Below are 141,600 nucleotides of genomic sequence, written 5' to 3'. Positions count from 1 at the left end.
ACTAAAGGATTGATACCATGGGGCAATGAGTGAGAAGACTGCCTGGGGCTGCTGAAGGAAAGACTTCAATGTACCTCAGAAGTGGGGGAGATGCTGAGTGACTTGGCCAGAGGGCTGGGTCGTGAAGAGGATGCTGCTGTCCTGGAGTGAGAGGGAGCACAAACCAGAGAGAGGACACAATGGCGCGTGACCATGGGAAGGGGAGTTGACCACATGAGCTAATCTCCAGAGTGGCCAGGAGGAAGCATCAGACTAGCAGTGAGTGGTGTGCGGAGTCACGGTGGCCCTGGGGTGGGCAGGGGGCTTCTCCTGGGGGCTGAGGGAGGATAAATAACCCCATGGAGGGGGAGGATGGTGATTTGGAGGAGCTGCCCTGTGGACTGCGGGGCCCCATCAGGCTTTCCCCATTGTATAGACCCTCGGAGGCGTTCAGTGGCAATTCCATCCTAGGGAGTTTCCTGATGCGTTGCTGCCCCAGATGGAAGGCCCCTTGCTCTCCCGTACAGAACCTCAGTCCATCCCCCCCCTGTCCCCGCCACACCACTGCAGGCTGGCAGCCCATTTCCCATGCCGTTAAAAACCAGACCAGAGAAGGCACTAGTGGCTGTCGAGAACAGCCCTAGGTGTCTGCCATGGCTCATTACTATGATCCAGTTGGGGCGGGGCGGGGCGGGGGGGGGCAGATGCAGTAACACCGGTGCCCTCCCAGCTTGGTGTCTCCGTGCTGCATCATGACTCGGCCTTACTGCCATTTGTTTGTGTCAAAGTCCCATCCAGTGCCTGGCACAGAGATCTGCAGAGGGAACAAACCCTTTGCTTAATCCTAGCAACCCCAGGAATAGGCTGTATTGCCTAGTAGGCCTGCATGTGACTATGCCGTGGCGGGTGACCTCATGAGAGGAGGACGCCGGGGACAGTGCAGAAGGTGCTAGCGATGGAGCCGTGCTCTTGAGATATAGACCCAGGCACTGCTGGCTCCATGGTTTGGTGAGGGGTTGGCAGGTCGAGAGTTACCTAGAGCCCTCCTCTCTGGTTAGGGGCTGGAGCCACCCTCCCAGAAACTCAGCCAGCGGCTGTCACGTTCTACCTAATGTCACTTCCTAGGCATTCTCTCTCTCATGACCAGTGCTGCCTCTGAAGGTGACTGTTACTTTGGGAGAAGCAGGTCATGGGGTCTTTTCCCCTGTGCTATGTGGGATCTAACTGGCAGCCACTGCCTGTGTACATACAGGTTGTGGGTTTGGCCCCTGGCTGACTTAAACAGCTCTTGGTAGTGTCTCGATCTGTTTCCGCACCTCCCAGCGCCGGAGTGATTGGTCCCCTGGCAGCATTGGTGACAAACCTGGGGACGGGGGGAGAGTGGATGAGACTGGGAAGGGCCAAGCTGTGCTCTGAGCTGGCTGGGCTCCACAGCTTGTTCTCCTATGGCACTTGGTTTCTAGGACACATGAGCCTGGGGGGAGGAAAGGAGGAAGATGGAAAGAGAGTAAGAGGCAACTGCTAGAACTACTGCTAGGGGATGTCAAGGAGGTGGTCTCTGCCCCTCAAGGAGGTGGTCTCTGCCCCTCAGCAGCTAGGGCCCAGGTGGTGAATCAGACAGGCCCCAAGCCGGAGCACCAGGGCCTGAGTGCTCTTCTGGGGCTGTGGTGTGTGTGAAACAGCTCCATGCACGGGAGCCGAAGGAAGACTGCAACCTGCAGCCCCCCTGAGAAATGGCCTAGCCCATGACAATGAGCTAGGAAAGGCTGTCTAGGTGTTCTCTGGACCAGTGGATTTGCTGCTAGAATGGGGAGCCCTGCATCTATTCCTGGCTCAGTCGCAGGCCTGCTGTGATCTCGTGCGACTCACTTTACCCCTTTGTGCCTTGGTTTCTCCCCCTCCCCCACACACTTTGTCTACTTAGATTGAAAGGTCTTGGAGGCAGAGGCTGTTTCTCACTGTGGGTGTGTACAACACACAGCTCTTGTTGCCACTGACAAACACGTAATAATTGTCCATGCAGGATTGGCCGTTATATTAGATGAATATTTATTATGCTCTCTTACAACAGCATTTACCCAAGGGTTTCAAAGCACTTTGAAAACTACTTCCTTCAGCTTTGCAGTCCCATGAGGGGATGTCATTAGCCTCAGCTTACAGATAAGGAAACTGAGGCCTAAAAAGATACAGCTTGCCCTTGATTGCACAGTGGGCCAGTGGCAGATCCTGGACTGGAACCCTTCTCTAACTGCTAGAACATGCTACCTTCCCAGCACTTTGGGCTAGGCATGCTTTGGAATCATTAAATGGGATTGCGACCAATCCAACAAGATGCTTAGTGCCCTTGGTGCCTGGTGAACTCCGTGGGAATGGGGGCACCTCAGCAGCGCTCAGAAGGTGCTCAGTGCTTGCCAGGATTGAAGCTGCTGTATTTGCTGAGTGATAGCCAGAACTTGGAGTGAGTTCGACCTTTCGGGTGGGCTGTGCTTATAGGGAGGCTGGAGCTCGGGGCCGGCATGTGTCCTGTACACTGTGGCAGATGAGAACAGAATTGCTGCTATGGCAGAGAGCCTGGAATAGATAGATCCAGGAATCAGGGGCCCCGTTCTCCTTGGGAGAGGGGCAGGCAGCAGATGGCAAGGAAGCTGTTCTTGGTTTAGCAGCTTGCATGGCTGAGTAGGCAGGATCTGGCCTAACCTGTGGAAGTTGCTCTGTGCAGATCTCTTATGGGGGTTATGCTCTCTAGACTAGGGGCAGGGCCCTCAATGATGCACTGTGAACTGTCCATGGTCCTGCTGCTCCCAGGGCCAGGAGGGGAGTGGGTGGCTTGGGCTGGCCAGGATCAGATAGTGAAAAAGCTATAAATAATATTCTGGCATGGCTGCACAAGGAGGAGGGTTGGATCAACTACTTCTTTTTCCTAAATCTCTCCTCCACCTGCCCTGTAAAGGGTCCCTCCCCCAGGCTCTCCTGAGCAGGGTCTGAAGAGGATTAGAGGCATGCAGAGAGGGCTGATTGCTCACTGGGTTAGTGCCTCAACAGGCTCAGGTTTGAGAGAGAGGTTTTCCCCATGGGGCAGGGACTGAGGGCTTTATGCATCTTCTGGAACACTGAATGGGGATTGGCCAGATGGGGATATCCCAAAGGATCACTACCAATCCATCCCCTTTTCTACATGTTTGATCCACAGAATTCCACCCCGGCAAGGAGAAACTGGAGCTATTGCAATGTTCTTCCTCCTTCCCCCATGCCAAAATATACCAGGAAGAGAGGGTGGTTGTACGTTTCCTTTCGTGGGCTGGAGGAGAACTACAGAACTGATTAGGGTGTCTTACCCTGGGTTCTGGCCTTCTCCTGCTGCAGCCCCTGCCCTGAGCTGGAGATGCAACCGAAGCCTGGCGTGCCTCAGCTCTGAGTCAAGGAGTGCTCTGGAACCACAGCCCACTCAGTCTTTGGCCTCGCCTATCCTAGTGAATGTCTGTGCTCTTGCCACCTGGGCTGAGACCCACCCAACTCATCTCACCCCACAGAGTCAGGTCCTTTTCTTGGTGAACATCACCCAAACGGTCTGTTGCTTGGAGGCATTTGCAGGGTGAATTTGCCAACCTTTGTCTTTATATTAAGAACATCCGGTACCAGCCCAAGAGGGGTAGTGGGGGATCATCATGAAAAGCAAGAGACTGGAATGTGAAGGAAAAAAAATCTTTGGGCAGTGAGAGAGCTGGCCCTACCTTCACTAGGTCCTTCACTTCCTGCCCTCCCCCATGCACCTATCTTGCAGCATCTGGCACGTGATGGATAAGCAAAGGCTCAGGTTCAGCTGTGTATACCTAGACCAGAGGAGCAGTGCTCTGGGACTGGCTGTTCCCCTCTTGAAGGGAGCAAGCCCCCCTCAGCCTTTCTCTGTTTTTCATTTGACTTTCTTCCTGAATCACTGAGCCATTCTGCTCTGAAGTCAAGGCCACAGCCCATACGGGAGGGGTTCTTCCTCTAATTCCCAGCAGGCCAGACAAAACCACCTCCATGCTTGACATGGACTAGCTGTGCCAGTAGAAATGCCAAGACTGGACAGCTCCCCATAGCCCTTGGGGCTTCTGGTGCATCCCCTGGAATATAGAACAGTGACTCTCAACCTTTGCAGCAGACTGTGCCCCTTTCAGGAGTCTGATTTGTCTTGTGTACCCCCAAGTTTCACCTCCCTTAAAACTACTTGCTTATAAAAGCAGACACAAATACAAGTGTCACAGCCACACTGTTACTAACACATTGACTTTTACCCTATAATTACAAAATAAATCAATTGGAATATAAATATTGTACTTACATTTCAGTGTATAGTAGAGAGCAGTATAAACAAGTCATTCTGTATTAAATTTTAGTTTATATTGACTTTGCTAGAGCTTTTTATGTAGCCTGTTGTAAAACTAGGCATATATCTACCCCCTGGAAGATGTCTGTGTACCCAGTGGCGCTAGAGCAGTTTTCAGAGTGGGGGTGCTGAGCTGTGCCCCCCTTTACCTCTGTGCCCCTCAGTGCCCCCTAGAGCTGGGGTCAGGAACAGGGCCATGGCTTCGGAAGGGAGGGATGCTGACTGGGTAAGGTGGCTGAGCCTGGGGCCACAGCTGGGGGAGGGAGTGGAGTCCCGGGGCATGGGGCTGGCAGCTGGGACCTTGTACCAAACCGGGAGGTGCTGCAGCACCTCCCACACCCCTAGTTCCTGCACCTATGCACGTACCCCTAGCTGAGAACCACTGATACAGAAGAGTGAATGTCTGTGCCAGTGGCCAGGTCCTGCCTGGTTTCCCATCCAGAGGGAAAGGCAAGATGCACACTTCCAGGCAGATGCAGTTGACGCTGTGCTTTTTTTCCAGTATTTTCTCTACGGAAAAGGATAAATGGACACAAATCAGACATTAGGAATGGCAATATACAAAAACTGTAGGAGAGCACTTCAGCCTCCCTGGCCACACTATAGCAGACCTAAGGTGGCCATCCTGCAGCAAAAAAGGGTGTTCATCTGCAAATTTGACACCATCAGCTCAGGATTGAACAAAGACTGTGAATGGCTTGCCAACTACAGAACCAGTTTCTCCTCTCTTGGTTTTCACACTTCAATTGCTGGAACAGGGCCTCATCCTCCCTGATTGAACTGACCTCGTTATCTCTAGCTTGCTTGCTAGCATATATATACCTGCCCCTGGAAATTTCCACTACATGCATCTGAGGAAGTGGGTATTCACCCACAAAAGCTCATGCTCCAAAATGTCTGTTAGTCTATAAGTTGCCACAGGATTCTTTGCTGCTTTTGCAGATCCAGACTAACACGGCTACCCCTCTGATACTTTTCCAGTATTGCCATCCTTGCCCTCACTGGGATGCCTCTGTGCAGGCACTAAGCTGAGGGAGATCTGCAGGGGTTATGTCTCTCTCTGCCCTGCAGCACAATCTCTGTCCTTGGACTCCAGGGCTTTTCATCTCCCCACGTGGACACGTGCTTGTCCTGCTGCTGAGACCTGCAGAGGGAACGAAGCCCTTGCTTAGTCCTTCCAGCCCAAGGAACAGGTTGTGTGGCCTAGAGTAGGCTAGCCCCATCCCTTCCTGGTCACTCCATCTGCAGCAGGCAACGTGGCTGAATCTACCCAGAACCACTTGCTTCAGTCCCCTTCCTCACCAGCTGCATTGCGCCTGGCATGAGGGATTTCTGCTTGGGTTCACTCCCTCCTGGATCCTCTGCCAAGGGTCCCAGCCTGCCCGTGGTCCTTGTGTCCCAGAAATGCATCCTGGCTGAGTGATGGTGGGTGCGTGGCCCGGCTGCTTGAGAAGTGCGACCACAGGACAATCCCAAAGTAGGAGGGGTGGATAAAGGCCAGCACCACAAAATCCTTGTGCATGATTTATGGATTTGTGTTTATCATTATTGCAGCTATTAGCTAGATATGATTCCCCCTGGCGCCACCTGCTGGCCACTGACCTGTGGTGCTGGCCAAGTGCTACACGAGTCTCGGGTGAAAAGGGGGAAGTTCATAGATTGCACAGCCAGGATGATTTTGGGTCAAGGTGCTGGGTAAAAGTTTGGCATTAAGAAAACCAAGATCTTGAAGGAACATTTGGGTACCTGTCGAGTCCCTTAGCAGTATAGCAATCCTGGAAGATTGGGCTGTGTCTGACCTTTCATCTAGACCCCCACGTGCACGCAGTCTACGCTCTGTCTGAACATTTTGATGTCGACTATAATACAGGTTTTTTAAAAATTCATTGTCTAAAGAAAAATCTGCCGCTAATTAGAGAAATGAAGCATCTTCCAGAGATGCCGTATGGCAGGTAGATTTGGAAGACAAACGTGGCCAATAACACTTTAAAACATGGATTGTAGAGAGAAGAAAATGTGATTCAGTGGCTGGTGCATATAACTGGTGCTGGGAGTTCTATTTCCCACTCTGCCACAGATTCACTGGAGAATACCTCACTCTGTGCCTCAGTTTTCCTGTATGTGAAATAGGGATAAGCATGGGGTTAGGATTCAGTGTTTGTTTGTAAAGAACTTAAATAATCAGGGCTGAGCATTATTTCATTTGTAGGGGGTGAAAAGTGAATATCATCTACACACTCCCCATTTAGAGGAGATTAGAAAAACTGTTTTTCTGTCATCTATAGCAGAGTTTTTTTCTCTTGGGAGCTCTGTAGTTGATTCAATTTGGTTCTAGTTCTTGTATTGCCCCACCTGTTATAGCGTCTGAGCATCATCTACAATCAAGAATAGCCTCTGTCACTTGAGGTTTCCTCTCTGTTCACCATCACCCCCAGAGAGGGAGATGTTTGTGTTTTTTCTTTTCCTCTTTTTGGTGCAAGTCTATCTTGTGTCTCTATCGTGACTAATAGGCTGAGGCTCTGGTAGCGCAGACAGCTTGGGCATGCTGTGTGCTCAGAGTAATCCTGTTACAGGTGGATTTCCTGATTGTCTGACAATCATTTTAAAAGGGGGAAGATATTGTAATGGAACGCTGCAGTGGGGAGCTGGTTGGAATGTCTCGGTATTGCATCACAGAGGACGTGGGTGGGGTTGAGCAGAGAAGGGACGGTGGGCAAGTTGAGTCTTTCAAGAGCCCTTTTCTTTAAAAGAAAGAAATGGCGAGGGAGAGTGCAGGATGCTGGTGAAAGGCCCTTAGAGACTGATGTCCTGTTCACCTACAGCCTAGGTTCATTGCGGGGAAGGGGCGCACAGTGAGCTGTCCTGCCGATGGGCCTCAGCCCTGTCCCAGGTGATCAGTTCCAGCAGTAACAAGGGAGATCAATCTCTCTGGCCTAGGCATGGCTTGGCAACTCTATCACAGCAGCCACGGAGCTAGTGCCCATTGCACTGGGGATTTGTGAAACTTTGTCCCATGATACTGAGACCCAACAAACTCAGCCCACCTAGCCTCATAGGAGCCATGCAGGAGCTCCAGCAAACTTAGCCCACCCAGCAGCCACCTCGGACTGTTTCCATGTGCTGAGCTGAGGGCAATCTGCAGGCACGGCCCAGATGAGGGGAGGGCTATTATAGCACCCAGGGTGGATGGGGAGGGGCATGAATATGTGCCCCTGGGCCCTCATCAGTGGCTGTCCCTGAACACCTTAACAAAGGCTGCTTTGAGCTTCCTGAAGCCTCTTGGCCAGTCTCCAGAGAGCCCTGTGCGCTAGCAGGACTTCTTTCCCAGCTCGAGCAGAGCTAAGAACTGGTTTGTTGGTTTGGTAGCTGACCCCAACATCCCCCAGTAAAATCTGGGTCCCCTTGAACCAAAACACAGCTTTTGGGGAGTTTCAAAGTGACACACATCCAGCAATGGTGTTTGGGTTGAAAAGAATGTCGATCTGCATCGATCCTAGCCCCTGCCTGGGGAATGCGTCTTGAACCATCCCTGTCCCCTGAGTAACCTTGGGTGCTGGCCAGGAAAGGGGTTGGGGGGGCTGGCTGTTCCCAGCCAGACCCATCCCCTGCTCTGCTGGCTTCCTCCCCTAGTTCCGCTGCCACAGGCCGGCCTTGCTGCACCTCAATGGCTTGCTCTCTGAAGCTCCCAGCTGGCATACTAGAAATCACTTTGTTGTGGGCAGTGCCCGGCCCAGGCCTTGTGTGGGCAGTGTCTGGCCCAGGCCAAACGGGGTACCTCATTGAGGGGTATTAGTACCAGCAGCCCTGAACAGCCTGTTCCTGCTTGCCCTGTCTTGCCCTCTCGTGGGGGGAGGAAACCCTTCTTTCAGCTCTCCCATGAGCAGAGTGCACCTCAGGTTCCCAAACAAGTCCTGGAATCTGCAGGGCCCCTCGGTGCAAAGGCTTCGGGGTGAGATGGTGGCACCTGCTGCATAGCAGGGTGGGTGCAGGCTGGGCTACCCAGTTGGCTACTGTCAGGAGGGAGCCAAAGGCGAACACAAACCATCTTCCAGGGGGTATATCATTAGCCCCATTTAACAAAGGGGAAGAGTGACCTGCAGGTTGGGAAGGTACTTGCCCAAGGTCACAGAGCCAGGAATGGAGCCCAGAAGTCCTGGCTCCTAGCCCCCTCCCCTGCACTAACTACTAGGATTCACTTCCTTTGTATGTGCTTTATAGTCCCTGGAAAGGCCTAACGGCAGCCAAAGGAAGGAAAGATGAAGGAAGAGTGAGGCAAAAATGTGGCTGCATTGATTCAGAGCCTGCTGTTTGTCCCATTCCTCCTCCGTCCCTCAAGCAAGGGTGATTCTGTCTGGTATTCATCTCCCTGGACTTGTCGTCTGCCCCCAGGGAGATGCCCTGAGAGGCTGGGGAGCCCCTTGAATAATGATCAGCTTGGCTGCCTCCTTGTCATTCAGTGATGCCCTTGTGCTTCTTGTCTGCAGGATGGAACTGGAGATACCAAGTGGAGGGTGAACTGGAGGCCAAGCACAGGCCATAAATAACCCCTTCTACAGCCAGCCGATCTCCAGTCATGGAGCCCTGGCCTTGTTCATAGGCTCCTCCCAGTTCATTGCATTTGGAGAGGTCTGAATGGAGGTACATGCACGCTCTCCTCTCTTGCTTGCCATGTTCTCTCCGTTCCCTCACCTCACTTCCCCTCCCTTTGCCTTGTCTCTCTCCCGCCATCTCTTCCTCTGTTTTCCCCATATCTTCTGCTGCTTCATACTTCCCCTGGGTTTCTCCTTCTTGCTCTCCATCCTGCTGTCTCTTTCACCCCAGTCTCTTCATCTTTCCCTCCCCACCCCTTTCTCTTCACTCCATTCACCTGCTCCAACCCATGTGTCTTGTTCCTTTAAACCCTTTGGCTTCCTCCCTGATGTCATTGGGAATACAAGAGACAGGGTAGGCTGGGTTAGATACACCAGCTCTCGCTTCCCCGTGGGGTAGGCCTGGGACACCATTGCTCAAAGAGCCTGTCTAATGGGGCTGTTCTGCTTCTCTTCTCTCTGCAGCTGGGGCATTAGGGCATCAGCTGGAGAGCACATGACATCCTTATGCTGTTTTCATGCAGTCTGTGTATTGGCCTCAGAGTGACACAGCAGTGAGAGCTGTGCCTTTCCTCCGAGCTGAACTCTCTTTGATGAAGCCGCCTGGCCCCTCGGAAGTGGCGTTGGATCTGGGAGAGACAGCTGTTGAAAGGATCTGCGTTGGGTGCCATCCGTTCCTCCAGCCCATGAGGCATGAAGGCCAGGGAGGGAAGCAACCTTGTTTAAAGTTCAGCTGGGCTTCTTTGGTCAGCAGAGGAGAGAGATGATGATTGCAGAGTGAATCTCAGCCTGTTTTCCCTGAGTTTGATGTGGCGGGAGGTGGAGAATCAGCCCAGGAGAGATCAAGGAGCCAGCCTCCAGGAAAACGGGCATGAATGAAAGGAAGAGAAGTTGGCTTGTGGCCTTTCGCTCCCCAGGATTTATCAGCTCAAGATGCAGGTGAAAGTTCTACTGCATTTGAGTGCCCAGGAGTGGGATTGTGGCAGAGTCTATTTGTCTCCAGTTCGTGGGGCTCGGGCTGCCGGGTTAAAAATAGCCATGCAGACATTCGGGTTTGGGCTGCGAGACTCCACAGAAGTCAAGTTGCAGTGGGGGAGGTTTAGGTTGGATATTAGGAAAAACTTTTTCACTAGGAGGGTGAAGTACTGGAATGGGTTAACTAGAGAGCTGGTGGAATCTCCTTCCTTAGAAGTTTTTAAGGTCAGGCTTGACAAAGCCCTGGATGATTTAGATGGGAACTGGTCCTGCTTTGAGCAGGGAGTTGGACTAGATGACCTCCTGAGGTCCCTTCCAACCCTAATCTTCTATGATTCTATGATCAAAGATGGTGGTAACTGTCTGGGGGACAGTGACATGGTGACTTGAAATGGGCTGGAGCTATTACTGCCACTGTTCAAGTCTGATCCCGTTTCCTAGCAGGTAAAGCCAGATAAATGCAGGCAAAAGTGGGAGAGAAACAAACAGCAAAGACAGAAAATCTCAGCCTCTGAGGTTGCCTTTGACTTGTAACCTCACTGTTGGAAAAACACAGGCCCAGCACATGATCTTGTCAGACGCGCTGAGACCTGGCACACTTGTACTAGCAGAGGTATGTTTGGGGCACTGCATTTAGCGGCTTACAGCAGTGTTGATAAATGTATGTTCTTGGCCAGCTAAGCTAGACTCCTTAGACAGAAGGCAAAAGGGGAGAGGTAGGAAAGAAGACAGAAGGAAAAAGACACATGGGGCAGGTGTGTGTGGGGAAGTGACAGTCTCACATTCCCAGTGGTGGCTGGGATTAGCTGGAGCCAGTAGAGGTGGTGATGTCATCAGGCTCCCTCCGTCTGGTCTGGTCAGGACCTCTCTCTGGATTAGAGTGAAGGTTTAGGGTCCCAGGAGGAGTTGGGGTGGCAGCTGTGATGCTGAATCTAGTTCCTTCCACTTCCTCTAGTCAGCCAGCGTAGCAGTAGCTGCTGGCTGTTAATCCATATTTTCCTCCTAAAATCTTATTTTTAAGAAACCCAAAAGGGAGTGATGGGAAGAAGAGGCCCCTTCTCTTGCTTTGTCTACCCATTTGGCCTAATTTCTGAGGCACCGGTTTTGGTTAATTGATTTTCAGTCTCATGCTGTTCTTGTTTACCAGGCATTATCTTAGGACAGTCCTTGAATCAGCTGGCCTTTTTGTTTGGACCAATTCAGTTTTTCTGTCTCTTCTGCATGTTTTCTCACCAACACTTGTAGATTATAGTGACGTCTTAGGAATGTACACTCATGCTCACAATCAAGGTACAGTTGTAGGTCCATTTATAAGACTCCTCAGGTGGACCCTGCTGCTCCCAGCCTTGTCTGCAGTGCCTGTATAGTCAACACCCTGAGATCAGCTCTGCTCAGCCCCTGGCTTTCATTTCCTGCCAGAGGGGGATGCACTTGCAACCTCAGCGGGTGGTCACTTCTTCAGTTGGCTTTTTCCTTATTCAGATGACGGTGAAGAGCTAGCTAGGTGATCTAACCTCAAATTATCAGTCAGGACTCCTCTGTATTGGAGAGGGTCTCACTCACTTTCCTGTGCTCTGCTACCTACTGGGGAGGGAACCCTTGGTCACTGTCGGGAGGTTCTGCCAGTTGGGGACTGAACCCCTGGCCCTAGTTACTGTCTAAAGGTTCTGCCAGCTGGAGATTTAACCTTCAGGAGCTGTTGGCTGTGATGCAGGAATGTTTAGTTTTCCAGGTGTTTCTTGGTCTCTCCCGCTCTAGCAGCTGGAATTACAGAGCCCACATGAGTTGGGGAGCAAGACTCACCATTTGTGTATCCTGCACATCACTGTAGCTCAGGCCAGGAGCCCTGGTGATTGGTAGGCAACAGCTCCAAAAGACAGTAGGAGTTTCTCCCTCTGGGCTCATCTATTAGAAGTGTGTCTCTCTCCTGGAAGCCTGACAGTCACAGTGGGGCTGGTCTCCTCACCTGTGGGCGTTGTGCATCCCTCTGAGGACGGGCAGTGCAGGGAGCAGTGAAAGGGGGCAGGACTCTTGGTGCTAGAGATCCAGGTCCTGTGATTCAGGAACAGCAGTACTTTGTGTTAAAGGATCAGGAAAGGAAGCGGGGTCTAGAGATTAGAAGGGGGAACTGGGCATCTGGCTTTGAGGCCCCCTCCCCGTTCAGCCGCTGACTCCCTGGATGACTTGGACAAGTCACTTGCTCTCGCTGGACAAGATTTTCTAAAATGCTCTAGGGCCAAGTTTTCAAGTGTTCAGCACCCAAAATTGGGGCCAGATTCTCCAAACAGCTCAGCTCCCACTATGCTAAGCACTATGGGAAATCTGGCCATTTTATTTTGGAGCCTAAATGGGATCTGAGCACTTTTGAAAATGAGGACCTCAGTGCCTCAGATTCCCCAGGTGGGAAAAAAAAATGGAGATAATGCTACTTACCTGACAGCCAGGGCTGTTGTGAGGCCCAATTCATACGTCTTTGAAATCCTCCGACGAGAAGCGCTGGAAATGTACAAACGTATCGTTGTCATCGTCATAATGAATGAAGTCAGCCCGGTCTCAGTGCGGTCTGTAAGCCGTCTAAGAGCACTGTACTCACCCTGTGGCTCCCCTGTTTGATTACATATCGTCCCAGTGCATCATTATGTAGGTGGCAAATGTAGCAGTGCTGGGATTGCTGCATGAGCCCATGATCTAGATAATATTACACCACAGTTACATCCGAGATGGAAAGCAGTTACAGTGCAATTAATGTCACTGAACAGAACATGCTTCAGCTCCACCCCTCTGCCTTCAATGGAGCTCCTGGGTTTACTCATCCAATCAGAGATGCTGTATGTGTGGGTTAGAAATGTCTCAGCATGACTGTGCTGTGCTGTTGCAATCTGTAGAGGAAGGGGAGTAGCTTTGGGGCCAGATCGTCAGCTGCTGTAGGTGTAGCCACGTTGTGCCTGATTCTCCACAGGCCTCATCCTTGTCGTCATTTCACACCAGTGCAAATGGGCATGCTAGAGCATTAAACTCACTTTGCACTGGGGCAGATGGCTACCCAAGATGGAGGGTAACGGAGACAGTGGCCCACCACCTTCAACAGCGTGACCCCAATTTACACCCATTGCTGTGCAGAGAATGTAGGACCCATGTGAACGCCAGAATTTCTCACCTCCATTTCCTTTTACAAAAACCCATCTGCTCCGAGGTTGAGCTCTGTGTTGATTACCTGAAAGGGACATCGGGCAGATACAAATCAGGGCATCTGATTCTCCACCCTGTGAGCCCAGGGCCAGTGAGGAGTCACTGCCGTGAAGAAAGGTGAGCTGGAGCAGTGCAAACTGCTCTAAGTGACAGGAGAGTCGGGCTCTGTATGGGATATCTTGTTCAGCATCTTTCCCCGTGTTTCTGCTGATGCCCTACGGGGCAAATTCTAGCTGCCCTGAATGTATATGCTGAATGGGCCGGGGGAGAGCCACACGCAGGGCCTAACATCCTAGTGCACTTGTGCACAATGCAGCTGATGGCATGGACTGAAAGCAAGTGAGGCAGCTGCTGCATCTATCAGGGCTGCACCCTCAGAGTGCACTGAGGGCATCAGGTAGTGGTGGGAGTGCAGCGCTGTGGGGAAATGCACACTTCCCACTTTGCTGCTGGTGCAGCAAGTGCCAATGCTCTATATGCTGTCCCCAGTGCCCTATGCAGACATGGTCCCCCTCACCACTGCTGCAGGGCTCCCCGGCTCAGCCTTTCCCTGCCCTGATGGCTGAGAGCTATGACTCAGCCCTAAGTTATTAACATGGCAAGGATATTAAAGCTGAATTCCCCTTTCCCCGTGGAGGCTGGCTGTTTTTCTTTGCAGCCCTTCCCTTAGTTTAGTTAGGGAGCAATTCATTCCTGGCCTGCATGGGGTGAATCTCAGCCCAGTGATGCTAAACCCGTCGGCTTCACTTCCTGGCAAGGCTGTTGGATTTGAGCTTCCTTCACAGTGGAAGGAAGGTTAATGACTCTCTTCTGATTTTTGTGTTTTACAGATGCAGGGGGGGAAACAACAGCCAAAAGGAACTGAGATTATAGGAATTTTTTTTTAAGACTTTGTGTAAAGGACCTGAGGCTGTTTTCTAACTGTGGCTGAAATGGAACAAAGCGCTTCAGCATGCTTACCCACATCAAGGAGCATTAAGCATATGCGTAAAGTCAACACTCGCTCAAGTGCTTTGCTCGATCAGGGCCAGCCTCCTAGGCCCCGATCCTGCATTGGGCCCTTGTCCCAGCATAGACCCCACAGATGCCAATGTGTCTCTGGGGAGGCCCTGCAGTCCACTTGCATGGGGCAGTGAAGATGAGTCCGGGGTTAGACCCAGGGAAGGATCCGACGGGCAGTGATTTATCTCTTTCAGAGATTTATTTTTCTGTAATGTTCAAACCTCATCGTCAGAGAAAATATCTGGATAACCTCACTAAAGAAATAAAACGGTTAAGGTCTGACCGTCCCAGTCATCTCCATGGATAATGCAGCCTGTGACCCAGGTGCCAGCTGAGTTGGAAAATATGGGGCCTGATCTTGCACCTTCAGTTTCTTTTGAAGTCAGTGGGACTGAGCATGCTCAGCATCCAGCAGGAACAAACCCATTTTTTTATGACTTCAATGGACTTTGGGTCAGGCCTGTGGTATTTTATGCACAATGGGCCGGATCCTGCCCCCACTGCAGTTAATGGGAGTTTTGCTATTGACTTCAGCACAGCAAGATCAAGTTACACTCTTTACTCACCTGAGGAGGAGTCTCACAGAAGTGAATGTGACTGCTCATGTGAGGAAGGCAGTAAGGATTTATCCTAATGGGACTTTTTGCGTAAGTAAATATCACGCACATGAACAAAGCTTGCAAGATTGGGCCCAATGACTGCTTGAATCCTGCTTTTCCTCCTCCCTGAAGCATTAGGAATTTGCCTCCACTCCACCAGAAGGCATTTTCTCCACTTCTCTGGGCCAGGTGGAAATGCAGAGGAGAGGGGAGACTATGAGATGGTTTTGTTAGAAAATTGACAAGATAAGACTGGGTTTTGTTACCAAAGCTGAATCCTTAGATGAGGTTAAGACATGACACACGATTCCTACAGCCTGATATGGTGACTGTTCTACAAGTCAGTCTACTGGTGGGATTGATGACTAGCTCCATATGTTAGAAACTGGCTGATGAGAGGGAGAGTTGCAAATCTGATTCAATTGACCCTCCCTGCATGAATTACCATGTCTCTCTTTAAATATCACAGGTGGATTGTTCGGAGACTTGGTGCCAGAGGAGGAGAGGAACGTCAGAAGAGTCGCCTGTGCGAGCCAGCTGCTACTGTGAGCCAGGAATGAACAGCTGATCACCCGGGGAAAGTGAAAAGAGAAATGCGCCTAATAGAAAAGACCCAGTGCAAGCCACATGCAGACTTGAGCCCGTTTGACCATTTGTCCTTCAAAAGCTCAGTCAAGGGGCTGTTTTGTTTTTCAGATCACAGCTTTGCTGTATTCACAGTGACACTTAGGGCTGGCTCAGCATTTCCATTTTAAGCTCTCATTTTCAGGGGGCTTGTGTGTGCTGGGAAAAAAAAAAGCACCCAGCCCTGATCCCATCACTCTCAGGGATGCAGCATGCATGGGGAGCCCCCCTGCTCTGAGAACTGAGCTGGGGGGAGGACATCTATGAGATAATCAGATCTGATGCATGGGGTACAGAAACCTCTGAAATGTGGGATGCTATGGGACACTGTGCCCTTCCCCCCCCAAACATGGGACGCAGATTCCTGACAAGTAGGATACAGATCTCCCTGTGGATCAAGCACTAAGACATTATGTCCTGATGTTGCAAACACTTACACGTGTGAGTAATTTTATGCAAATACAATGAAATTTCCCCATTGGTACGGGGCCAGCACATTAAGCCCCCATTGAAGGCTTAAGTGTCATACTGACCTCACCCAAGCCCCCAGTGCAGGGGTGGATTTCACCCATTGAGTGGTCCCACCAGTTCTGTGCCTAAATGTTTGCAGGATCAGGGCCTCAGCTTGTTCTTTTGTGATGGAGGCCTGGGGTCCTGCCAGTCCACCATTACTAGGAGATTGGCCCTCTGGCACATGCAAGGCCTAGCCAGCATGCCTCTTTTTCAGAGTCCCATGAAAGCAGGTGATTTGGGGGATTCCAGATTTAACACATGAATGAATGGGATCACATGACTGCCTCTGTGGATTGCATGAAGCAGAGCTCTGAGATCCCTCTGGAAGAAGTCAGGAGTGGTAGGGGGTTTTAGAAAGACAGCCCTCAGGAGCAGGCTTGTGTTGCATGGAACTTAGTCTGTTAATAAACCAAACGCCAGAAAAGAAAATAATTTGGAAGCCCTAGCTAGGTACTGTTTGACTTACAGAAAGGGAGCTGAGGCCTGGCCAGAACAGTGATGGGTAAGGGAGTAAGCTGACCCTGTTGCATCTCTCTCAGCATGTGAGAGGCCAGAATCTGAGCCCAGGTGTTTTCTAAGGATCCTGGCCAGTCCTCTGCTCTGTGTAATGCACAGAGGCAGCTTATCAGCTATTTTAAATCAGTGCAGCTCTATTGATGCATATGCAGCTACATGCGTTTGCACCGCTGAGTCTGCTGCTGAATCTATTCTAAGTGTTTTGGTTGTAATCTTGGGGGAAAAAAAAACAACTTTTTTATATACTCCTTGTTATTTAAAGATGGTTTAAATTTAACAGTGGCCAGTTGTCAACTGACTCATCCATAATTAGCATGACATGGTTGTGGTGTATTTTTGGTTGTGGGATAGAAGCAGCAGGGAAAGGCCACGTTATTGAAGTTTCAGTCCTGATGTTTGGTAAGTTTGTTTGGTTTTTTTTGTCGTTTTTTTCTCTCTCTCCCAATGACTTTGAATATATGGATTTTATGGCTCCTCGGAGGCAGCCAGTGCAACAGATTAGCGGGTAGTGGTTCCAAAAGGGACAGGCTCCACAGGTCAGCGAGGGGAAAAGGGGAGAGAAAGATGAGAGCTGGGTATGTCCTCGTTTTGCTGCTGAAAGTTCAGTTATTTAAAAAGTGCCTCGATGGAGGTTTACACCCTGAAGTTGCCCCAGCTCGCTGGGCAGGGACATTTCTAGCTTCAGGAACGAGTGCGTGCCCCCATCAAAGCCATGGTACCTTTTGTCTGTCCCAACTGGTCATCTGTCTCCAGAGGGGATGGGGTCTAAGGTTCTATGTTGTGGGACCAGCTGATGGGGGGGTGGGGGAGCTGCCTTGCGGGGGGTGAAGTTAAAGGATGTGGCATGGGTGTGTTTTGGCAGTCTTGGCATGGTGTCTGCCATGGCATGAGGTTTGTGGGGGTGGTAGGATATGGGGTCGCAGGGCTAGTGTCCTAGACTACTTGTTCCTGTGATGGGATGGGGTGTCTCTCTGCCATATGTGAAGTTTGATCAAAGTTATGGGCTAAGCCAGGGGCTTGGCTAAGTGCCAACCCCCCCCCCCCCAGCTGGCTCTAGTTACACTATCACAAGCTTCAATAATAACTGGGATCAGGTCTGGGACTCAACCTGCCATGTGCCTGAAACTTCATTTGCAATGGGTGGGGCTCAACCCTATGCTGAGGATGGGCTCAAGGCACTACTGTATGGTCTTTGGCTAAAGAGCATTTTGGGGTGTGTTTGTACAATGCCTAGCATGATGGGAGTTCTGGTCCATGGGCTATGGTAATATAAATTATGCACCACTGAAGCCCTAGGAAATAGAAATAAGGTCTCGTGATTCCTCGTCTGAGCCCTATGGGATGTAATTAGTGCAAAAGCCTCATGCTGGCCTTCTGGACAGGCAAGAACACCCCCACCTCCACCCCCAGTGAAGTAGATTTGTGCCATCCTCAGGTGCTGAACACTGGTGTCTCCCATTGACTCCAGTGACAGCTGCAAGTGCTGCTCAGCTGGTCTCTGGAACTTGTGTGTTAATTACTTCTGGTCCAGTTAACTATTGGCCTGGCTCTTTGACCTAAACCTGTGGCCCATGGCCCTCATGCCTTTCTCGTATGGCTAAATGGGAGAGGTCTTCTGGCTTGATCCCAGCAGGTTGTGTGGGAGCTCTGAGGGGTCCTGATTGAGACCCACTTACCTAAAGGATGCCATGTGCCCTATTGTCCTTGTTTGATCCTAGCTTGATCCCAAAACCAGACACAGAGTGAAGGGACTTTCCCATCTCTATTTAAATAAATGCAGCTACAAATAGAGATGAAATGTGAAAACAGCAGGGAAAGAATCTCCTATAATTAAGAAATTAGACTGGAAAAACAAGGGTGTGAACCGACCCCCATTCTCCAAACTGACAAACATATTTTCAGTCTCTCGATGAATGATGATGGCTCCTTCTTTCTGCTGTTTGGCTCTGAAAGCCACATACCAGGAGCAAGGTTGGTCTGGCTCCATCTATCACAGGCTAACTAATGATGCTTCTGATGCCTCCCAGCTCTGGCGGTGTTTAGTATATGCGTAATTGGTGTGTTTATTTTTCTTAGAATGGGAGCAAAACCCTAGCTAACAACACCAGGAGCAGCCGTGTCTGGACAGGAAGAATTTTTTTATTGCTTAAAGCTGGAACCTACAATGTTGACTCTAACAACTTGTATAAGTATAAATAAAGCACCAAAACTCCTCTTCTCTCTGCTCTTCAAAATTTCTTCCTTCCTGTTGGTTTTCCCTTTAGAAGTGTATCTTTTTTAACTCTGTAGCAGGACTGGCTACAGTTGGTATGAAAGATGCTTGATAAAATGTCCTGTTTGCTATTGTAATGGGTGGTCCTGTCCAGTGTTCTGTGTACATAACTGAAAACCCATGTACCTTCTGGGCTCTGCTCTGGTGTCCAAAGGATAATGGGGGCTGTAGGTATTATGCCTTAGGAAAATGAGGCTCTTGGCTTACGAAGTGCAGAGTATTCATATTGCTGAGTGACTATCACTTGCACTTCTTGAAAATCAGGACCATGCTTCCATGGTTGCTGGGTGCACTGTGCCCACCAGCCCCTGAGTTGACATTAACAGAGGTGGGAGTTAAGAGAAGACAAGACATCTGGTTGAGGGAGAGTCATGGGAGGCCTGATCCAAAGCCCGTTGAAGAGTTCCATTTATATCACTAGTCAGAATTTTAAGAAGTCTCGGTTTGCTAGCAAAGCAAACTCCTTCTAACTTGGGCTATGGGTGTTGGGAACCTCTGCAAGTCTCTTCTGGCCTCGGGGTCCCTCTCCCCATAACTGCCTTCATCAGGCCATCTAAAAGCTTGATGCTTAATGAGCATAATTAAGAAAGCTAGTGAAACGGTGTGTGTTTTTTACTCCCCAGTCTTGCCCTATTCCCCCATGGCTCTCAAAACTGCAGTAACAATCTGCTTTAAGAAACTTTTCTGTCTATTTCCAGGGATCACAAGAGGGAAGAAAATTAAGCTGAAAGGAAGAACATCCCTAATGCAAAACCACATCCCCAAGTAACACACAACTAACATGGTCATTGCAAACATAGCTTGGGTGGGAAGCCAGGTCTCAGGTTCAGTTTGTAGGTGTATTCACAAAGTCACATGCTTTTCCCAATCCATGCCTCTCCACTCCCAGCCATGGCCCAGATCCTCTCTCTCCTCACAGCTCTCTGCTCCAAAGACTCCCAAACTGCCTCCTAGTTGGGGTTGTCATCTTCCCAGGAAGCTGAGTGCCCTGCTTAGCCCTGTGATGTGTTTCAGGAGAGGCGAGTCTCTTCAGGATGGTGCAGGGGGCAAGTGTATCTCCCTCGTGGGGCATCTTCAGGAACAAAGAGGTGGGGGTCTCTACTCACTGTCTCAGTCCTTCTTATCTACCCACTAAGATCCCCTCCTCCACCCCCAACCTCCTTTGCTGCTCCCTTTATGTCCAGTTAGTGATTTACTGGTGGTATGGTACTGCTTGGAAGGCCCCACAGTGCTAGGTGCTGTACATCTCAATAGTGAGAGACTCTTCCCACCTGGCAGATCCTACAATCTAAACCAGTGGTCCCCAACCTTTCATCTGGCAGACACCAGACAAAGGACTGTGGCTGTGGTGGAGCATCCGCTGAAATACTGAATTTCTGCAGCGTTTCGGTGGCGACGCCTCTTGATGATGCCACTTGCTGCCTACAAGCGACGTCATCGAGAGGCTCGCCACCAACAGGCCGCAGAAATTCGGTGGCAGTTCGGTAGATGCTCCACTGCTGGCCAAGACACGGGCGCATTTAGGTGGCTCCCATGGGCACTGCATTAGGGACCCCTGATCTAAATGGACAGGGCAGATGAAGGTTAGGAGAAAGAGAGGATGTCTGTCTCCCTTTTCTTGATAGGCATGCAAGGGGGAGAGAAGGGTCAGATTTTCCAAAAGTCTCAGCTCCCTTGTGCATGTCCAAGTGAGTGGTCAGCTGTTCAAGAGCTCAGTGTATTGGATGCTATGGAGCCCCCATGGGAGCAGCTCCGTGCTAAGCACTCCTTTAAACCTGGCTGTGATGCACCCAAGGTCAAGCAAGGAGTCTGTGGCAGAAGTAGAAACTGAAGCTGTGGGTTTCAGTCCAGTACCTTAGTTACAAGACCTTTCCTCTCTCTTGAATCTGAGTGCCCTCTCCTCACCCAGCCTGGTCTTAGTCTCTTCTCCAGAGGTATTTCTGCCTCCTTTCTAGCTATCCCTGAGGTGGCAGAAATACCCCCACCATGCCCCTACTGCACGGCAGCTCCTCAGTTACTACAGCCTATGTGTTAGAAGCAGGGAGGCCTTTAATAGCAGGGAGCTCTCCCCAGATGTAGCTGTTCTAGAAAGCCACTGGAACTGGATCCTGCCGGCCAGGGAGGAGGTCTCAATATTTCCTTCTGGGTCTGAGAGGGATGGGGGTGGGATGGGTCTCTGCCGGCTCCCAAGAGAGCAGATGGGATGCAAGCTCCTTGGTTACGCCATAGAGGCTGTGTGTGAGAGAATGTTAGTCCACTATGCCCCCTCTTCTATCTATAAGAGCACAGGAGAAGGGACCATCTCCAGATGACATGGAGGAAGCTAGGGGCTGATGAGGGAGGAGGAGTGTGGGTCCAATAGAAGAGAGAGGATGGTGGGGTATGTGGCTTTGTGGTCAGGTGGTCTCCTCTGTTCTCCAGGCCTTGGCTTAATGTGTGGTGGGCACCTAAGCTAAGATCCACCTGTTCCACTGGCTCCTAGGGCAGGGTGGTTTTGTTATGGGGAGAAGCTTCCCTTGTGGAGTGATTGGGTCTATGGGAAAAGGTTTTTAGTCAGAGTGCAGATTCCTGGAGGGAGGGATGACCCCGGGGGAGGGGGGGAAGTGGGCTGGGGGACAGAAGGGCCTTTGGTGGGAAGAGCAAGGAGAGGGGCTAGCTGGTTGCTGGGAGAGGGTAGCCATATACCCCTCTTTGAAGAAAGATAAGGAGAGGGAGTAGCAAAGAAGGGGACACCGAGTGGTGATACACAAAGCAGAGGGAACAGAGAGGACAGGGCACCACCTCTTTGTGCAGAGTGGGGAAGGCAAATGGTGAAGGGCATAGAGATAGGAGTGCAGGGCTGGGGGTGATGGGGGAAGTGGGCACTGGGTGGGGGTGGCACAGTGGGGTGGGGGTGGAGGGAAGTAGGTGGCACAGACAAGGAGGTGGCATGGGGAGAAGGGGAATGCAGGGGAAAGGGCAGAAGAGTGGGAAGAGGGTACTGGGGGCACAGTGTGGCCAAAGGGGAGAGGGTGGCATAGTGGGATGGGGTTCTGGGGATTGGGTAATGGGGTAGGGGTGGCATAGGGGATGGAATGGTCACATTGGGATGGGGTTCTAGGGATGGAGGAGGAACAGGGGGATTGGGGTGACTGGGTGCAGGGGAGAGGATGGCATAGGGGCATGGAGGGGGCACAGGTGCATGGGAGTGACAGTGGGGGTGCAGGAAAGAAGGTGGAAAAGGGGGATGGAATAGTAGGGATGGAGAACAGGGGAATGGGGTACTGCGGTGGGAGAGGGGAACGGAGGGGGGAATAAGGGGATAGTGGGTGCAGGGGAGAGGGGAACAAGGAGCCGGGGTGCTGGGGGTGACAGTGGGGGTGCAGGGGAGAGGGTGGGAACAAGGGGCTGGGGGTGACAGTGGGGGTGCAGGGGAATGGGTGGCATGGGGCTGGGGTTCCAGGGATGGAGGAGGAAACAGGCTGCAGGGGTACTGCTGTGGGGGTGGCACAAGGGGCTGGGGGTAACAGTGGGGGTGCACGGGAGAGGGTGGGATGAGGATGGGGTACCGAGGACGGGGGTGACAGTGGGGGTGCAGGGGAGGGGGGGAACAATGGGCTGGGGGTGACAGTGGGGGTGCAGGGGGTGGGGATGGGGTACCGGGAACACAAGGGGGTGGGGGTGGGGGTGGCCCAAGGAGGAGCGGTGCAAGCTGGGGGTGGCCCTTCCCGGCCCAGAACTATCAGCAAGCGAGGGAGAAGCACACGAAGTTGCCGGGCCAGTGAGGGGCCCTGCCCGCCCCTCTGCAGCCCGGGGGCCCCCTCCTGTCCTGCCGGGCCCTTGCCATGCAGTGTGAGCAGGCGGGGGGGAAAGGCGATCCCGCCGCCTTCTCCCTGGCAATGCGCATGATTCTGCGGCTCTGTGCTCTGCGCGCTCCAACCCACCTTGAAACGGGGCCTGCCTCCCTCCCTCTGCCCACCGCCCCGGCACTGGCAGCGCCCCAAGCCAATCAACGCCCACTCTCTTTCCCTCCGACCAATAGACGCCAGGCGGGGGCGGACCAGAGGAGCTAAAGAGCCCAGGCTAGGCTACGCCCTGAGACTTTGGCTGAGCTGTGCCTTAGCTACTAGTGCAGGTGCATGTCAGAGAGAGAGAGAGAGAGAGAGAGGGGGGGGGGGCTGCAATAGGAAAGGAGGGATGGGGAGAGTGGAGGGGAGGCAGAAAGATACAGGGATGAGGGCATGAAAAGGGCACCAGGAGGATCCTTTGCACCAGCCAGGGGCTCTGCAATGAATGGTCTCCAGCAAGAAGGGCACTTTTGAGATAGGATGATGCTCCTTATTGATGGTCGGTAGTACTATGATTTGGTATGTGGCCACTTTGATAGCAAGTGTAATCACCACCAGAGGACTTGCAGCTCAAGGTGAGTTGAAGTGCAGCATCTCGCTGCTGTTTTCCCCCTCGTCTCCCAGTTCTCCTTCCTCTAGCAAATAGCCTCTCAGTCTGCCTGCCCCTCTGCCTCTTGATTTTATTTTTATTATTTTGCCCGCAACCCCTGAGTTGCAAGCATCTGACCCTGTTTGTTGTTGTTGCAAGTTTCACTCCGGGAAGGAGGCACTGTCAGGGGAATGGTATAAACTTGCAAATCTAAAGCAGCTGATTTGGGTGCCGGGAAGCTAGTTGTGTGAGTATTTCAAGAGGCTGCCTGCAGGGAAACCTTTTGGTCTGACCAGTAGAAGATGCTTAGAAGAAAGAACAGGCTAGAGAGAGAGTTTTTTTTCTCATACTTTTCTGAGGCATCAGAAGCAGCATGAGTTGGTATTTTATTTGTAGCCTATCTCTTGTATTCTTTGCTACAAGAGCATCTTGAGCTTTTAAGAGCGGTGGTTTCTTTCTTTCTTTCGTTCTCTCTCCCCCCCCCCCCGCTCCCTAGTCGTTTTTAAAGATGTGGGGAAAGCTTTCAGAGACTGTAGAGAAAGTCCAGGTAGACAAATGTAGACTTGGCCAATACATTTTGTTTGTTTATTAAAACGTTATTTTATTAGCCAACAATTTTTTTTAAAAGTGAGCACTCAGTGTTGCTCTTTTAATAATGCTACTAGGGAGCTGGTGGCGGGCTATTCACTCTTTTTTTTATCCTGAAGAAAAATAGCAAAAGGGGGGGGGGGAATCCAGTTTAGCAGAGAAGGAATTTGTTTCTGCTGGTCACCAGGTAACGGCTCACCTTTTGTGTTAGAAAGACATGACTTTAGAGACCTCTTTTGAAGCCCTAGAATTAATAAGTGGGGGGAAACTGAGTCCTTTCCATGTATTTTTTTTTTAATTTAAAGCTGAGCAAACTTAATTATGTAGCAAATGCCAGGTAGGAAACATTTTTTTCCAATCTGTTGTGGACTTGTAGGTGCTTGTGATCAAATGACAGGTGCAAACTTCTAATAGGAGGTGTTGAAATCGATGCAGTGGGCTTGTTTGGGAGGTGGTGGAGAGGTAGGGGAATGCGAAATCTTATTCAGAGATGTGACTTCAGAGCAAAGGTCCTTGTCTTTAGTGATGCGCTGGTAAAATGGGCTGGCGATTCTGCTATACGGCTACCAGTTATAGAATGAGATGAGACTCATTTCATGTGCATTGCTTATGTATGATAGTTAAGTACTTGAAATGATTCCTAATAGTGCCTGGCAAGACAGGGTTTTTTACTCCTTTTAAGGAATCTGCAGAAAAAAAGCTAGAAGCTCCTCAAGCATCTTACGAAAATGCTAATCATGTTAAAATGACCTCCCTGAGGGCAGTCAACCAAAACTCATGAAGTTTATGAAACATTAGCGTGCACACAGCACTGTGCATTGTGTTCTCGGGATTGGAGTCACTTGAATGCTGCAGAAATACTCTCGGGGGCTTTGGAATTTTCTCTCTCAAGAAGTGAACCAGATGAGCCGTGGCTTGGAAGGCAAGGAGGCTGAGTGACTGATCCTGTGTGAGGGAAGGAGAGGAAGCCAGGATATCTCTCGCCCACGCCAACAGGAGGCACGCTTCCTATAGGTTTCTTTCTTCAGCTGCTTTTCACTGGGCCAAAGAGGCCTCACCAGACCTGCCACTCAAGGGGGGTAAAGTTTCTCCTGATTAAAAGCCCTTCCCTGCTTTAGTGAAGGTGCAGTAGGATGTGATCAATGCAAGGTGTCCAATATATATATATATTTTTAAGAGTATATCTCAGCCCCCTCTTTCTCTAGGCATAGGGGCTTTGGAGCAATGTCAGGCCTGCCCTGGTCGTTAATGGCATTTCTCCAGTGGCTTTCATGCTTGGATCCCCAGGAGCATTACACTTAATAAATAAGCCTCAAATGCTCCCTTTGTGAGGTGGGTGGTATCCTCTCCATTTTACAGATCAGTAAACTGAGATGGAGATGTGCTTGAGGTTACTAAGGCAGAGCTGGGAATAGAACCCAGGCGTCCGGATTTTCCGATCTCCTGCTTCAGCCACTTGATAGCACTGCTTGTCATCAGTTGTATTGCCTCATGCATTTGGCTGTCACCAGCAAACCCCTTCAACTTCAGTGAGGGTTATGGTCTCTTAGCTCCAACAGCTGTGGATCCAGAGGGGTGTCTTCAGCCAGCTGACCCTATTACGCCTTCCAGCCAGTGGTGACCAATAGGTCAGATTGCTGAAGAGGTCAGATGACTACTTCGGTTTCAGCAAATGCCTTTAATCAAGGGAGCTCGATGGAAAACAAAATTCTTGACTTCTTGGCGAGCTTAATGCTTGGAAGTGAGATGGGCATCTCCACGAACGAATCATAGCAGTCCAGTGGGCTACTGCAAGAATATCTATAGTAGCCCTTTTCCACCAGTCCTCCATATAATTTTCCGATTGCCTGTATGCTTATTGGATACAAAGGACAAGAGTGGTAATTGACCAGGTTTCCCCTCTCCACTTCCTGAACCCAAGGCTGTAGCCCTGCAGGTAAGCAGTGGTCGCCTTTAAAAGTGACCCTTTCCTGACAGCCGCCAGTATTATTTCTTCTAAGTATAGGGGAAAGCTGGCATCTCAGTCCCGTATTACTGTTTATTCTGGGTATTACAGTAGCACCTAGAAGCCCAAGCCAAGGACTACGGTGCCAGGCGCTGCACAAACACGGAACAAAAAGACCAGACAGTACCTGCCCCAAGGAGCTTACAATCGAAGACGCAAAAGATGGAGACAGGCAGACAGATGGGTGCGCAGGGAAGAATGGTTGCCTCTGTTAGGCTGATGTACTCTGAGGCCAAATACTGTAATGGCCCTCAGATATGGGCCTGCTGATAGGCAACTCTACTCTCCAAGTTCTCCATTGTTGCAGGGTCTGTTGCGCCCTACCCTGATGGCAGGTATATGCTGAGTTAAGGATATGATGTGATGTCCTCCGCCGTGGTTATTCCATGTACGTTGGTGCTTCTCCCTTGCTGATGATGGGCTGCACTTGGTATCTGTAGCTGGTTGAAAGAATTGGCCAAGCCCTTTCCACTAACTGAAATGCTGGGGTCTGCTGAGCAGGAGGATAATTTGCAGGGGCAGGTCCAGAATGACCCTCTGTCTCATGGAGAGGTAAAGAGGGGAAGTTCTTGTTGCTTAAAAATACCATGAATAGAATCTCTTCTTTGCTGGAGGGTCGAGGTGCGGGTGGGGAGAAGCACTCTGCTCTCTTCTTGAGCGGAAAGGGACACTTAACTCTGCGAGTGCCATAGGGAGACCGAGGAACTCCCGCCTGGGGCAGCGCCTGCATGTTAAACATGGGGAAACAGGAATTCTAGGGCAGAGCGTATGCACTGATGGGGGTCAAGGGACTTGGTGTCATGCGTGTGTGCGGGTATACGTGCACATGTGCATTGGGGGGGTGTGTGATGAGTGAGTAGAGTAGATGTGCTGAGTGAGTGTACTATGAATAATGCGTGGGAGCAGACTGTGAGTAGACTGTGCGTGGGGCGGGCGAGCTGTGTGTAGTGAGTCTGCATGTTGATGAGGCTGGAGTGCCATTGTGTGTATCATGAGTGAGTCTATTGTGGATGGTAGGAGAGTGCATGCATGTGCTGTGTATAGTGAGCCGGTGTGATATGAGTGAGTGTGATGTGTGAGTGCACTGTGCATAGTGTGTTCTTTCCGTGTGCTGTCCCAGCTTTGCGCAGGCAGCTGACCAAGTAGACCTTGAGATTACGACAAAGGGTTAAGGCAAAGTGCCCCAGCATTATAAACAAAAACAAACTGGAATAAACAATTTACATCTTACTCTACATGCTTTATAACATGTATCATTTTTGTTTCTGTTTTTGAACAAAACATCCCTATTTATTTCCTTAAACCATCTTCTCTTGGACTAAATTAAAATGCATTTGTACCAGCTGAAATATGTTTACGTAAATATTCAGTGCCTAGTATGCTAGCAAGAGCTTTGCCAGATTTGTGTACTGAACAGTGAACTTGTCGGCATTTCCTTTATACCCTGGCCTAACTTTGGTGGTTCTCTTCTGCGTTAGGCCTCAAATCTTGCGTCAGGCCCAGTGCTCCAAGCTCTCTCTCATGCACACTGAGGGCTGTGGGGGTGTCCCCTGTGCATAATTGTCCTGCGTGCAAGGGGCCCGTGAGCGTGTGTGTGTGTTGTGTGTCATGAGTGAGCATGGTAGAGGTTGGTGAGGTCAGCAAGGGCCCTGAGTATATGTGTCCTATGCAGTGTGTGGAGGGGTTGTGTGCACAGGAGGTCCGGAAGGAATTTCTCCCTGAACTCTCAGGCAGGGCAGGCTGATGGGGAGAGCTGTCTGTGGAGGGCTGCTCTGTGTGATTCCTTAGAGCAGTGGTTTTCAACCTATTGCCCACGAACCTCTGGGGCTCCACAGACTGTCTAAGATTTCCAAATGGGTCTGCAGCTTTGTAGGGGTCTGAAAATGAAAAAAGGTTAAAAAGCACCGTCTTGGAGGGATGCCTAGCTGGGCCTCAGAGTCCTGGCTCTGGAGAGCTGTTCTGTATCCCCTTGGGATTCCTCCATGTGCATCATCTCTGCTGGTGCAGTCCGGCAAGGTCTTACCCTTAACCTGTGGCTCTGAAGCAGGACAGAGCTGGGCAGCTGTCTGCATGAGCTTGACATAATATTTTGCATTTCTGCTGCTCTTCAGCAAATAAATGCTGCTGGAATTGTGGGCAGGTGTGCATGCCCCTTGTTGCTAAAGCTGCTGATGCTTCATCACAGCGTGCAGTAGATACTGTTTGGAGTCTCCTTCACATCCCCTTTGATAAGTGTCAGTCCTCCTAAGTCACTGATTGAAGTTCTTAAGGGCAACACTGTGTCGCCTTGGCTGCTGTCTTTTTGCTTCTCTTCCCCCTTTCTGCCTGCTTCTAGCCTCTGCAGCCCTCCCCAGGTTCTTGAGGGGTGGCCAATTGGCAGTGAACTGATGCAGTGCAGTCTCCGCCTTCTGCTCATCCCTCCGTGCCCCAGATGAGGAAATACGTGCTGAGGAGTCACTTGGTAACGGCAGGATGCTGTGCTGTGACTACTTTGGCTCTGTGGTCCTGCCCTTGGCCTGATCTCTCTGAGTGTTAGCCGGGAGTCTGCACTTTGGCTACTTGGGGGTCTGCCCTTCTCTGTCCATCAGTTTTGCTGCAGGGCGGAGGTGGGTGTGTAGCTGTCTCCCTTGTGTTCTCTGTCGTCTCCTGTCCAACAGGAAGAAGGAGAGAATCAGGCTACAGGAGACAGGGCCGGTGGGCTGGGCTGGGGGCTCTGCCTGTTACCGTGCCTTCTGTCTGAGGCCCTCAAAGACCTGAGAAGCATGAATGATGGGAGAAAGCATTGTTATCTCCTTGTTTCAGCTGGGGAAATTGAGGCACGGAGCGGGGCCGTGCCTTCCATGAAGTCGTCTTGTGAGCCAGTCGCAGAGCTGGGATCAGCACTGACTGACCCTGACCCCTGATCCTGTGCCTTAGTTAATTACAAGACTTGGTGATTGTCCCTGCCCTGTAAGGGGACCCTCCCCTGCCTTTCCAGGGAATTCCCTCCCTTATCTCCAGCTCAACAAGGAGTTCGACCCTCTTCATGTAAATGAGAATCACTGTAGCTGAGGTCATGGCATGGCCCTGAGACAGACCATCACTCCATCTCCGTGGGATGCACTCAGGTGCTCCCGCCAGCTGCAGAACTGGCCCTTTGCAGTGCAATCTCTCAAGACGGGGCTGGTAACATTGGGTGATAAGTCTCCATGCTGCTCCCTTTCCAGTGTGGAGCCCCATGACTTGGCATAGCAGATCTCCCCCGACAGCTCTCCATCCCTTGTCCTGGATCAGAAGCTTCGATTGCAGGGCTTAACGAGCAGGGACCGGAAGGATCATTTTAAGGCCTCTGCTAAAAGCTGTGGGTTCTTCCCTCACTGAAAGTAGCTCCCAGTGCCATGCTCCTTCCTTCCTACAACTTGGGGACTCCAGGGGAAGAGAGGGCAGCAAGGACCTCTCTGGCCTGGTGACCTTGCCACCCCAGCCCAGCTTTCAGAGACGGCTAGGAGGCCCACACCATGGCTTTAGTAACAGCGTGGATCCCACAGAGTGGGAGAAGGAATAATACAAGGAGCGGTCAGCTCAGTGGGCCTCTGATATTACACCAGTTTCACAGAGGTGAGACTCTCCTGGGTTCAGTGGCGTTGCTGTAGCTGTCATTGGAATAAGGCCGTATCTGTCAGGGAGCGGCAAGGGGAGAGCATCTGTAAGGATAAAGTTGTGGGTGGTTTCTTCATCCTTGAGGGTTTGGATTGAAACTCTGACATTTCTCTCAACAGTCTGCAGGAGCTACTCTGGCTTTGTCCCCAGGCTGCTCCTCTGGTGCTATAGGGATCATCGCTGGTGGGGCTGCTTAACTCAGCTGAAAGGGGCTGCAGAAGGTGATGCTGAACTCTGAGCCTCGGGGTCTCTGAAGGTCCTGGCTGCCCCTGCTGGAGCAGTGTCTCTTACCTTGTCTTGCGTGAGTTAGAGCACAGGGGGTTGGGAAATGGCATGCCAAGGACTCGGTGTGGTGTTCCATGCCTTGGATCTCAACACCCTGCTTGGGAGTTCATGGGAGCGTTTGTACTGGGCCCCGTCTGCCAGGATTGTGCATCTGGCCCCATGCACCTTGCCCGGTGTTGGGTGGGAGGGCTTGGCAGTGGGATTTGCACTGAGTATAAATGGGGGAGCTCTGGAGTTAGCACATCCTAGGTCGCAAGCTTTGTGGACATAGCTTTCTCCCTTCCCCTAGTGTGTCCCCAGGGCCTGGGGGCTCAGAAAAAGAGGGAGGCGCATGAATGGCTGTCAGACTGGGAATAAGGGCAGATTGTGGTGGTGGTGGTGGTGGTGGTGGTTTGGTTTAGTTGCATGTTGTAGAAAAACCCACCCAGTGAGGTCTGGGTCCTGGGACATCCCTGTTCCTCTTCTGTGCTGCAGCCACAAAGAGGAAACCTCTGGATAGAACGTGGGGTTTGGGAGAGTTGGGGCAGGTTGGGCTATTTCCACATCTATCTTTTAATCTTTGCTCAGTGGCTGAACACTTGGGTGATCTTTTCTCCCCCTCCCTGATGTCTAGTAGAGGGACAGAGGGGACCAGTAATTCCCCAACCTCCGTGGGGAGCAAAGACTAATCTGATTTATCTTGACTACTTTCCAGCCTCTAATCAAAGAGCAATGTAATCGCCCAACCCCAGTGGCAGTGAATGTCTCTGCTGGAGTCTCAGCCTGGTAGCATCTCACTGATTGGGGAGGGGCGGTTTGTGCCTTTTGCTGGCTTTCTGCCCCTTGAGATCCTCAGTGAAAGAGGCATCATGGATAGGAAGGCCCCATCTCCCTCCATGGCCCCAGCTCTCTGTCTAGCGAGAGGCCTTGTTACTCCTCTCTTCCGTGCATGGGGGCATCCCCTCCGGGGAGAGACCAGAGGAGGCAGGGCTCTGAGAACTGCCCCCTCTGGAGCTGTAGCAGTGGCTCTGTGCCCTGAGTAGGGGATTGAGGAGGTGGGTGCGTGGCTGGGTCCGCTGCTCGGCCTGGAGTGCCCGTGCTGGCAGAGATTGGAAACTGAAGAGGGGGCAGCTGGCAGGTGTCTAAGCTGGCAGAGTACAAAGTGTTTGCCTTGGAGTTGTTATTAGTTTTTGGGTTATAAAATCGCTGTGTCCGGAGTTGCTGTAAACATGAGCTAGTTTCCTATGTACTGGCAATAGAAACCACCAGCATCTGGTTACCAGCGTTTGCAGGAGGCAGACGGGCTCTGGCTGGGCTATAGGTTTTGTCACACCCCACTTGCACCCACCGGGCCATGCCTGCTCATACCTGCTCCTCTCCTGTTTCCTCAAGGGTGTTGATTCATTTCCATAGGGTCCTGGTGCACCAGCCGCTAGAGCGACCCCACTCTCCCTGTGGGATGAGGTCTGCTCTGAGTGGGGAGAAGGGTTTGTGTGAGGTCACCAAGCTGACAGCTGGATTCGCTGGGGATGGCTGAGTCTGAAGCAGGTCTCTGACCCTGGGGGTTGTTTCCGCTTGACTTTCCTGCCGCAGCTGATCAGTGCTGAGTTTAGGGGTGGGGGGAGCTGGTGGATGAGCATGTGCGAGCGGCTCTAGGGGCAGCCATGTAGGCAAGCATGTGTGCGCTTCCTTTGTGTCCCACTGCCCTGGAGGTGGATTCCAGGGGATGCTTGTTATGTACGGGCTTCCCTTTCGTGGGTGTCTCCTGCTTTGTGTGCAGATTTGGCTACCAGACTCCAGCACTCCTGATTGTAGGGCTGACCTGCATGCACCCAACTAACTGCTTGGCAGCTGTCACTGTCTCGCCAGCAGAGCAGAGCGCTGCCTCCCTTAAAAGCACTGTGCTCACATTCAGAGGGAAGAAGGATCATCTTGTGCATGGGGGTTGGAATGTTACTGCTGCAAGGGGACTAGGACTGATGCTTCAGAACAGGCAGCTTTGTGCTGTTGTGTTGTGCCTGGGTCAGTGTTGTGCTAGTCTTAGCAGGTGGGAGTGTGCTGTGGCTTGGGTCGGACAGGGGAGGGCTAGGGTGTGGGTAGCCTGTGGCAGAATACTAAGGCCCTCCTTTGCTGCCCTCGAGAGGCACCGGTATGTGGGGATGGACCTTTGCCATGTGCATCTGGAACTAGGAGAGTGCTGCCATGGATTGTGGCTGGTGGCAAGTTATCTCCTAAGGGGAGAGTTGGGTCTGGGACTAATGTACGAGATGGGGGCTGGAGTTCTGGCTTCTACTCCGGCTCTGTCACTGATCTGCTTGGTGGCCTAGTGCAAGTCACCTTCCATCTCCGTGCCTCAGTTTCCCCATCAGCGATGTGTGGATAACGCCAACCTCACCAGGATGCTGCGGCTTAATTCCCAGCTGCAAAGCACTTGAGGATCTTAGCACAAACCAAACCTCAAAGCTAATCCATCGATATCAGCACAGCATCTTTGTGAGTGTGCTCCCTTTCTGTGTGTTTGAAGGGGGAAGGGAGCCCCCCTCCCACCCCTCCCCAGAGTAGGCAGAGCTGTCCCATGGTAAGCAGTGGGTCTCTGACCACGTTCGCTGGGCCAGAAGGCATGGGGCATGACTCCTGCAGTGGGACTTGCTGAGGATGTGGAGTCTGTGTTTCGGAGGTGTGATGGAGTATCCACCCCACACAGGGCTAACAGGCCTTAGGATGGCCAAATAGGCCAATTAACTGCAGGCTGCACCTGCTGGAGGAGGAGCCAGGGAGAGAATTGAAAGCTGGCTCAGCTATGCAGGAGCAAGTGGGGACCATGAAGCCAAGTAACAGATAGGGCAGTCACTCCCTGGGAGGAGGGTTTGGAGCTGGTACACCCGGAGAGAGAAGGGGTACCAGAGTAGAGGGAAGCAGTCTATGGAAGGAGCCATGAGGGCTGGGAGAGGAAAGCCAGGAAATACTGGGTTGAGGGTCCCTGGACTAGAACCCAGAGCAGAGGTTGGACCTAGGTTCCCCTACCACCCACGGCAGGTGTGGCATAGACTTGAGGCAGTGAATGGGAAGACTGCCTAGGACTGCTGACGGAAATACTTCGATATACCCCAGACGGGCGGGAGGGGGGAATTGCAAGTGACCTGGTTGTGGGGCTGAGTCACAAAGATGACGCTGTGGTTCCTGGAGTGAGAGGGGCTGTTAACCAGGGAGACAGAGTTGGAGCAATGACATGCAAATTATGGAAGGGGGCGTTGGCCTTGGGAGCTAATCCCCAGAGTGACCAGGAGACACCAGCCCAGTGGTGAGGGGAGCGGTTAGAGGCTTTGTCCCTCAGGTGCTAGGTAACCATGGTCTGTTCTTTGGAGGTTGCTCCAGGAAGAAGCAAGGTACCATGGCTGCTGCTTGAAACAAGTAAAGAAGAAGAATGCCAGTGTCCCGATGGGTGTTCAGTGTCCAGTAGTTTCTGATCTCAAGGCTGTGTGTGTTTTGAGCTATAGGTGAACACCTAAAAACTGCAGCATTTGGCCACGTGCTTTCTGGGGGAACTTTATTTTTAACAACTTCTGCATTTAACTCAGCAGAGGCAGCATAGTCTAGTGCAGTGGCTCTCAAACTTGTGTACTGGTGACCCCTTTCACACAGCAAGCCTCTGAGTGTGCCCCCCCCTTATAAATGAAAAACACTTTTAAAAATATATTTAACACCATTATAAATGCTGGAGGCAAAGAAGGGTTTGGGGTGGAGGCTGACAGCTCGCGACCCCCCCCCCCCATGTAATAACCTTGTGACTCCCTGAATGATCCCTGCCCACTAGACCAGGGGTTTCTCAAACTAGGGGTCAGGAACTGTACTGGGAGTCAGGAAACCTGGGGTCTGGCCTGGCTCTGCCACTGACCAGCTGTGCAGCCTCGGCCTAGTCTCTCATTCCACCCTTTGTCTTGCCTACCTAGATTGCAAGTTCTTGGGGCAGGGGTGCGCTGTGTGTGTGTGTGCTGTGCTCAGTGCAAGGGGTCCCTGATTTCAGCTGGCACCTCTGTCCTACTGCAATGACTCCCCCTTACATACTTAACTACAGTTTACTGGACTTATTTCTCTAGGAATTGTCTTAATTGTATAATCCCTGTCTCTCATTCATGTGGCCTGGAGGTAGTGGTGGGGACCCGCAAAACAGCTTTTGGAAAGAGATGGTGGGTAGAAGATACGAATGCTGTCTAGCATACTGGCTGGGAAGGCCTAAGGACACTGCCGTGATCTTGTACTCTTGGATGGTGCCAGGGGAACTTAAATGCAACCATAGAGGAGACATGATCTTACTTAGAGGGTCACCGGTGAAAGCCCTGTCCCCTCTGCTGCATGGTTCTCTGCTTCTGAAAGAGGGGTTTGAACTTGAAGCTTCAGGGAGCCTGGTTACTCTCAACCTGATGCATAGGTCATTAAACTGTCCCCTCTGGTTATTCCAGGTCTTCCCCTCCCTCCTTCTCCCATTTCTGATGTGTGACCTTGAGGCAAGTCACTTGACCTATGTGTGTCTCAGCCAATCCATTTGGAAAATCAGGTTAAAAAAGCAGGAATCTTGCTTCAAACCCAGATGCTGCTTCTGAGCTGAGGCAGAGAAGTGAGGGAGGGAGGGGGAAGGTCCTTGATTGTGAGACGAGTGGGAGCTGTTATCCTGGGTGATGGATTCAGGCAGGGGGGGGAAGGGGAGGAACGGGTCAGGGAGGCAGGTGCCCTCAGAACGACACAGATACCCCAGCAGCAGTACAGCGAGCCAGTGTTCTGGTTGGGAAGGGCAGGCAGCCTGCAGAGTCAGCCAGGCTTCCTCAATAGTTCTTTAGATGACTGAGCAGCTAATTGCAGCTTTTTGTCATGTGCAGTTTCTAACTGGTTGAGCAAATCCCCACCGCTCAAGCCGAGCCACTCGCTCCTGTCATGTTCTGCTGGTGATGTGATCTGGGAGGGAGGCAGATGGACTCCAGCTCTCTGCTACCCTCCTAGTTAGCAGGGTTTTTGCCATTTTACAGTCTCTTCCTAGAGCAGATCCGCCTGCATTCTAGTGCCTCCCCCTGATGAAATGCCAGTGGCTTGTCATCCCCGATCCCTGCAATATTCTGCCTTCGATGCTGTGAATGGGATGTGTCAAAGCAGATTTCATCTCTGCACCGTGGATTCTTGCACTGCTCTGCAGGGTGAGAACAGGCCTCTTTGTTACTGCTCTCTGAGAGCTTTGGGTTGGGCTGATCGTGCCACCCTGGGGTATGTCTGGTGGATAAATCATCACGGCCCTGGGGTTGTGGGTAGCATGGCGCAGCTGGGCTCTGTGGCTTGTGCATCTTTCCTCTCGACTCTCCAGAAACTGGGCTACGATTGGTTGGGGGTGGAGGGGAGGGTCGGGTCCAAATGGGTCAGCAGTACCTCTATGCTGATTGGTCAAGGCGCCTGCAGGGTCAAGACTTCCAGGCCTCTGATTGGTGGTGGAGTGGGGAGGGGGGGACACACATCTGTCACTGGTCTCTTGGCCCCGGATTGGTAGGGAGGCACATCTTTCAGGCTTGTTGTCAGAATCCCATCTGGCCCTGTGGAGTGGCAGTGAGCCCGTTAATTACTTGTGCGCAGGGCCCCCTGCCATCAACATCACGCTCTGGTGGGATGGTGCTTTCGCGTCCTCTGAGCTTTCCCGTGACCTCAAGTGAACCTTGCGATTGTGCTGGCTGAGTGCGGAGACATTGCTCCAGTGTGCTGGACGCTCCGGGAGGCTCCTGCTGCACGGCGTCCCGGGGCACCAGCGAGGCATTAAGGGCTCAGGCAGCTCTGCAGGCACTGGGGGATGGAGGGAAGGCTTATGTCACCATTCAGGCAGAACTGATTAGGGGAGCATGTTTGTCTGCTGCTCCTCTCTGGCTTCCCTGGACTGGTGTCTCATCCATTATCTGCCATATGGGGCTTTCAGGGAGAATGCTTGGCTGCCCCAGGGCAGCGCCAGAGTTCATTTTACCCGGTTGTGTGCCTGTGCTGTGCTGGTCCACAGGCAGCGTGTGTAATGAGTCTACTAGTTGCCTGGTATGGATATGAAGAGTCTCCTAGCCAAGCCCCTCTGGCTGCGTGAGAATTCCTCAGCCTCGCCTTCTTCCTGGGTGGTTGGGGTTATCCCCATTTTCAGGAGGGTTGTTGAGCACAGAGAGGGGCAGGCCAGAGATCTGAGCACCCCGAACCAGGAATGAGACTTGGGGATCTAGACTCTGAACCTGCCCTGCCCTGCTCTGCCTTGCCGGATCAGGCGTAGAACCCAGGTGCCCTGACTCCCAGTTCACCTGCTCTAAACACAGGACCCCACTCCCCTGCCAACTTTGCATTGTTTCAGAGGCCTAGAATGCACTCTCGTATGGGATTAGTAGCAAGAGGATGGCAAGGTTGAACCTTTGGGGTTAGCAGCAGCCCACCCAATGAAATGTCCTTCCTTTTCTTCCCCGCTTGTAGTGGAACTTTGAGGGATTCTCTGTTATTAGGTGGGTCCCGTGTGCCCAGCTGGCTGAGAGGGTCTTTCGGCTGGGCTTGATGCACCTTTCTCGACCCCTTTCTGCCTCTTTTCTCCCCCCGTATAGCAACTTGGCACCAAAGTGAGAACAGCTGCGAGGCAGAGCCAGTGACAGAGCATTAATGCGGCTGTTATTGGACACTGTCTGTCGGAAGTGGGGCCTGGATTCACCCCGCAAGCGGAGTCCCATGTGCTTCCGTCAGTCTGGCACCCTAGAAAGATCTGGGGGTTGGAGAATCGGTAGAACTGCTGCAGTTGCCCCCTGGTGAAGAGGGAGGGAGCCAGCGTGGCTCTGACCCATTGGGATAAACCTGGGAATGAGATGGCCAAGTGGAGCAGTGGAACTCAGTTTTGAATATTTGAAGCCTGTAGGCATCCAGATGAGCTGAAAGGGCTGTCTGTGTCATGGGCTGGGTGGCTCTCCTGGGATAGGCAGAGCAGCTCTGAGTGCATGTCCCTTCCCCTCTCCCTCTGTCAACTGAAGGGAGTTTATGGGGAGGAGCAGGCTGGCTAGGTGGAGGGATTGCAGGAGCTCTGAATGCCCAACATGTCTCTGCTGGACCAGGGTGATGGGAGATGTGCCCATGTGCTAGGGAACCTATGGAAGTACAGCAGTAGGGTGTCTCCTCCCTGATCTCGCTAGTGAAGCCTTGCTCATGAACTCCTATTTGTGAGGCAGGTGGTGTCTCCACTTCAGAGATGGGGGAAACTGAGGCACAGAAGTTGGGTGTGTTGGCCAAAGGAGCATAATGAGTCTGTGGCAGAGGTAGAAATGGAACCCAGGAGTCCTGACTCCCAGTCCCCCCTCACCAGTTACTGCAAAACAGTGCTTCCCTTGGAGCTTCAAGTAGCCCCCAAGAATCCTGATGTCCAGGCTCTCCAGGAAGGAGCTTGCAGCGGAATCCAAGGGACCTGACTACTTGGGCTGCTGCATGTTCTCTCTCGGGACTCCTAAAAGGTCCTGCCACAATAGCATGTGTGTGGTTGTATTGTGTTCTAAAGCTTATTAGAAGGACCTAGATAGAGCATGGGACAGGCATGCCTCACATATGGACTGAAATAACCCCATGAAATGTTCAGAGACCTTAGTTCTGCCTTTCCTGTCATTGCTGATTTGATGCACCCAGCCACAAATACAGTACCTGTCACCGCACATTTGCTCTGCTCCACTATTCCATCTGTCATGTCCCAGCTCAGGGTCTGACGCTGCAGTCCACAGCTATGGCTCTGTGTTGATCCAGAGTGTTTTACATCCCTCATGGCCACTCTATGTCCTGGAGGTGATGGGGATGTTCAGAGTACTCACGATGGGGCAGTAGAGCCATGAAGATGCGTCCACCAGGATGGTGGGGTCCAAGCTGTCAGAGCTATAACAAACAAGAGGCTCTTTCTCTCCCTGCCATGCCCCAGAGAAGTGAGAGAATCCACAATGCAGGTGTGAAATCAGCTACCAGCTCTATCAGAACACCTCTGAGACCTGAATGGATCCTACAACAGACTGACAGTGTCTGCTTAGAAAGATACTGCCTCATATGTGATGTGCCCGCCTCCTGCTGCTGCCTTGTATTTCCACCAAATGGGCTGTGGAGTGCAGAGGACCTACTCATCCTTTGACTGCGGGGGGAGGGAAGAGAGGGGAGGGAAGAGAGAGAGGAGTGGAGTTACTTCTATTGGGTATGCACTGAACTGTCCAGGAGCAGCAGGGCCTGTTTGTGTGTGGAAGTTCCATCAGGGCCATGTTTGAAATGTGAGCACCCATGCCACTCCTGCAGCATTGGCATACATGCCTGCCCTGTATTTGTCTGCTCACCATGCAAAGTGGCGCTTGCAGAGTGGTACTTTGTGTCCACGATTCATGGAGTTGCATGGGGCCTTTTGGTACCCACATCTCTTCTGTATCTCTCCGTAGGGCCAATTGCAACCATTCAAAAGTCACGTGTCAGACCACAGAAATCATGAAATGTTTAAATACCTTTGAGATTCTTTTCATTTGCCCTCTGGCTTTTTAATCTTTAGGTCCCATATGGGTCATGTTCTCAAGCTTTTCTTCACAAACACAAGGGCCAGAAACTTACTTTGTAAATGGAAGCTGAAATTCTCACCTGATCACATGCCATCAGGAGCTGGGGCTCTGAAGAACAGCCAATACTGTGAGACTCGTAAAACTCTGGGAGCTGGTGACACTGATCTCTCTAGCACCTGTCACTTTAGTATCTATAGTGCTGTAAGTGGCAAGTTTTTTGGAGTGCACCATGGGTATGCGTGCATATTTTGTGGACTCAACAGATACCTAAAAAATGTGACCCCGCCCTGATCTGGTAGAGTTACTGAAGAACCCTCTGCTGTTGTGGATGTTGCCCCATTTCCATGATCTCTTTTGCCAGATCACAGATGTGGTTAAGTGCCTGAAGGTATCCTAAATGTGTGTAACTGCGTGGGACTGTCCCCAAATGTACGGCTTGGGTTGGAGGTGCAGTTAGCTTTCCCCCCTTGTCCCTCTTCCCTGCCGCAAAGGTGTGGGATGCTGGCATCTCTTGCAAGATTTTGAGCCCTGTGCTCCTCACTCTCCCTCGGAGAGGGGAAGTTAATAGACTGGAAGGGTAATTCTGGGCTGAGGCCACTAATGTGCAGACAGAGTGAAACTTGCTAGTGAGACAGGGGCATCTAGCCAGGTATGTGAACCAAGCAAGAGAGGGAATCCAGAGCAAAGAGCAGGGCTGGGGGTGATCCCCACAAGAGCTGAGTGCTTGTAATTGTAATGGATGGCAGACAGACAGCTTTCCTCACATGGAGGTGAAGCCTAGCCCTGCATGTGGTTGCCCTACTGGCTTTTCGATTAGATACCGGCTCTGTAAGCTGCCAGAAACTGACCTGTTTTCCTTCACTTACTGTGATGCAGTAGGGACTGTCTGTGTGGGGTCGGTCTGCTCAGTCTGTCCTTGAGCTTGGGGCACTGGGACCGCATGTGGCTCCTCTGGCCACAGTGATAGCAGCTCATGTCCTGTTGGTCCCCTCGAATCGATCGGTTGTCCCTGATGCTGGGCATTCCCCTTGGGAGGGTGTTCTCCCTCTTCCCCCTTTGGGAGGTCCCAGGGTGAGACTCACCCTGCATTGTGGCAAGCCTGTTCCTTTGGGACTCCTCCCTGCCGCCCCCCGACAGGCTCTTCACAAACTCGTCGGCCAGCCACCCTGCATGTCGCAGGTTCTCTGGCTTTTGGTCCCTCAACCACAGCCTCAGGCATCGCTCATACAGTTGCTCCAGTACCAGCAGTTTAACCAGGTCTCCCTTCGTCTGGGCCCCATCTGCCCACTTGCTGGCATATCCCTCCATGCGGGCCGCTAGTTGCAGATATGAGATCTCAGGGGTTTTATCCTGACTCCAGAACCTTTCCCGGTACATCTCAGGAGTCAGCCCAAACTCACGCAGCAGGGCCTGTTTGAACTGTTCGTAGTCCTCTTTCTCTTCCGCTTCCAGTTGACGGTACAATGCCACAGCTTTGGAGTCCAGTAAGGGGGTGAGAACCCAGAGCCTGTCCGCAGGATCAACCTGGTGCAGCTCGCAGGCCGTCTCAAAGTCATCCAGGAAGTCATCCATGTCCTCTCCCTCCTTACACTGGGCCAGGATACATTTATCCAAGTTCCGTGCAGTCCTGGGCCTCCTCTCACTCATCGCCAATTCCAGCTCATGATGACGCTGTCTCTCTTTCTCCTCCCGATCATGCTGTCTCTCAAGATCCTCCAGCTCTCTCTCCCATTCCAGCTGCTTCCTCTCCATGGATGCTGAGCTTCGCTGGGACGATCCCCTGCTGGCGGGTGAGCTTTGCTAGGAGGATCCCCTGCTGGCCGGGGGGGGGGTTACAGTGCCCTCCCCCCTCCCTGGCTCAGGTTACAGGCTTAGGTCCTGTCCCTCACCTAAAGTCGTCCCCGGCTCTGCCATCCCCCACACAGACAGTCCCTACTGCATCACCAGGTGTGTCAGCACCTTTGCCTGGGAAGCCAGACAAAGGAAGGGGCTGGCTGGGGGGAGTTAGTTTGGTTTTGGTTTTGGGCTGGGTGGTTGGAATTCAGGGAATCCCAAGCTGGGGCTAAGCTTCCTGAACCCCAGAAGGACTTGACTGAGGGGTCCTGGCTGTGCCTACAAGCTCTGCTGTAACCTGCGTTCCTGTTGTCCAATAAACCGGTTTTACTGGCTGGCTGAGAGTCACTGAGTCCAAGAAAGAGGGGTACAGGGCCCTGACGCCCCCACACTCCATGACACTTACATCTCAGCACTTCCATTCCAGAGGCTACTGCAGGGCATGTGCATGCTGCCCACTCCCTCTGTGCTAAGCCTGTTTGGGGCCTGGGCAGCAGTGGGCACGAAGCACTTGGCAACTGTGAGGGCAAAGTTGCAGGTGTGTGTAGTGGATCCTGCTGATCCATGGGCCCTGCAAGTGGGAGAGCACCAGGGCCATCAGGTGGCTCTGACCTGCCTGGACTCTTCCTTTTCCCTCTCGGAAAGAGGGAGTGGGATTTCAAACCCGGCTCGTGTTCATTCGGCTTCAAATGGTGTTAGCCCAGGAAAAGGCATAGAGCTGGGCCCCTAGTCACTTGGTGCCGGCTCCGTTTGAAATGGGGATGTTTTTGAAACACCCATGGATGCCTTTCGCTTGCTCAGGCTCCCTTGTGCGTTCCTTTTTCTTGTTTGTTTGTTTGTTTGTTTGTTTGTTCTCTCTTTCCCACTCATTCCTTCCTTCTCTCTTATGCTCATCCATTCTCTTTCTCCATTCATGCTTTTTCTCCATTTGCCTTGTTGGTTCTCCCTTTCCTGTGTGTTCACTCATCCGTTCTCAGCTGTGCTTTTCCTATGTGGCTGTTTCTCCACACACACACACACACACACACACACACACACACACACACACACACACACACACACACACACACACACACACACACACACACACACACACACACACACACACACACACACACACACACACACACACACACACACACACACACACACACTCCTATTCCCCTCTTGTTAGTTAATGAGCTGCTTCTAGGAGCTGAAGTTAACAGCCTCTGCTGCTTGTGGGTGGGCTGTGAATCTTCATGCCCAGCTGACACTGGCTTCCCCCTGGCTCTCTCCTGATTGGCGGGGGGTGGAAATTCCTTGCTTTGGCCATGCTGCCTGGAAAGGGCTTATTGCCAGGTCAATTAGAAGGGAGGGAGGAAAAGGGAGCATTTACCTCTGCATGAGACGGTTCTCGTCTGTTCTGCTCATCTTTCCAACAGAAAAGGGGATGGTGCAGTCTATCCCCTCCAACTTAGCTGCTGCCGCCTTATGGAAGGATTTCAGGTCCCAGAGTCTTCTGCAGGGATTTGTTCCATCACTTCTTAGCTGTCCGCCTGTCTATGTGGATGACTCTGGTTTACCCCTTGGTCTTAGCCCCCTCATGGCCTGATTTCCAGAGAGGCGGAGCACCTGCAGCTCCTGGTGAAGCAGTGTTTCTTCAGCAACTTGGAAAATCAAGTTGTCTTTGCCTGGAGCTGAAGGATGGGACGGTGATCTTCAGAGATGGATTGTCGTGTAGAGGTGGATGGCAGGGACGTCTGTTGAAGAGAACTCATCACCTTAGCTTCTGGGCACAAGATAATAGCTAATGCTCATGAATCCCCTTTCATCTGGTGATCCCAAAACACTTTCCAAATGCCATCACCAATCAATAGAGTGCCCTGGCTCTGCCTAGCCAGTCAGAGATACGCATTCTGCCTCGGAATTTGCAGGCTCAGGCAGTGCGAGGTGATGACAAGCCAAGAAAGGGAGTTCAAGCAGTGCAGCATAATGGACGGCATCTTACGGAGAGAGTGAAGCCTATTCAATGCTGGTGGTTTTGAGAAGGGGCTGAGGCAGGAGGGGAAATCCAAGGGGTGGGACGGGCTGCAGGGAGAGGGCTTTGGAGGAGGTGTATGAGGAAGACAGACCATTCCAGGCACAGGGAGGTGAGAATGGGAGGAGGGAGTGAGGTGAGGAGCATTGGGGGTTGGGCTCAACCCCCTCCTCCTAACTTCATTCTCAGTGACGGGGAGCCAGTGGAAAGAAGTGAGGAGCAGGGGGTGGGAGAGACATTGTCAGAGCAATGGAGGAGGAAGCTGCATTACTTGCTGGATGATGGGAGAGGGGAGGCTCCAGAGACAGAGGTTGGAGATGGCTGTTGGTTCTGAAAGTGGGGGGTGGGTGTGCGAGGAAGGAGTGGGAGGATCCTGGTGGTGAGGAAAGGGAGGAGTCCCAGACAGCCCTGAGCTCAGGTGGGAGGGGAAGGGGTGAAGTGGGCAGAGGGGATCTGCGTTTGTGGTGCATGGTTTGCGGAAGCAGCAGGGCACCCCCAAGGAGACACTGGGGAGATGACCACAGGCTGGAGAGGGAGATACAGAGCTGCGAGTGTTATCAGGATAACACCAACAGCCAGAGCATGGGAGGTCACTGGCACAAGTGTAGAGAAAAGGGGGGCAATGAGGGAAGAGTGCGAACAGCTGACTCACCAGCACCCCTTCCTGCAGCACCCTGGGACTTCCCCAGACGGCCAGAGAGTCCCTTCCTGAGCTGGGCACTGTGTTCCCATACTTCCCTCTCCTTTCCTCCCCTCCCTTCCCCTCATCTGCTCAGAGGCCTGTGTGCTGTGATGTGTTAGGGAGGATGGTGTTAAACTGGTGCGGGCTATAATTAAATGGCTCGTTATTCTGCTTGCCATCGTCTGTGCTTTCAGAGCTGGGGGCAATGGCTTCCTTCCAGACGTCACTGGACCCTTTGTATCAGGCCTCAAGTTACACGGCCTGTGCTATTTTTTGTCTCTCGTCTGTAAAAGCCTCTTTGAAGCTGCCTTGGAGAATGGGCTGTCTTGTCCCAGCCATTCAGCAGTCCCTGAACAGAAAGATTTGACACATCAGGGCTGGTGTCATCCTGAACGTGATACTGTTCCTTGCATGCCAGCGGAGAGCGCTTCCAGCTCCTGCAGTCCCAACCTCACTCAGCAGGAGCCACTGTAAGGCATAATGTTAGGAATCACAGAGCTGCTCCGGCATGTGGCCCCCATCCTCTCTTGACCGATACCCTGGGCAGTGGGGAAAAGGTGGTACCACGGTGTTGGGTATCCATCCTGTGAATAGCTGTTGCTCGTTCTTTCCTCTCTGCCAGGCCCTGCAGAAGCTGCTGCTGCTATTTCTTCCCCTTTTGTGATGAGAAGGTTGAATTATAAACTTCCTGCGAGGAAGGGCCATGAAATACAATCGAGTCGAGAGCAAATTAAAGTTGCTAATCGTGCCGAGAAACCCAGAGGCTGGCTGTGAATGGCCATGGTGGGGATCAATCGGCTGTCTTGCTTGACATGGCACTGGGGCATCTGCTTCCAGTCGAAACTCACCTATTCCCAGCTGGAGCCAGGTGGTGGGCTGGGAGCTCCTCCCTCCTCTGCTCTTGGTCCCTTGCCATCAGAGCAGCATGGGCTGTGCTCTCATCAGATCTAAGCTAAACAGCATCAGGCCTGGACAGCAGTCAGATGGGAGCCCACTGGCTGTGGCAGGAGGTAGCCCTGGTCATGCTTTATGCAGTGTTCTTCCCTCGAGTCAGCATTGAAACCAGTATCCCCGTGTTATGAGGGTGGCGGTGGCAGGGAGTTGCCTGCTGTGCTCTCACAGGAGCATAAGTAGCTGACACAAGGCGCTGAGGTCTGCGCTGACCACAAAGTGGGCTTTGTTGGCTAGCTCAGTTCTTCACAGCCACATTCAAACACGACTGAGTCCTTCGAGAGAGCCCCTTCCGGGGCTGGATTGGTAGAGCAGTGTGCCTCAATGCTGTAGCCCTGTTTGCGCAGGGTGGGGACAGCATCTGCTGGCATGGGGTAAGGTACAGTTTGCAGCTGGCTGGTGTTGGTCCCTTCCCCTGCAGCTGGCCAAACTGCACTGAAGCCATAGGGGTGTGAGCTGGTTGGAATCTGATTCTGAAACAGGTTCAGCAGCTGTGGGGAGAGACTTGTTTTGAATGGGGCCTGCGCACATCCATGCGCCCTGATGCCGAAAAGCGGGAGCAGAATTCTCAGACCTGGAGTGCAGCAGGTGACGTTGGGACATCAGAGCTAGCAAGGGGTTGCCCTACAGCCAAGCTGGGAGTATTGGCTCAGCAGAACTCTCCTGGCCAACACCCAGCGCCAGGCAGTCCCCTTGCCTGGTGATGCCAATGACCAAGTTCCCTAGGATGGGCACCATTGTTGGGTCTGCCTGGCCTTAGCTGAGGAAAGACTGGGCCCTGTGCTATGGCATTGTTCCTCCCCTCCGCCCGCCTTTCCTGGTATCCCTTCCAGTCTGGGCCAGCCCAGCTCCTGCTTGTAGCCGGTGGGGTTCAAGGCACTTCCTAGTCTCTCAGCCTTACCAACAGAATCCTCTTTCCTCTTGCTGTGGGGGCAGCACTCCAACGTCCCCACGCTTGGTTGGGAGCAGAGGTCTGCTCTCGGTGAAGCCCCCTGAGCTGGGTTTAGCTTCCCCAGCTGTGAGCTTCTGGAGGCAGGTGCTGAGAACCATCGGTGCTCCCAGCACACGGCGTCCCTGGCTGAGGTTACTGTTTGCTTGATGACGTGTGTGAGGGCAGGAAATGAGCGTTATTGGACCAGACAGAGATGAAAATTCAGGGCGATAAGCTGGAGCTGGCGGAGGGAGCTGCTGGAATTGGAGGAGAAGGGAGCTGGTGCTGTGTCAGTACCAAGAGCCGCTAGTGCTGGGTATCTGGGGCTGGGTGAGAGCAGGAGGCTGCCACTTATGGTGCTTTCTCCCTCTGGCGAGCAGCCTCTGGGTCTCCTGGCCCGATCCTGTGAGGTGCTGAGCACCATCCACTCCCGCTGACTGCAGGGGGCTCTTGCACTGAGGCTGTGTCTGGGGCGTGTAAGCAAATATCAAAGCCTTCTTTGGCTGCTCTTTCACGCATGCTGCCCAGACCCTTTGGGTTGACACGGCTGAGGCCTGGCAGACTCATCCCATCAGTGCTCCTGGGTTAGATGGCATAGGAGGCAGTACGAGACCACTGGCCCTACCAGTGCATATGGTGGTGTCATTCTCTCCCCTCCGGCCAGCCCCTCCCCTTGCCCTTCTGCTGCTCTTGCTGGCCGTGTGGAAATCTGAATGCTCCTCAGGTGAATGGAGGGCCTGGTGCTGACTGGAGATAAGAGAGCTGGGGACTGTGCCAAGGTGCATCAAGTCCTACGTGTGCTGGCAGGGCTCCAGTTGTGTGTTAGGGAGACACTGCAGCTGCTGCGTACCGGCGAAGGCTTGGATGGGCTCCGAGCTTCTGCACTGCACAAGCTGCTAGCCGGGGAACACTGGTCTGGCAAGGACGTGGGAACCTGCTCACTCCCTGTTGGGCGGGGGGCAGGATGGATGCAAGTCCTCATACCCTGAGACTTTGGGGCCTGGTAAAGAGGTCTTGCAGATTCTCTTGTGGGGCAGAAGGGTTAACAACCTCTGCCCCCCAGACTAGGGTGGCTGTCAAATTTTGGGAGACCAAAATCCTGCAGCTCTTGCTCAGCCACTCATCCCCTCCCCACCCAGCAGTTGAAGGAGATTAGCATGAGTGCAGGATTGGACCCTCATCCAGGAGGGCTGCTCTGACGAGCCGAGCAGCCTGCCCCTCCTTCCTCTGTCCTAGCTCGGGCTCACACAAGGTGCTCTCACCAGCATCAGTTTGAATGTGGTAGCTGCTGTCCCATTTAGATGCGGGGAGATGGTCATGCTGTGGAGCCAGGCAGGTGGCTGGGGGAATCTCCGGGCAAACCCCATGATTTCTCGTGCTAGAAGGAAGGCTGGCTTGGACCAGGCTCCTGGGCAGTTTGATCTCAGATGCCGGCTGAGGCCTAAGGAGAATGGTTTGGCCTTCAAATGCCCTGTGCGGACCCCAGCCCCTCCCTCTTGCTGCTGCAGCTGCTGTGCCGTATCTCTGCCAGGCTGTGCGGAGCCTGCTGTGGCATCTGAAAGCAGGAGCCGCTCCAGAGCTGTGGCTAGTAAGCAATGACTTGGGTTCCTCATAGCGTGGGGTGGCTGCATTGTAGAGGAGAGGGTAGTAGCACAGAAGGAAACGTCCCCGGGACACTGGAATGAGAGAGGATGGATTCCAGTCCCAGGACCCCCTCAAAGTATTGCAGATTTCAGGGGTGGAGTGACAGCTGAAGTCACCCCATCAGCTGATGAGGTGCAGAAGCCTTGGCCTCATTAGAAATGCAGTGATAATGAGGCCCAGGGAGGTGGAAAGGAATCCTGCACAGGTGGTGTGAAGCCCAGGGATGGGATGGTGATGAGTGGTGAAGGCTGCAGCTACTTGGTGCGTGGCTCCCCTCTGCTTTTAGACATGTTCTCACTCCCTAGTGGTGGTCTGCAGCCATGCACCTGTGGTGTGTGCATGACCCAAGTGAGCAATTACCCTCCCAGGCGAGAGACGTGGCCCCTCCATGCCCACATGCTAGGCACCCTATCTACCGCTCAGCACGCACGCAGCACAAACCTTTCTATTGTTCCCAGGTCCCTCCTAATACACCTGCACCCCAACCACCCCTCTGCCACACTTCTGCCTGTTACACGTCACCCCAGGTACGTTCCTCCTCCGGCTACAGACCCCATAGCCTTCGCCTGTCCCCGTGCCTGGGCTGACGAGCTGTAGAGGTGCTATGCTCATGGCTGGTGGCCTTGTGTGATAAGACTCGTACATGTTTTTTCCTGCACTGGCGCAGCTTGCAGAGGAGCGAGTCTTCGGCTGTTGCCTACACTATCCCAGCAAACGGCGGCTTACCACTGTGCCAAATCCACCTGACTGCTGTGTCCCCAAAGGGACTTTGATTATCAGCCTGCACAGGGGCCCCGAGGGGCCTGTGTGGGCCGTTTGCTGGTTTACGTTTGTGTCTGAGCCAGAAATAACCAGTGATGTTACTCTCCTGTTGTGGAAAAACAGTGATGTCACTATTGGCCAATCAAAGCTGGCCCTGAAGAGCAGAGCGAAGGATCTGGGAACATGCCTCCCTGAAGAATGAAGATTCTTCACTGGCAGAGGCATCAACAGCCTGAGCGGCTTCCTGGCTGCATGCGGAAAGGAGCCTTTTCACGCTATAAAAGCTCCAATACCCGAAGCTGCAGTACCACGGAGCCGCTTCCCTGATTCCCCAGGCTCTGCCTTCTGCAGGATCCAGGCAGGAGCTAACTGAAAGGAACTTTCAAAAACCGCTGCTCTCCTGTCCCTGGGAGAATGGCACAGGCTGTAGGGGAGCTCACAGCAGCCCCAGCCTCTTCCAGCAGGCGTCTCTGCAGGGAATGGGGCAGGGCACCAGTTGTGATGTGGTGGACGGCTTCTTAAGCCCCAGCCTTGCTTTGCAGACCTCTTTTGTAGAGGTGTTAGTTTTGGGGGAGCTCACAGTTACTGTAGTTCCAGCATTTCACTGTAACAGATGCGCTGGGGAGCAGCGCTGGCTGCAGCAAGGGGCTCAGAGGAACAGCAAAGCTAGCCTCTGGCAGCTAAGGGTGCTGTGGGGCATGGTGTAGGAGCAGCAGGGGCTGCTAACAGCTGCTTCGGCCCTGACTTGGGTTGGGAAGATTGTGTGGAGGCTGGTGGGGTGAAGGTTGTGGAATTTCTAGGTTGCAAAGGGTTTTAAAGCTCTCTCTCCTCGCCTCTGTCATGCTGAGGCTGGCTGGCAGAGGAGACTGGCCTTGTGTGCCATGAATATGGTACCCCCAGGCCTTACCACACAGCTCCTGCTGTGGAGAGACCCCTTGAATGGGCTGTGCAGGGTAGGACTGTATGGGCTCCCACCCGCCTCCCAGCACTTGTAGGAGAGCAGCTGGTTCTCTGTCTTCTCAGAAGCTGGCTCAGAGGATGGAGAAGGGGGGGAGCGGGTGTGCCACAGCGAGCAGGTGTGAGCCCTGCACCTTTCCTGCAAATTGTGTACCTGCTGTATCACTGCACTACCCCAGTGATTGTGCAAGCCTGGAGGGGCCATGTAGGGGAGGCAGTGTGGTCTAGTGGATAAAGCATTGGACTTGGACTCTGGAGATGTGGGTTCTGTTTCTGTCTCTGCCACTGGCCTGCTGGGTGACTGTGAGGAAGTTCCTGTGTTGCTTTGTGCCTCAGTTATCCCACCTGGAATTGGAGTGAAAGATGCAGATCTTTGTAACACACTTCGAACTCTATAGATGAAGAGTGCCAGGGCTTGCTTTTACTTGGCCTTGAAATACAGCCTGCCTTTGGGAGAGCATAGTTGTTCCACATTGAAATTGCAGAGGGGTGAGTTATCCCCAGTAGAAGTTGGCCAGAACTTCAGTGGCACAGTGGGCCTTCGGTCTTAGGATTTATCTGAAAGATTGTGCTGTCAGCAAACTAGCACCCCCTAGCCTCAGCCCTGGGGCTTTTGGGTCAGAGCTGACTCAAATGAAAGAGCCACCTGCTGCAGCTGCAGCACCATTCTCTGCAGCACGTGGGTCTTTTTCTCTCCTGCCGTGACCTGACCTGATCCAATCCTGCTAAGCCTGGGAGGAGTCCTGTGTTTGCAAGGGGAAATGGGTTAGCTACAGGCTCCTGATAGCGGTTGGGAAGGGGCTGGCAGCAGGCTTGGGAAGAGGTAGAAAATACCTGTGTTTGGACTGTGGAGGCTAGCTTTGGTCTTTGGGAGGGGTGATGTGGCTGGTGCAGGTTAGTGGGGTATGGACATTGCAGGGGGATGTGGAGCTATGGGATAAGTCTCCTGGCTCTTGGCAGATGCATGTGGCAGGTGGGGTGGTTGCGAGGGCAGGGCAGGACTGGCTCAGGATCTGGGGATGGATGTGTCAGGTGGGTTCTTGGGGTGTCCAGTTCATCGAGCATCTGTTTTAATGATGCTGTCACCGCCCGTTGGGCTAAGCCTGGGTGGTGTCAGCACTTTTCCTTTTTGAAAGGCCCATTCCAGGGGTTTGTAGCTCCTTGCGTAATTGGCTGGCGAGGCGAGTGGGTTTATGAATGGATGTCTCTCCTGCTGAAGGGAGGAGAGGCGTCCCTGAAGATGATATTAAGCAATGCAGAGCTGATAGAAGAGCTGTGCATTTCCTGCCTGCACCTCCCCATCCTCCTCCTCCTCCTCCTCCTTCTCCTTCTCCAGAATGGGAGGCAGGGGCACCTGCATGTGGGGGTGGGGAGCATGGGAAGAAGGTGACCTTGGAGGGAATCTCCATGTGCTGAGGGGGCAGGAGGAGCTGGGCAGCTGGCTGGGCAGTTGGTGACAGACCTATGTGCTCAGGGGGAGCAGGCCTCAGGGGGCAGCCTTGGGGGGCCACTCCCTCCTCTGCCATGCTTTGCTGTGCTAGGCCAGAGCACAGTCTGCTCTCTGCACCCACAGCCTGGTCTTTCGCATTCTCAAAGTTCTGCCTGCGATGGGGCCATCAGTAGGCAGCATCTATTCATTGCATTTGCCCTCGCTCTTTTTACTCTCCCAGCCACTTTCCTTCGGTCTCTTGCCCCTGGTGTCCCTGCTCTGCTCCCCTTCCTTTCTGAGTCAAGAGGCCAGCCCTGGGCATAGCATCTTGGAGATGATCTGCAGCAGCCTTTGAGCATGTTCAGTGGCTGCTTGTGGCTCCCCAAAAAGGGGGCAACACATATGACAAATCTGCCCAGCTAGCAACCCCGGTGATCCAATGAACCAAACAAACGAACCAGTGACTGCAGGGTGAGCTGTCTCCTTGGCCCGACTCTGACAAAGACGAGGTGGCTTAGGTGCCTTTGGAGCAGGTGAGGGACCCAGCCCGCTTGACCAGAGTTCTGGGACTGGTGGGAAGTAGACTGTTCTCGGGCCGGTCGCTGGGAGGAGAGCGAGTAGCTGGAGTGAGGGGTGCCTCTGGCAGGTCTGGAAGTCACGCGAGTCACTCAGTTGCACTGGCATCGTGTGCAGTGTTGGCAGACCGTGTGTGTCTCAGTTGTGGAAGCCGCTGTTTCCCGGCGGGGTGGAGGGGCTTACTGGAAACATGTTGCCCTTTGGATGCCGTGACTCTCTAGGCTTGGACAGTTTTTCTCGTTCTCAAACTGCTGATGGGGAGGCTAGCACGACCCATCCTCGGCACCATGGCGAGCGGCAGCAGAGGCCTGTGGAGTGGGATATTCTTTAGTCTGCTGGCTTTCCTCTATGTGACCCTGCTGCCCTGATCTGCTCCTAGCCTTCGGCTAGCACCAGGGGCACTGTGCTACCGGCTTGCTACCGTTAGAGCCTGGCCGTGCGCCCTTCGTTAGCATGGTGCTGTGGCAGACTTGCTGCTGCAGAGTTGGGGCATGCTCCTTTTCTCAACGCCCCAGCGTGGTGGTAGGGAGCTCAGCTGCTAGAGGGAGTGTCTCCGTTTCCTCACCAGGCCCAACTGCTGGTTCCCAAGCCATAGTGTGCCCTGTGAAAGTCTCGCCATGTGGACCTGCAGGAATGTGGAGATAGGCTGCTTGCAATAAAAGCCACTGACTCTGCCTGGCTGTGTTTTTTGTGTTTTTTTTTTTTTTTTTGTTCCTTTCCTCCCAGGTGCCCACGGCTCAAGGGAGGAACCCGAGTTTGTGACAGCTCGTGCTGGCGAGAGCGTGATCCTGGGATGCGACGTGATCCATCCGCTGACCGGGCAGCCCCCTCCCTATGTGGTGGAGTGGTTCAAATTCGGAGTCCCCATTCCCATCTTCATCAAGTTTGGGTTTTACCCTCCCCATGTGGACCCAGAGTATGCAGGTGAGTCTTCGAGCCATGGGCTCCTGTGCCGAGAGGGGATGGGGCGGCCGTGGCACTTCCACTGGGCTTGGTGCTTCAGCATCTTCACCTGGAGCGACCAACCTGCCATGGGCTGAGGCGGATGTACACTGTGTCCTCCAGCCCTTAAGCACCCCCCACCCTGCCCTCACTGCCATCCGAGGGCAGGGGCATTCCTATGCACTGTTCCCCAGCATGCTAACAGCGTGTGAGGAGCTGCCCCGGGAGTGCACTGAGAGCTGGCTGCTCAGCACAGGACTGTATCCAGTCTGCCCCCTTCCAGGAAAGTCTCTCTCCCTCTCTCCCTTTCATTCCATTCTTTCCACCCGGCTGGTTTTAATTAAGCGGCAGCATCGGGAAGCCAGCTGGGCTGTGTGGGACGAAAGGAGCCAAGGAAGCAAAAGCAAGGGCAGGCCTTGCTGCTCCCCAGGAACAGCGGAGAGCCTGGGCTGCTGCTTTTGGGGGAAGGAGCCTTACTTGGTGTCCTCTCTGCAGCAAGGGGAACTAGTCCTCCCACTGCGTCTTGCCCTGGCCCCTGGGGTGTTCAGTTCCAAGGGATGCCCCTGTAAGGGGGAGATGAGACTGAATTGTGTGAGTAGGGCAGGACTGAGCTAGGTGATGCTGGATCCAGAGATCCCCAGGGTACAGGGCCAGCGTCCAAGCTGATGAGAGAGCCCGAGGTTCTCAGACACCAGGTCTCTGCGGCTCCCATTGTGGTCATCGGGGCGTTTGCTGGGGTATCTGGGGGCTGCAGGAGCTCACTCCTCTAGAAAGCTGGTGGGCAGGGGAGAAACTGAGTCAGCGAGGAAACTGGCCTGACTTGGTGGAGCGACTTGTCTGAGGGGAAGAGGAAAGGGAGAGCGGGCAGCAAGCTGTCCATGTGGGTGGCTCCATAGGCCTGCTTCCCATGGGGATCTTTGGCCTATGCAGCCCCGTTTGCCCATTGTTGGGTTTCTAGGGGCTTAGGCTGCATCCCTTCACCACCCTATAATCCCCTGCAGCTGCCTGTGGTTGCTGGGACCCGTGGAGGGTTAGGATCACGCAAGGCAGATCAGAACAGGGAGGCAGCTCGCAGATGTAGCAGCAGCTGGCCATCCTCGTGGGGCGGGGGCGACAAGGTGCAGAAGGGGTCATCCCTGGCTTTGACCTGGTCTCTGGTGACACTAGCAAGTGTGCAAAGCTCTGGGGTGAGATGCTACTGCATCTCCTTAGATGCCCTACCAATCCTTTCCAGCTGCTGCCAGTCGGCCCCTTGCAGCAGTAGGGAGCTGGAGGTCCGGTGTCTGTTTCTTGCAGGTGGTGCATGGAGCTGCATGGTGGTGGTAGGGGAGGAGGGAATCATTGTGGATGGAGAATCGATGCAGCACAATCCATGCTCTGAAGCATGGGAGGGAGAGGAGGCAAGGATCCTGTTACCAGCTGGGCTTTGATCCCAGCCCTGTGTGGACCCAGTGTATACACGGGGGAGGGGAGAGGGGACCCTAAACTGAAACCGTGCAGATGCACAGCTGTCTCTGAATGATCTCCCAGTGAGATGGGGAGAATAACAGGACCTGGGAGAGCAGTCACTTGGCCAGGAGGCAGGGAGGCACCCCACAGCTATAGAGTTGGCTTGAGCATGGGACTTGGCAGACGATAAAGGGGCTACTGCCGAGGAGGTATTGTCTGGGGGTGGGGGTAGGGAATGTTTTCCTCCTGCAGGTAGGTATATCAGTTCCCTGCTGTGCCCTCCAAGAAGGGGAGGGATAAGGTGTGAGTGTGCACCCTAGGAACAGGGGAGAGTCTCAAATACCCCATCTATGCCTCCGCTTCCAGCCAGCGCCGTCACTCCAAGGTGGGAGTTGGCCAGGAGCCCAGATTCCCAGCAAGCAGCGTGGCTGGGGAGCTGGCAGTCTCTGGAGGGTGTCAAGCAGGGAAACTAGCTGGCGGCTTGCTGTGTGGTTCTCTTTTCTGGCCAGGAAGAAAATGATTCTATCATGAGTGGCTGGGGTTTTCATCCTCTCGCTCTGGCCTGCGAGTGTGTCCTTGCCTGTCCTATTCCACCTCCCCGTCAACCCTGCGCACCAGCCGCAGGTCATACCTTCTTTGCATTTTGCTCTTCTGCGAGTCAGTTTTCAATGTCAGATCTCGGCGCATGCCTCAAGGCTGCCGTGGAGCCATCACCTTGAGGGGGGATTGGCTCTCTGTGCTCTATCCAGTCCTTGGTCAGCTAGGGGGCAGGTTAGTGCCAGTGGGGCTGGTGGTTTCTGCGGTGGGAGCACTTACCCACTGAAAGCTGAGTCATGAGGCTCCCCTAGAATGCGGTCTGCCCCACAACTGCAGGGGGTAGCTTTGAGTCATTGCACACATGGAATAGACTCTAAACTAGAGGTGAAGGGCTTCTGTCTCGTGGCCCATCCCTTGGGTGTAGTGATGTACTCTAGCCCGGAACGAAGGCATGTTGGAGCTTCCTCCTGGGGGAGGGTTGGGCTGGAAAATTGGACCTGTGGTGCGTTGTGTTGGGCGTCCAAAAATAGAGAAACCAGTCTTTCCTTTTTGAAGAAGCCTGGCCTCAGTGTCCAGTGGTGGAGAGAGATCCTGGGTTCTGGGCAGAGTAGACTCTCTGCAGCCTCTGTAAGGGCTATTCGAGAGGCTGGGTGTTGAGTGGTGGGTTGAGGTGTGAGGCTGATGCTGCACTGCGGCTTCGGGGTCCCCTTTCCCAGCCGAGAGCGAGTCCCTCTGACTCTGTCCGTGTTTCTTCCAGGCCGTGCCAGCCTTCATGACAAGGCATCCCTGCGCATTGAGCAGATTCGCTCCGAGGACCAGGGCTGGTACGAGTGCAAAGTGCTTATGCTGGATCAGCAGTACGACACCTTCCACAACGGCAGCTGGGTGCACCTGACAGTCAATGGTGAGTAGGAGGTGGGGGGGCTTCCCCTCTGCATGCGTCTCTCTGGGTAAATCTGCTCCTGGCATGTGACTGACCAGAACCCCAGGAGACCAAGTCCCAGAGCTCTGCTGCTTTCTTGTCTGGTCTGCACTGTCCACTAATGAAGACCTTTCCCTTCACCCAAGCATCTCCTTCTCCTTTGTATCTCTGTTGAAACTGCCAGCTAGGGCCTTCCATCATCTCCGGTTTCCCCTGTCCTGTGTTATGGAGAGAGCAGCCATCTGTCAGGAATGGGCCTCGGGGCCTCATCTGCTGTCATTTCCCAGGCCGTGCTTGCAGCAGCCAATACTGCAGCACCAGGAATCCAGGGTTATCCTAAACAGTGACTTTGGGATGGAGAGAGAGGAGTGGATCAGAGGGAGGAGGGGAGATGGTGGGAGAGAAGGGATGGAGAAGTATTACCAGGAGGGTCTCCAAGCCCTTCACTGGTTGTTTGAAGCCTCAAAAGACACCTGTGGAACAGGTGAAGGATATAAAGTGAAAGGATCCCTATATGCTGCAATGAAATGCAGCCACCTCTGGAGTGGAACATGGCAGCTGCTTAACAGAAGTACTTACACAACTATTTGGGAAAAGAGGCAGTTTTTATACCCCGCATCAAAACTGCACTGGGAGTTGGGGTAATGGGATGTAACATGCCTACAGCTCCCCAAATTTACCACAGGTCTTTAATGACCACAGCTGGTCAGGACCTGACTTCTACGTGGCCAGCAGTGCTAGCATTAATACAAGGGAAGAGCCCCACTGAGTCAGCAGTACCACTTTCCATGTGTCCTTGTGTCCTTCCATGTAGCGATTCCTTGGAGGGCTCCCATCCAATTTCTGACCCAGCCCCTCTCTGATCAGCTCAATACAGGTTGTTACCAGCCTGTTTTGCTGCCCCTCCTCTAGTTCCTGTTTCAGGGCTGTTTCTCCAGGTTTTCTTAGCAGCACTTTTCCGAGTGTCCTGGGCTCATTGTGTGGTGTCTATGGATCTCTCTGGGAGGAGAAGGGCTCAGAGCTGCCCTCCTCCTCGTCATGCGATGAGGAGCGGGGGTCGGGGGAGGGAAGAGAGAGGCATTTAGTGCTGTCCATTTCTTGGGTTTATCTAGCCCCTACCATTGTGGTATTGGAGAACCAGCCTTCAATATCTTCACAACCCCCCGTGAGGTAAGGAAGCACAATGCTGTCCACTTGACAGCTGAGGAATGGAGGCCCAGAGAGATGAAGCGACTTGACTAGGGTTACCTAGGATGTGTGCGTTGCTGTGGGAGTTGAACCCAGGCCTCCAGCAACCCGGGCTTGTTCTCTGTTCACTCGACCACCTGTCCTGGGTCATTGTGAGGTAGAAGGCAGGTGAGCTGTGTTGTGACAGAGGTAGGCAGCTGCTCAGACTAGGGTAAATCCAGGGACATTTTAGCTAGTGAGCAGTTGGGGACCAATCAGCCAAGTCCGGGAATAACCCAGGTGGGGGCAGGTCTAGCCTTCCAAGCAGGACCCCAGGACAGACCGATGCATATTAGCATAAGGAATGTGTGTCGGGGCTTACTGTGCATTTGGTACACCTGAAAGGTGCAGGGCAGACTGGGATTGCAGGAGGGTCTGTGGGTGGGATGGGAGAGTGGGAGTGTAGCGTATATATTGTCTGTGTTAGCAAGAGGAAAACCAATGAAGGTAAGAAACACTTGTACATGGCAGCTCCCCTCTCTGCCTTTGTCACCTTTCTTTATAGCTTGCCCTTGGCTGAAAGGTCTCTCGGATGGATTTGCTTTGAACCCACAGAGCAGCTGGGGGAACTGTGGGCTGGTAGTCTGCATTCTACTAGCGAGGTTTTTTTGTCACTGCTTTTGAACGAGCTGATCAGATGAGCAGGTGGCAATGTCTTGCTGAGACAAGACTGAATCCCACCCTGGATGGGGGGGAATCTGGATGCCTGGCTCCTGACCCTGCAAGCACTCCACTGGCAGTACTCCTGTTGTATTCTGTGAGAATACTGCTCATGGAATGTTGCAAGATTGAGCCACTGGAGTCAGTCCAGGTGAAGGGAAGAGGAACTGCCTGCTGGGAGATTACACTTGGACCTTGCCAACATGCAAATGGCCCCACTTGTACTAAAATCAGTTTTTAAATCAGTTGAGTTTCACCTGTGCCAATGTGTGTGGGTGCATGTAAAGCTGTTCACACTGGTTGATATTGATGTAGTTTACTTTGATCCGTTCCAAAGAGTTGTGTGTGTTCACACAGGAGTTGCACCCATGTAACTGAATTAAACTTAAAAATGGAATTTTTGTTTTGTTTTGTTTTAACTGGACTCATTTTTGTAGAGCAGCTCTGAACCTGAGAATTGACTACACTTTAATTATGAGGTTGAAAAGCATTCTCTTTGGGCTGCATATGGGTGCTTGGTTTGTTTGCAGAGATCAGCATTGGCAGCCTGCAAGTTTGAGCGCATGATACATATTGCATAGGTCCTCCCTTGGGCTCCAAGCTTTCAACTGGAATAATAAGCCCGCCATTGAGACTGAGAATCTGACTGAAAAGAAAAGAATTGGATAAGGAATGCACTTCCATTCATTATTGTGTTTAATCTGAGCCAGAAGGGTGCCAGGGGAAAGAGGTAAAGAGAAATGGGAGGATGGGGGTTACACATTTTGATCTTCCTACTTATGCCGGATAGCACTTACTCTGTGAGTAGTCTCATTGGCTTTCATGGAACTTTTGAAGGAGTAAAATCCAGCATGTGTCAGAGGTTCAGAATCTAGCCCCCCCCCTTTTTTTTTTTTTGCCTTGGTTTGTTATGTATTCATTTTTCTAGTTCCTATTTAAAAATCTGTCTCTGCGTCTCTCTCTCTCTTTCTGTTTGTGGTCTCTGAACTCATGGGTAATGCTGTGAGCAGGATTTTTGAGAACAAAATGTGCCTTGTGACGATCCGAGTGGAGATGGCTCCACCAGACTGTATTCGAGCTCGATGCACCAGCACAGGCTGCTGCTGTACACCTTTGCATGTGGATTTCAGGTTGGGTTAAGTAATACACATAAATGAAACCCATCTCAAGTTGGCAGTTTTTACCCACAGGCGGCTGCAGGTCAGGACTACCCGAGCAGTGTGGGGGGTAGCCCCATCCTAGAATAGCGGGGACAGGTTCAAAGTATATTCCAAGTCCTGTGTGGGAGGCCTTGGACTGGAATAGCAGGGAATTCTATGGGTCAGGATTTACAGGAACGAGCTGATCTGGCGATGAGAGAGATAATAGCTAGGGATGCTGCTGACCAGGATAGCTGTGTACCAGCAGGAGCAAATGACAAGTTTTACACATCACCTGCCTATTCAGTGACACTCCGCCCTTCTGTAGCACTTCCTGTCCCAGAATTGCAAATGCTTTATACGCGTTAACTAGTTAAGCTTTGCAATCCTGTTATGAGGTGGCCAGCGGCTGTGTGCGGATTACTTTTCCTACCTCTGGAGTGGAGCAGGGCAGCTGTTTAACAGTGCACGGTGGTACTGCGCAACAATACGAAGGGCGGGAAATAGACGCCTGAGATCAGTTGAAACTGCAGGTTGCCAAGATGCTATTAGCTAGCAAGAGGCTGGTGTTAACCCCTCCCCTTACACGCAAGGTTCCCAAGGATCTTGAAGGGACACACATGGTGGGGATTTCAGTTTTACATCTCGTCTAGAAGCTGGCACCTTCAGCAGCAATGGGTAGGGGGAAAAATGCCTGCCTGCCTCTTGCGAAGTTCTTGGCTTTGGTTAAAAGTCCCAGGTGTGAATGCCTATGACAAGTATCCTAGTAACCTCTTCCCATTCAATATCTGGGTGTGCGCTTCCTCAAATCAGAAGAAACGGGCCCTTTTCCAGCCGAAGGGCCCCTGAGCAAGGCCCAGTGGAAACTCTCTCTTTACACAGTGTTATTCAGGAAGAATAAATAGCTTCTAGCCAGGGACTGCTGCAGCTCAGACTTGAGGTGCATTGGCCGAGCTTCGTTGGGGGAGCCCAGGGCTGGAATAGCCAGCCTGTCGTTCGTTTTTTTTCCAGTGGAGGTAAACTTTTCTGGACAAAGAACCAAGAGAAGGAGAGCAGATCTATCCAGCAATTTGCTGCACTGATAAGTGCTCTATAACGTCTTCGTTAGATTTTTCTCTAATGTCCCACAACGCAGTCAACCTGTGGCAGGGCATATTGTGAAGGCCAAAACTATGACGGGGTTCAAAATATTCAATAAGTTCATGGAAAATAGGTCCATCAATGGCTAATAGCCAAGGTATCAGGGGTGCAACCTCATGCCCTGGGTGTCCCTAGCTCAGAGGTCGGCAGCCTTTCAGAAGTGGTGTGCTGAGTCTTCATTTATTCACTCTGAGCTAAAGTTTCGCATGCCAGTAATACATTTTAACATTTTTAGAAGGTCTCTTTCTATACGTCTATAATATATAACTAAACTGTTGTATGTAAAGTAAATAAGGTTTTTAAAATGTTTAAGAAGCTTAATTTAAAATTAAATGAAAATGCAGAGCATCCCCTCCCGCCGGATTGGTGGCCAAGACCCAGGCAGCGTGAGTGGCTGTGAAAATCCGCTTGCGTGCTGCCTTCGGCACACGTGCCATAGGTTGCCTACCCCTGCCCTAGCTGCTGACTGCCAGACACTCGTGGTGGACGAGAAGGAGTGGCTCACTTGATTGCCTATTTTGATTCCCTCTGAAGCACCTGCCCCTGGGCTAGCTGGACCATTGGTCTGACCCAGTGTGGCTGTTCTGATGTAATTTCTGATGGACCCTGTGCCTCAATTATGTGTTCTTCACTTGAAGAAAAAAATCCCGACTTATTTTGGGTGAGATCATTACTTAAAAAAGGGACCAACTTGTATTAGTAATTATGTGGTTTAATTATGTGGAGCTTTTAAAATAAATTACATTTTGAAATATTCTTGGGAAAAGAATCATCTTTTTTTTAATAAATTAGTTGGAAACTTAAATCTTGCTTTGAAACTCAGATTTTGTGAAATTACCTTTCTTTTTTATTAGTGCTAAATTATATAGTAACTAGTAATTTGTCACATTAGGATATGCTATTTTTAGCTTAGAATAAGTAACTCTGGGATTTTTTCTGTCTGTGTAAAAGCAGGACATCATGACATAATGATGAGAGCAAAGGTCTGGGAGTCAGGGCTGTTGGATTCTATTCTTGTCTCTGCAACTGACTTGCTTCATAACATTGAGCAAATGACTTAACCTTGCAGACCCTCAGTCTTCCTGGCTGTAAAATGGGGCTAATAATATTTCCTTACCTCCCAAGGCAAGGCTGAATTTCTTGATAGGTTGTAAAGAACTTTCAGATCTTTGAGTGGATGGTTCTGGGGAAAGGCAAAGCAGTAGTTTCAATAAACTAAAAGACACACTGGAAAGTCAGTGGCCTCTCTAAATAGCTTTTGCCACCCAAATTAGGCATAGGGAGAAGGCATTGGAGAGTGCAACTTGCCCTGGTTTGTTAATAAGCCCTTTGCACTTATATAACATCTTTCATCCAAATGCCTTAAAATAATTTGCTCAGACAGAGTCAGAATATGCTCCCAGAGGCACCCGTGCAACCCTTTGGACATGAAGTCCATCGGGCTGCATGGGTATAGCGAAAGGTTGCATTTGGCTGTAATAAATTAAGCTTAAGTTCCCTAGGAAAAAGGTACCATTCTTCTCATTTTACAGATGAGGAAACCGAGGCAGGAGAAGTTCAAGTTAGCATTTCCCCAGCATTTCTCTGATTTTATGATGACTCAAGGTTTGGGTGCACAACTTGAGATGACTAGGGCTTGCACTTAATTTTCAGAAGCAGTGTGAGACTGCTCCAGCTGAAGTCAATGAGAACTGCTGGTGCTCAGGTGTCTCAAACTGAGCACCTAAAATCGGAGGCTGCCAAAGTCAGACATCACTCTTAGGCCATGTCTACATCTAAAATTTTGCAGCGCTGGTTGTTACAGCTGTATTAGTACAGCTGTATAGGGCCAGCGCTGCAGAGTGGCCACACTTGCAGCAACCAGCGCTGCAAGCGGTGTTAGATGTGGCCACACTGCAGCGCTGTTGGGCGGCTTCAAGGGGGGTTCCGGGAACGCGAGAGCAAACCGGGAAAGGAGACCAGCTTCGCCGCGGTTTGCTCTCGCGTTCCCGGAGCCACCCAGCAAACCGCAGGGAAGGAGACCTGCTTGCTCGGGGTTCCGGGAACGAGAGAGCAAACCGGGAAAGGAGACCAGCTTCGCCGCGGTTTGCTCTCGCGTTCCCCGAACCACCCTGCAAACCGCAGGGAAGGAGACCTGCTTGCTCGGGGTTCCGGGAACGAGAGAGCAAACCGGGAAAGGAGACCAGCTTGATTACCAGAGGCTTCCTCCTTCCACGGAGGTCAAGAAAAGCGCTGGTAAGTGTCTACATTGGATTACCAGCGCTGGATCACCAGCGCTGGATCCCCTACACCCGAGACAAAACGGGAGTACGGCCAGCGCTGCAAACAGGGAGTTGCAGCGCTGGTGGTGCCCTGCAGATGTGTACACCTTCAAAGTTGCAGCGCTGTAACTCCCTCACCAGCGCTGCAACTTTCTGATGTAGACAAGCCCTTAGAAAATTCTGGGTAGTGTGATTTGTCCAGGATCACACAAGTGAGTCAATGGCAGAATCAGGAATAGATTCCCCTGGGCTTGGACTCCCTTTGCTGCACCTTACCTGCTACATCATTTGTCTCCATTCATTTGAGAGCAAATATTTTGACCGAATTGCCTTTGTTCTCTTCCATTCCCAATGTATTAGAACTTGGGAGTTGCTGGTAGGAAGTGGCAACCTGCTTACAGAGACATTGGCAGCTTTGTGGAGACCCAGTCTAAATTTTGTGTGGTTTTTAAAAAGTAATGAAACACAAGTTTTCATGACTTTCAGTGAGAAGAGAATTAGTTTCATTGAACACTCCCCTGCATTGTTCACAGCTTAAATGCTGCAGCATTGTGGCTGGTGCAGTGCAGCACTGTGGCTGGAGAACTAGGAAGTGAAACCAATCAGTCTAGTTTAATTGTCTGTCTGAAATTAATGAAATGCAAAAAGTAAACTAACTTGTGGGCTGGCTCACTTGCCCTAGAGGGTTAGGATTCCGTCTTGTCATGTTCAGGAACTAAAGAAATGAGACATTAGTTTGAGTGCAGATCCAAGAGCATGGATGTAAGGTCCTTTTGCTCAACCCAGGATGTTCGGACTATGGCTGGAATTTTCCTATCCCCCTTAGGCCCCCAGTCTAATTTGCCTGTACCTTGGCAAAGAGTAATGCCTTCCTCCAGATCGGGATTAAGTGTCGTGTGTAAGTACCCACGACTGAGCCTAGAGAATGGTCTCTTCCCCACCCCCACTTCATCGGGAGGGCTGGGAGGTCCCTCCCTGTGGATCTCGGCTAGTCACTGGCACACTTTGTAGATGAGATCATGCTGTCCTGGGCTGATGCAAGGTCGCTCCCTCCAATCCATTCTCTAGTGCTTTGTCCAATCTGCTTCCCTCGAGGAGTCTGTTCCACAGCCTGATAGATCAGGACGATCAGATGATACTTATCCCTATGTTTTCCTTTTCTTCAAGTTATTCTCCCTCCCCCCCCCCCCCGCCAACCCCAGTGTCTTGTGGAGCAGCTCTCCTCCCTCTGCACATCTGCAGTCTGATTGCTTGGGTTGGGTCAGGAAGCAGAGCAAGTTTTGAAGATAGGCAGGGATGTGTCCTGAGCCTCATTAGGGAGCAGCCCAGGATCCTAGTGGGTTTGAGATTGACTCGGTTATTAACTCGAGCAAGTCAGACTGAGTCACCGGGAAGCAGATGATCCAAACAGGATGGAACTTTAATCAAAACAGTGTCTCCTCCCTCCCCTGCCCCCAATACTTAATAATCAGAGTCTTTGGAAGGGCCCATAAGGAGTGGAGGTTGAAAAGCACATGTCAGTGCTAGGGAAGTGGAGCCTGGTGCTCTTTCCCCTGTGTGTAGGAGGGCTGGCTGTGGCTGTAGCCTTTGGGGAGGGGAGGGGGTTTACCTCCTGCACCCTACAGCTTTGGAGACTCTTCCCTCCCCCCACCCCCCTGTGCCCCACTGGAGGGCAAGGTGGAGGAGTGGAACACAGGCGGTGTGTGTGTTGGGGTGTGAGTGTCTTTGGATGCTGATGTGCCTGTCTGTGGAGACCTATGTGGGGCAGGGCAGGTGATATGTGCTTCCCTGATGGCTTGATATGTGCTAGGACAGGCGGGGGATGCGCCTGAGTGGGGCCCGCACTTGGCCTCAGCTGCGAATAGTTCTTGGAAGCTGCATAGGTGGGAGAAGGTGCTGCGGTCCACAGCATCTGCCACAGGACCAGCTCAGCTGCTGCTTCCTCTCCCTTGTGACAGGTGCCGATGGTGGCCCAGCATGGAGTGGAGGCTAGTTGGGAGGAATACATGCCCCCTTCTCATGGCACGGGCTAATTCCTTCTGTCCCCTTGTATGGCTAGTTCCTATGGCATCCTCCCCATTCAGGAGTGAAGTGTGGTGAGCCCTGGAAAGCTGCAGGTGAAGGTGACCCCTTCCTCTCCCTTGCTGTCTGTTTCCAAGAGAACCTGTGGCCATTATTCCCGCAAGCTTTCCTCAAAGACAGCCTGTCTGCGTGCCCCATAGCCTTGTGTTGGCTGCATGCTCCCTGTCCCACAGAACTTGTTTCTCTGTATTTCATACAGTGCTGAGCACGCAGGGGTTTAATAACAGAAATAATTATCTCAATCCTCTAGGCCCAGCCATACAGTATAAACAGAATTGCTTTTAGAGGGAGGGCTTTAGTGCTTCTGGAGCACATTAGCTCACTTAGTTTTCTTAGGAAAAAATAGTCATGGGAGGGGGGAAACCACATATACTTGTTTTCAGCTTAGATTAAATTGCCAACATATCTTCCTAGAAAGTGGGATTTAACTGTGCCTGATAATTAGGGGCGTGCTGTAATACTGCCAGCCTCTTGAATCGGAAGGAGTCTCTCTCTCTCTGCAGTGCAGTGTTTTCATGTGTTGTGACAATAACAACTTAATGCAAATAGGGGGGAAGTAACTTGGAACTGTAAATGGGGGAGCACCCAGAGTGGGAGGAGAGAGCTGGGGCTCTGGCACTCAACCATAGCTGTGTGACCTGGAGCCGGTCACTTTACCTCTCTGTACCTCAGTTGTGTACTTCACAGGAGAGTTGTGAGACTTAATTGGTTAGGCCAGTGCTTTCAAGGGTAGCCTCAGTTTCTGGGTATTCAGTGTCCCTCCCCTGGGGTGATGCCCAGAAGGGCTGAACTCCCTCCCCGCCCCCAATCCAGCAGAAGTCAGCGGGAGGGAGCTGCAGGTACTCAGCACCTTCGAACACCAGCCTTAACTATAAACAGAGGCATCTCAAATTGGTGGGCATTTTTTTAAAGTGGTTGGCCTCGCTGTTTGCTGTGTGCTGCTATCCTCTGGTGGAGGGAGCTAGGGACCTGCTAAAAGTGGCTGTTTAATGAGGACAGGTGACTCATGGTCAGCTTCTGATTTCTATTCTGAACGTCTTTCCAGCTGGGGTAAATGACTAAAGACCATGTATGCAACTGTATTGCTTACTGCTGTCTTTGGCTTCAGTCGAATGATTTGTTCCAAGTGTTCGGTACATGGCTGTTGGCTGCTGTCGGTCTGCACTCCAGGAAGGGCATGTGCAGGTGGACCATCCCATGTGGCCCGGCGTGTAGCAAGCGGTCAGGATGGATTGATGGTGTTTTTCTGCTGAATGCAGCATTGCCTCTCTGTGTCTCCCCTGCAGCTCCCCCCACCTTCACGGAAACACCCCCTCAGTACGTAGAAGCGAAGGAGGGCAGCAGCGTCACCCTGACCTGCATGGCTTTCGGGAACCCCAAACCTATTGTCACCTGGCTGAGAGAAGGGAACCTCTTAGGTGCCAGTGAGAAATACCAGGTAAGTGCTTGGCCTGGTCAGCTGCTGTAAATGCTTAACCTTGACCCCTGTGGTGGGAGAGCCTGGCGTGTCACCACTGCACGGAGTTGCAGAGTCTCAGCCTCAATGGAGAGGAAGCTCCTTCATATATCAGATTTCTGGCTAGTATCAAACAATAGCCCATGGCGCTGAGGGAGCAGCTGCCCCTGGTCTCACGAGAGGTGCTCTCAGGGTCGGATTGGGCTCCAGGTGTATAGAGGACCACAGGAGGTGGCACAATCAGGGTTTCTTAAAGAGCAGTATGGATGTTGCTGAAGCAGCTGGTGTTTCTGGAGCTTTACTTGCTGCCTCAGCACTCCCCCTCCCTCCACAGTCTGTTTCTTGGTTGCCTTTTGAGATTCAGTTTCTCCTGTCTGTGAACTGCAGGTAGCATCAAAAAGCCTTGACTTTCCTTCCTCTGGCCTGTCACTGCCATGAAGGCTGGGGAGCAGCAGTTGTGCCCAGAGCCTGCTAGGCCTGGTTGCCATACAGGCAACTGCTTTTCCAATCTTGTTTCCACCCCCTCCCCCATCTGTTTTATTACATCTTCCTTCTGGCTACACTTAACCCATGCGAAGGTGCCAGGCCCCCAGAGAGCTCCCGTGCCTCTCAGAGAAGGTTTTCTCTGTTGATGAGACGCCTTCCTGAATGCAGCCTGTGGGAGCTGCTCAGGTTTCCTTCTCCCAGGATGGGATTACAGGAGGTTCTGAAAAGCGGCTTTGGAAGCCCTCAGTTGCTATAAACTCCCAGACTGATTCTTCACCTGCTTTCCCCTGATGTGACTCAGGAGTAACTCCCTGGAATTGCAGCCTGGTATGGGAGGGAGGAGAGCCAAGCCCTTCACTCTTACTTTATCTGGAATGGAGGAGCTGGCTGGGACCAGGCAAATGCTTGATCCAGCTATCTATTTGTGCATCTCCACATGTCCATCTGTTCAGTTTGCTCAGTCTCCCCTTCCCCCTCCCCTTTTTGTCTTCCAGTTCTCTATAAAATGTGGGTTTGAAATCCAGAGTGTGTTGAAATGTTAGAGTACCAGTCAGTGAATCCTCCGCTCGCCTCTCCCTGCTCATCCGCCCCATGCTGGGGGCAGTATTCCTGCCCCGCAGTCTTGACTATGTAGTTGCTTCATCTTGTCCCCTCTCTGTACCTATCAGTGCTGCTCGGTGGCTTTTCCTTCCTGGGCTGGCAGTGGTTCTTACCTACATGTAGGGATGCAAGAACCTTGCTGGCAGGAGCTCCGGGTCCCATCAGAACCTGCACCGAGGGAAGGGATGGGCCATCCTGAACGGTAGCTGTGGATGCCACAGCTTCGGTCTGAAACCCAGGCACTTCTAGGCCTATCCCAGCCCTGGACGCTGTGGCTGTGTATGAGAGGCACAGGCCAAACCTGTTGGGTTCAGAGGGAGCAGATCTGGCTCATATAGTCTGTGGATTCGACATGAGTTTTCTTCCTCTCATTACCAGTGCTGGAAATCTTTCTGTTGAGGGAGGGATGTGTGTGTGGGGTGTTGTGGGGAGGGGAGTGCTGGCAGGCACACGTGGAAGGCATTCCCTTGGGATTGCTGCACTGGGGATCCCGTGACTTAACAGGGTCAACTAGGAAGATTTGTCCCCTCCTGTGTCAGTCCCAGCCCTTAAGAGAGTCTCTGGATGTCCTCGGAAGCCTCTGATCCTCAGCCCAGCCAGGGATTCCATACAGCTGTAATTGGCAAATCGAGCATTGGAATCAGCGCAGGCACTAATGAGAGTCATTAGCAATAATTTGTTACTAATTGAAATAGAAGGATGAGGCAGAGTGAGTGTCGGGGAGGGGGGGCAGATGGCAGTGGGATGAGGCTCTCGCTGTGGTGGAGGGGTTCGTTACCTCTGGGTTGCTTCCCTCCCATCCTTCTGCATAGCGGAAGCTGTATCCTTTCTCTGCCGCTTGCCCAGTGCCTGGAGTGAGGAGCTGTGCCCTTCCCCCACCTCTCCAGCCCTTGATGCCATCAGAGGCAGGAGCCCAGCCATGCTAAGCAGAGGATGGGGAAATTGAGCAGGTTTGATAATGGCTCTGTACAACACTGTCGATTGCACCACAGCCCCTGTGGGACTGGTTTCTGCTAATGTGCCTGCCTGGAGGAAGAAAGGAGGGGGAAATTGAAATGGGGATGGTAGGGGATGACCATTACACATCTCCTCCCCAGCTGAGCGCTGGCAGTTCCTCGCTAGGCAATCTCTCACCTGCCAGCGGTAATGGACATGAATCGCTGGAGGGCTTGAGCAGCCCCCACTCCTGACATGGAGGGGAGGAGGAGGAAGAGGAAAGGAAGCTGCTGCACAAACTGAGGAGCATGCAGTTGGTGGTAGTGGGCGCCAAGCAGCAGCCGCAGATGATGATGTCTTGGTTTCGTGTCTCAGCCCTGCCAGGGAAGGAGTCTGTGACTGGCTTACAGCAACTTGAGTCCCTGTATAAAAGTAAGGCATGGAGTTGTTGGGCCAGATTCTCTGCAATGGAGTTGGTGGAGTTACACCTGCAGAGAACTTGGCCCCTTAAGGTTTAGTGAAAAGTATCACGCCGGCAGCCCTGGAGGCAGAAGTGCCGTTATCCACTGGACCAGCACAGCACAGGCAGGGCTATCTAGGCTCCTCCTCAGCACTACCTTGCCAATGCACCCAAACCTGGCCTTAAGGAGATCACCTCTGGGAAGGAGAGACCAGCCTTCCTGGGAGACAGCGTGGCCCTCTGGTTAGGGAAGGGGGCTGGGAGTCAGGCTGGGTTCCCAATTGGGTCTGCATCACTATGTGACCTTGAGCAAGTCACTGGACCCCAGTTGCCCTAGCAGTGACAAGGGGGTAATGAGTAGTCCCCCTTTGTGAAGTGTTTTCCGGGTATCTGGATGGAAAGGCCGACAGATGTGTTCTAGTCGGCGTAGTCCCTTGGCCAGGGCAGCGGCAGGCTTATAATTCGTCACTGCGACAGCATGACATTGGCTTGGCGGATGGAAAGGACTCAGTACCATGGGGTCAGAAAACCTGCTCTGAACATGTGCAAGGCAATGGAGAGATCAGCTGTTCAAATGGCCTGGGGAGAGGGGAGCCTGCCACGCAGATACCTTTGGTCCCTACCTATGCTCTATCAATGGACCTTAGCCCAGTCCTTATTCAGTCCTGGCCTCCCACAATCTCTCATCACCCGTGCATGGCTGAAGGCAGGGAAATTCAAAAGAGAAAATCCTGAACAGCCAACAGTGAGTGTGTGCACGCCAGCCTGGGAATGGGTGACTGTGTGGATTAGTGCACCATTGTGAGGCTCTAGGATAGGGGTGTGAGGTGGGTGAGCGTTAGCATGAGTGCTCTTGTGCGCTGAAATCTCCCTTGTTCTTGGTCCAGGTGAGCGATGGGAGTTTGACTGTCATGTCGGTCAGTCGGGAAGACAGAGGCGCATACACTTGCCGGGCTTACAGCATCCAAGGGGAGGCTATGCACACTACTCGCCTGCTTGTACAAGGTAATTCCTCTCATGGGAAGCTCCTTGGGGGATTCCAAGCCCTGCGCTTCAGCCATGCTTAGCCTTGCAATGAGAGCATCTCCGGAAAGCTGGGCAGAGAACGGAGAGCCCTTAGAATTGGCATTGAGAGCCTTGTCAGTTACTGACTGGCTACAGGAATGATGGGAGTTTAAACCAGCTGGTCACATGCTGCCAGGGAAAGCCCATCCATCAGCATTGCTCACATATGCTGTGGGGAAAAATGATTGCGTTCAGCTGCCTGTGGCTGATACAGATAGAGATTCTGGTGACAGCATACAACATTTTTTTTCCCCTTGAAGCTGAAGACAAATATAGCAGCCAGTAGGAAAGCAGGGTTGTGTTCTTGGCTTTGCATCAGTCTTTTAGGGGTATTCCATGTGATCCAATGTACAGCGGCATGAGCTAGTGGTTAGAGCAGGGGATTGGGAGTCAGGAATTCTGGGTTTTATTCCAGGTTCTGTTGCTAACAAGTGCGAGTCACTCTTTCTCAACTTCGCTGTCTATGAAACTGGGAGTTTTTACCTCACTTTGGGGTTATGAAGCTTTGAGTTAATGTTTGTAAAGCGCTTAGAGATCCTAAGCTTAAAGCTCCATGGAAATGCCAAAAGTTTTGAGCTCTGCTGGGGAAAAGTGCTATGTAAGAGCTTAGGCAGTATTATTTATTTTTTATTTATTTATCATCCTATGCAGTCCACTATATTAAACATTTGTATTTCTCAGACAGCTTGGGCCTCATTACGCTAGGTGCGGTACATACACATGATAAATGATAGCCTCTTCTCTGCTGTCTAGGCCTGTATAAAATAAGGCATATGTTGTACAGACTGGTGTATTGAGTGAGAAGCTTATGCAGCATCTCCTGCTAAAGGGCTGTGAGGGGAGTATGCAGCTCTGGTATAGGAACTGACCTGGCCCGTTTTCCGGCCTGTGCAGCCTCTTGCGAGAGAGACGTGGCCTCCTCCCAGCCATCCATTAAAAATACCATCAATAAATAAGCAAGGAAAATAAGCCTAAACCCCAGATGTTTAAATAACATTACAGGCTGCCAGCTCAACTGACCAAAGCAAGGAATGTGAAGTGAGGGCTGATGCAGCATCCTACAATATACGCAAGAGTCTAGTGATAGCAGGACCTGTCCTGAGCATTGAGGGACATATCTCATGCTGATTTGTCTGAGATTGCATATACCTGTGTCTTCCCTCCCTTTGCTCAGCAGACGTCCTCTGAACTATATACTGTGCTTAGAGAGGGCTGTTCCGTGGCACAGTGTGACATTTGTCTGCCCCAAACTCGTTTTGGGAGGTGATGTGTTGAAGTCAATAAGGTTCCAGACTGAACACCCAAGAGACTGTGGTTCTGGTTCTATCACTGACACCCTATGTGATCTTGGGGAAAGTCACAGCACCTCCTCGTGCCTCAGTTTCCCTGCTTATGTAATGGGGATAATGATACTTGCCTGCTTTTCTAAACTGCTTTCAGGCCTATGGCTGAGAAATGCTATGTGGTGGAGGAGGTGATGATAGGAATGTCCTAAGAACCATACTCAACATGATACAAAGCTGACTCTACCAGGTTTGATGGTGTCCACGTCAGGACTGTCCCACAAGTGCTTGTTTTGGTGGCAACCCACAACTTGTCCAGAAACTGCATGACACACCTGCAGCTCTTGATCATCTGTCATTTGGTTTTATTTATGGGGGGAGTTATTTTTTTTGAGGGGAAGTGTGAAATGGCTCTAATTGTACCCTAAAGCATCTAAAACCCCATTGTTTATGGGGAAGCAGGCAGTGCCCTCCACTTTGCCTTTAAAGCTTTGTGTAACATGGTCAGTCAGGCTTCCAAGTGTTGACAGTGGCTTCATGCTGCCATCTGGATTAGTTCTGCTGATACTGTGGTCTATGGAGCACTTGCTGGAGGTCTGTGCTGAGCTAGCTGGTCATGTGCTGGCTTCTCATTCGCAGCTGTTAAAATTGCATTAGAAGAAGCTAAACATACATAAATACTTTGTTTCCAGAAGCAATTGCCACAGGGATGCCACGTGATTGCCGGGGAGGGAGATGAACCACTCCCACGTAAAGTCACTGCTCAGACATCCACTAGACAATCTCCTTTAAGCTGTGAGCCACAGGATGAAAATGTTTGTGAGCCCCTGTTTCAGTCTGTGAATCCCTGGTCTGTGGGGGATGTGGCATTGTGGGACTCTACATTAATCACTTCTGCGATGGGTCTACACCCCTTTTTATTAAGAACTGGATCGGGCTGTCACCCCGGAGGAGCCCAGAGCCCCTTTCAGACTTTGTGTGTGTGAATGCATGCGCATGCGGGGCATACATCTGCTGTGTTAACACCTAATGGTTCTGCATCCCATTTATACTATAGCAAAATCCGCTTAATTGGAGCACCACGGCGGAGGGCCTGTCTCTTTGATTAAGCAGCTGTCCCGATTAACAGAGAGGTTCTGATTATTTTTTTTTAAAGAAGTGTGGGAAGACTTGCAAAACACCAGAAAATGCTGTGCAGAATAAAAATGACACCTGCTGGGTCTCATCCTCATTGCAGGCCTGCTTCCTCTCTCTGTATAAATCTCTTATTTGGTCAATTTCTGCTGCAAGATAAGGGAGCTTAGCATTTCACACCTATTGAAGCACTTAATAATGCTCTGTACTTGTATGCTATTTCCCATCTTCAAAGCACTTTGCAGACATTAACTGACTAATCCACACAGTGTTCCAGGCAGGTTGCTGCTGCACTCCTGTGTGCTTTTTTTAAGGAAGGAATCTGAGATGAAGTGACTTGCTGAAGGTCAACTAGGAAGCCAGTGGCAAAGCTGGAAATGAAATTATGAAACTTGGTTCCCAGTCCTCCTTGCTTTAACCACTAGAAAAGCATGTGCTACCATACCCCTGATTGCTGGACCTTGCTACTGAGTAACCATCTCTCATCACAGGTGGTGTTAAAAACCACTGTGCTGGTTCCTGGAAAGAGGTTGGAGGAGAGGAGACAGCTTGGGGGTGAACACAGTGGATGGAGAGGTTAACAGAGGGTGCAGTGCATGTTGTGTTAGTGTGGTTGGTCTGGCAACAGCAGCAGGATGGGTGCCAGCCTGGATGACATTGACAGAGCGTGCTTTGTTAAGCTGTCTGTATTCCCTGCTGCCGCCCCCTCCCATCCCCTCCCCACTTCCGTTCCTTCTCCTCTTCCCTGCCGAGGGGGATCTCAGAGACTGAATATTGAGCGTCTGTTTCATGGGCTGAGCTCTTCCCATGGCACTGATTAAAACTGCCCTTTGGCGAGGAGTCTGGGGGGAGACACCGGAGACTAGCTAGCTGGAAGCTCTGTCCTCTCATCTAGACCAAGGTCAGAGCTTCTGCTGCTCTGGAGTCTAACCCTGTTCCGGTCCCCACTACCCCCCTTTCTGTTGCGTCTGTATGATCCTCTGACAGCACTCCCTGCGTGCCTTTAAAGGGACAGAGCCCTTTCCTAGGGTAGTGCTGGGCACCCATTAATCCCTCTCTTCCAGGAGGCCTTGGCTCATCAGAATTGCCCCAGTGCAAAGAGCTTTATCCCTAATCTAGTTGTGTTTTGGCAGAGGCTCTGGGCTGAAGGCCCGTCTTGTGGGAGCCAGGCCAGTTGAATACACAGAAGTGCTTGCAGGTGTCTGGACCTTATGTGCTAAGGGGAGAGATGCTGCCTCTTCCCTGAGAGGCTGTTCATAGCCTGAGCTTTTTGGCGGCTGAGGTAACTGGTTTTCTCGTGCTCTCCTTCAGGACCCCCCTTCATCGTTTCCCCTCCAGAGAACATCACCGTCAACATCTCCCAGGATGCCCTGTTCACCTGCCAGGCCGAGGCTTATCCGGGGAACATGACCTACACCTGGTACTGGGAGGAGGAGAACGTCTACTTCAAGAAGTAAGCTTGGCTCTTGGCCCGTGCTAGGAGGAGTGCCTCTTGTTGCAGAGCCGTTCTCTCTATCTCTCAGTAAAGGAAGGGGTCTGCTGTTCCAGAGATCCTTGCGTCCCCCAGGGAATCGGGATACTCTTCCAGCAATGCGCTTCTGCCCCCACCCTGGGCCAATGCACCTATCCGGGCATTTCACTGCTGCCCTTGAGGTTTCCCTGACTGCTCCCTGCGGCCGGCTCCGAGAGCTGCTCCCCTCTCTCTGTGAGGGGAACCCAGTACTGTCTCCTCATTCCTCCTTTTCCCTTCTGTTCTCTCACCCCGTGCAGTGACCTGAAACTGAGGGTCCGGATCCTGATTGATGGGACGCTGATCATCTTCCGTGTCAAATCAGACGATACTGGGAAATACACTTGCATTCCTAGCAACAGCCTTGGCCGCTCACCGTCAGCCTCTGCCTACCTGACAGTGCAGTGTGAGTGGAGATGGAGGGGCAGGGAGGTCTGAGGGATCTATGGGCCATTTCTGCTATGGGAAGAAGATGGTTTAGATAATGTCATTGTCGTAATCCTGCCTAGAGGCATTCATTGTGCTATCCCAGTGTAACTTTTCGGGTTACTGTGATGTGAAGGCAACATATGGAGTGAGGTGGAGGGGAGTAAAATCACAATAGATTATTGGGTCTGATGAGACTAGGCCGGCTGGCAGAGTGTGTGGGTTCATTACTTTGTTTAATGCAATGGTACCTGGCATTTGCCGTAATGAATCAGACAGTTGATGCATCAAGTACAGCATGCTGTCAATAGCTGATATTTCAGAGGAAGATGAATACCCTACTCCCAGCTAACAGCTTAATGCCAGGCAGCATGGGTAGGATTCCTTCCTTGCCTAGGTACCCATCCCCTGTATTGGCACCCACAATGTACAAGACACTTTCCAAACACCTTGCTCTGAAGCATAACATTCGACCCATCTTTATTCCAGAGTTTTTCCACCAGAACCAAAGTCAAGGAAATGCTAGCATACGTTCACATATGAAATACCCCAAACCTTCCATGCAGCGTCCTCGTGTCCTGATTCACCACTGTCCTGCATCTTGTCCAGGCACATACCCCGCTGCAAAGTGGGGATAAAGTAGTGCTAGATTAGAAAGTTAGAGATTGCACCCACTCTGTGCTGGCATAAATGACTGCACCTTGTGCAATCTAGCTGTGATCTGGGACATTGCTATATGGGGGAGAGGAGTGTATAGAACCACTGTGACTGTCTGTCTTGGGCTGTGGTATGTAGATCTAATTTGCTGGTGTCAGATATGACGGTGAAGAGCATTACTGAAATGCCTAAAATTGATGGATGGGATTGCGCTCCTTTTTAATGTGTCTAGGTGCAAAGATTACTATTTGTTCCAAACTCTCCAGCCTTTCAAACGCCAGCCAGAGTATCAGACTTGACTGCTGATGGCTGTGAATGCTAATAATAGTGTCTTGATTATCAGTTGTATTCTGTCTTGTTCTGTGTGGGAAGTAGGGCCATGACACATCATATCAAGTGTGTGTGATTATATTTTTATGCATAATTATAAAAACCTGTTAATGCTGCCTTGTCTTCCGGGTGTGTTGGCATCCTGGAAACATGAAATACAAAGCAGTAACTGATCTAAATAAATTGGAGAGACAGACTCTGAAAGGAATGTGTCTTCACTTTTAACATGCCTCCCCTCCTACAGCGTTCTGTGATAAGGGTCCAAATGGCTGTTGCTTACAAGAGTGATGTTGGAGGCAGTGTAGCCTAGTAGATGGAGCACTGGCCTGGCACTCAGGTGACGTGGTTGCTATTCCCTAGCATGCTGGTTGTCCTTGGGCAAGTCAATTCACCTCTCTGTGCCTCATTTTCCCCATCAGTAAACCTCCCGTATGAACTGTTTTCAGATGCACCGATGAAAAGTGCTATAGAAGAGCTAAGTTCTGTTGTGTTGATTTGGCCTGTTACTACAGAAGACTGTAGCATTTGATTTTATAAGGGGAGGCAAAGGTCTGAACAAACCCATTGGCCTGAAGCTTCCTCTTGAAGGCCAATAGACTCAGGCTATGGATGGATCATTAATAAACGTACATTAAGGAGCTGGGAGACATAAGAAGCCAGTTCCTTCTCTTATATGAACTCACAGAGAAGCAAAGTTCAGAGCCAGGGAACTGTCCCCACAAAGTGTCCTGTTCAAAAGGATGCAAGTTTAGGAACTGCTTACAGAGGCATTTAGACAGACCTCTGCTTTTGGGAGGGTATATTCCTTCACAACATCAAATCTATCCTGCCACTGATCCAAAGCTCACTTCAGGTCTCATAACCATCAGAAACCGCCATGGAGAGCAGGCATACAAAGATGGGGTTTGCACATGTTTTTCTTTCACCTGAGTCCTGGAGATGTGGAGAGGGACTCTTATACTTTGTCACTTAAAGCTACAAGGCGTGCTCGGCGCCCCTTTGCAATAATCCAGTTCCTTGGTTGGAATAAACACCTGCTTTTATCCTTGTTCTGGGATCTTTGCTAATGCTCTGTGAGCAAGAGTGCCTCATTTTCACATGGGTCAACTTTCTTCCTTTAAAAGAGAACTACTTTTTGGAATAAATTTAGCACTGGTGACAGGTGCCTGATTGGCAGCCTTGGAGAATGCAGTCCTCTTCCTCCTTACCTAGCAGTGCTGGGGCAGTGTTAGCACAAACTTCCCATATGCTGTTGAGTCAGGGCGCTTCATCTCTCTCGTCTGGAAGGATCAACTTTAAGACTGGTGGTGAGAGTAGTTGGGGAATTTGGTCTCCAGGGCCCATTAAGTCCTTGGTCTCTCTGCTAAGATTCCTCCACAAGAGGAGTGGGTGGGCAATTATTGTGATGATCACTTTTCTGTTAGACTTTAGACTGAAACCATAACTTGTTTCACACAAGCCACCATCAGATGGTACAGCTTTTGGTGGTTACTGAACTAGGCTGGATTTCAGCCAGTCACCTAGAAGTGAAAGGCTCTGTAGGCCATTACTGATCCCTTGAGCTGTCCAGTCTTGTTGATTACGTTTCCTAAGACTTGATGTTAAACTAAGGGGGGATAAAGCAAGTTGCATATGATAAACTACTTTCAATCTGGGTTACAATGCCACTGCCACAATCACATGACCTTGGTAGCTCCTGGCTGGATATTAGCAGTTTGGAGAGAGTGATTAGAGTTAAAAATGTCAGCCAGTGAGCCTGTGGAATAAAAACACCTTCAGCAGTCCCATATTCCCCTGCTCCAAATATGTGCACCTGGATTCCTACAAATATCAGTGCTGAATGGCCCCAGGACACGGCCAAAAAGCAATAATGTGGATTTTAATAATTTAGTTTCCAGCCTTTAATATCTGCAGTTTTCTTGTTTTTGTTTTTTCCCTTACTAGCCAGCCATCAAATCTGGAGGTGGGGATGGAAGGAAACAAACAACCTCCACCCCAAATCCCAACTAACAAGGATTAATTCTTCCCTGTTGACTTGTTCATGTTCCCACCAGTCTTGTACTATAATATATAGTAATGGAGATATACCCAGCTCCTAGAACTGGAAGGGACCCCAAAGGGTCATCGAGTCCAGCCCCCTGCCTTCACTAGCAGGACCAAGTACTGATTTTGCCCGAGATCCCTAGGTGGCCCCCTCAAGGACTGAACTCACAACTCTGGGTTTAGCAGGCCAATGCTCAAACCACTGAGCTATCCCTCCCCCCTTCCTTCCTGACAATGGCAGAGTTGTCCCATCACTCTGTGCTTGTCTTGGGGAATTACTGACACCTAACACTTTTACTCTCTATATAATGTTTGGGGAACTGGAAACTAAGCAAGTGATTGGGTTGCTAGATCAGCAAAAGGAGAAGGGGTGGGGGGATTTGATTTCATATGCAGATACTATGGGTGGGAGTTATAAATAGCTAGGTAGCAGCTGGGGATGGTACTTTGACATTGGGGAAGAACATGTGTGCCCTTTGCTGTCTCATCTTTTCAAGGGGAACATCTTTTCCTTCCAGGTGCTTTCATTTTAATAGTGCTCGGATCTTCCCCCTCTCTTTACCCCCCTCAAATAGGGGCTTCCTGGCTGTTCCCCCTTTTCTCCTCCTTTCCCAGTGGTTTTCAGCAGTGGGCTCTCTTTACTTTCTCTTTCAGCTCTTGTGTATTTCCTTCACTAGCTGTTTTCAAGTAGCATGGTTTTTGTGGATCTGTGGAATGAATGGTGTAAGTGCCTATCCCTTCACTATGGTGAGCAGAGATGGGGGTCAGACAACCTGCGGTTCCCAGCTTGGCTCACCACCTCTGTTAAAACATTGGAGTCACTAGTTAGCTGTTGGCTTTGAATTAATTGTTGCTGTGATTTGACACGAAGAAGCAAAATAGGGCATAAGCCTGGGTTGTCTTTTGTTTTGTTTTTGTTTCCTTTGCATGCCACCTCTAGCTGGACTACCCACACTGCTACTATGCCCTGTGTGTGTTTAGCTTCCTGTGTTCTCAAGGGAGTGCCCTTGATGGTAGGACTTCCTCGATCCAACAGTGTACTGAGCTGCAAAGCCTGAGTGGTTGAGGTTTAGTGAGAAGGAGCTTAGATTTTGCAGGAGAGGGAGTGTTTTAATAGTGCTGTGCAGACACTTGTAATTATGTTGCATGTGTAGTTTTCTTTTAAGTCATTGTACATGGGCCTGCAGCTTAGGGTAGGGAGGTCAAAGTGAAATGCTTTGAGTACGTAAGGCTCAATAGAAATTCTAAATATTTTTAATGGATTCGAAGAGGATAATGGGACTATAAGGATAATGGTCTTCCAGGGCCAGGGGGTAATGGATGCGGCAGAGTTAGTGTTTAGGCTTTGCACTCCATTATAACAATGACGTTGACCCTTCTAAACCAGAGTACAGTGAAAAGAGCGTATAGCGAGGTGGCCAAAATTACCGACCCTCTGAGCTGCGTACGACAATCTTGAAAAGTTTGAGAACTGGGGTGTACCTGCTGGGGCTTTGGGCTTCAGCCCTGCAGGAGGCACGCCCTATGGGGCTGAAGCCCTGAGACCTCCCTCTCTGCTGGGTAGGAGCCAGAGACGACATGGGGAGGGGGGGGCACATGCCACCTCAGACTTTTGCCAAGGTTTGCTGGCCCTGCTTGGTCACATGGTGCCGCTGGGTCCCCTCCCTGCATGACAGCTGCTGGGAACAGCAGCCATGGAGAGAAGCAGTGGCCAACAGCTGGGAGCTGCAGGGAGAGCCACTGCTTTTGCTGCTGCGTCTCCCTGCAGAGAGAGAGCAGCAGCACCTCCCTGCTGTTTGCTGCTGCCTCTCCACGGGGAGCTAACACCTGGGAGTTGCAGGGAGGGGCCATTAAGGGTAAGAAGTGGGGCATGACTCAAGCTGTTGGGGTGGGCTGAACATTTAAATTGTGTGCAGCCCCCCCACTCTCGGCAGGCACTACTTGTCTCTGGCAGAAGCCCCTAGCCCCACTATCCTGCCGCAGGGCAGAAGCCCTGAGCTTCACCCCCTGGCTGGTAGGCGGAGAATGGGGGGATCGTGGGGGCTCTGCAAGTTGCACTTTAACGGTAAAAGAGCTGCATGCAGCTAGTGAGCAGGGGTCAGGCCACCCCGGCGTATAGTTTTGTTCATGTGAAGGGAAAAGAAGGGTAAAGTGATTGAAAATAACTTCCTATTACTCCCCCCAGATCCCGCCCGTGTGGTGAACATGCCACCCATCCTATATGTTCCCATTGGGATACATGGCTACATCCGCTGTCCGGTGGAGGCAGAACCGCCAGTCACCTTCGTCAAGTGGAATAAAGATGGACGCCCCCTGCGATTCGAAAAGGTAAAGTTGTGTTTGGGCAAAGACAAACGCAGCTATTTTGTGTCAGACTGTGACGCCATGGGGCACTATGGGGAAGGGTCTGGCAGCATGCGGCCGTGGGTCCGGAGTTAACGGGACAGGCAGGCATGACACTGGGAGCTGTGAGGGAAGGTTCAGACACCGTAGTGGGACAGACAAGTTCCCAGTTCGGTCTCCACTCACCAACCTGACTGGTGCCCTTGAGGACAGGCAAAATTATAACAGCCCGTCTGCCCATGAAATACTCCTTCCGCTGCTGCCAACCACCCCATGAACGCCCCCCACCACCATGCATACATGGGGTCAGCCATTCTCTCTCCATGTTTCCTTTCCCTTTCTCCTCCCCCCAAGCTGCTGCCATGGTTGCCTCTGCTGTGCTGCAGGGGCCGGAGACCAGAGACTGTTCCCTCCACCTGCCCCTGTAGGGTGCTTTGAGGGTTACCCATAGCGGCACTGAGCTACCCCTCTCAACAGCAGGCTCCCCAGGCTGAGGGAGCACAGGAAGGAGGGAAGCAGCAGGGGAACTAGAGAGGACTGAGGGGGACACAATCTGGGCTGGTCTTCAACCTTGTTTCCCTGTCTCTCATCTTTGTATGGTGGTTGGTTGGCACAGGGTCAGGCCAGGGTACCACAGGGACCCAATGGGACAGGTTGTAGCAGTTGGTTCAGAGTGGGCCAGTCAAGTGGGGATGCTGGTGGGATCTGGGGCCGACTTATCAAAAGCATGTGGCACTGGAAGTCAGTTAGTGGGAGGAGCTGTCTGTTGGTTCTTGCGCCAGGTGGCCCTGAGATAGGGACTGTCATACAAGTGTGCTAAGAGTACGACTGTGTTGTGCAAAAAAACAAAAAAACCCCAAAACCACAGCAGCTAGTCTCAGGGACTGAGTCAACTGGCTCAGGTTCGCAGGGGGTTATGCTGTGGAGCTAAAAGTAAGTGTTGAAGTTTTGGCTTAGGCTGCAGCTTGGGCTCTATAACATGTGGAGGGAGCATCAACTCTGCTATTTTTTACCTCTCTAGGTTAGCCTAACTCAGTGGTCCCCAACGTGGTGCCCACGGGCGTCATGGTGCCTGGCGGGGGATCTATCTGCACCCGTGTACTGGCGAGTGGACAAGAATCTGCCCAGATGCCACCAAAAAGTGGCAACATCAAGACGAGTCACTGTCGAAAAGCAGCATCATCAAGAGGCGTCGCTGCCAAAATGCTGCTGATTTTTGGCGGCGACACCTCTTGATGTTGCCACTTCTCAGTGGCATTTTGGCGGGTGCTTCTCTGCTGGCCACGGTCCTCGGTAGCTCATCATCTGGCATCCACCAGATGAAAAAGGTTGTGGACCACTGGCCTAACTCATTAACCCAGGCTCTGGGGTTTGCTGCCTCTGCAAGTGTTTTTTTGCAGTGTAGATGTCTCCCTTTGTGTGTCCTTAATGTTATGGATTCTTGTGGTGGAAAAGTTTTCTGTTGAGTTGGAAATGGCCAGATTGCCTATTCCCCTTATTTGTGGTGATTTTTAAAATAAAGTTGAGAATGAAGGGCTTAATCCAGAAAAGGGCTTAAGAATCATAGAATATCAGGGTTGAAAGGGACCTCAGGAGGTCATCTAGTCCAACCCCCTGCTCAAAGCAGGACCAGTTCCTAACTAAATCATCCCAACCAGGGCTTTGTCATGCTGGGCCTTAAAAACTTCTAAGGAAGGAGATTCCACCCCCTCCCTAGGCAACCCATTCTAGTGCTTCACCACCCTCCTAGTGAAAAAGTTTTTCCTAATATCCAACCTAAACCTCCCGCACTGCAACTTGAGACCATTACTCCTTGTTCTGTCATCTGCTGCCACTGAGATCAGTCTAGATCCATCCTCTTTGGAACCCCCTTTTGGGTAGTTGAAAGCAGCTATCAAATCCTCCTTCATTCTTATCTTGTGAAGACTAAATTCCAGTTCCCTCAGCCTCTCCTCATAAATCATGTGCTCCAGTCCCCTATTGCTCCAGCCCCAATTTTTCCACATCCTTCTTGTAGTGTGAGGCCCAAAACTGGATACAGTACTCCAGATGAGGCCTCACCAATGCTGAATAGAGGGGAATGATCATGTCCCTCCATCTGCTGGCATTTTGGGCTATATAAGTAGGAGCATTACCATTAGTCATCTTGGCGACAAGGGCACACTGTTGACTCGTATCCAGCTTGTCATCCCCTGTAACTCCTAGGTCCTTTTCTGAAGAACTGCTGCCTAGCCGCTCGGTCCCTAGTCTGTAGCAATGCATGGGATTCTTCCATCCTAAATGCAGGACTCTGCGTTTGTCCTTGTTGAACCTCATCAGATTTCTTTTGGCCCAATCCTCTAATTTGTCTAGGTCCCGCTGTATCCTATCCCTACCCTCCAGCATATCACTCCTTCGTGTCATCTGCAAACTTGCTGAGGGTGCAATCCATGCCATCCTCCAGATCATTAATGAAGATACTGAACAAAATTGGCTCTTCGTGCACTCTGCTTGATACCGGCTGCCAGCTAGACATGGAGCCATTGATCACTACCCACTGAATCCGACGATCTAGCCAGCTTTCTATCCACCTTATAGTCCAATCATCCAGCCCATTCTTCTTTAACTTGCTGTCAAGAATACTGTGGGAGATGGTATCAAAAGCTTTGCTAAAGTCAAGGTATATCACATCTACTGCTTTCCCCATATCCACAGAGCCAGTTAACACATCATAGAAGGCAATCGGGTTGGTCAGGCATGACTTGCCCTTCGTGAATCCATGCTGACTGTTCCAGATCACTTTCCTCTCCTTGAAGTGCTTCAAAACTGATTCCTTGAGGACCTGCTCCATGATTTTTTTTTTTTTTTTTTTTTTTTTCCCAGGGACTGAGGTGAGGCTGACTGGCCTGTAGTTCCCTGGATCCTCCTTCTTCCCTTTTTTAAAGATGAGAGCTACATTAGCCTTTTTCCAGTCATCCAGGACCTCCCTCGATCACCATGAGTTTTCAAAGATAATGGCCAATGGCTCTGCAATCACATCCGCCAACTCCTTTAGCACCCTCGGATGCAGCGCATCCGGCCCCATGGACTTGTGCTCATCCAGCTTCTCTAAATAGTCCTGAACCACTTCTTTCTCCACAGAGGGCTGGTCACCTCCTCCCCGTATTGTGTTGCTCAGTGCAGTAATCCGGGAGCTGACATTGTTTGTGAAGACAGAGGCAAAAAAAGCATTGAGTAGATTAGTTTTTTCCACACCTTGTCACTAGGTTGCCTCCCCCATTCAGTACTGCTTCACTGGGTTGCTTGTGGGGCTTTAAAAGTAAGCAGGTGCTCAAGTGCTTTGCTGGATGGGGGGCACAGTGCTCAGCACCTTCCAGGATTAAGCCCTGAACTGCTGGCATTTAGCACCTCCTAGAGACAATTCTCACTTCTATGTAAAGGTCCCAACCTCCTCCCACTGTTTTATTCCCTTTTCAGTTAAACAGAAGGTGCCAGCCTCCTGCCCCAGAACAAATCTCAGTACTATGCACTGCAAAAGAGAGACGCGTGCTATTTTTGACCGAAACAACCTGAAGGAGAACTCTGCCATTTGTGCTGAGTGCCAGGGCTCTCAGCTCTCCTACATGTACATTCTGCCACTTGCCCTCCTTCACCTGGAGGATGATCAGGGCTCATGTTCCCTAGAGCCTCCATCCCTAGAAGACTGGACATAGTGTAGAGTAGGAGGGAGAAGTGAGGGTGGGAGAGAGAGGGAAGAAATGCTAAGTTGAGACATGGGGAGGAGGTGTGGTCTGTTTCAAAGGCTGCAGAGGAAAACCCTTTTAAACAATTACCAAGTATGTTTTACTTAAAGAAACCCCAGCAAACGGGAGAAAGAGAAGCAGAATGAAGGAAAGGAGTAGGGGGAAAGGAACTTGTCTGACTTTCTAGAAGGCATGTGAATTAGGAATCTGACTTAATGGTTTGGCTCTTTCCAGCAGTAACCCCTCTTCCACTGAAACAAAATATGCCCTTTATGTGGATGCAGGGATGGATAATCTCCCTCCATCTCAGACTCACCCCCTGTGAGTGTTTATAGCCACGCCCTGCTTTCTATTTCAAATATTGACAAGCTCAGGGGCAGCTCTTTGTAAAACCACCTTTCTCACCAGGAGGCGGGGGAAAAAAACCTGGACCTCATCTGCCAGTTAAACTTGTCCTACCATGGAGTCTTTGGTCTAGGTTCTTATATGGCTTCTATCGGTGCAGTATCTAAACCTCACAAACCTAATGCCAGTGTTGCTGTTAAAGTGACCACCTTGGCGACTTGGCATTTTATGGGAAGCTGATGTTAAAAGCCCTTTTAAAGAGTCTCCATCCTGCTATAATCCTGGTATAAAAATACAAGCAAGGACTTCAGGCTTTTAATATTTTAAACTAAACATTCAATATTTACAGTTTTGTTTAAATATTAAAGGTTTAAAGTTTTTATTCTGACCAAACCAGGGATCGCAGCGGATCTAGAACATGGCCTGTCATCTCTGGTATCAGCCTCCCGTGGTATGGGCATCTCAGATGTGATTTCCATAAGATGGCTGCTGTCAGCTGGAGGAAATTCAGAAATTTCAGTTGTGAATATAAACTCTTGCCTCAACTATTCTTTGGGGAAAGGTCTTCTTTCAAAGCAGCAGAGAGTCCTGTGGCACCTTATAGACTAATCTCTCGAGGTCCCTTCTGGTTCTATTATTCTTGACCCCTTTAACCTGGGCACTGCATGCATTTCAATACCAGAAAAAAGGAGAGGTGACAGGTTCTGGATCAGTAGCCTTGGAGCCTGTTGTCCGCAGCACAGGAACTGACATTGCCAATACCTGCCTCCCCCATATTGCCTCAACTGTGCTCTGTTGTTGGGTCCATTGCTAGGACTCAGAGGAGTTCAGTCTCTTGGCACATTGAGTCCTTGACCTCTCCAAGGAGAATAACAAAGGCCCAGTTGTCCAGATGACTTTTTTTTTTCCCTCTCTAATGGGGATACAAAAGAGAATGGACTGGGACCCCCACCAATTCATCTGCTGATAGTAATGACTTCTGAACACTACTGATCTGGGTAGTGTATTTAAATTAGTGCCCACGGCAAAGTATTCCATACACCATTACCAAGGCCCTGTGCCAACGACTTTCCCTATAGCAATAGATTTATACCATTCAGATAGATCCATTATAACTAGCCATCACAGCTGGTAGCCGCAAAATGATTACGAACATATTTTTAAAGCCGTATTTAAACCTCACTTTGTTCAGAAGAGACTTGTTTTGTTTATGAAATTGCAAGGAGAGTAACCCTTGTTCTGTGTGTGATTCTAAATGTCTCTTTAGATTGTAAATTCCTGGAGGTAGTGACATTGCCACTCTGTCTTGCCTTTAAAACTGTTGTTACAGATAACATCTTAAGTGTTTTACACACATTGGATATGTTACCTTAGGTTTTTTTTCAAAACAGTTTAGAGGATTTAGACACGTTACCTTAAATATAATGGAAGGTGTATATCAAAATCTCGGCCATAGCCTGTACGCAGCAAATAGACAGAAGCAAAATGATGGGATTCACCATTTCAGTGCCACTTGTCACCAAGCGCCTGGGATGTTCCGGAGAAATGTTAGCTTAGTAAAAAACACATCTGCCTGTGGCTGCAGCTCTGTTGACGAAATTGGTTTCAGCAGTTGTCATGTTAAGTTCAAACTCTGTGTTTCTCCCCACTGCTGAGGAGCTGAATCAGAATTGTGTGGAGCGTTGGAAGAATTTCAGAGAAGCAGCAGCAGCAACATGACTTCTCTCAGGAAGGTTTAAAAGAACTTGTTCAAGTGACGTTTTGAGTGGGTTTCGTGACTTGGTACAAATCTTTAAATGGCAGAATTGTTGTTTAGGGTGGTCCAGGAGGAAGGACTGGGAGTAATGGCTTGAAATTGAGCGAAAGAAAACTCAAGCTGAAGGTCAGGAGGAAGTGCATGATATGGATGTTCCATTGCAGTATATTGGCTTCTAAAGGTGGTTTTTATGCTCTTTGAGTAGCCTGGCTTTGTGGCAGACACGAGGGGACATGTGGTTGATTCACAGATTAAGTCCAGAAGGGAGACCATTTATGCTAATTTAGTCCAAATGGGCCAGAAGAAACTATCCTAATCATCTGTTTGGCATCTTAGTGGGTTTTTCATAATCTAGAGAGAAATTCAAGGAGCTGAAAAAGAAAAAGTCCTAGAGTGGTATAAACTTTGCAGCCAGGGAGCAGAGGTTTGAACTCCTGACCATGAAAGTCTCATTTTACTGATCTGCAGAGGGGATCCCATTTGATACAGAGCTATCATTAGCAGCTCTGCTGTATTTGAAGGTGTTGCAAGAAATTACAGGGACTCATTAATCCATTCTCACATTTATTTGTAATAAGATTTGGACAGCTTGCAGAAGCATTGCAGGCAACATTCAGGGGATGTTTGGGGATCATGGATAGCAATAACTTTATTGGCCTCATGGTAATTCCATATCTCTTGGCCTTGCAGTATTCTGGCTGGAACCTGCTGGAAGATGGGTCAATCCGAATAGAGGAGGTAACAGAGGAAGCTCTCGGCACTTATACCTGTGTGCCTTATAATGCCCTGGGTACGATGGGCCAGTCCCCCCCTGCCCGACTGGTACTGAAGGTAACATACCTGTTCGATTCCTTGCAATCAGAAAACTTTTGGTAGTTTCTTAAATGATGGAATTATCATGCCAAAGAAGAGTTCTCTGGAGTGGTGTTGGGGATTGATGCACATGCATGTGTTTTTATAACAAGCAGGATGGATAAAAATCATATATTTTTTTTAAGAATGAAGTTTTTATATTGAAATTATTTTTTAAAAAATTACATGTCACTAGTTCTTTCCATTGTATAGTCTTTAGTTGCTGCAGTGGATGGTTTGTACTTTAGCTAGCTTTCGAATAATTAGTAGAGTTTCAGATTTTTACATAGACTTTTTTTCTACAAAGTTTCATACTTCAAGTGCTCATGTGTGCTGAAAAAAAATAAGCATGTCTCCTCAGTAATGGTTGCACTGTGTGAAAAACACAAGCTCAAACACAAAATTGATTAGCAAATAGCCTGTGCTAGATTTGTGACCAGCACTACCTTCCTATATATTGAACTTTTGCAAGTTAAGAAAGCTTCAGTGATTGAAATGGGTTATACGTCTCCATCAGGGTTTATAGTTTAAAGTCAGTGGGACTTGTGCTCCTAAGTCACTTAGATGTTTTTGAAAACCCCACATTAGGTGCATAAATATGGGCTTAGGCTCCTATTTTTGAAAATTTTGGTTTGTGGGTTTTTTAAAATCACAAGAACTTTGCTAAGACAGTGAGTCCAAATAAGTCACAATCGAAGCAAAGATTTTTACCATTTTAAGATTTTATAAAAAAAATACAATTTTAGCCCTCAGTGCTGCAAACACTTAGGCACGTGCTTAATTTGAAGCACGTTAGTATTCCCAATGAAGTCCACGAGACTGTTCTTGGGAGTAAAGTTCCGCATAATCTTTTTTTTTTTTTTTTTTTAAACAAAAAGACAAGCTCAGTGTTGTAATAGTTAACATTTTATTTTGATGTTTAACTGGCAATGATTTGTAAACCTGTTAAAGCTTTCAACGTAAAGAAAAAATTAGTTACATAGCTGCTTACGTGTTTGCAAGTTCAGGGCCTTAATGTCCAATATTTTTATTTATGTACAATTTAGTTATGTACAACTCAGAGATGATACCCAGCAGAATGTTCCTCTAGAAACTTTCCCAGCATTTATAACTTGCTGTAAGCTTAATTTGCTGAAGCACACATTTTCAATTCGTTTTGCAAAGCCCCAACCTGATTTTAAATCAATGAATTAAAAAAAAAACCAAAACAGGTTATTTAAATCATTCTGCCCTGATGAAGCCCCACTAGCTCTTAACTTGATTGGTGAGTAGATCTTCAAGGAGCAGTTGTGTATGTACACATGCCAATTGTGTTTGGTGACAGTTACTTGAGTTTTCCCTCCACTGTAGGACCCACCCTATTTCACGGTGCTACCAGGCTGGGAGTACAGACAAGAGGCAGGGAGGGAGCTGTTGATCCCTTGTGCTGCTGCAGGAGACCCCTTTCCTGTCATCGCTTGGAGAAAGGTACCCGGCCTGCCAGACAAATCTGCAGTGCCTTTGGCTTTTGATGAATATTGCAGACAGAAAAGCCACACTCTGTCCCGGTAAGAACAAACTGCAGGTACAGCTGCTTTGCTTCGGGCTGCACCACTGCTGTCCTGTCCCGCAAGTGGGTGGGGGAAACCCAGCTCCTGACAAGTGTTTAATACCATGAAACCTTCACAGCAGCATCTGCAAAGCTGAGCAAGCCCCCACGCCCTTCCTCTGGCTGCTGCACACTGGTATCAACTTCAGGAACGCCCACCGAAGGATCCCCATCCTTTCTGCTGGGGTCGTCACCTGCAGGATGGAATAACCCTCCTGGGGTGCTCGACTGGGACTGTGCTGTGTTGGTTGCATCAGCAGATGGAGCATTGGCAACAGTAGGGCAGGGGTTCCCCCGTGGCTGCATTTTTGAAAGTGTCCCTCACTCGGTGGAAGCTACGAGGCTTTTTTTAGTGCAGTCCTGCAGCTGCTTTGGTTTCCTCATGGAATGTATATTCTGCAGCCTGGGGCATTTTCCTGCACGTGCGTTCTTCTTTGTGAGGAATCAGCCTGTTACTTTAACGCCTCCGGAGGGCGCACAAATATTTCTTTCCATTCCAATTCTTTCTTTGGTCTCAGTTGTGTCCCCGAGTGCCCCTTAATGCGGCCTGCATTGGCATCATAATGTCTCGATATCCTGCTTTAATTCAGGGCTCTTGAACTGGCAAGTCATGGAATGGCTCTGTGACAGCGGCTGTGATATCCCGGTGGATTTTGGCCTCAAGGGCAGCCTTTTTCCCCCTTCTTCTGTACAGTCTGGCAGCTAGGGATGGAGAGTTCCATCCTTTGGATTGGATCTTCTGCCCAAATACACAAGCTTCTTGTTTACCAGTAGCACCAAAAGTCATTCCTCGGCGTCCAATATAGTCACTCATTGTGGGCTTCCCAGGTCCCCCCCATGCTACCCAGTGTGCCCCTTCCCTCAAGTCTCCATTCTCCGTATAGAAAAACAGTCAAACCAGTGGGACCTGCTTAGGTCTTTGTCCTGACTGCAGGACCTTCTCCCCAGGCCTTTCATCCTTTTACTGCTCTTCTGTTTGCTGCTGTTTTGTGGAGCTCTCCAGCCTTGCATATATGATGCACAAGGCTGGGATTTCCCAAGCACTAAGCCACATCTAGCTTAGTCATGTTGGGGCAGTCAGTGCAAGGGTGTGCTGGCTCACAGTGGAAGACCATGCACAGCTGGCATCACCCTTGATTTTTCTGGGTTCGAGGCAGAAGATAATAAAGTAGCCCAAGTGCAAACCTCAATGGATACGGGTAAGAAAATGAGAAATTGAAGTGATTTGCTCACTGCTCTACAACATTTGCATCTTTCTGTCCCATCTTAATTCCTTTCTCCTTCATTTCTTTTAATCCTCTTTTTATTTTTCCTGCTTTTCAACACCTCCCCTTCTGCCACATGTGTTTTTCTGTTTCTTTTGCCTTGATTTTTCCTGGGTATGTCATCCTCTGGTGCTTTCAGTCAGGACTAGTCTGGACTTACCTGAGTTCCACCAGAAAACATAAAACCAAAGGCCCTCACACACAGTACAGGCTCATGAAAGCTCCTGCCAACTCAAACCTGGCTTCTGTGGCAAAGCCACTGAAGGCCTTGGATTCAGCATTGGTAGCCACTTGGGGTGGTTGATCGCCCTGGTCCTCCCCCCAACCCCCTGCCCCCCCCCCAAAATCTACCCTTTTACAGATGTTGAAAGATAACATTACAAAGAAGGCCAGTAAATCCCAACAAAGCTATGCACAAGAAATCCACAGAAAAGCAATGCACACATTGTGGAGAGCGAGGACTTGGAAGCAAGTTAGGATTTGTACAACTTGAGTTTATGGGTGTGAATGTCACTGGTTATGTAACCCAGCATCTCGGCCATCAAAAGAGAGATGCTGGGTTACATACCTTTTTATCTCCATTTAAAACAAAACAAAAAGCACCTAGACTTTTCTTCACGAATGGTTCCAGCCTTGGTAGCCTTATTTGTGAAATGTCCTTTTGAACCTTTACTGAAGAACACTGTGGTGTGGCTACAATTTACTTTCTAAGGGTAAATCAGAGTATTATTTAAAGCATTCGTATACAGACATATACTCTGCTCAGTTGTACCATTGCAACTGAGACAAATTTGACCTCTAGTCTGGAAACTTAGAACCAGGTAAAAGGTAGAGAATCACATTTTTAAAATGGGGCAGGTTTGTTCTTAATGGTGCATTTGCAGGCTCCAGTGGACACGAAGTGGTTACTCATTTTAGGGTTCTGAAAGTGTCAACAGGAGCAATCAAAAATCCATATCACTCACCCTCACTGACATTAAAACTCTGGCTTAGTGCGTGTGATCATATCTTCTTCTAGTGGCTGGCACCAGAGACAACAATAGGCTGCTACTTGCGGCTAAAGCAGTTCTCTTTTATCTCAAGTGCTAGAGAGACTTGTGCTTTGGATGCTGAACGTCCCAGGTTGAATCTCCTCTGAGGTCCGTGGTGTGTGTATGTCTGTGTGTTTATGCTTATGTAGCCAAGTTGTAAACAGAGCTCTGTTCTGCATGCATTATGTCTAATTATCCTGCCATTTTAATTGGCATGTTTAACTTAAAATCCGTAAACGTGCTGCCATCTGCTGATCTTTGTAGCCAGCCCCAAGTGCTGGAGCCTCTTGATTCCCGGCTGTTATTCTGTGGGTCTCGCCCGTAGAGCCTAGCTAACAGAGTTACCTCATGCCACTGCCTTGCACTGCTCTTCTGAGTTGTTGTTTTTTTTCTTCCCCTCTGCTCTCTCTGTTCTTTGCTCAAGGTAGGGAAGCCCAGTAGAAGCAAGCACAACACCCTTCCAGGTGGCAGCCTGCAGTTCCGATCCCTCAGCAAGGACGACCATGGGGAGTGGGAGTGCATCGCTACCAACGTAGTCACAAGCATTACTGCCAGCACTCACCTTACAGTCATAGGTAGGAGAAGGCCAAAGGCTGATGGGCCAGAGATAGGGGGCTTGGGAGGGCATGGCAAGAGGGGATAACTGAAGGGGAATAGGGAAGGGTGGAGGCTGATGAAATAGAATGAAAGGAGCAGGTGTGGTCAAGAAGGTGGGAGAGCAAAGGCCATGCAAGGGGATAAGCAGGCAAAGGGATCATGGGAGGAAAGGACTGAGCTGGAACAAAGGAGGTTGGGGATGGAGGGGGAAACAGAGGAGCAGCTGAGGGGTGGGAAAAGCTGCTGAGTGGGAGGGATGAGGTTAGAGAGGGAAGGACAGCACTAGTCCCTTCAGGTGCCCTCCATATAGGACATTATCCATGACTGTGGGGAGGGAGGGTGGGGAAAACCAGCTTTGGATTCCTCTCCTAGCCTTCCCTACCCTCCTTTGTGTTCTGAATTGATCTGAGCCCTGCATCTCCAGCAGCTGGCTCCCTGATGGCATTGGGTGCATTGACACTGCAATTTAAGGTGTAATTGTAGCGTGGGTAGGTATACCAGTGCTGACTTGAATCTAGCTACTGCAGGTAACGTAACTGAAGGTGCAGCAACATGGATTTGAGTGCGGGTTAGTAACCCAAGCACATACCCAGGATCCCTGGTGGGCTACAGTCACACATTAATATGTAGTATAGACGTACCCTTTGTTTGCGAGTCGATTACCTGGACTTTCAGCTTGTGAATGGATTGGTTGTTGGATGTGCTTCTCTGTGTCAGGAGAGGTTCATGTTTTCTGTCTATGATAAGCACTATTCGGGGACGCTTCCCGTGAAAAGAAGAGCAATGTTTTCCTTTAATTTCACACTCCAGTGGTGCTGTTTTTAAATCTCTGTCCTTTCTTATTACGGTCACGTCCTGAGGCAGATTGAAGGGCTCCCCTCCTCGCTGGCTAAGTGTGTCCTCCCCTGCCGCGGCATGGTTAGAAGACAATTGGGTTAAATCTTGAGGGTTTCTTAATCCTGTTAGCTCCCAGATACTAAAGTATGTTCCTCTGTGGTTACTCTAATTAATGGACTTGCCTGCTGGGAAGACTCAATGTGACAGGTGTGCTGGGCACACACAGCTACTGATGTTTCCTAATAATGCTTTCTGCTGGGAGAAGCTGGTGCTTGGAATGGGACCCTTTTCTGCATTATCAGACCACCAGTACAGACAGAAGTGGTCTGCATTCTCCAATGGGACACCTCTTGCCTCCTGAAAGTAAAGTTTTTAAGTCCCTCTCTAAGCGCACAGAGGCAGGGGAAAATGTCCTTCCACTTCTAAGAATAAGCTCCCATTTCTCTAGGTTCCTGTTGTGTCTTTAAACAACCATAAATTCTGCAGTCCAAGGGCTACCATTCTTCTGGGTGGTCTGGTGACTGGCCTGACGTATGCATATATGTATTTCTCTGCTTTGCCTCTTACACTCAGTTTCTCTCTACCTTCAGGCACAAGCCCTCATGCCCCGGGCAGTGTGCATGTCATGGTCTCCATGACCTCTGCCAACGTCTCCTGGGAGCCTGGCTATGATGGTGGATACGAGCAGACATTCTCAGTTTGGTACGGCCCTCTGTGAGTCATCCCAGCATGCTTTGCTCTCTGCTTCATTTCCTTTCTCCTCAGCCAGAACTTGGAGCCAGGTGTAGGCATTGCCATTTCTAAGCAAGGATGGGTGAGGGGAGCTTCCCATGGCCAGGGTGGCTGTGAAAAGCATGGAGTCAGATTCCGAGCCAGTGTAAATTTGTGTAGCTCCTTTGTTTTGAATGGGGGCTACACCCATTTACATCCTCTGAGACATACGTGCTCTGTGGAGCCCTGGTGACCCAGAACAATTGAAGTGTGGGGACCTAGTGGGGGTGGAGGGTTCTGGTAATTTTTTGCTGAATGCTCTGCTGCTGCTTAGTTGAGGGTTCATCCTGGTGGACACTCTTTTTTTTTTTTTTTCTCCCCTCTTCCTATCACTGCTGCCAATGGATCTGAGACAGGTGTACAAGTCTTGACACATACAGTTGTCAACCCTCTTGCCCTTGCATGTGTTTCTGTTGTAGAAGGCTCTAGGTCCGCCATTCATTGGTCCTTCTGTCAGCCCTGAAAACGTACTCTGCTTATATTAGAGGGGAAATACATCTTTACATTAATTCCCACCTGCGTGTTTCATGTTATTCTCACCTGCACCTTGTTAAAGATGTACTGAAAATCCTGTTTTGAATGCTTAACAGCCAAATCACTGAGAGAAAATATAGAGTCTTTAAAGTATACTCTCAAGTAAGTGACTACATCAAAAGGCCACCTCTTCATTCCACAATTGCCTGCGGGTATTCAGAGTCCTGGAAAAAAAGAATGGCCAGACGGGGTCAGACCAAAGGTCCATCTAGCCCAGTGTCTTGTTTTCTGACAGTGGCCAATGCCAGGTGACCCAGAGGGGATGAACAGAACAGGTAATCATCAAGTGATCCATCCCTTGTCACCCATTCCCAGCTTTTTAATAATACCACTGAGGACATGCACAGAATATGTCTCCTATTTGCCGACTTGAGTGAAGCAAGTGGATTTTCGTTACATTTTTAGTCCTCTTAGCCCTGCTGAGCCACCACAGCTGTATGAAAGGGGGCTGCATCCTACTCCCACTGGCACATCCACAACATACGATCCTGTTCCCATTGAAGTCAAAGATGGAATTCCAGCTGGCCTCAATGGAGCAGGATCGGACCCTACATTCTGAGATTAAAAGCACTTCTGCCTATGGAGAGACACAAAGAGTGAAGGCCATTTCCTGCTCCCACTGGCTCTGCGAAGGATCGAAGACCTCTAAGGGAGAAGACAGTTGCTTAATGGAAACAAATGATGCAACAAAAGGGACTCTGATTTTCTACCTGAATTGTCAGTAGTGTTCTGTTTTACAATAATAATTGGCCATAACAGTTGATGGTTGCTAGATTTAAAAAGCTGCTTAACACCTGTCCAGAGTAAACACCAAATTCTGATAGCTTTTGAGTATTTCTGGATTGACACGTTAAGCAGTAGTGCCAAGATTCACACATCCAGCATCCCAGCACAAGGAGGCCCACAGTAAAGGGATTAGTGCCAGCATTCAATTTACAGCTTCCTGGCGTAGAAGGACCTGCATGGTAGCACCAGGATTCATGCACCTGGCTGCTAATGGCGGTGTGACTCATGCGTAAGTGTCAGAGATTCACACTCCCAACTTGTGAATGAAGTAGCCCTCCCCCTGCCCCCCTAGTAGTGCTGCTCTTTAAGCCAGCCTTCCTTTTCCCCATGAGGAGTGGACTGTGGAGATGCTTCTGCAGTCTACCCGTGTCATGAGAATCGTGGTAGGCTGCAGCAGAGGCCAGTCTCTCATTTGGATGCTGAGCTTATTCGCCTTCTGTTCCTTCTCAGGATCTCTGTCAACTGAAATCTGAAACGTAAAGGTGATGATGACCTTCTCTGTTTCAGCCATGGTTTTCTTCTCTTCCCTCCCTCACCCTCCCACCCACCCCCGTTCGTTTGTTCATTCTTTCTTTTCTTAATGTGGCCAGATGGAGTCTTCTGATAGAGTGGAGATTGGATGCATGCTTCCCATGATAAATTCTGCTCTGCTTGAGACAGAGCAATGTACCAGAGCTCGAAAAGTGGGGGCTGGGCAGTAGCATGGGGAGACAAAAGAAAGGGGATAGAGAGAGACGAGGGAGGAAAAGAGATCCGAACAAGCAAGGGAATGAGCTTAGAGTGCAGAATTCACACAACTGCCTCTGATTAAAATGTCCTTGAGAAGGAATGATTAAACCTCCTTCCTTTTGAAACACGTCTCACCTTGTAGGAGGATGTCAGCTGCTGCTGTTTGCTGCCAGCTTCCTTTACTGATTCTTTGCCGACTTCCTGAGAAGCCAGGATCCCCCATCTGCTTTTGAGATCCCAAACAAAATGAGACTTAAGTAAAAAAACAATGGAAGGGGAAAGTGTAAGTGGGGGGATATTAGCCCAAACCTTGTGTAAGGACTGCACAGTGGTGATGGACCATAGGTCTGGTGTGGTGTGGGAACTACTGCTGGGTGGAGCCCACTTTCCTTGTAGAAAGTCATCCTTCTGAGTATGAGCTGCTCATGGGACATGTCAGTAGGGTGACCAGACAGCAAATGTGAAAAATCGGGACGGGGTGGGGGTAATAGGAATCTATACAAGAAAAGACCCGAAAATCAGGACTTTCTCGATTTTATAGGGACATCTGGTCACCCTTCATGTCAGCCAGGGAGACCCAGTGGGATATGGTGCCAGATGGATTGGTGAGATAAAGCCAAAGCAGGCTTGTCTGCTGCAGAGCTACTGCTCATTCTTAGTGTCCACTTATCAGTGCCAGCCCTCCTCTCCTTCACAAACTGGAAATCCGGGCAAAGGTTATACATTCTTCTCCCTGCTGTATTTATGACCCTCCTCAAAATGACACTTCCTGCAGGTCAAGCCCTTTGGAGTCTCCTGTTTCTCAGCTTTGTCCTTGTTGGCAGCTGCTGCCATCCTTGTAACTTAACGTTTTCTCCTGTTATGCTGAGCTCCCCGTGTTGACAGTGTTCCATATCCCACCCTTTTGGCTGTCCTGGGATGCTTTGATTATAAATTTCACCCACTCTGTCAAAAATGGCAATTTCTCTTCCAACGAACAAACCAGAATAAAGCTCCAGGGAGCTGAAAAGTTAATTCCATTCTGCCAAGTGCACCATGTTTGGAACTACGTTTCAGTGAGACTTTGTGGTGTGTTGTGTGGCTTTAGGATAGTATTATGTGGGTTTGAACAGCACCTTCCATGGGAGCGAGACCTGGCCTGGGACTTTGGCTTTGTAGGCTAATGCAAAGGCCAGGAGCTCACATGTAGTCATGGATGTTACAATCTGTGTGGGTAAGAGGAGGATTGGCCATGACTCTGAGGCTACTGCTCTTTCTAAAAAAGATGTCATTTACTTCTGCTTTTATTAACTGTCCTGATGGGTCTGAGAAAGGAGAATGGAATTTTTTTTTTTAAAAAAAGCACCATTTATTATTAACTTTCCTTCCCTCCTATAGAGTGCATTTCATCCAAGGACCTTAAAGTGCTTGTAAATATATCAGCACCTTCCGAATATATCTCTAGTAGGGGGATCACACACTAGTCCCATGTGTAGCCCGGACTCCATTTCAGCCCTTCCCCCTTTCTTCTCTAGTTGTCAGTGAGTGCTGTGAATGCAAGTCCAGCTCCACAGAGACATTTGGAGAGAGTCCATGGGACAGCCGCTGGGTAGCTCAAGCATGCTGCTTGTGTCTGTGCAGTATCTTAAGGGAAGAGCTTTCCCCATGCTTTGATGGTGATCAGTGCTGAATTTATAACCAACACTCCTCCTGTGTCATGCCGTTCCAGTTACTTAGCTGCCTTGCTGAGATGGATAGCTTAGAGGCCTGGGCCAGGCATCAATAAGGAGCCAGTGGGAGGGAATGTGTGAAGGCAGTGGCGTTAAATGCCGCAGGGAGACCTGAATGAGACAAACATTTTTGACAGCAGCTTCTTCCCTGCCTCAATACCAACTGCTGGTGTGACACAGGATTCTGGAAGCTGTAGTTTTTTAAGGTAGTTTCGTTAAACAGGAAAGACTTTCTATCCACTCTGATTTCTCCGCAGCACTCTTTTTGGTTCTGGTGTATGATGAGTTCCTTTGTGCATGTGACTTTGTTCTCCACTTGGACACTTCCATAGTTTCATTCTTCCTTTCTCCCTCTGTTGCAGCATTATCTGTCTTCTCCTCATATTTTATCTCCTGCTTTGTAGGCTTGCCCAGATGACTAGCCTAGTGGCTTTACATGTGTTGTGTACATTGTAATTCTCTCTCTAAAATAAATATATATAAAATATTCTACAGCAAATTAGACTGTCTACCCTGGCTTCTTTTGGCCTTTAGCCTGCTCTTAAAATATCTAGACACCTTGTTGGTTATTCAATCCAGAAGAAAGTCACTTTCTCCTATTCCTATAGTGCCTAGGGTTGACGCTTCTCTAAGCCTACAACCTCTCTTTACTGGAACCCATAGACGAAGAGGAGACCGAGAAGGAGCGTTTAGCTGTTCCCTACCTATATCTCTTCCTGTTCTCTAGATGAGGCAGTATCTCCAAAGTCAGCATCACCTTCTCCTGAGGATGTTAGTTTTTCGAGATCTAGTTAGGAGAGTGGCCATGTCTTTGGTAATACAAGCAGAGCTTGTGCAAGACAATCCTCACACGCTGTTAGATGTTTTGCAAACTACCACTCCTGAAAAGGTTGATCTTTCCAATAATGAAGCTTTACTGGAACCTACGAAGACCCTTTGGCAGACACCTGTCTCTGTCCCATCCTTTGTGAAGTCGGCAGACAGGTATGCCTAGGTTCCTCAGCAAGAATCTGTTACAGCCCAGCGTATTTCACGCTGAATTTCGCACTGTATCAAGCTTCTCTATGATCTGGCAGAAGTCTCTCCTGAAATTTGAGGAGAGACAACAGCCCACTCCACTAGGGCTTATTCCGTTTTGTCAGCCTTCTTGAGTTACACCCCTATAGCGGGCATTTGTAAAGCCAGAACGTGGTCACTTCTCTGGGCACTAAGCTATTACTCAAGCCTCTTGGGATGGTACCAGATTCGACAAGTCGATGTTGTGGTTTCTCTTTGAGAAGTCTGAAGTCCCTCCACCTGTATAGCAATTGTTGGTGAGTCTCCTACCGTGAAATGTATATGTGCACAATCACTCAAAGGAGAAAAAATGGTTACTCATATGTACAGTAACTGTTGCTCTTCAAGATGTGTTGCGCGCACATACTCCTCAACCCCTCCGCCCCCATTCCCTGTTACTTTGTTTTTCAGCTTACTGGTGGTTTGAAGAAACACAAAGGGAGGCAGCAACCACACCCCTCTTATGCCCTGGGCTTGGTGCAAGGGGTGAATGGGGTGCATGTGCCACGTAAGGGTACGGCTGGCAAAAGCCTCTGATTCAAATGCATTGCTTGTATGTACACCCACACTGGAATGTATACATACACAGTACATCTCAAGGAACAATAGTTACTGTACAGGTAGGTTCCTATTTTTTGTGGATGATACCATCCACTGGCAGAAGCTTTCCTTTGTGGAGACATGCTAGGATGCCTGCTACCAGTGAACTGTGGGGATAGAGGAGCTAGAGCAGTAGTGGTTGAAGGAGGTAGGTGCAGGCTGAGAAACAAGAGGCCCCTATCTTCCCAAACTGAATGAGCTTCTTCATTCTTGCCATCACCCTAGATACATTAAAATTGCCCCTTTTCTTTGCTCTTCTGGCTGGATTTCTGGATCTTCTGTTATGTGGCTATGGTAGTCAGATGTTGACAGTTTAAAAACCCATGTGTTTTGAGTCAGAGGAAGTCTTTGTGACTGCAATCTCTGTCCTCTGGGTGGCTAGGATAGCCACCATCAGAGGGTAAAAAAAGATCAAGGGAAAGAAATATGGGACATAAAGACCTGTGCCCAAATCCTCCACTAATCCAACTCCATTTACTTCAGAGAATTTGCCCTCTATGTTCTTAAAGTGTAGCTATTCTTATTAAATGACATAGCACCGAAAGTGTGCCGTTCTGTCTGAAAAATAACTCTAAAAATTGCATCCAGATGTTCCTTATTTGTCTCAAACACTTTTACTCATTTCCAAGTGAAAAGGTGTAGGGTTTGGTTTTGTTTTCACAGGGGAGAGTAAAGGGTTCCCACTAACTACCATTGCCAGCCCTGTAATCCTGGTGTCAGATCCCAGCTTGACTGATTCCCCTGGCCCCAAACTGGCATGTCCTTAATCACCAGTTCTGAAGATTGTCGAGGACCCTTTCTGTTCTCATAATACCTGCTTAAACCCCTTAGGATTGATTCTAATTTGTGCTAAGGCTCATTTACACTGCTCAGAAATGTAAATAAAATTCTCTCTCACTTTTAAACTTTTACATTGTTTCGGCAGCATAAAGGGGCCTTGGTTTAAGTGAGAATCTGGCTAATTGTCCATAAAATTCTGCTCTTTTTCACCCCAGCATAAATCCAGAGTGTCACTATTGGTTTCTTTGGAGTGATTGCTGGTTTGCTCATATGTACTGGTTATCATAATTTGGCTCCATGTCTCAATGGGGTTGCACTGAGGGTGGGGGGAGTTGCTCTGCATTGGGAACTTGGTTAATTTTGCTGATGACGTGAGAGCCAGACTAGACTCCACTTCTCTTTGCCATAGCTGTGGCAGCAACAACAGGAATAAAAAGTAACAAAATGCCCTGGTGTCATGACTAGTAATCAGGATTTGACTCTGAATACCCACAGAGAGCAGGGAGAGAAGGTGCTATTTGTGGCCATCATCAGACTGTAAGGGCTTTTTGTTAAGAGCCTGATGTAATGAGGGAGGGCTGACAAGAGTGTCACTATAAATAAGTGTTTTTCTGACTGGGTGTAGAGAGCCCCTTGGCCTAGCAAATGTCTTTTGTCCCAGTCTCTCTTCTCTGACCCAATTTCAAGGTAACTCACTTCTGTAGGCGTCACGATCTTACCACCTTGTCCACACATATTGCTGGTATGTGAAACCCAGCCCCTCGTTCAGGGTAGTTCCATTATTGCTTAAGGGATTGGTTCTCTGTCTGTCCTCTTTCTTTTCATTCATTCACACTTTCTCTCAAAAGCACCTCCACTTGAGTTGTTTCTTCTCTCTTGCCAGGATGAAGAGAGCACAGTTTGGACCCCATGACTGGCTGTCTCTTCCGGTACCAACTGGTCCTAGTTGGTTGCTGGTGGACACCCTGGAACCAGAGACCGCCTACCAGTTCAGTGTCTTGGCTCAGAACAAACTGGGTACGAGCGCCTTCAGTGAGGTGGTCACTGTGAACACGCTAGGTGAGTTGAGACAGCATGAGGATAATAAAGGAGCTCAGAGTCCCTGGATATGAAGAGAATGGAGATGGGTGGTGAGATGAGGCAGGGTCCTTTGGTCACATTCAGTAGGCTTGCTTTCATGTTAACGGTGCCAGTGACATTGCCCAGGCAAGTACCAATATGCCCCATGGCTTAGTCATCAAGCACCACAGGATTCACCAGATTGCTGAGATAAATGTTGAAATTTTGTCTTGAGTGGTGACTTGTTGGCTCAGGAGTCCCATACCTCAATACCGTTTACCTCCAGGTCTCTGTTTCACATGCAGCCCAAACTGGTAGTAACCAAAATTCATTGGCACTAACCGGTTCTAATGTACACCCTCTCTCAGTCCAGGTCACAGCATGGAATCACCATTCCCACTGGTTCTCTTGTGGGTGGTCTCAAAAAAGTCCAGGAATGAGTGGACTTTGAGACTGTATCACTCTTTCTTCTTAGCTTCCTTGTATCTGTGGCTGTTCCTTTTCTCATAAAGACTTCTTGGCATCTTTCAGAGAAGAGACCTTGTTGATGCTATCTGTGCAGCTGCATGTCTTTAAACCTATGGTTGCAGAGCAGTAGGAACTGCCATAGTGGATCAAACCAGAGTACCTCTAGTCCGTTACCCAGTCTCAGACAGCAGCCAATGGCCAGTGCTTATGAAAAAGTATTAAAATGGTCTTAGTGCTCTTCCTTTGTGCGGTCCTTTCTTGTGAATCTTGCAGGGGGTTGGTGTATGGCTTGAGGCTCGTGGAGTCACAGCTCTTGAGGCTTAAATCCTAACCAGCACAGCTGCAGGTGGTGTTGGATCTGCAGAGGAAGGATGAGAGAAGAGAAGGGAGCATGTGCACACTGCAGTGAACAGGAGAAAGTAGCCAGTTGTAGAACTTTTTTTCTTGACTTCACGGAATACTTTCTCTGCCCCATCCCCTCCCTGTCCCATGTGTCTTCAGCATTCCCTGTAACAACTCCAGAGCCACTGGTGCTGGTTACCCCACCGAGGTGCCTAACAGCCAATCGGACACAGCAAGGAGTCCTGTTGTCGTGGCTTCCTCCAGCCAATCACAGCTTTCCAATTGACCATTACATCATGGAGTTCCGCGTAGCAGAGAGGTGGGAGATATTGGACGATGCCATCTTGGGGAGTGACAATGACTTTTTTGCCAAGGATTTGTCTCAGGTAAGAGGTGGCCTGAGTGCACTTAGGTTTTTATAATGGATTGGCCCTTGTCCTGGGTTACTGATTGTGCATCATCTGTATTGCAGCCCTGGAAGAGCATTTGGTGAATACTTTTAGGATGTCTGTCACTTATTTCCGCAGTAGGGGCTAATTTGTTGTTCCAAAGTCTAGACCCACTGAAGAACAAATTCCCTTATCAGCCCAGGGGAAGGGCAGTCCCTCTAGAACAATGTTGAGGATTCCCATTATTTGGTCTGGAGAAGGCATCCTGGTGCCTGATTTGCTTTGGTGTGCTAAATTGCTGAAGGAAGCTTCTGGACTAGTGGCTCATGTTGTTGTGTTTGGTGCTGTAGGACACCTGGTATGAGTTCCGAGTTCTGGCTGTCATGCAGGACCTCATCAGTGAGCCTAGTAACATTGCAGGTGTCTCCAGTACAGGTAAGTGTCCTTCCAGTCCCAAACAACTTAAGCACAGAGCCCAACACGGGAAGGCATATTGCAGTGTGGTGAGATGCAGGGTCTGATCCTGCCAGATACTTTGGGAATTGAGGGCCCTCTGACATCACAAGATATGGAGTATTCTGCAACTTCCATGCAAAACATGGTGTTATATACTGTAACAGAGCACAATATGGTACCAAATAACAGCACAGTCCAAACCAGGAAGTCCCAGTACAACACCGTTCTGCTACATGCACTGAGAACAGTGCTCCAACCCAGGAAATATGCATCATTGACATGAAAAAGAAAGCTGCATACATGGCAGTGTGATACTGCACCAGGGAGTAAAAACAAAAATGTTGTAGCTCCATAAAAGGGACTGCAACGCACAGCAGCACAAGAAAGCACAATGCAGCCCTGCATACACCACAGCACAGAGGAATATTTCATGGTCTACAGGAGAACCTACCATATAAAAAATAGCAAGTTGTGAAGGAAGGAAATATAATCCAGGAAAGGAGAGATGGAAATAAGAATTACGGGAACCTAAATTACACCGGCTCATGATATGAGACCAATGACATCTCAATTGTGCTGGGTACAGGACAAATCCAGGCTAGCACTGCCCTCAAGTGGTGTTATGCAGAGGCACTTTGCTGGATGCAAGTTGCATATTTGACTTTGGATTTTTTTAACATTAGATTCCTCTTTTGTAGTTTGTCTGCCTGAATTTGCTAGCTCTGGTGTGTGTAGCTGACCTCGGCTTATGGCCAGATGTAATTACACAATGTCAATTACTACTGTCTCAGCCCCAAAAGGTCTACAAGCTGGTGCTAGTGACAGTCTTACAAACACTGATATGAACAACTAAGTGGATAGATCAAGTAGTTAGCATAAATCATGTAAAATCTCTTCCCAGTAATTATGTACACACACTTATAAATAAGCTAATGTTAAGTTTGCTGATTCCAATCCTGCCAAATCAGCAAACGCTGAACGTTGTTGGATAACTGTTTAGTGGCCTGTGAGTACTGATAGTGTGGGTCTCAGTGCATATCCAATAGGCAGGTGTGCACATTAATTCTGGGGCACTTGCACACCATAGTGATGTGCATGATATGAGAACAGGGGGTGGGGCGGGAACTACCATCACATTTGGTCTCCTTGTTGGTAGTCTCCTCAGAAAGACAAAGGACTGAACGGGGACACAGGGACTGAATTCCCCTTTCACTCCTAGAGGCGATCCCTGCAAAGCTTCCAGTACTACTGCCAATGCTATAGCTGCTCTCCAGTTAAGTAGATGATGCTCTTTTGTGATGTGGATATGTCTTTGTTACTTTTAGGCTCTGGGCTGAGACCCATCTCATAGGCCACCTCCCAGGCATCTGAGAGTAACAAAATGTTTACTCACTACCACTCTGGGCTTGATTTAAACCAGTAACCTAGTTGGGAAAGGCTCTGAACCTGAACACCAGTCCCCTGAACTGTCCAATTCTGCACCTCGTTTACATGCCCTGTGCAAACCTCACTTTCCAAACAGTGGTGAGGCCCTTGGTTGTGGAGAACAGTTTCTTTTATAACTCAGAGGATTCCCGTTTTTCTGCAGACATATTCCCCCCACCTGACTTGACAGAGGATGGTTTGGCCCGACCTGTGCTGGCGGGCATTGTTGCCACCATCTGCTTTCTGGCTGCTGCCATCCTCTTCAGCACACTAACTGCCTGCTTTGTCAACAAACAACGCAAACGCAAGCTCAAGCGCAAGAAAGGTGAGCCCTGCTTTATATTTTCCCTCTGTGGCATTTTGTGGTCATCTTCCCTGTCGGTCTCTCTCGAGCATCTTCAGGTGAAGCTGGCCCTTACTTTATCCTTCAGCTGTGACTGTTTGGATCCTGGCCCTTCCTTTCCCACCTATTTCTCACCTCTGATCGGAGCAGATGGGTTAAATAATTGACAAGTGCCAGATATGTGTGCTGAGGTCTAGAGGCTCGCTTTGAGAGAACCCCAATATCTCACCGTTGCAAGAGGAGAAGAAGAAAGTGCTTGTGTGCTAGAGCAGCATGAGGGAAGAGATGCATTCTGGCTATACTGGAGCCTCTGCTGTGGTCTGAAACATCTTATGATCAGAAATGGTAGAGGCAGGGTGGGGATGAAGATGAAATTGAGACAGGTTCCCAGGCTGACATGGCAGGGGGACCTTCCTAATGGTGATATCTGTTAGGCCAGTGAGTTTTAGGTTTGGGGATTTTTCATTCTTGGGGAGAGAACCTCCTTGCAGACTCTTCCTTTCCCAGAGCCCTCCAGTGCTTGGTTCTCAAGTCACTTCCTTTTGAGGGCCACCAAGAACGGCTGCTCATATCACTGGTGTTTCATGGATCATATAGTGTGAGAACTGTTGCATTTTAGATTATAGAGCAGGAGTGGCCAAGTCATGGCTCTTTTACAGTTAAAGTGTAGCTTGCCGTGCTCCCCCCACATTCTCCGCCGACCAGACTGGGGAAGAAAGCTTGGGACTTATGCCCTGCAGGGGAGAGGGAGGGGCAGGGGGTCTCGGGGCTTTAGCCCCCATGGGGTGGGAGGGGTGTCAGGGCTCAGGGCTTCAGCCAGGTGCGCCTCCCCAGCAGGTGCCACCCCATGGGGCAGGTTGAGTGTTTTGCGGCTCTCAAATGTCTGAAGATTTATTGTATCCAGCTCCAAGGGTCAGTAAGTTTGGCCACCTCTACTATAGAGAATCACCCAAAGGAAGTGGTGGAAGCCTCATCACTTAAATTATATAAACTGGGACAGTGGTGCCCCACAGGGAAATTTACATGGGCTGGGGATGCGGAGGGTGAACACTTCTTTTTGTTTGTTTGTTTGTTTTATCTCTAGTGTGTATGATTTGGTGAAAACAGAATGGATAGGAAACTATCTGGAGGAGTTTGTTGTCTGCGACTATTAAAGCACTAGAACAACCAAAATTTTCCCTTTGGCGAGTGTCTTTTTTTTTTTTTCTTGCTGTTGATTGTAAGATTTTTGTTTCCTCTTTCTGCCTAGTTGCGCCTCTTTAGTGTTTTCTCTTCACTCCCCCTTTTATTCTTTTCCAGACCCTCCTCTCTCGATAACCCACTGCAGGAAGAGTCTGGAGTCTCCGTAAGTATCTCCGCCTTAGAGGTGCCACTCAGGCTGTGTTTTGTCTGGTAGTTTTGGAGACACTTCTTTGTAGGGATGTTGCTCGCAGGAAATGAAAATATCTGATGTTGAGTGTCTCAAATCTGCTGATCCTGGTGTCTGGTGCTTTTGGTGTTCCTTAAGTCTTTGGAACAGAATAGGCTGCAAGAGACTGCCTGGCTTCAGAGCAGAAGCAGAGGAAGGAGTTAAAAATGAAGCCTATCATGAGATTTCCCAAGGGAGTAGTGCTGGACTTTTTATTTTGAGGTGGAATTCTTAGAATCATAAAAGATTAGGGTTGGAAGAGACTTCAGGAGGTCCTCTAGTCCAACCCCCTGCTCAAAGTAGGACCAACTCCAACTAAATCATCCCAGCCAGGGCTTTGTCGGGCTGAGTCTATTAAAAAAAAAAACAAAACACCCTCCAAGGATAGAGATTCCACCACTACCCTAGGTAACCTGTTCCAGTGCTTCACCACCCTCCAAGTGAAATAGTTTTTCCTAATATCCAACGTATACCTCCCCCACTGCAACTTGAGACCATTGCTCCTTGTTCTGTCATCTGCCACCACTGAGAACAGCCGAGCTCCATCCTCTTTGGAACCCCCCGTCAGGTAGTTGAAGGCTGCTGTCAAATCCCCCCTCACTTGTCTCCTGCAGACTAAACAAACCCTGTTCCCTCAGCCTCTCCTTGTAAGTCATGTGCCCCAGCCTCCCGATCATTTTTGTTGCCCTCCTCTGGACTCTCTCCAATTTGTCCACGTCCCTTCTGTAGTGGGGAGCCCAAAAGTGGATGCAGTACTCCAGGTGTGGCCTCGCCAGTGCCGAATAGAGGGGAATAATCACTTCCTTCCATCTGCTGGCAATGCTCCTACTAATGCAGTTCAATGAGCTGTTAGCCTTATACTGGCAATTTTTCAGTGGCTGCTTAAAAGAAGTGGTGGATCCTTACAACAAGTTTCACTATATCTAAGAATATTTCACCTTTGTTTTTTAACTGGGAAATTTAGAGTTCTACGAGCAACTCTTTTTGACTTGAAGATTCCCCCATTTTATCTTCCTCCCCACACTCCATTAAAGACCCTGGATCACTGTGTTCCACTGCTCTCAACTCCTTCCAGAGACCATCAGCAGTGCATCAGCCAGCAAGGGTAGATAGAGACAGGGGGTATCTTTGGTGTGAGTGTAATAGTCTGGCCTCTGATCCTCATGTGGTAGCTTCAGGAGCATCATGCAAGAGACCTGTGCTGACCCTGACACTTGGTATTTTTTATCTTGTTCTGCTGGTGTCCTCTGCCCCGCCTCCCTCCTGTGGGCTCTTCCATTTCACTGAGAAGACCACACTTTTCAATTTCCTTGCCTCCATTATCTCAATTGGATCTGCTGAATCTGTGTGTCTAATCCTGTTTGTCCCAAGACTTCTCTGTGCATGTGTGGTGGGGGTGGGGAGGGGTGGTGGTAAACTTTTCTGAGAAGCTGCCTCTTTCTTCCCTTTTCAAGCCTTAATCCTTACACTCCAGGGTTGGGGGAAAATCATAAGTATTTTTTCTTCTCATTTTGTGAGCTGGTATCAGAAGTTGCCAAATTCCAGAAGAGGTATGTTCTTGTGCTGTTCTTCCTCAACTGCAATATGAAGCACTAGAAATGAAATCACACAAGGGAGAACATCTTACTGAGAAGTTTCCCAGCCTAGTTTTGCAAGAGGCTCAGAAAAAAATGAACATACAAACCCTTGGTACTTAGCCAAAGCTAAGCTCTGGACCTGTTTTCATTCAGTCTTATGGGTCTGTGGAGCTAATTGCAAGAAATAGCCTGCTTGAGAGGGGGATGAGAGAAGATGAAACATTTCTCTGTTTGTTTGGCAGAGTCGGGGGGTGGGGGTGGGGAGGAGAGAAGTAGTGGCCACCTGTTTTTAGTCTTCTTACACATGCCTCTGCCCAGCACACTGCTGGGCCTATGTTAGAACCACGTGAGCATCTGCCATCATAAGAATGCCCACACTAAATTCTTCCAGGCCTCCCTTTTCTGGGAACAATTAAGGCTTTTTCTTTTTGTGCCCAACTGGCCTGTGATCCTCCTGCGCAAGCCCCAGATTTTCTCCTTTCCCCATGACCACCACCCCCTTTTTTTGGTTTCTCTCCCCTGTGGTCCAGGTTGTCTTCCGGTAAAGTGAGTCCTGAGAGCATCCGCACACTCCGTCCCCCCTCGGAGTCCTCTGATGACCAAGGCCAGCAGGGCAAGCGTATGCTGAGCCCCAGCAAGGAGAAGGAGTTGTCCCTTTACAAGAAGACCAAGAGAGCCATTAGCAGCAAGAAGTACAGTGTCTCCAAGGCTGAGGCTGAAGCCGAGGCTACTACCCCCATTGAGCTCATCAGCCGTGGGCCTGATGGCCGCTTTGTCATGGACCCCTCAGAGATGGAGCCCTCACTCAAGACTCGCCGGATAGAGGGCTTTCCCTTTGTGGAGGAGACAGACATGTACCCTGAGTTTCGCCAGTCAGACGAAGAGAATGACGACCCCATTGTGCCCTCATCTGTGGCAGCCCTCAAATCTCAGCTGACCCCTCTCTCTTCCAGCCAGGAATCTTACCTTCAGCCACCAGCGTACAGCCCCAGATTCCACAGGGGCTTGGAGGGCACAGGTGCTCTGGAGAGCCACCTTCAGGCCACTGGTCAGGCCAGACCGCCAGCCCCGAGGCCTTTCCACCACAGCCAATTTTACGGTTACCTCAGCAGCAGCAGTCCTGGGGAGATGGACCCTCCGCCCTTCTACATGCCAGAGGTCAGCCCTCTCAGCTCTGTCATGTCCTCCCCTCCTCTGCACCCTGAGGGGCCCTTTGGACACCCCACCATCCCTGAGGAGAACGGAGAAAATGCTTCCAACAGCACGTTGCCCCTGACTCAGACGCCAACAGGGGGCCGGTCTCCTGAGCCATGGGGCAGGGCTGAGTTCCCTTTCAGCAGCCTGGAGGCCTCTCCCATGATATTCCCTCAACAGCTCCACCAGTGCGAGGTGGCAGAGTGTGTGCAGCTGACGGCCTGTCTTCCTAGGGGCCTGCCCCCTTCCTCCCTCCAAGTCCCTGCATCCTACCCTGGCATTCTGCCCCTGGAGGCACCAAAGAGTTGGACTGGCAAGCCACCTGGCAGAAGCCAACCCTCTGTGCCCACCACTACCAAATGGCAGGACAAACCTATGCAACCTATGGCGAGTCAAGGGCAGCTAAGACATACCAGTCAAGGTATGGGCATACCCGTGTTGCCTTACCATGAACCATCCGAGTCAGTCAGCCACAGTGGCACAAGCACATTTGGCCTGGACACCAGGTGGTATGAGCCCCAACCCAGACCTCGGCCTAGCCCTCGGCAAGTCAGGAGGGCTGAGCCCAGTTTACATCAGGTGGTGCTACAACCTTCGAGGCTTTCCCCTCTGACCCAAAGCCCCCTCAGCTCCCGCAACAGCTCCCCCGAGCTGACTGCACGTGCCAGACCGCGACCGGGTCTCATCCAGCAAGCGGAGATTTCGGAGATCACCCTGCAGCCCCCCGCGGCAGTCAGCTTCTCCCGCAAGTCCACCCCGTCGACCGGCTCCCCGGCTCAAAGCAGCAGGGGAGAAAGTCCCAGCTACCGACCTGCCATGGCCTTCACCTCTTTGGCCACTGGCTACCCCTCCTCTCAGTGCCCCTCCCTTCCCGGGGACAGTATGGATGTTTTTGGACAAATTCCCTCTCCGAGGAGGGCTGGGGAGGAGATTCTCAGACCTGAGCCTACACAGACAACATTATCCACTTCGGGGTAAGTGTATGAATCCTTAAGCTTCCCTTTTATCTGCCTTTCCTTCCCCACCCCACCTCACCCATTTCCTCCAACTCCCTCCCCCCATCATCATCATGATCATCATCATCATCTGAAATCATAGGGGTGGTCTGGACATGCTGCAGCATCCCTTTTGGAGGTGACTTCCAGTTGTCATTGGTAGGACCCTGCTCTGAAGAGGCTCTCGCTACTGGCACCGTTAGGACACTGCTCATGTTAGTAGATTAAATAGGCAGAGGAACAGTCGGTCATTCATGGTGCATTATCTCCAACAGCTGCTCTATTCCTCGCAAGTCTCTTTGGGATTGGAAGTGTCTATATCTTCAGATGTGTGGAAAAGGGCCTGTCCATTAAGGAACTAGAGTAGGGATCTCGTTACCTGTGCTTGTTGGGTAAGTGACCAAAGGTCACCGACAGTTTCTTTTTTTATTTCCTGGCTCTTGACTTTCCTGGAATATTCAGTGTGTGCCTGGCTTTCTGGCTTCTTTCTGCCCTTCCCCACAAAGTCTAGTGACCATAATGACCCACAGAGATGACCACAAAAGTCACCTTGCCGCTCCATCTCCAAAAGCGATGCTGCAGCCCCAAGACTTGGGCGGGGAGAGGGTGCAAGGACTTAGTCCCATGAACAGCATGTCAGGAGAAGAAATTCACCCGAATGGAAATCGGGAAGCTGCTGGTATTTTCTGCACCCAAGAGCGAGGCTGCTGCACTAAACTCCAGCGGCTGGTTTTCCAGGTACCAGGGTTGCACCAGGCAAAGCGTCTTCCTGTTTTTCTTCTCTTTCACTCCGTCTCTGCCTCTTTTTCTTCTTTCCCTCGTCTCTTTCGCAGCACCTTAGATCCTGTAGATGTTTTCCTTCCATCCCTTTTGTCTTTTGTTTTAAATTCTATTTTTCAAGTAGTGGAGTTTAACCTCTTGATCCCTCAACTCGTGGAGCTCGGGAATCAATGGCTTGAAGTAAACTATTAAGCTCAGTGCAATTAAACTCAGTGGAGAGAGGAGCTGGGGCAGGCAAGGAGGAAGGGAGATGTCCAAACGTGTAACCAGCATTGGCTGAGGTATAGGAGGTTAGTGTCACATCGGGAAAAGAGCAAGGTTTGGGGGCGGGAGCCTGGCTTTTCACCCTGCGGTGCCCCTTGCATTTCACTACTTCTCTCTGGTACCTGGAAGCTTTAAATCCTTAGAAACCCAATTAGCCCATTCAGCACGTTTGTTGATTGCTGGTTTCTGGAGACTGGGTGAATGGGTCAGAGAGGGGTGCTTATACTGAAGGGGGCTCCGTAGTAACAAAATCAACCTCAAATCAATTCTCTTGTGGCTTTAAAATATATATATATATATTATATCATCTTTGTGTGAATATATATATATGTGTGTGTGTGTGTGTGTGTCTCCAACCAATCTAATATAGCCAGGACACCTTGATGAGGCCTCACAAGTATAGGGAAGTCACAGAATTGTCCTGTGTTAGAGCACTGTCTGTGCTTTTATGCAGTGTTTTCATCCGCTTTGTTGATCTTTCTTTCTTTTCTATTTCTTTCTCCCCTTTGTTTCCAGCCTTGTTTCGTTTGGAGTTTTTGTTTGTTTTCTTTCCCCAATACGTCTCCTTTTGGCGTTTTTTGACGTGCTGATGTGTTGCGGAGCTCGGCTCCTGCGGATGTTAACTGCTTTGTTTTTGATTAATCTCAGCTATCTGGGCAGTGTTGTCGAGACAAGCTTCTCCTCAGCTCAATAGGTAAGGGTGATCCATGTCCGAAAGGATGGCGTGGGGCTGTTGGAGGGTGGTGGGGAGCGGGGCATGGAAGGGGCTTTTCCAATCCCATCTCTTCCTTTAAAGGGGAATAAGGAATTGTAAAATACTGGGACAAAACCTTTGCACACATGTTGTCTGTGGCTTTTGGGTTTTCCCACTCAGCAGTGCCTCAGTGCTCTCACGGGTTCAGAGAGGCCTATCCACAGTCAGGATACAAGTAGAAAGACTTGGTATGGCTGTTACTTTTGTGGGAACAAGCCTGGTAGCGTGACCAGATGTCCCGATTTTATAAGGACAGTACCGATTTTTGGGGGCTTTTTCTTATATAGGCTCCTGTTACCCTCCACCTCGTGTCTCAATTATTCACACTTGCTATTTGGTCATCCTAAAGCCTGGTGAGGAGGGGAGACAGCTCCTCGTTCTGTATTCTGTAGGGAGATGCATGGTCTGGTGGATTGAACAGGTTTGGGAGCCAGGAACATGTAGGTTCTAATAGCAGCTCTGCCACTGACTCACATGACCTTGGGCAAGTCACTTCACCCATCTATGCTTCCACTTTCCTCCTCTGGCAGTGGGGATAGTAATACCTACCCAGATGAGTGGTGAGAAATGGTCTGTGAAAGTGTTATATAAATGTTCAGTGTTAGTAGACAATTAAATCTTTAAGATATCACATGGATACAAATAAGAGACTAACAATATGAAACGGGCATGTGTTCAGCAACACCTAATAGTAGCTTTCAGTTTGACAGCACCTAGCAAACAGTTATTTAGGACCACGATCTCATTCCATGAATTCAGTAAAGAGAACCCAATTTCAAAATACTTCTCCGATTTTAACGGCCGAGGGTTCCCCCCTCCCTTCCATTCCCAAGATTTCTAAATTGTATTAAACTGGAGAAGTTCTGTGTTTTTTTTTCCTTTTGCAGTTTTCAGTGGTACGCTGCATATCTTCAGCTCATCAGTGTTAAATCTTTTTGTTTTGAACTGTAGTAATTCAATTACAATAGAAGCCTCGCCTCTCTCTGAAATTTTCTCAATGAAATCTTGCATGTTGGCTTCAAACCCAACTATGATTACAGTGAATTAAGCAAATCTTGCAAGATGTTTCCAGGAAAACACCTCATGGAGACTTTCTGGGGGCAGTTTCACAGATTCAGCGAGGTCCTGGAACAGAAATGGAAGAGAGAAAAAGGAACTTGTTTCCAGACTCCTTTGTAGTGGTTGAGCTTCCTCCTCTTCCTTTCACTGAGTCCTTTTGTGCTCTAAGCTAGATGTTACCAAGTACTAGCTCTGAAGATCAGAAGTGAAGGTCACCTGAAGTGACACGCAGGCCAATACCAACTGCATTGGCTGCCAGGGATGTAGTGTCCCAGGCCTACTTTTATTTCCACTATCTGAGAGCCTGAATGCACCCATAGAGGAGCAAATTCCCAGAAATTCACAGCTGCTGTGCCTGTGCTGCTTATCAAAGTGAAAGATCTAGTGTCTAGCCCAAGCATGTGCCCGTGTGACTGGATAAGAGACCTGCTGGGTGTAGTGTTACAGCTTAGCAAAAGCTGGAAGTAATACCCAAAGGGATACAATCCTCCTAGCTCTCTCTGAGAATTGTGATCAGGGAGACAGATGGGGATGTCTGGAGGTTGTGTTGTGGGGAGTGGGAGGGCAATAGACTTGGACATTCAACCAGGGGAGAGAATGAGGTGTCGGACTGGTGGGTCTGTCGCACTGAGACCCATCTGGGTTGGGAGAGAGTGCAGAGTGTGCAACTGATAGAGGGAGCAGTGGCATCTTTACTGCTATCTCCTTCTGGAGCATTACCCTCATATCTGCCAACCAGATGGTTTCAGTCCTTTCCAGAGAGCTTCATAACCACCGAGAGAGAGGTCCTCCTTTCAGGGTGTTCTTTTTAGCCCTGGAAACTTTCTGTCCCAGACCTCACACTGCACTCCAGGTACCCGTGGCAGACCTGAAACCTTTTCAATCCTCTTCTCACGCCGATTTCAGGCCGAGATGTTCATGCATGCCTAGAAAAGACCTCAACAGCAGCCAAGCCACAAAAATGTCCGTCAGCAAAGGCCCAATGACTAGGGACTGAAATGCATCTTACTCTGGGACTTGGGCGCAGAATACATTGTAGTCGAACCTGGGTTCACTGTCAGGTTCTCCTTCAGCTAGAGGAGGGAGTGAGCCATTATCTTGAATGGGGAAGGTAGAGGGATAATAAATCCTGCACGCTAATAAGAAAGGAATCCCATAAACAGCACAGCCAAGTAATTTCTTTATGATTTAGGGTTGTAAAATTGTCAGTGGATCAGGGGCACGGGAATTTTATACCAGACCAGCCAGGTTTTATGCTGCAGTAATAAAAGCCGGGTGGGGGGGGGAAGATATGGTTTGAGCTCTGTGGTGACTTACCCATCAGCAGCTGGGCACTGCTAGCAGTATGAATGGGATCTCTGCTGTGGGGATGCATGCAGATCAGGCTGGATAGGACAGGCAGTTGTGGGCAAATAGAGGCATACAAGTGACTCTCTGCATGCAGTGTTGGTTTATATTCCCCTGGCATGGCTGGAGTGGGAAGGCTTTTGCAATATCTCTTGCTGTGTGAAGGGCAGGCGAGTTTTATTTAAGGGTGTGGGTAATTTATACCATGATCAAATTAGCACTAGTAACTTTCCCTTTTCTTTTAATTGAATTCAATGTGCCGTGAACGTCTCTTAACTGGGAAGAGTTGGTTCTGTCATCTCACTGCAGTAGGAAACCCAAAAACCACAGGGAAGGCAGGCGAGCGCCTGTGCTACCTCTGCATCCTAGGCTGTTGTGTGCTGGCAACCCCAGCTCCACTCTTCCCTTTGGACAGCACAGTCAGTACCTGGTACTCAAAGCCTCTGATGCCTCCTAGGTGCAGGTGGCAAAACCATGTCCATTCCATGGGTGAGGAAGCTGCCCCACCCCCAGTGGGGGGAGGACAATGACTCCTCTGGTTCAGTTTGAAACAAGTAGGTTCCCCTTTAAAGACTGTCCATGTGCTGATCCTCTGCATGCGTTTCACACCCAATCTCGCTTGGAGAAGTTGAGTCCTCTTGTCCGAGTGATTTTTTTTGTTTATTTTATTTTATTTTATTTTTCTCTTTATTTTCTCACTCCTGATTTCATTTATCATCTTTTTTCCCCTCTGTGATCTTTTTTCTTCTTCCTGTCCTCTCCTCTCCCACCCTTCTTTTCTTCTCTTTCTTCCTTATTCCTCTCCTGTCAGCATGGTGAAGTCCGTTGTATAGATGAGTTGTGCTTTCTGCAGACCTGTAGACGGGATGCCATTTTTCAGTGTGCTCCCTGCTGTTGTCAACTCCTTTTTATCTCATTGTGGTGGTCGTAGCTTGGCAGCAGCTCTCTGGAAAGGGAGTGTGACTTAAGTGTTCTCCAGCAGCTTTTGATTTTGAAGGATCCTAAGCTGATCCCAAGTGATACACCCACAGCATCCTCTAGGGTGGAGGCAGAAGTCAATCCCGCACAAGACTGGAGAGGAAGAGGAAACTCCTACTCCTAAGAAAAGTCTCATGGGATCTTTAGCGTCCATGCAGCACACAACCGATCTTAGCTTGTAATATTTACTTGCATGAAAGAACCCCATATTGATCAATGGAGTTTATAAGGGTGTGGGATGGAGTAAACCTGGCCAGGATTTGAACCTGTGGGATATAGGCTGTCTAGATGGTTTCAGACCAGACCTTTAGTTGTCAAGCCATTGCTAAAGTTCTCTGCCCATTTGTTCAAGGGAAGAGAGTCAGGGAAGACGTGTGTGGTGAGGGGAAACTGTTATATTGCACCCTGGGATCTTCCTGCCTCCTTTTGTGACTTGGCTTCCCATTCTGATGGAGATAGGTTGCAGTTCTTCCCTAGGCTTCATCTGCCACTCTTCTAACCTCCTACATACAAAGGCATTTAAAGAACAGCAGAGATTTTTTGCTGGGTTGGACTAGTGGAGCTGCTCTTTTAACCTAGGGATAAAGCCCTTCTTGCTATGGATACCGGAGACTCTTGTTTCAGCTCCGCTAAGGAGGAGTGGTGAGGCATGCAAGCTTTGTAACTTGCTCTTCTCTTCTAGATATTGTGCTTTGTGCACTCCCTCAATAACTGTGAGGCGCCTTCAGTAACTTTCTGTCCATATGGTTCTGACTCGTGCTTATCTGGAAGTGTGGGTAAATTGAAGACAGAACTTCTCCATTAGTTCTTCTGCCCCAACCTGATGCTTTGTAGAGTCTGGGATCTGAGTTCACTTCAGAACCTTGTAGAAAATACCTGCTACGTTTTTAAAGCTACCCTGCCCTATTATGACTCAGCGGTCCAGAGTGAATGAATGCAGGGACAGGTTCCTCTGCATCACATGTGGTGTATTCTGGATGGGTTTTGTGCATAGGCTTCTGCCCCAAACACTACGGAACGGGCAGGAGGAGTGAGAGGTCTTTTGCTGGTCTTAGGAACAATCACAACAGAAGAGATGGAGTTGACTGCAGAAAGAAAGGGTGGTGGAGAGGCTATAAATCTGTTGGCTAGTACCTGTCCTTTCCTCTGCCATTGTCCACTCTTTACATCTATGACACCTGAGATCAAACTCTATTTATGGTGAAACATGGGTTTAGTGCACTGGCTCTGTGTGGCTGGAAATGGGGGATTGGGAAGTCCTATTTTAGAGAACAAATGGAAATGAGTTTGATGGAGTTTCATCCTAATCTCTAGTGGGCATTTTTCTAGCATCATAAATGTCACAATTGCTAATACCTTCTTAGAAGAGGCATGTGGCAGAGGCTGCTACAGCTCAACGCTGAGCGGTATCGATATAGTTGTGTGGCAGTGGGGACCAGCAGTGGAACAGGTGCTGCAGGTTAGAACTGCTTCTCGGCTCAGGATTTAAAGAGCAGAAGCTGTTTCACCTTGTGGTGGAAGACCAGGACTGGAATAATGGGTCACTCTTGGTCAGGGTTGAGTTGCATTGTCAGAACCATTTGGAGAAGTTCACTCAGTAGCTGCGTGCAGATAGCAGCCATGCACTTGCTTGTATCCCATTGACCTAAAACTGAAAACTCAGTGTAATCAGGCATGGAGTAATGTGTGTGTAAGCTGGGTGCAGAGGAGGGCAACCATTAGCATTGCCTGTACCAGTTGTTGTTCAGCGGCACAAAATAATGTGTAGCTCATCAAAGTACACCAAATAGCGAGATGTTATGGGGACGCCAGCTTCTAAAATTAAGCTATAACCCTGTATTCACCATTGGAGGCAAACGTTGGCTTCCTGAGAGGAATTTTACTGTAGCCCCATCACTCTTACACATCCTAAATCTAGCCCATCTTAGGAGGGTGAAAGTCTCAATTCCCTCCAACAGGAGGGAATTGTAGCTTGTCTAAAAAAGGTGTTGTGTCCTCTGCTGAAGTTAATGCTGCCTGCTTTGTGGGGAGTTTCAGCTGTTCCATCAGACATGGTCTTGAGGATCTGTCTCTTTGCACGTTAGTCAAATCTGGTCGTCGGTGCTTGAGCGGTGAATATTTAATTGAAGCTGTTTTATATCCTGAACCTTACAGCGTCAGTTGCATTTGCTGTTTCCCAGCTGCTCAATCAAATTACTCATTACGTTCCATACGCTTCTCAGTGCTGTTAGCAAAATCAAGAAACTTTGCCAGTCATATCAGTGTCTTTAAAAACCTTGGAAGTCATCAGCCTGCAGTATTCTAGCTAAGCACCTTCTGCTACAAAAGCCACTTGCCACGTCAGCTTGTCTTGTCCCAGCCTAAAGTCTCTCACCATGCCCCTGTGGCCTTACCCCCAAAATGCAATGAGGGACGTGGCATTGAGTAATGGGACGCCCGGTTCTGTATATATGAAACACTCAGATTTCCCTCCTTTAACAAATGTTGACTACAATGAGATGCCACCAGCTGAACAGGATGAGAATAAAGAATAATTTCCACATCCAGATTTTCACAGCTAAATGGATGGAATGCCCTGAGTTCGGCCCACAGATACTTAACTCCTCTGTGATGTCTTGTATCAGGGCATGTTGCAATATTTTTAAGCCTCACAAAACCCCCTGTGCAGTAGGCATTATCTTTATTTTGCAGATGAGGAAATGGAGACACATTGAAGGATAAGTTACTTGGCCAAGCTCTTTCAGTGACTGAGCAGAGAATAGAATCCAAGTATCTACTCCAACCCCCGCTTCTTTCAGTCCTCCCCAGACCTGATCTGATTGCAACGCGGGATAGGGTTTCATGTATCTTGCAAGTTCTTGTGCTTTCCAAGGACACATGCAATTTCAGGCGTCTTAAATTCAGGGTTAAGACCTAAGCCTTAACTTAACTGAGTGTGTGTTTTGTAGTTTACTTTTCTCTTTGTGAGCATTGAAAGGAAAGGAAAATCCTCCTCTTCCTGACCTGCTGTTGGATCAGAGGCTGGTTTCTTGATTAATGCTCCACATTGGACAGGAAGAATCTTCTGTGTATTGGATTTATCTCTGGGAGGCTCCAGATGGCCAGTAGAGGAGAGTTCACACTGGCATCTGAGTGAAAGAGAGTGTCTTCGGTTTAGGGCCATTAGCAGTGTAGATTCCCCACAGACTGTCAGGCAAACCGGACTGGCTTTAGGTCCTTGCATATTTTCTCCATTGATGGCACATTTATCTGTGGGAAATATACTGGCCAAGGTAATCATTGTCTTTGTCCAAATCTTGTTTTGCTTCTGGCGCTCCAGCCTGCCCTGTTTGCTCTCTCCATCTCTTTGTATGGGAAAACTAGAATTCCCCCACTTTTTCACCATAGGTTGCCATGCAGCAGGCATGTAAAAGTGAGTTTTGCCTCTCTGAACATGTCATCTTCCATCAACTCCACGCTTATCGGTTTCATCTCAGTTTCTTCTGCTGCCTTGACAATGAGCACAGGGGAGTTGATGGGAGCAAATGAGAATCCCAGAGTGCTGGACTACTGTTGGTTAATCTCAAATGCAGTGAAGTATGAACAGAAGACCAGCTGCTATTTGGGTTCAGATTAACCCTTTAAGGGGAGTGTTACTGAAGTGTACATGATCTGACACGTAGACACCCCATTCTTGCTCCCATTGCCCAAACTCTCTTTCTTTGAACCCTCCAGTTGATGTGCGGAAGGTCTAATTGCAGTATTCCTTGCTGGTGCTAACTCTTTGAAACTGCCACTCAGGAAAGAGTTGTTGCCTTTATTTTCCTCTTCCTCTCAGAACTTTCTGTGAAGTGTGGTCAACCTTTGTGCATCCTTGGGAGATGCAGAACAACAGACTTTTTTGTCTGACCGTAGCATTTACCTGGCTTATAGCAGGAAATGGGGGGATAGGCTGACATTTGATAACACTACCAGGACGAGGAGAGCCTGGGAATTCAGGAAATGTTACGAGCTACCCCTCTCTTTGCAAGTACAGTATTTTGAGACAGTTTGATCAGTGGTGAGTCAGTAATGGTACCAAAGAATGTCTCCTCCTACTTCAAAAGTTGTGAATGTATTGGAGGCTCGATGGATTAAATCTCAGAAGAGCTTGGTTTAAGTATTGGCTTGATCTCACAGTGAAAACTACTTTGTGGACCTGGCCTACTCACTTATGGGCACGTGCTCATATCTCAGCACTCCCCCCCTCACACTCTTTGGCACTCTGCCTGCTAGTCAGGACTGTGGCACTCTGCTAGAACAAGGGGCTCCAAGGCTGGAGAGAACTGCAGGTCACAACTGAGCTGTGTGAAGGCTCCAGTACAGCCCTTGTCTGTAGTCTGGCCCGAACTGTCAAGACTCAGACTCTTTCTTTGATGGATAGCAAACTTTCAGTTTCGGCGGAGAGGTGCCTCAATCTAGAACTGGCAGGGGAAAGTCAATAAAGACTTGGTGAAAACTGGAAAACATATAGTTGGACAGACTTCGTCCAGAGGGAAGGGTTTTCCTATACTCACCTGGCCCCAGTGTCCTGTCTTCCAATTTCTAGTCAGGGAAGGACTAGCAGACTAGAAAGAAGTGCACACAAAATAAACCTTAGGCAAAGAGCCCGTTTCCCATGCACCAAATTCTAGAGAAAATATTTACCTTGTAACAGGCTTTGGTGGAAGAATAAACCAGCCATACAATAAATCAGTGAAATAGGCTGGGGAAACTCCCCTCCCCCCCCGCCCCCCGATAATCTCTTGGAAGTACTTTAATTTCAAAGTTCTGGTTTGTCTTATCCTACTGGGGAAGAAAATCCGAAGCCTGGCGTCAAAAGATTAAACAGAACCTATCATCAACTCTTATTTTACTGTGTTTTGTGGCTCAGAGCCGTGATCCTGGAAGGGGGTACCAACTTGCCAGCCCCAGCAATGCTGGCTTGTAAACTCTTCTTGTTTCTGTTTGCCGTTTGGTCCTGTTTTTGCTGTGGGGTTGGGGAAGGGAAGGGTCACCGCTTGCGTTCTGTCTGTCTGGGCCACTGTTGCCATAGCTGGCGATGCGCATAACGGTAACATGGGTGCCGCTGTCCTGTTTCCATACGCCTTTTGCTTTCCCTTCCTTTAAAGGGGCTTGACGCGGGTTCCCAGAAGTGCCTTGTCGGACATGGGATCTGCCCCTTTCTACCTACTTTAATGGTTTTGAAATTACAGAAACAAATGCATTTTTAAGACATGAGCCTCGGTACCAGTTGTCTTAGTGTGGCTCTTTCAATTCCTCCACAGCTTAGCCATCAGCAGGCATTTGATTCTGTCCACAGGAACAACCAGGGCTGGAGCCTAACACCTCTCTATAAACTTTGCCTGTTTCTGCCTGACCTACATTCATCCATGATATGAGAGAGAGGGAAACAGTGGACAGGAAGTATGTATGTGTGTGTGTGTGGGGGAAACTACAGCTGTCCCTAAGGCAGTGAGTAGATGGTGTCATGTTTCCACCAGCATCGTATTTAGCTCCAGTGCAGCCGGCTGACCTTATTCCATCGGCCCAGGATTCCTCACATTTTCCTTCCCGTGGCAGAGGATGACCGGTCCCTCCCCACCCAAGAACTCTTCTGGCCGGAGTGTGACAGGGGGCCACTGATGGCACGTGTCTGCTTTTCCTTTCTAGAGAACGTCCATCTCCATCCGGGAACGCTGCTGCACCTGAGAGGCTCGAAGCTCTGAAATACCAGCGGATAAAGAAGCCCAAAAAGTCATCCAAGGGCTCCTCAAAATCCAGAAAACAATCCAGTGAGTGTGAGGATCACAAGACTCCCCACTAGTCTCCCTGTCCATCCTCTGTTTGAAGCCTGATCCAACACTCATTAAAGTCTCTGACTCTAATGGGAATTGATTCAGGCCTGTGGTCTGAAGGTCTCTGTTGAGCTACTATAAAACTTATGTTTTATTCTCTAGCTCAACAATTCCTTACGAAGGAAGCAGGCTCTTTTTCCATGAGGCCAACAGGGGCTTCCCTGCTCCTTTCAGCTGTAAAATGGAAGGCCCCATTTCCTGTTCGTTTTTTTTTCCTTGGGATGTTAGTCCAGATCTTAGCCCAGAAGAGGAAGGGGATAACTTCCCTTTGTAGTCCTGAAATTATCTGGAGAGCCCTGGAATGACCCTTCTTCCAATGCCTTTAGTGGCTCTGTCTATTTAATTTCAAGATCCTCCTACATCTCTCCACCTACATCTCTGCTGTCATTTCCTCCTGCCCCCTATCTTTTCCTCAGGTCCTCTGTCCTGAATCTTCCCTTTGTCTCCTACCCCCCCGCTAAGCTATGTGCCTTCCCTTGCACTGTCCCCTACACTTAGAACAACCTTCCTCTTCCTAGTCTTCATTAAATCCCTTCAAAAACCCTCCTCCGTCAGCTGAGCGTCCTATGTTAACCTTCTCCCCAGCCAAACCACCGAGGTTGGTACGTTATCCTGATTTAGACTGTGAGCTTCTCAGGGCCGGGTCCAGGCATTTGTTTTACACACTCTGTAAAGCACCATGTCGGCTCATGGCATTTTTATAGATCACTAATCCTCTTGTCTTTCTCCTTCCCTCTTCCTCTTCAGATGGTTCTGCCTCCCAGGTTCAGCAACTTCCCAATTCTCAGGTACTGTGGCCTGACGAAGCAGTCTCCCTCCGCAAGAAAAAGAGACACTCTCGTCAGGATCCCTTCGCTCGCCTCTCTGCGTTGAAGGATGACCTTTGCCACAGGCAGCTCCCTGAGGACCAGACAGCTATTCTCAACAGCGTGGACCACGATGATTCTGGCGGGCATGCCACCTTACTTTAGCATAGCGCCAGCCAGAGAAGGTTCAAAGAGAGGGGGGAGGAGGGAGAGGAGATCTCATGAGCTACAGACACATGTGGGGAGAGATGGGGTGTGAGCTTCAGCCTGGGTTCTCATACCAACAAACTGAATGTTTGGTATCACATCCAGGGAACCCAGCATCCAGTCTTTGACCACTGGGAGAGGCTCTCCCCTTCATAGGACACCTTCCATTTAGTGCAGACCATGAGGGCGGTGGGGGGTGGCAGGGAGGAATATCCCAGATTAGAGATGGAGGGGAAAATACCCTCGCCTCACCCTCCCCTGCCATTTGGAACAGGAAAAGGTGAGATTGGGGTTTGCAGGGCTCAGAGTGAGAAGGATTCAAACTCAGTGTTGTCATAAGAATCTATTGTCCTTCGAATCCCCCCCCCTCTGCTATGGCTTCAGTTTTATGAGTGCTAGAAGAGGGATGAGATTTTACATCCTGGTTTCCAAAAGTATCTATAGATTAAAAAAAATGTGCAGATTACAATGTATATTTATACAGTGTGTATTTAGGTAGGAACATGGAAGTAAGCAAATGGCCTGAATTCACAGGAATCATTTGGATTCTGCAGAAAACAAATAAGTGACACAGAAGAATCCAGATTGGAACTGATGACCCAGTTAATCTGATAATTTTGTAATGCATTATTCTAAAATAATCCCAGAAAACTTTACCAGTGCAAAATCTCATTGCCTCTCCACCTTTTTGCCTGAGGATGATGGGTAACAAAAACACAAATGATCTTTTACTTCTGTCCAGCCCCTGCCTCCCTCAAACTCCAAAATAAGTAGATGTGTGGAATCGTGCAAGGTTCCGTACATGCACACTCTCAAAACCTTGTTAATTTATGGTAACATCTCTTTGCAAACCTGCAAAGATCGGGGTGGAAGGTGGAATTTAAATCGAAGGATCTTCCATCTCAAACAAGACTTTGTCAACTTTGAGGAGGGGGGTTAGATTGCCAATTTATTATTAGTAATGTTCTGTACTTCACTTTGTAAAATTAATGAAGTCTTAGAATACAAGATCTCACTATAGGAGTGTTTGCATTTTTTAACCTTTGCTGCAAAGTGAGGAGAGAGAACAGGTTTCTTTTTCCTGTGTAGAGTGTGAATGGAAATGGTTCAACTGGTGTACCCCCCCACAAAAAAGTGTGAACTTCAGTCTGCATCTTCCAGTCCATTGCCCCACTGATTAATGTAAACAGGGCATACACAACAACGCCTGAGGGCGAGCTTTTGGAAGGTAACTTTTGGTCCCCGGAGCTGAATAATTGCTTCTAGCTGCAAGCAATAGAAACAAATTCTTTCACCTTGCATCCATTCTAAATACGTCGCTGATATGTCCCCTCCCGTTTTCCACCTTCACCCCAGTTTTAGAATGAATGTGATAGATGCATTGGGTTTTAACACTCCCAGGATTCAGTCTGAGGAGTTACAGTCTCCTCCTTTTACCAATGCCATTCCAGTTCTTCACCAGAGTGTGTTTTCTACTCAGATTAGTTTGACTGATTCATGTGTCCATCAGTTTCTCTCTGGATTGCATTGGTCTGTATACGAGGGGCAACTCTGGTGTAGTGAATGGAATGTGAGGCTAGGAGGCAGGATCCCTGGGTTCTATTCCTGGTTCTGCTACTGACTCATGTGGCCTTGGGCAAGTCACTTAACCACTCTGTACCTCAGGTTCCTCAACTGTAAAATGGAGATAATGATACTTAAGCTCCTTTGTAAAGCACCTAGAAGTCTACAGATCAAAAGTGCTATATAAATGTGAAGTATTATTATATTCCTATATTTTGGCACTTTCTAAGTGGCAAGATCAAACAGTGCATCCAGGTCTTCATGTATTTCTTCCCTTGTGCTGGAGTGCTAAGATCGTAGCCTGCCTGGGAATAAAACAATTACACTTAAAGTATTTCACATGGGTGTTATTGCTTTAAGTGAATTCAGGATGTAGAAGGTCTCAGGTGAATTGTGGGAGGACCTAGGTACTTCTTTGCACAGAATCTCCAAGGCACAGGATTTTCACTTGTATACTTCCCAAGGTTGATTTTTTTTCAAGTGGGATGGCCACAACATTTTCACCAGTCTTGCTATGTTTAACACATGCTTTGACTATTATTCTTGCTAATGGTTGAACCTCAAAGGGCTCAGTGGTTTAGAGAAGCATCCAAGGGTTTCAGATACTTTGTAAAAATGAACAGTTTAGATCAAGCAATATCAGTGAGTCAAGCTGTTTTGGTGAAATTTAGAAATATCCCAAGACGATTTGTTTTGTTACGGTTTTTGTTTCCAGTCTCATCAGATGTTCAGAAACAACAATAAAAATTACTGAACACTGTCAAACCTCAAAATCCTGATGAGGTTCAAACTACATCAGAGAGAACTCTGTGATAAACAGTGGTTTTTCTCCAACTTAAAAAATGCCATCCAAAATGAGACAAATTTGCTCACAAGGGAGAGGAGGATACCCTGAGTACAATCCGAATCTCGAGTGCAGATTGGGGCATTTTGGCAAGTTTACAGTTGGTGGCTCTGGCTAGGTGAGAAACCAACTCTGTCTGTGGACTGAATGGGTATTTCTTTGGTTACTGTGTTTTTAAAGGGTTGCCCCAGACTTAACTAGGCCTGGATTGGATTTCATGTCACTTCCACACAAGGTGTGAAAACTGAGCCCATATTAGTGCCGGAGAAAAAAACAAACTAATTTCTAGCCCCAGTCCAACAGGACAGCTGTTTTTTAGAAAGACTTTGTCAGTGGGGAAGGAAGCAGTAGATACTGCCTCAAAATCTTCCAGGAACCTTGGTCTGCAAGGTTCCCAATCTGTGGGTGTGTACCCACGTGTATGTACCCACGTATGCTAATGTGTCAAGACTCTGGACGCCCTCCTGTTGGTGGCACTGCACAGAGGTAGGCTGTTAACTACTGCTTGCTATGTATGGGTGAAATTGGTCCCTGTGCAGAGGTGTAGCACAATATCTACGCACCATTTAAGTCTCCTTGAAGCTCTATTTTGATGAGGTGCATAGGCCTTCTCCTGACTCTCTGTACAGGGCAAACTTCACTTCGCTTGCAAAGACCCTTCTTTCTTTTGCATGGACGGTTACAAAGCAAGGAGCAGGATGTTGACTTTTTGAGCACTTTCTGGGTTAATCATGGTAGCTCTTCATATTAACAGGGCAGTATCTTGGGTCTCTTGGGATGACTGTCTCCAAGACCCTCTCACTGTCCTGACTTACGTAGCCCTAGGGGACTTAGGTGCAGAGATGATTGGCAGAATATGCCAGCTTGCTTGGTCAGTCTTCTACAGGTCTGTTTCTTTTGCAGATACTTTGAGCAGAGAGCACCCTGCTTTCCATGGCCTTCAACCATTAGAGACCTGAAGCTTCTGCCCTCCATCTCTTTCAGCTCTGTGAGCCATATAGGACCCTGGAAAGGGAAATCCAACCAGTGAGCTTCGTGGAAGCATCTCTGCTTTTTCAAACTATTAGTTAACCTTTACAGCTGCCTCCTCCCCGTCTCTTTGACCTTAGCTACTATTATGGTTGATATTTGGGGAAGGGGGAGGTGCCGGGCAAGAAGGGAGAAAATACTAGCTCCCTTCAACTATAGCAAATGTTGCCTATGCTACAGCAAATGGCCTCTCCTTTCATTCTGGAAACTACTTTCATAACCATCTGGCTTCGATGGCCTACACGGGAGGGGGTCTCTTCACCTTGGCAGCCTGGGATGGTTGAGCCGTGCCAAAGGATGCCAACCGTTCTCCCGTTTCCACCCCATTGAAAACACTTTGCCTTTTTCTTGGTCCGCTGCAAACACCAGCTTTTTAATTAACATGGCAGAAAAATTCCTGGGCCAAATTCCTTTTCTGTAAACCTGTCCTAGTAAGAAATTTTTGCTGTTTCATCAGTAAAATTATGGCCATCCCCCATGGAAATAGCACCTTTTTATTGGTTTTCCTGGAAATCCCAGGCAACAAAGTTTCTTGGGAACAGTGAGGCACCACTGACAGCAGGAATGTTTTTCATCTGGCTCTACAGAGCACTCCTGCTTTGTCAAGAATGTAAATACTACAAGATCATAACATCAAATCCATATATATTTTTTGCACCTTTTGCGAAGTTTGGTTTTCCTGCTGTGTAGAATTTTTCTGTGTAAGAATGCTCCTCATCACAATCCTTCAGCTCCATTTCCACATAATCTCAGTTGTCATGTAAAAAAAAATTTGGCAACTTTTCCTATTGCAGCTAGGTGTGGTGATTGAGGACGTGGGCAGCAATATGTGGGTGATGGGAGTGCAGGTGCACTGCTACTATTTCTGCAAATTGACAGTGAAGTTGTACTGCAGATATATACGAGTGTCAGCCGTGTAAGTACAGAACCAACTGACTGAAGCAGGAAAAGTTTGATTATGACTTTAATAGTAGTAGTAGTATTTAAATATGACTATACCTTAGACTTCCTTTTAAAACTGGGGGAGGAGGAGCCAAGCAGAACTTCATCCTTCACTTTATTTTGTTAAGCAAATGTGTAATCTCCCATGATTGCACCTGAGTGGCCTGATGTAACAGTTTTTTCTGCAAAGGGCTAGTTGTTCCCCTCTGAGAAAAGAGAAGAACGGACTAAACTGCTCTGTAAAAGTTGGGGGTGGGGTCCTCCTGACCTCATCAGAGCGCAGGCATCGTATGGCATTCCAGCCAGCCCTGCAGATTTGTTTTGAAAAATTTAAGCCTAACTCTTTGAAACTCAGATTTGCCTTGCAAATCTGTTCTTTGTTGAGAACATCTTATGTTTATAAGCAAAATGAACTGGTGTGAGGAGGGAGACTTAGTAAGTGGATTTGGGTGTTTATACGCTGCCCCCAGATGCAGAAATGAGCACCTTGTCTTTTACTCCCAGGTTTCTTGGATCATCTTTTCTCTAATACAGGGAGTCCTGATTATGGGAATCCATGATAATTTTCCAGTGTATGGAGCTTGCTACCTGAACAGCAACTGGAATACCTCCTTGGTCACTTACTTCCATTCTCCTGTTGTGAGTTTTGGAGGCAGTTCTCAGTATGTTGAAGGCGCTATGTCTGTTTGTGATGTCTCAGTTTATTTCCGTGGCACTGGACTGTGTTTCAGACATACTTTCAGGGGGAATTGGAGGTGATGATCCTGTTTCTAGTTAGGTGTGGAGGAAAAGCTGAGTCAGGCATGCATGCAGATCACAGGAAATTGTGTTGTGATAGCTACTGAACTGCATATGTAATGTAGGCTTGGTAAGTGAAGTTATCCCTTATGAAATGGAACTGAAAGGCCTGGTTTGAGCATAGTACTGGGAGTCAGGATTTCTGTTCCCATCACTGCCACTTGCTGGCTCTCTGTGGCATTGGGCCAGTCACTTCACCTCTCTGCTTCAGTTTCTCCAACTGTAAAATGGGGACCATAATATTTTACCTACCTCACAGGACTGTGGTGGGGATTCATTAGTTACTATTAGTAAAGTCCTTTGAGGATAAGATGCACTAAAAATGCATATTTGATGAGGCTGTTGTGATGTACATTTGATGGGGCTGGCCAGGGAGGGCTGAAGGACAGAGCTCACCCGTACCACTCCTAAGTCTGTCAGAGGGTCATTCTCTCCTCCTATTGTTCCAGCCCCTATCGGCTTGGCAGAGAGCCTAAACTGTAATACCAAATTCATTATAGAGATGGAGCAGGATTTTTCCGACTTAGTACAACGTATCAAGAAGGTGCAAGATTGTCTGGGCAATAAGCAAAAATCATGGCATTTGTTCAGGTACATTCTTGAAGAAATTGGATTTCAGAGGCCCTAAATGGTGAGATTATGGTCCCCAATTCACACGTGTAAATTTGGAGTCCCTCCATTAACTTCAGTAAACTATATAACTATAAAAAGAAATTTATCTTAAAAAATGTACATTTGGGAAACTGTCCCTGTATATTGAGGTCTAATGACAGTCTCATAAAAGCAGAAGCTTGATTTTAATAACTAGTTTCAGAGAGTTAATTGATGGCTATATAATGAATATGTAATGCACAGCTTAATGTATTATCTGAGGTGTGCTGAGCTGCACCACTGTAGCGGCTGTGGTGTTGGTGTAAGGGATTAGTAAGCACACCTACATGGGGATTTGGCATCTCCTAAAGCGGTTTACTACATTCCCCTCAGTGAATATATGTGGGTACATCCATCACTTTAAGTCCACTGCAGTCAGTGCTGTTACCCCAGGGGTACATATGGCCGGTTCTCCAGACGCGGATGTTTTTGATGCCCGGTGACTTTGCTTTCCTTCTGAACTTGCTCTTTGAGACACAAAACATTTTTGCAATTGCTACTTACTATTGGGAAAGGAGGAGAGAGAAGTCCCTCCCCACCCCAAGGCTTTAAGGGGTCAGAGAGATTAAGGAGGCGAGTGGCTGGAGAGAGAACATGGACGTGGTTAGTTTTCTCCAGCACATTTGAGTCTCATGCTGCTGCTGTTTTAGAGTTGCTCCCTGGACAGCATCAGCCTGAGTGGATTGGTTGGGGTTTTAGAAAACTAATATTTGTTACACCTGTTAGAATTTGTATTTCTTCAACTTTTTTGTCCTATGTCCCCATGAGGTAGCTGAGATCCCCCTGGATCATCCTTGCTGGCTGTCCTGACATTCAGGGACAGAACCTCGAGTGGAAGGAGTTAGTCTTCAATAACTATGAGGAGAAGAGTCCCTCCAAAATGAGTTTTCAGACATTGCTGTGTGAACTGGATCTGTTTATTGGTGGCAGTTTCTTTTGCTTTTCCATTTGCCCTTCCATCTGGCTGGTGGAAGCTTTCACTGAGCAAGTTGGGGAGTGGGTGGGAGCCAGGCCGATGAGCCCAATTTAGGATGATTGCATTCGGAATTAATTTTTCCTGGCGATCGCTAGTGCAGAAATCCAACACTTCTGGCCTGACAGTCCAGATAGGAGAGGCAAAAACTAGTAAAACTTCCTGGCTCATTTAACAGATGCTGTTTGTAGCAGCTTGGGAGGCTCCCTCTTATCTGCCCTCTTTATCTAAATGGTGAGGGCTCATGAGCACTTCTTTGATTTGGCAGCTGCTATTGGTGCAGTGGATTTTAATGCTCAGTGTTAGCTGCTGGGAAACGTAACTAACCCCAGCCCGAGTCAACAGCTGTCCATTGTTTTTGGGTAGGAGTCATCAGCAAAAGGAGGCAGTATCACCCTCTGCCAGTACACCGCACACGTAGATACACGTAGGTGACCTGTCCCTTTCGTTTTAGTGGTAGGCAAGAACCAAATCCTTGGATCCAAATACATCTGAACTTTGAGAAGTTCGGATCCAAGTCCAAACGTGATGGCTCAGGCCTGTCTGTACTGGGATTTGGAGGCTGCAGAAGTACTTTCCCAGTGAGGCTGGACCAATCAACTCCAACTTCCTCTATTTCCTCACTTCTTGTGAACCTCTTGGGGTTCACCAGTCACTCCAGCTCGGAGCTGACAGTTGATCCTTGTATAGAAAGGAACATTTCTGAAGAACTGAAAAAGAGATGTACATAAGCGCTGTATAAATAGGTAGAGAAACATAGGAGAAGAGGTAGATGTAGATGCACAGGATTCTGATATATCTGCATGTAAAGGGTACGCTGAGGGTGACGGGGAGGATGTTAGATGTTTTGTATGGGGGGAGGTTGGGGATAAGGAGAGGGAGAAAAGTGGGGAGAAGCACTAAGATTCTTGGCAGGGTATAGGAACAGAGACAAGGCATGGAGAGTCCCTCCCAGCTACTCCATACCACAAGGGCCTGACCTTCATTTTGTTCCTCTATCCCCAAATCAGGACGGGCTGTTCTTCTTTCTCTAGCCATTGCAAATAATTTAAATCACCGAATCATGGAACCAAGATGGCAGCAATGGGCTGCATTGAAGCTAACTGGCCCAAGGAGCGGGGCGAGGAGCTGCTTGAAAAAGGCATTTAGCCCAGGCCCCATCTGGCCTGAGAAGGAACCGAGGCTAAGCAGCCACTTGTACTGAAGCTAAAAGTCATTGGGCCCCAGGCCCCATGAGGCACCTTTCTGTTGCATCCACAGAGACCTACACCTTCACTCGCTGTTTTGGGTCTTTGCCTTGCTTATAGTCTCAGGCAGGGAGAGAGGGCCATTGAACAGTGAGACGGGGAGTGAGCAGGGCAAGTCGGTGGCTGCTCAGGCAAGAGTCTTTGTTTCCTCACAGATGTGTGATAGTTTTGAGGTGCATTAAGTGATCCCAGCAGGACAGAGTCCCAGGGTCGCTGGGCTGAGAGGGTTCTCACTTGTTTGCTACCTCGCATCTGAACTAAGGGTGATTTGGAGCATGGAACACCCACAGCATTTACTGTGCAATCCTCAGAGACCTCATTACTAGGTCTCCATGTGACCAGGAACAGTATGTGCCAGGAACTGATTACTTGTGCCACCCATCTCTCCGCGTGGCTGTGCTGGAAAGTGGACTGTCAGTGCAGTTTCTCACTTAGCAATACAAAATGGCAGCTTATTTCAGTTTCTGCTCTTAACACAGGAGTGTTCCTGTAGGCCGGCAAGGGCTAACTCTTCCAGCAGGGCTGTGAGCTGCCACTGGTGCCCAAGCCAATGCCCCAGGAGGCCTCAGGATATCTTTGAAAGCAGACTGTCCTGCTTTGTGATGCATGCATGCAGGTATGCAGATGCACATGTTGTACACATTCAGGATCTGTGTGTGAGAGACGTTAAAAGAGTTGCGTGTCTGTATTGCTAACCCCAGTGTGTGCACGAGCGGGGGTGATCGCTGTGGTGTTAAACAGATATACTTACAATACAAGGAGAATCGAGAATATCTTGCTGCCAGCTGCATGTTAAGATCTGAGTGTGCTCCCTGTGATGTGCGTTGAAGTCATTTTGTCAGGAATTGTGTTGTGTTGGGGAAGGGGTAATGAATAATAGTTCTGTTGTTCACTGTTTTGATGTCCATTGAATGGAGAACAAGAGTTGAATTCTGATCTCACTCTGCGTTAACACTAGTGTTATTCCATTGACTTGACTGGAGTTACTCCAGGCTTATACCAGTCTGTGTGAGAACAGGTTTCCAGGGGTTCAGTAACTAGGTGCAACTCCCATTGACTTCAGTGAACTTACACTTGCCTATACCAGGTCTGTTTCCCCATGTCTCTGCTTACGTGGTCTCCTGATCATCCTACATCCTTGGGTAGAGGGCCTGTGTCTGAGCATCTCTCAAACTGGACTGCCAAAATTGCTGGGCACAGGAAGTGCTGTAGACAGGAAGCATGTAGACGCATGGGCAGGATCAGGAAAGGCATGTATATAAAAATCCTCTCTACAACGAATGCTTTGCTATGTAGTATGGCACCTCATTTGTTCTGACTTTTTTAGCGTTTTTAAAACACACACACTCAAGTCCTCTAATATAAAATCCAGATTGGTTTTACTCTCTGGTCACTTATGAGAAGTGAAACCTGCTCTTTTCAGAAACTTGCTTCCGAGGAGATAGATGGAAACCTATTTCTTTTATTCCTTGATTTGAGAAGTGTAGCATTTTCCATGCCAGATTGCACCAATGCTCAGTTGAAACTAATTCCCTCCCATAGTGACTTTTATGCCAGAAACTTCAGGGAAAGATGAAACCCCTATAAAATACCCTGTCATGCAGGGTTCTTATTTGGGGTAGGGGCAGCAGAGGGAGTTCGCGTGGTTTTAGAGTCTCGGATGCTGAGCACAAGACTTCCACTGCTAACATCACCCAAGGCCATCACTTGCAAGCTGTGGTGTTATGTTTGAGAAATTTGTCCTTGCTGTAACATTTGTGCCATTGCAGCAGAATGCCGAACTGGTGCAACGCACTGTGCCAGAGTGATGTGATGCTATTAGAACATGATGGTGGTGTATTTCTGCAAGTTTTTGAATGGCCCGTCACCTTAGCTTGTGGACTAGTTCACCCCTTACTTCTCCAAAAAGGCAGCAGTAAATGTCATGCTCACTGGTCTATCCAAAAGTAGCATACACTGTATCCGTAAAGGAGGAAGCATGAATTGCTTCATGAAAAGTGAAGTTAGCATTGTGTGTGTGTGTGTGTGTGTGTGTGTGTGTGTGTGTAAACTAGAGAGTGCAAGTTTTTTTGCATAAAAAAATTAGCTAAATTCTGTTCTCGCTTAAACCTTTATAAATTCAGAATAACTCAGCTGACTTCATTACTGCAGATTTACACCTGCATAATCTAGAGCAGAGTTTAGAACTCTGTGTGTGTGCTCTCCAAGACTCTTGAAGAACGGTGTATTTGAAAGGGTCACTATCAACTTCCAAATCACATTGTCATCTGGAAATGTCATACTTACTATTGCTATAGGTCACCATGAAGGTGACGAGTAACTGAAGTGATTTGTCAGCACTTCGTGTGCAGTCAGTTTCACTGTTTTGTGGGTGGTCAGTTGTCACATGCAGGGTTTTGGAGGGAATTCACTGCATGTTTTTCTCGGTGCTCTGCAAGAGGGTGAATGCATGGTGAAGCAGAGGAGGGGTGGTCTTAACAGGAAGACTGGGAATCAGGATTGAGTTCCCATCTCCACTGTTGACTTGCTTTTTATTATCTTGTGAGTCACTTCCCTGTTCTGTGCCTCTATTTACCCATCTCTCAGACGGGTATGATGCCTCACAGGGAAGGTTGTGAAGTTAAATTCACTAATGTTTCAAAAGTGCTGATGGTAAATACAATGCATTAAAGACTCATTACAGCTGAGAAAGCAGTGATGGCCTTGGTGTGTAAGGCTGTGCCCTCAAACTAAACAGTGGTTTGGCAAGACTTACACTTGCAAGAGGTTTGTGTAAATTGGAGAGTTAAATTTAATTTGCACTAGCAGATACACACACACACACACACACACACACACACACACACACACACACACACACACACACATTCTATTTCACTTTTGTGGTAGGAAAACAGATCCCTGTATGGAATTATTAGTGTCCAGGGGATGCTCATAAAGCCTTATCCTGCTTTGCAAGAAAGGGGCTTGAGGCAGTTAGATTTGGATGAGAGATGGGGAACCTAGGAAGTGAGTTCAGTTTTTCCTTGCCCTCTCTGCAGGATACATTCCATGTGGAGAACATTCTCCGTCAGTTTGTTCTTCTGTCCTTATCAGTAATCTTTTCAGAGATGGATTTTTTTCCCCCTCTTGTGTTTTAACCGAGTAGACTTCTCAATGCCTGAGTCTCTGTTCCTCGTCTTTTATATGGCAATACGTATCTCACCCAGTTCTGCTTGGTAACCTCAGGACACGTGCAATTGAGAGGTCATCCCCAACCCAAATCCTAAGGGCTCTGGGGGTTTGATAAATGCATGGCTTAGGACTTTAAGTAGGGAGAAGGAGGTGGGAGAAGGATGTGGGTTGGTCTGAGTCTTGGGGAGATGTTGCAAGCATGCTTTTGGTGATAAGTTAAAAAAAAAATTAATAGAGTTGAAGCTGAAATCTGCCTTCCCAGTGCCACCATGCAACCCAATTTACCCCTGGGTGTAAACAAGAGGAGGAGAGTTTGGCCCAAGATTTTGAGTGACCAAAACCAAGGTCTCTTTCACAAAGCAGGAGGGCTTCTTTTCCATTCCTCTTGAGGTCACAGAATAAAACTCCCTTGAGGAGTAAACGGACCTGTAGGGGCTATACATCTCCCTTGGAGAAGTTGATCTTGGGGCCTGAAACTGCAAGTATGTCCCCTGTTGTTTCTGAAACACCAGGCGACAATTAAACCAGCTTGAAAGGTCAGTGTCTGTATGACCCCATAAATATGTGATCTTTGTGTATTGAAAACAGCATTGTGTATATACAACTATATAAATATATATTACTTTCTATTTTAAAGGGGAAGGGAAATAAATAAAAAGTATTTAAAAGAAAGTACTTTATTAATATGCATCCAAAATATCCGGGAGGCTAGAGAGGGGGGCTGTTGGAGGTGGAGAGAATCGAACAGCAGGAGCAGAGATAGTATTTTTGAATTGTGTTGCGTTTAGAGTTCTCCACTTCTTCATCCATATATAAATATAGACAAATATATAGTAAATCACATAGTTTGCTTTATTTTTGTACCTTATGCTTAGCTCCATTTTGAGCAACACAGTATCTTAGGTGATTGTGGGCTTTGTGATACAACAGATCTTCTGCGTAGTCCAAACAAAATGTCCCAGCTGAAGATGTCCTCTGGATCAGGTGGGTCCATTAGGAATTCATGTGATCTTTTACCCTGGCTGGAAGCATGGGGTGTTGGGCAACACAGCTTGTTTGGATTGCTTACTGTATGAGCCTCAAATCTATCTGTTACACATTAGTCATTGTGATTCGCGCCTGTGGTGCAGCGTATCTGTTCTGTGAAGTGCATTTAAGTTGTCGCTATTGTATACTATCACTTTGGAGTAAAAGGAAAAATAACTGGGGGGAGGGGGTAGTGAATGGAAAGTGGGGGAGGGGAGTGTGTTAAAAAAGTTAACCAGAATGGCTGATGTAGAGTCACCAGACCACTATAAGCTGGGTGTGCAGACCTTGCGGAGTATTACGGCATTCGTTTTTGCCATGTGCGCCTTCTGAACGGAGATGCAGGCTTGTGGATGCCTATTCTAGGAGTCTTCTTGTGCGTGGAAAGGAAATCTACTGCTAATGTGAATTAGGACTGACTGCAATGAGGAGACGGTGCCTGTAGCTGTAGTTCTGCTTTAGGCAGTGTTTGAAGTTTGTTTTTCAGAGAAAGGAATGTGTACTTTATTTTTAAAGCCGTTTATTGGAAAACAAATGAGCCTTTTTGTTTTAGATTAAGAAATCCAAGTCCTTAACACCTCCTGCAATTACCATCAGAGTGGGATGGCTCTATTTTCACCACCCAGCCAGGCAGCCTCTGCATTGGATGAGCTGGATCTGGAATGATCTGAGAGAGAGGTTGGATTTGGTAATGTCAAAGATGATACTGTTCTGCAGCTGTGTTCTGGGCCCCTCCTGAGTTTCTCCAGATGTAGTAGGTCCTAGAAGGGGCACGCCATTACCTCGTTATGGTTTCCATTGGTTACCAAGCCTTGTAGGCCCTCTGTCTTTTAAGAACTTTTGTTGCCTTTACAAAACCTGCAGGGAGCTCAGCATCTAATAACAGGATGGATTGGGGCTGAGGGCAGCTGTAGCTGACAGAGATTTTGTTCAGCATATTGGAATGGAGCAGCTCTCAGCAGCTATAGACTTTTTCCACTGGAGGCCTCTAGTTTTCAGGAGATCCTTGGTGGAAGTAAGGCTTTAAATGGATTTAATTTTTGTAAGCTTGGGAAGGCCATGGAGAGTTCTGATGTTTGCAGAGAGTCCCTCCTGTGGCCTCTAGACAGGCTGAGTTGGGGGCATGTTGTCTGTAGGTTTCACCCATGTAATTCAGTTGCCCACTGTAGCAGGGCATCATCTATGTAGATACTTGTATATCTGTTCTAAAAGGATCGTACACTTGGAAGCCTCAGTGGGTGTCCTCTGGGACTGTTTTCCTGTCCCTCTCACCAGGCTATCCAAAGCCAAGGTGTCCTGTCTGTGGTGCAAGCAGAGTTTGAGGTGTGGTTTCAGCTCACCACAATTCCTCTTGGCCTGCAGGGTGAATTCCATGATATAACACGCAATTCCTGAACGAGAACAAAACCTCACTTCCTTCCTGCTGGAGTTTAAGGGGCAAGACTGATAACTGCATTGCAGGTGCAATGGAGCCTACTACTGAAGTTCTTTTCAATTTTTCTTCAAAGCAATATTGAACCACACACACCCAAACATGACTCAGAATCTGGGCATGAGAGAGAGGGCGGGTCAAGCCTGAAGGTAATTTCTGAATGATGTGAAAGACACTCTCTTTTTAAATTTAAGATAAGGATCCCCACTCTGGGTTTCCACTGCAAGGTCCTGTTGCTGCCGCCCCACCCCCGTGGCATACACATGGATTGCACAGGCAGAGAAGAGCAGAAGATGGAACTGAAATCTGCAGTGTAGTTCAGAAAGAAGTTTTCACAATGCTGAGGGATTATCTGTTTGACAGGTGAGCCAAACAAATGGTGGTTTCGTTGAGGCTAGCAGCAACACGCCTGTGGTCTTTTCTAAGACCGGGGATTGACTCACGACCTTGAGAAATGTGTGGCCTGCCTGCAGGAATGAGCAGTAGGAAGTCCTGAGTTCTAATCCTGGCTCTGACACTAGTTTCCCAGAGTGCCTTTGGGCTTGTACAGTGGGAACCAACCTTGCCTGCTTACCTTGTAAGATTGAGGATTAATGAGTTAATGTTTGTGCAGGGCTCTGAAGCTGGAATCTTGGCCTTGAGTAAGTTCTAAGTATTATTATTGTGGACTTGAGGCTTCCAGCTTTTGGCTTACTCTACCTCTTACTCTGTTCCTCTCTTCGGGCATCTGACTCTGCACCACTGGAGTCAGTGGGAGCGGGAGCCAGCCCTAAATGAATGAGGAGGCATTTGCTACTGTTTCCATTATGCTCAGAGGTTGGCGGCTTCGTGAGAACCCCCAGCAGGTCCAGTCGGCATTTTCTTTGGAATTGTTGTCTAACTTTGACAAAGGGAGGCTGAGCTGGTGGGCAGATACTGGGCAAAGGGCCTTGCCCTTCACATGGAAAAAGCAAAAGTGTATCTCAGAGATGCGGTAGGTAGTATGAACAGGATTTCTGGGTGTACCTAGCATGGGCTCTGGTTGTGCTCCTCCCATCGTCAGCACGGTAGCCTGACTCTCTCTGTCACTGAAAGCTGTTCTGACTCCCTTTGATGTGGCCACGAAATCCCCACAGCTGAGTCCATGTAGAACTGTAAATGTTTGGTCTCTTTCTATTGGAGTTTGGTCAAAGTGTGTTTTCTTTGTGGGTGACCTTCTCCGCACGCTGCAGAGAAACCAGGCCAGCCATCAGTTCACAAGCATGATCTAAAACCTGAAAGAGGCCATGAAAACTCCCATCCTCTTGCCTCTCTCAGGCTGGGTCTCTTCACAGAAATTGCTTTGCCAGTGGGACAGGTGAGTTGCCTGGGGCAGTGGAATTATTCTGTACTTTTTGTGACATTGACCATGGGCTTATGAGGGGCATGAAAGCTCCGGATGTCACACTGATCCATGCTCCTGCAGGCTAGGAGCCTGTTCTGCCCACACTGCTTCAGTTACTTGTCATGAGGCATTCTGGGCTCCAGCTTTGAGATCCTAGCCAGCAATAGTTTGGCTGACCTGAAAAGCAATGGATTGTGGTTAAACACACAACTTGTGTCCTCCCTGACCCCACATCATGCTTGGCTTCAGAGGAACAGCCACTGGTGGTGGGGCAGGGAGGGATGCATTCTTGAGGGAAACGTAGTCACCCTTCTCCATACTGAAAACCCCTAGCAGTCTTTTCTTTTACATATGGCTTCCCAGGTAGGGGAATGGAGAGATGAGGAAAGAGCAACGATATAAAAAACTGCAAAATAGACCTCACATCTTTTCCATCCCCTTCCTTACCCCAAAGGGGCTGTACATCGAGCAAGTAGGTAACCGGGCAAGGAGTAAGAAATGCACTGGAGGTGGCCTAATGGCAATCTCCGTATAGAGCAGGGTCTAGTCCTTTTCTCAAGATCTTATCTTGGAAAATCTCTTTAGTCCCCAAGAAGGCACTGCAGCGTAGTGAGGCGATATCGTGAACCAGCCCAGTAAGCTCTGCTGCATTGCTATCACCAACTCTTCCAAAACAAGCCCTGCACACCAAGCTCTGTACCAGGGCGACCCCAACCAGCGAAAGCGTGAATGTAACCCGTTCAGGAGGGATAGCGACACTAGGAGCTCAAACCCTTTGAAACAGTGCAATTTCTTGATCTTTTATTCTTTTTTTATACAAGGGAGTGTTTCCAATTACAAGCCAAGATTTCTTCAGCACCAATTGCTAAGAGACAAAGAAAAGCATGTTAGATGGCACCACTAGGTTGCGTAGATTATGTGAAGGACTCAACAGTAAGAAGGACAAGGACTTCCACAGTCACCTTGTTCTCTTGTATTAGCACTCACTTTGAGCTTGGGACACTCAAATTGTGGTGGTTTTTGTTGGGGGCAGGAGTATTAGCAGCTTTCTTGTTTCCCCCATTCCCCTCTATTCCAGAAATCACTTACAGAAAAAAAGAGAAGAAAAATGGAAAAAAGACGTTTACAAAGCACACTTTCTACAGTAATATTATTGACCCTCTTGATGCCAAATGCAAACCAACAACGCCTCGTTTCCAACCTGACACTCTAAGGTTTAGAGAGTAATCTCGGAGACGAGCATTTGTCTGCTTACTTTTTTACACACTAGCCCCAGTGTCTATCCGTCCACGTATCGTACCCGCTTTGAATGTTGCACATGTTTTTGTCGTGGTTCTTGCAGGATGAAGCGTTTGGGGGATTTGCTTTAAATGGATGTTTGGGGAACTTGAGGATTTTTTTTTAAAACCTTAAAAGGACAAATAAGAGGGAGGGGGAGTGAACACAGTTAGTCAAAAAGGCATTTCAGTAAGGCCCCTGCTTCTGGCGCCCACAGAATGCCTACATGTAAGCCCCTTATAGGATCAGAAGTAAAGGAGGGTGAGTTACCAGCTTTTTCTGAGCACTCCTTTGCCTTCCATCTACCATCTGGCTTCGTTTGGAGTGCTCCATCCATCCTCCCACCCAGATGCACTTAAAGGGCCAACCTTACTTTTCACATCCCACTCCTGCTACTGCCCAGTGTTTTTCACAAAGGCCAGTGCAAAGCATGAGGGCTGCTGACCGCAGAATGGATCTAGATGGGCTAATAACCTTGGGGATGCCTTTTTCTCCTTCAGTTTGTTCCCTCTATAGGCTTCACATACACATCCTCCCTTCTCCCCCATGGTCAATAACTACATCGGCTTCTTTCTAGAACTATCCTGCTCTGGGGCAGGGATGGAGTGCCCAGCGCTCTTAGTCTCAAAATTTAAAAAAAGACGACAGCTTAAGACTTTCTTTACGACTGTGGACTTTCTGTTTTGGATTTCTCTTGCGGGAAAGCCGTACAGAATTTTAATAACAAATGATCACCTTTCTATTGGTATCTTGAGTCATCCTATGGAGTTTAATAAAAAATTATATCCCTATAGAATTCTGTAGGATAGTTTGAAACTCCTTTGATATTAAGCTTATCATTTTCTATTCAATGGATAAATTTTTTAGAGTCTGTGGAACCCTGTTAAATTTCCATAGACCCCTATTGGTTTAATTCCCTGTTAAACCGGTGGGATTTTCTTTAGAACGCCAAGTGATCTTTTGTTGTGTAGGATCTTTTCTGTTTCCTTTTTTTAAAAAAACAAAACACTTGCCTGTCATTAAAAATGACTTTAACTCTTGAAGAGACCATTCAACCTCGTTTCCATTTCTTGAATGTCGAGTATTACAATGTATAACACACATTAGGGTGCTCTTTGGTGCTGTTTAAATGGTAGCCAGTGGAACTGACTTTTTTAATAATAGTAATAAAAGAAACATTAGTCCCACTGGTTCCTTAATGTTCATTGTTGTGGTTTTCTTTCTTTTCTTAATAACAGTTAGTGATCTGAACTGTGATATTGGTTACTGACATGTGCACGTCAAACTCTTAGTTGCTCTGTCTGTATAATGACAGTGCTGGCGGCTACTGCAAGTTGGGGTGGCTGTGTAATCATTTAACAATAGTTTGACTGTTCATTGTGTTTTTGAAATTGCACAGATGCACACAGCAAAAATATTCAACCTGAGCCCGAATGGCAACTAGAGGGTTAATTTTTAACTTCAGGTATGTTATTCAAGAGAATAAAATTAAAAAAAAAAAAAAAAAAAAAAGAGAAGAGAAACAGAACACTATTTTTTCAGTAAGCTTTTTTTTCCTGTAAATGATTTAGAAATAAATCCAAGACATGATGGTGCTGTACCAAAGCCTTATAAAAAACTTTATTCTGCGCTCTATGTAATCTCTCTCTAGCTGTATTGTTGCTCTCAGCTTCTGTTTTTGTGAAGGTCTGTGAAATACCAGCAGGGGGCAGTAAGGACTGGGACGTGGTCCTGGAAGTTTAGCTAGTGATGGTGCTTTTGTCACTTGGGAGCCCAGGGCAGGAGCCCTCATTCCTGCTGGGGGAGGACATTGGTTAAATTTTGTTCAGTTCCTGACTTTGTAATGAGGGGAGGAAACAGAGATGCTCTCCCCAACTGGGTGCTAATCTCTTCTTGGCAGATAAATGTAACCTCCTGGGGGATAAGGACAACTCCTCTCCCCTCCCTGACTGCCTCCCGGGAAGCTGACTATGCAGAGAACCCCCAGGAAGCTGAGTGTTTCCCTTTGAGTCTTTGGGGCCCAATTCATTTCTCTCTCACTGATTCACCGTGCTTTTGACGTCAGTGGAGATGCCCAGGCGTTACAGAGAAGGGAATTTGGCACTAGTGGGAATGCAACCCACTGGTACTGAGAAATCTTCCAACTCGGCCATTCTGGCACTATACCTCATTTGGCCAAAGCAGACACAGACCTTCCCTGGTTCTCTGTCAGTATCTAGCACCTCCCTCTCGCCCCAACACTTTCTTTCCCTGTCCCAAATGAAGAGCTAACCTGCTTGGCATTCACTGGAGGCAACGCCTTGCTGCTTCTAGTTTTGTGGCTCTAAGCAATAAACCCACTCTGTCTGCCAAGGATGTTGGGCCCCTTAGGCACCTGGACTACTACCAATTTAAAAACATAGTCTAATAAACATTGGAGGAGAATTAATTTGAAGCCCTGCCTTAATGTGACTGGCTTGTCCCCAGACCTTCACTTGCTGGTATTTTAAGGCCTGCTGAGTACTAAACGACTCATCACCAGTAACATTGCATGTCCATAGATTGGTTGTGTTTTTTTTTAAATATACCCAGTTAAGAAATTATGGCAGTGTTGGAATGTTAAGTAAAACTAGCCATTCTGTAGGAGAATGATGGGTTTTGGAATTGATCAAGTTTAACATTTAATTGCTCCTCATGTAACATTACTTTGCTTCAGAAATGTTTTGTATTTTGATATAAATAAATATTTGCTTAAAAAATGGTAGCTTGAGGCCTTTTTTCATTTTTAGTTTCTTCGTGTTTTGGTTATCCCAGCTCTGGGGTCATGTGCTCTTGTGAAATCCCTTCAGCTCTCTAGTGACATCTCTTCAGTCAGTGTTCCAGCTGATGAGACTTTGGGAAGATTCCATCACTGTCCTGTAGGTAATGTTGAGTGAAACTTCCCTGGTCCATGTGTTGTTGCTACCATTGGGGTGAGCGACTGGCAAATTGTGATTTGGCAGCATCTTACAGTCACGTTACCCTCATGCGGCAAAAGTGTAAATGATGACAGGGCTCAAGAGAAGAAACTGAACTGAAGTTCTGGGCCCACCTAGAAAGCGCTGTCCGCTCCAGCTACCTCTCTGCAGCCTTAAAGAGAGAAGGTTCTTGGTGTCCCCGGTGTTCACATAGCTGGGACACTGCTGGCTGTTACCGAGTGCTGCCAGATCAGTCATGGCAGAAGTCTGACCTTTCAGAGGAGCCCTGGGAAGTCTATGGGAATGGACACCCGTAACTGAACTAAACCATTGGCTCCAACCTTCCTTTTCTTGGAATCCCCCTTTTGATAGACTGGTGGGCATCTCCTCAGGTCATGCCCTGGCACAGTTCCTGTGTCCCTATGTCTTTTTTTTGCCATCAACCACACAATCGTTAGCTCTAATGATTTAATGGCAGCTTGACACCTAACTTCCAACCATGCTGCTAAAAGTAGAGGGTTTTGTTTTTTGTTCTTGCTTCAAATATGAGTAACATTTTGAAAACCCCAACATTTTGAGCAGAGTTGAGCAATTTTTCCTGTACAAATACTTCTCCATCTAGGCATGTCAGAAAAGGGCTTGTGTGGTGTTTAGGGAGCAAGGCCCTGTACCAAACAGCAATTTAGCAGCTTTCAACTTGGAAGTTCCCTAAGTTCTTTCCAAAACCTGTACTGGAACCACTTTGCCCATTGCTGAAATGCAGACATCTCTAGTGTGGGATACGACAGCTGTTTTCACAGTGACGTGACACAGAATGTAAAAAATCCCATAAAAGATGCTGCAAGGATTTACGGGGGTAGACGGCAATACTCAACGATACCTAGCTAGCTAGAAACTGGAATGCCCTCAGGGGAATGGGGTTAATACCTCATCTTTTGTGAACAGTACTATGGGATCTTTACTGATCAGTGCCTCCATTTTATGTATCTTGTGGAAAAAATGGCACCTCTACTAGCACAGTGCCTCTGAGCACAGGCTGGGGTGTTGACTTGATGATGAGCCACTGGAAAGGAGATCACCACACCTTCCTGTAGCACCTAGGGGTTCCTTGTTACCCTCCACTAGGAGTAAAATATCTTCCAGTAAACACACTTGCCTCAAAAGCATTGGATGGCCCCAGGGCTCTGGCCTGGGATTTGTAAGACCTGAGTTCAATTCCCAGCTCCACAGTGAACACCATATGTGACCCCGGGCAATCACATAATGCCTCAGTTTCCCCATCTGTAAAATGGGGAGAGCACTTCCCTCCTTGACGGGGGCTGGGAGGGTAGAGCTCAGGGGCTGAAAGGAGTTAGGTGACCTAATGCCACTGACATGTTAGGAACCTAATGACTCCCTTAGGTGCTTTTGAAAACCGGCACAGTGCTCCAGCACCCCTGGTGAGGAGAACCTACATACCACAGAGGGGAGGAGCCCAGTAACTTCCAAGGAAGGGCTAGAGGCTTCAGAAGGGGAAAACACAGGAGCCTCCGCCTTGCGTCTTTTGTGAGTGGGGGGAACAGCACAGGGAGGCACTCAGCTGCTGCTGCCACCTACCATTGTTACAACATCAGCAGTTGCTGTGCCACGGAGCCTGGTGATGCAACAATGCTGCCCCCTCAGACAGGAGTCTTACTGCAGAGGCCAGTTCCTGTGGAAGAGGGGAGCTGAGGCTGTGAGGGAGGACTCGCCTCCCAGGGGAGAGGATCCCCCTAGGATGATTATTTCCACGTGGGGCGTGTACATCTTGATGTGTAAATCCATTGGCCGTCGGTTCCCACCCAGCAGGGCTCCGGTAAGGGGGCGATGGGGTTATTCTCTGCCTTAGCTGTGAGCTCCCCATTCTGGGGGGATGCACAGCATTCATGCCAGCCTCACCCTGTCTGATTCCTTGCAGGACATTAAAGTCGTGGAGACAGAGATGCTGTCTGTGCTAGAGCACTGGCTGAGGAAGGTGAGGATGAGAGCCAAGAGTAGCAGCATGCCTGAGTTAGAGTGAGATCCTAGCCAATAAGATGCCAGCAAGGACGGTAACCAGGGAATGGGTACTGTGTTAGCACCCAGATGGCAAAAGGGGGCACTAAGCCCTGATTACTAAGCCTGGACACTGAATCAGGGAGGATTTTAATACTTAGGTACCTTCCTAAGCCTAGAGGTGGGCTTGGGGGGCAGGATCAGATTCTAGATCTGATGCATCAATACATTGCTACTTAGTGGGGGGACCCTGAATTTTAATGCTTGGTTACCTGGATGCTAACTAGGAGGGAACCAAGTTGAATGCCCAGTTGTCTGGATGAGTACAGACTAAGTACTTGAGTGAGTACTTGAATGATAACCAGGACGGAGGGGAGAAATGTGGTTTTCATGCCCATCTGACTCAACATTGGGGTTGTAACCACTCTTGTTATGAAAAAGAAAACCTTGGTGAGGAGACTGTCCCCCAACACAGTGGAAAGGCTTGCATTTTTGATCCTCAGCTGTGAAATGGTATTTTTGGGCCTTCGGCTCATCCCTGCTTGGAGGGTACTTTGAAGCCAAAGGCTCTGAAATCATTACTTTGCCTAAACAGACACTACGGTGGATCTTCATATTTGATACACGCCCAGCTAGGAGGCAACTTTCTAGCCTTCTAAGAGGACTGGTTTGGCAGGTTCCACTTTTCCACCCTTCTGTATTGTGAAGATGAGATGGTACCTGCCAGGAAGCAAGGGGCCCAAGTGTTTTCCCTACATGGATAGTTGCTTTGTTATTAGCCCTCAGTTATCAAGAAGTATAAAGTAAAGCCCCAAGTGCAAAGAGCCATTGAGGTCTGATACCTGCACAGTTGATCTAGTCACTGCTCTCCCTCAGGAGTTGCAGGCGAGGAAAGATACTGTTATTTTGCTTCCCTTTCAGATTGAAGAAGAAGCTTCCAAGATCTTCAAGCAGAAAGTGGAAAACAAGGCAGAAACCAAAGCAACCCCTTCTGCTGGCCAAGGTGCAGGGATGACAAAGTCACAGGTATCACCTTGGGACAGTGTCCAGGGGGCAGTGTGTGGAATGAGAGATGGATGCGTCCTGTGACACGGTACAGGAGAAGGTGGAAGAAACAGAGTCTGAGTGGCATATGCCTAGTGTTAAGACACTTCCCCCACATGGTGCTATGGGTAGCGTGGGCCAGCGTGTCCAGTGGGATTACACCAGGGAGGCGTTAGGTGCTCCAACACCTTAACAGTGGATGAGGTCTGAGAACCTCAACAGAATAGGAAACAATACTGGGTTTTCCTTCTGCTGTTGATACCAAACTTGGCTTTGCAAGTGAAACCATGGTAGCAATAGATGGCTGGACTGTCTGTCATCCCCTGGAACTCGGATTAAAGCATTCCTTGTGTTCGTACACCAAACTTCTTGGGCAGCTGGGCCAGGTTCTGAACAGTTCATCACACACAGTCAGGGCCAGATTTTCAAGAGATTTCACCCCCCACCCTTTTGGCATCCTCCAAACAAGGGTCACATTTTCAAAGTGCTCAGCAGCCGGCTTCTCCTGGCATGCCACATACATGCTGAGCTCTTTTGAAAATCTGGCCCTTGCTGGTTAGAATGGAGTCCTTCTCCACAGAGGATAAACTACCCAGGCAGTAATTCCCATCTTCATTTTGGTTTGGCTCATGGTTTCCTTCTTTCTCTGCAGTTTAAGGGGCTAATCAAATATCAGCTACAAAAGTGCAAGGTGACCTGATAAGGAATGCTTATCCTCCTGTGTAGATAGCATTATATACAGATAGGTAATTGCATTATCGTTTTCCTCAGCTTCCTCTGAAGCATTAGTTGACCTTTGCCAGAAGCAAGATTTAGTGACTGGTCCAATGTGCATTGAAATCAACTGAAAGACTCCGATTTGACGTCCATGGGCTTTTCCCTCGTACCATGCACACCAGTGGTTCCCTGTGATGCATAATGATACCAGGATACAGACTTGCTTCAGCAGTGGTTTGATCCAGTAGGGCAAATCCTGCTCTCCCACTATGTTCCACATGAACTTGAAAAGCAACCTTTCCACATAACTGAAATGTCACTGCATTGTATTCCGGGGTAATACGCACTTCTCAGCTGCATTTGGCATTAGCCATTGTGGTCTTGTTAATGCTGATATAAAGTAGATAGTAAAGGGCTTTTTTTTCCTGGTTAAGACTCTGAGCTGCATTTAATCCTAATTCCCTTCATGCCAAGGTTTGCTGCTGTGGATAATATCTGCTCTCCCCTGTTTTTCCTAGTCTGTTCAAGTCTCTAGCACGAAACTGCCAGTTTTGTCATCTAGCCGCGGTCTTCTGGAGGAGAGGACAAAGATCCAGTTCATAAGATGGAGGTAGAGTCCCTTGTAGCTATCCTCTAGGAAGAGGCAAAGGGTCTGATTCTGCGAGGTACTGAGCTGGAGTATGAAAGGGGAAGCCCCACTGAATTGAGCGGGGAGAAAAGGAGAAGGCATTGAGCATCAGTGGGAGCCAGGATGCTCAGGACTGGACCAAAAGACCAGAACTTCAGCTGGTGTACATCACTGCGGTGAACTCAATGGAGCTGTGCTGATTTATGCTAGCTGAGGATCTGGCTGAAAGTGGGCTGTGTTTGGTCATGGAGCTGTGGAGTTATATATACATTTAAAAAAACGAATCACAACCTTTTACAGCATCATACTTA

At 49.2% G+C, this 141,600-nt stretch overlaps 2 protein-coding genes and 1 long non-coding RNA gene across 8 annotated transcripts in view; 2 read left to right on the top strand and 1 right to left on the bottom strand.

The window, feature by feature from the left end:
• Positions 1–11,732: 11,732 nt before the first annotated feature.
• On the bottom strand, positions 11,733–12,615 carry LOC115637381. Its single transcript, XR_003997257.1, has 3 exons — positions 12,506–12,615; positions 12,346–12,408; positions 11,733–11,964 (listed from the first exon to the last, which is right to left on the bottom strand). It is a non-coding gene; the product is annotated as an uncharacterized LOC115637381 (long non-coding RNA).
• Positions 12,616–22,730: 10,115 nt separating this feature from the next.
• IGSF9B (immunoglobulin superfamily member 9B) lies at positions 22,731–119,284 on the top strand. Of its 6 annotated transcripts, none has more exons than XM_030538491.1 (20): positions 22,731–23,029; positions 50,606–50,803; positions 53,565–53,711; positions 63,525–63,676; positions 67,064–67,181; positions 70,970–71,111; positions 71,429–71,574; positions 76,810–76,952; positions 83,481–83,621; positions 84,993–85,109; positions 87,951–88,101; positions 89,551–89,662; positions 96,809–96,984; positions 97,954–98,180; positions 98,534–98,618; positions 100,228–100,389; positions 101,707–101,752; positions 103,923–105,560; positions 116,434–116,555; positions 117,366–119,284. In XM_030538491.1, exons 1-20 carry the CDS (start codon positions 22,951–22,953, stop codon positions 117,587–117,589), a joined length of 4,326 nt encoding a protein of 1,441 aa, XP_030394351.1. In that variant the 5' UTR covers positions 22,731–22,950; the 3' UTR covers positions 117,590–119,284. The 6 variants fall into 6 exon arrangements, with proteins under 6 accessions (XP_030394351.1, XP_030394350.1, XP_030394354.1 ...); XM_030538490.1 differs by having other exon boundaries at positions 89,551–89,674; XM_030538494.1 differs by lacking the exon at positions 117,366–119,284 and adding an exon at positions 107,274–107,319 and having other exon boundaries at positions 89,551–89,674; positions 116,434–116,514.
• A 19,242-nt stretch (positions 119,285–138,526) lies between these two features.
• Positions 138,527–141,600, top strand: part of SPATA19 (spermatogenesis associated 19) — a 5,084-nt gene continuing 2,010 nt past the window's right edge. The window contains exons 1-4 of the mRNA XM_030538377.1: positions 138,527–138,721; positions 138,824–138,880; positions 139,822–139,926; positions 141,180–141,271. Of these exons, the coding sequence (XP_030394237.1) occupies positions 138,527–138,721; positions 138,824–138,880; positions 139,822–139,926; positions 141,180–141,271 (449 nt within the window). The remainder of the gene's footprint in view (positions 138,722–138,823; positions 138,881–139,821; positions 139,927–141,179; positions 141,272–141,600) is intronic.

The sequence above is a fragment of the Gopherus evgoodei genome, chromosome 19, assembly GCF_007399415.2.
Source record: "Gopherus evgoodei ecotype Sinaloan lineage chromosome 19, rGopEvg1_v1.p, whole genome shotgun sequence".
In the NCBI taxonomy this organism is placed as follows: domain Eukaryota; kingdom Metazoa; phylum Chordata; order Testudines; family Testudinidae; genus Gopherus; species Gopherus evgoodei.
The sequence above is the reverse complement of the archived record's forward strand: the minus strand, read 5'-3'. Positions and strand labels throughout refer to the sequence as shown.

Excerpts from the sequence above, each read along its gene's own strand:
- IGSF9B (XM_030538490.1), top strand. The coding sequence starts at position 22,951 with ATGGTCGGTAGTACTATGATTTGGTATGTGGCCACTTTGATAGCAAGT. Across the intron at positions 23,030-50,605 it reads CAGAGGACTTGCAGCTCAAG|GTGCCCACGGCTCAAGGGAG; the intron begins GTGAGTTGAAGT and ends CTTTCCTCCCAG. Across the intron at positions 98,619-100,227 it reads TGCAGGTGTCTCCAGTACAG|ACATATTCCCCCCACCTGAC; the intron begins GTAAGTGTCCTT and ends GTTTTTCTGCAG.